This window comes from Mus caroli, unplaced genomic scaffold (genome assembly GCF_978045245.1).
Source record: "Mus caroli unplaced genomic scaffold, Mus_caroli_1 scaffold_10, whole genome shotgun sequence".
NCBI lineage: Eukaryota > Metazoa > Chordata > Mammalia > Rodentia > Muridae > Mus > Mus caroli.
Window position 1 is genome coordinate 97,464,385 of NW_028227265.1, and position 144,179 is coordinate 97,608,563.

At 38.1% G+C, this 144,179-nt stretch overlaps 1 long non-coding RNA gene across 2 annotated transcripts; it reads left to right on the forward strand.

Annotated features, from left to right (window-relative positions):
• Positions 1 to 5,267: 5,267 nt before the first annotated feature.
• Positions 5,268 to 95,357, forward strand: LOC115031749 (uncharacterized). 2 transcript variants are annotated; one of them, XR_003837410.2, is made up of 6 exons: positions 5,268 to 5,400; positions 7,968 to 8,404; positions 88,172 to 88,321; positions 90,533 to 90,901; positions 93,851 to 93,993; positions 94,985 to 95,357. It is a non-coding gene; the product is annotated as an uncharacterized LOC115031749 (long non-coding RNA). The 2 variants fall into 2 exon arrangements; XR_003837411.2 differs by lacking the exon at positions 90,533 to 90,901.
• The last annotated feature ends 48,822 nt before the right edge of the window (positions 95,358 to 144,179 follow it).

The following is a 144,179-nucleotide window of genomic DNA, read 5'->3' on the forward strand; positions in this document are numbered from 1 at the left end:
TTTCTAGTCTGATACAACATACCAAAGTTAAATTAAGAGCAAGTAAACTGTGAAAATAGTCCCATATCCCCTAAAGAAGTAGAAGCAAGCATTACACACACCCCCAATCAAAAAAAAAAAAAACAAAAACAAAAAAAAACCACAGGGCCAGATGTTTTAGTGCCGAATTCTACCAGGCTTTCAAAGAAGAGCTAACACCAATACTCCTCAAACTATTCCACAAAATAGAAACAGAAGCAACACTAAATGTATTCTAAGTCTTAAATTCAAGGGTACTCTGGCACCTAAACCACACAAACACCCAACAAAGAAAGAGAACTTCAAACCAATTTCACTTATAAATATTGATGCAAAAGTACTCAATAAAATTCTCATAAACTGATTCCAAGTCACCTCAAAACCATCATTCATCACAATCAAGTAGGCTTCATTCCAGGGATGCAGGAATGGTTCAATATATGAAATCCATCAACGTAATCCACTATATAAACAAACTCAAAGAAAAAAATGATCATCTCATTAGATACCGAGAAAGCCGTTGACAAAATATAACAACCCTTCATGTTAAAAGTCTTAGATCAAGAATTCAAGGCCCACACCTAAACACAATAAAAGCAATATACATCAAACCAACAGCCAATATCAAATTAAATGGAGAGAAACTTGAAGCAATCCCACTAGGTTGCCCACTCTCTTGCTATCTGTTCAATACAGTACTTGAAGTTCTAGCTAGAGAAATAAGACAGCAAAAGGAGATCAAGGGGATACAAGTTGGAAAGGAAGAAGTCAAGATATCACCATTTGTGGATGACATGATAATATGCATAAATGACCCAAAAAATCTACTAGAGATCTTCTACATCTGACAAACAATTTCATCAAAGTGGCTGGATAAAAAATTAACTCAAACATATCAGTAGCCTTGGGAAATAACACCCTTCACAATAGTCACATCTTGATGTAACTCTAACCAAACAAGTGAAAGATCTGTATGACAAAAACTTCAAGTCCCTGAATAAAAAAGTCAAAGAAGACTTTAGAAGATAGGAACATCTCCAATGCTTGTGGATTAGTAGTATTAATAGGAAAATATGGCTATCCTACCAAAAGCAATATACAGACTCGATGCAATCCCCATCAAAACTCCAACACAATTCTTCACAGACATGAGAAGAGTAACTCTCAACTTCATATGAAAAAACTAACAAACAAACAAAAAAAACAAGATAGCAGAAATACTTCTAATCAATAACAGAAATTCTGGCCGAATCACCATCTCTGACCTCAAGCTGTACTACAGAGCAATAATGATAACAACTGCATGATATTGGTATAGAGATAGACAGGACAATCAGTGGCATAAAACCAAAGACCCAGTAATAAACCCATCTACCTATGGACACTTGATCTTTGACAAAGAAGCCAAAGCCATACAATGAAAAAAAAAAAAAAAGAAAGCATCTTCATTCAACAAATGGTGCTGGTCTACCTGGTTGTCTGCATGTAGAAGTATGTGTATTGATCTGTATTTATCTCCTTGTACAAAGCTCAAGTCCAAGTGGACAAAGGACCTCCACATAAAACCAGATACACTCAATCTAAGAGAAGAGAAAGTAAGAAAAAGCCTCAAACACATTGGCACAGGAGGAAATTTCCTGAACAGAACACCAATGGGTCAGGCTGTAAGATCAATAATTGACAAATGGGACCTCATGAAACTGAAAAGCTTCTGTAAGGTAAAGGACACTGACAATAGGATAAAAATAACATTTTTCAGATTGGGAAAAGATCTTTACTAACCCTACATCAAGTAGAGGTCTCATATCCAAATTGTTATAAACAATCGATAAATTAGACTCCAAAAAACAAATAACCTAATTAAAAAAATGGGTACAGAGCTAAACGGAGAATTCTCCACAGAGGAATTTTGAATGACTGAGAAGTACTTAAAGAAATGTTCAACAACCTGAATCATCAGAAAAATGCAAATCAAAATGACCCTGAAATTCAACCTTACACCAGTCAGAATGGCTAAGATGTGAAATTTTAATTCAGATCAGTAGGGAATTTAGAGATTGGGGAATTAGTAGATGGCTTCTACATATACATGCCTTTTATTATTAATAAAATAAATATGTCACTAAAGATACATCATAAAAGAATTTAATCAATTACATGAGACCAATACTGCTTTTGAACTTTCTAAATATCCTTTGTTGGGGTAAAAATTAGTTTTCTACTTTGGTCTTCTTTGCAAGAAATGATTGGTCCACATTCAAGTTCTCCCTTGCATATATCTTCCAGAGATCATTTATGGTCTATGTTAACTTTGAACTTAATTTAGTATCTAGAAGATATATAGTGCAATCACTTATGATACTCCCCAAATTTAAGCATTTATCTAAGAGCTAAAGCATTCTGTAAACCATGGGATTATTAAATTGTTAAAGAATGGTGTCTAATCCTATCAGGGCAGTGACAAAATCTAAGTATCTTTCCGAATTCCTGGACATGGATTCATTGTACCTAATAAAACCTGTAAAGCAAAGTCATTGTTTGAATAGCTTCTGTAAGCCATAATACAAACCACAAAAATAAGAAGAGAGCTTTAATAAGAAAGAAAGTTGGCACGATAATTTAGAATTCTATGAATCTCTTGCCCGGAGTTGAGAAGAAGAGAAGTTTCAGATTTTTCTACAATATTTTAGGAAAAGGCATGGGATTAGGTTATAGTCATTTCTTTCCCTTGGTTTCAGTGGTGGGGGAATATCTTGAAGAACGAACATAATTAGACTTTGTAGAGGTAAGATTATGAGGATTCAGGGCCAAGAATTTAGTCAGATGGTAAACGGGGTCCAATTACACTCAAGCACAGGTTAGAGTAATCAGAAGGGAAGGAGCCCAATTACGGAGTGAGCACGATATCATAGATGGCTCAATAAAGGCCAGAAATAGGCAGATAAAAATAGAAGGCTTCATATAAATTTCAGAGCAGTTTAGAATGAGTATTTCAGATAAATCTGAGATGGAAATGGATAAAAGTGAAGTTAAAGAGGTAGATTGGTTTCAAATAAAAGTGATCGACACATTTTGTATAATGGGGTGGAGACACACCAGCCTCTTTCCTTCAGATTCTCCACCACTTTGTAAGTGCTTCTGAGTAATAGTATAAGAATTATTGAGGGAGAAGTTGGTCAAAATGAAGCCAAAATAAAATCAATCACTTCATTGGTCAAGTCATCCCTTAAAGGGTGTTTTTATTCAGAATCGTTTGAAGGTAAAGTTTAAGAGTTGGATAACTTAGCAGTGATGGTTGGGATCGAGTGGTGAACTCATCACCATCCCAGTGGTGGTGGCTTATGAGTCTTAGTTCCACCAAGCCTTACAGCTGTGCATGCAGAAGCTCTCAGACCTATTGCTGCAGAATTAATTACACTGGCCTCACTGACTGCTCCTGTGAATCCCACCTGATACAGTGGTGGTAGGAATCCTGAAAATAAGACAGCTGTTCTCTCTGGTTGAGAATTTAAAGGTAACTTCCAAAAAGGACTCACTGAAGATTGTTCCAACTTCTACCTGTGTTCCCAACTCTAAACTCTTGTTTTTCTTCCACAAAGAATGGTAGCATATGCATGTTTATGAGGCTGAAGGGACAGGAGAGAGTTGGTCTTAACCCCAAGTTGTGTCTGATTTATCCCAAAGACCAGTGTCCTGCCACTCTCCAAATGAAACGTCTCTGTCTAGCAGAGCCTGTGACTATGTCTTTATTCAGGGCTTCCCAACTTCAAGATTCTCATCACCTGAGAGGATGTCTGTCACTCCAGCATGTGGCATCTTCCCCAGAGGACAAGAAGGGTATCCAGAATCTACCTTAGAGTCACAGCATATCCTATTCCATCTGATTTTAAAAATTTTATCCCACGTGTGGCTCGTATTTAGGAATAAAACAAAGAAATAACCAGTAACTTACCCCTAAAAAAAGAAAAAAAATCTACATACATTTTCTCCTTTTGAAAAATCAAAAATGATGAACTCAGCGTTTATTAACTAATAAATATTGTGATTTGCATAATTTCACATGAAAAATGAATTGGCACTCATTGTGGACAATTTGACAAAAAGTCTTTAGAAAGAAAGAGCGACAAATTTACGACAGTGTTGCTCTGTTACCATGGCCCTGTGTGGTATAGTAGTATCCTGGGCAGCATTGCCCAGTCAATGTTAATCACTGGCTAGGAGATCATTAAGATGTGTGGATATTGAGCAAATGCAGCTGTAATTCATGTCACGATTGAAACATCTCTGATGTCCATCTGCTGTGGCATAGTAATCACCTCTGTAGGTGCTCATTCAGTAGCTCTGAGCACTTCCATGTTGGGAAGTTCTTGGCTTCAGTGGAGATGGGGGAAAAGAAGCTGTTAATTGCATTTGCATTGTTTTCCATCAGCAGGAACTAGATGAATGAGAAATTCATTCATAAGCTTCGTAATGCACTTCTCTGTGTAAAAAGGCCTGTTTCCCACAACCCTTGTACTTCAATCTTACACCATTTTCTCGTGAGGGAGGAAATACCTTTTTATTTCAGCTACATCAGACACATTCATGAAACCTCAGCCCTGGGGAAGTCTAGCCATTACCTCCATATACCAGCCCTGTTTCAAAACTAGGTTTAGAATAACTAAGAGTCTTTTGTCATGGTTTAGACATTTTCCTGGTGACAGCTGTATGTTTTTAGAATTGTTTGGAGGAAATATAAGAAATCAAACTGTTTCCTCTTCTTCTATTTGGTGACACGTAATAGAAAGGCCCAGGAGTGTTCTCTAGAATCTATGTTTTATCTGCACTTGAAAGCTCAGTCACTAAGATAAGGATGAAGATAGAGCAGAATCAGAAAAGATTTCTCATTTCTGATCAGGCTTTTGGGATAATACAAGGCTGGAATATTAAAACAAGACGTCAGTATTAGTTTTGGTGGGAATTAATTAATATCAGGGCACTTTGAAAACAGTCCTGTGAACCTTAGGGGCTGATAGCAAAGGAAAGTTCGCTTTCTTCATGGTTTCACATTAATAAGTAGTCAGCAACCCCAAAGCTCTCCCTCTAAATATTCTAACAATGCCATTCACTATATTGTAGCCATAATTGGTCTTTGAGATATTTTTTGTCTTTAGGGAAAGACATTTGGTTTTATGTTTTATGCATAATGATCAAAAGTTGATCCAGTAATAATAGAGTTTAAAACTATAATTATTTTAATATTTAGAACAAGAAACATACGTTTCAGAAGCATCTTATACTGTGTTAAAGCATAGGACAAGGAGCAGCTGTGGTTCACCATGATCGATCGCACACTGCAAATATTTAGACAGCCAAGAAGAAAGAAGCTATGTGCGAACTCAGGTAAGTCCTGAAGTAATGCTGGGTTCCTGAAGGGTGGCTATTGAGGTGGGACTCACAGTTCTGCACTCGTGGAGACAGAAATAAGACTGGAACTGAAAATCAATAGGGAGGTTTTATGATGGCACATGACTGTAATGTTCGCTAGCTGGAAGGCTGAGGTGGGATTGCAAAGTCAAGGTCTGCATGCGGGCCATAGTGATTTCTCTCAAAATTAAAAACCAAACAGAACCCCAAAGTACCAGGTTTGCGTGAAGATCAGTGACAGAGTACTTTCTCAACATGAGTGAGCCCCTAAGTCTAATCTCCAGCACCATGAAAAAAAAAAAAAAAAGAAAGAGAGAGAGAGAGCCAACGATGACCTTCATTGCTCAGTTTCCTTTTGTGAAATGGTTCTGCACACCCACAGGAGATAGGCAAGAATGCCCTCACACATCCTGTCGCTCCTGGGAGCAGAGCAGAGAATCCAGACAACAGCCTAATGTTGCTGAAGTTGTCACAGGGAGTTAGTTGCTACAAGGAGGGGTGGTTTTGTTTTTCAATACATCTGAAGTGACAGACTATGGTGGATTTGACAAGGATAGTGTGGTCTGTGTTTGTGAAATGATTACTTCCATTTGAACTTCCATACTTGCAATATATCTCCTTTAAAGACACATCCTTTTCCTGTCTCTTTGTTTGGTTCCATGCTCCTTGATCCATCAATTAATGTGTGATTTCCTACTGGAGTCCTTGATCAATATGCATGGCTATTTTCATTACATGGGGAAGATGAAAGTGCCCTTGACTGGTCATCCAGTTTAATTGAATCATGCCTGTGATTTTGGCACAATTTTCACTTTATGAATGAAAGGCAAAATTTCCCATGATGCTTTGCATTTCTACCAATGCAGGTGAGCAAATATGTCCTTTGGGTGTGGTCCAGGGACTCTTAGTTATTGATTTTAAATGTATAATATATGTTTATATATAATATGTTTATATGTATAATATATGTATAATACCCACACAGCTATAGATAATAGAGCTAGATTACTGGCATCATCATAACTGCATATAGTAGACATAATAGTAGAGAGTCTATGCTTAGAATTATCGACACTACTACTATGAATATTGTATTTGTACCTAATATATTAGGCTTGCTGGAAAATTTTCTGGTTATCTGTCAACTCCAGAAACTTTCATTTGTACATTGTTTTGTATGCATTTTCATATATTTTATGTTATGCTATAAATGCTATCAGTTGGAGCCATGGTTCCCAATGAGGACAGTGCTCCATTTGAGGTGCTTTAACATATGGGTAGGACTTTTATTACCACAGTGATTGATAAAGGAAGCTATGCCAGATGCCCTGTCAATGTATTTGAAAATCTTGCTCAGAAGGAAATTACCCTGCTTCTCATAAAATGCTTGAGTGACTCTGTGGATTTGCATGTAAGTGAACAACCTGTTCATAACTGCCTGAGCTAAGATTTAATTTCTCCTTAGTTATAAACACAAAGTGCTATTTCCACCTTTTTAGCATGCTCTGAGCTTTCCAGAAAGATACTCATATAAGTTGATCATATTTCACTTTTGTTGGTTCTGAAGTTATCAGAAATGCTCTGTCTTTCATGGTGGATGACATATCCAAAGGCCACTCTGTCTGTGGTCCTTCAGTTACAAATACCAAGTCACTCATCAGTTTTGCAGCTTCTGTTGTCATATTACTGACAATCATCATGGATACAGGCATCATGTACTTTATTAAATTTTCCAGTTTTTGTCCAGTTTTTTATTATAATGCTTGTCCTTTACTCTAAATGAACATCCTTTTATGTCTCTTTCATATTACATTTAGGGAATTACTAATTGATATTTAAATCACGTATATAGGTAGATTATATCTCTAAATTTTAGCATATTTTTAAAATTAATTTAACTAAAATTTATAGATGATATAACCTAGTATAGCTTGTGATGATGATAGAAAATTAAAACATATTCACAGGTAAGGTTGAGAAGTCTTAGAATAGATTGAGAAGGCAGGCCACCGTAGAAAATCACCACACCTGGTAGCACAGTTAGAACTTTGGGATGATGCAATGCATGACCTTTGATTTATGGAAGGATATAGCATACATAGCTGTGAATGTAAACCTGTAATAAAGGCCTTAATGTAGCTCCTTGGGAACTGTTCTGCTAAGGATTTTCATTTGATGTTATCTAATATCAAGGCCACTACTTCATTATAAGTAGACCCCTCCTGTGGCCACTTCCTTTTTCACTGCCAGTCTGTAAAGGAGGTAGGCACTGTGAAATTATGTAATATAATTATTAATTTGACAGCCAGCCATCTTTACTGTATTCTCCTAGTAATGACAAGTTACAGATTCCATTTTAATATGATAAGAGGATTGTTAAACAAAGTATGGTGGCTAGCATGCAAAGATAACAGGGGGCCATCAGTCTAGCCCAACCAGTTTCAGAGACGGGTTAGATGGAGAGACTGAACTCTTGTGTTCTAGGTGGTAGCTAAGAGTGTTTCAATAGTTGCTTAACAGTTACTTTATCCCTTATTTTGAAGGCCAGTGAGCTGAGAGAGGAAGGAGAACTAGAGGAATAACAAAGAAGTCTTTTTGGAGTGTGAATTGCTTGGTCCTTTCATGTGTATTTCTGCAGCACTGGGTGTAGTGATGCGGTTGTGGGTCATCTTCATTTCAAGTAACTCAGCCGCTTTCTATCAGATGACCCAGGTTATTTAAAATTAGAACCAAGGGAAGAAGAAGTGGCAGAGATCAACAATACAGCAGCCTAAACCAAACCTGAAGAACTACAACATCAACCAATAGACCAACAGACTTACTAACATGGAAAAAAGAAGTCTCACAGAGCCCTACCCATATATAAAGAACTGAAGGCCCATAAGGAACGCTGAGAACAGGAGACATGGTCTTTCCCGGGAATGAGTTCCTTAATTGGTTATCCAGTATGAAGCAGGCAACAGTAAGCAGACTAAGCAGGGTGAGTGTGTGTGTGTGTGTGTGTGTGTGTGTGTGTGTGTGTGTGAGAGAGAGAGAGAGAGAGAGAGAGAGAGAGAGAGGATGTAAGAGATTATGATTTCAAAATTGAGCAAGGAGGGGGTAGACATGAGGGATGCAAGGAGAAAAGAGAATGGAGACAGTGACATAATTATATTTCAATCTAAAAAAATAAAAAGAGAAAAAACATTTTAAGACTTAAATGTTATATTTATACTGCGTTTATTGAACACCGATTATGTGTTAAGGATTATTTAATGTATTAATTAATTTGTGGATATGTGCATGCATGCATATATGACTGTCAGTGTGAATGCAGGTGTATATGTACTACAATTTGCATATGGAAGTCAGAGGACCACTTGTCAGGAACATCTCTCTCTCTCTCTCTCATTGTTTTTGAGGCAGGAGCTCTCTTTTGCTTGCCCATTGTACTAGCCCTAAGTTTTTAGCAATTTTCCTTTTTTATTGGTTACTTTATTTATTTATGTATATTTCAAAAGTTATCCCCATTCCCAGTTTCCCCTCCACAAGGTTCCTATCCCCTCCTCCTTCCCCCTGCCTCTATGAGGGTGCTCTCCTACCTGCCCACCCACTCTTGCTTCAGGGGCTTAGTGTTCCCCTGTTCTGGGTCATCAAGCCCCCATGGGACCAAGGGGCTCCTCCTCCAGTGATGTCAGATAAGGCAATCCTGCTAATACAGCTGGAACCATGGGTACCCGCTGCGTACTCTTTGTTTGGTGGTTTAGTCCCTGGGAGCTTTTGGGGGAGGGTCTGGTTAGTTGATATTGTTGTTCTTCCTATGAGGTTGCAAACTCCTTCAACTCCTACAGTTCTTGCCCTAATTTCCCCATAGGTGCTCAGTCCAATGTTTGGGTGTGTACATCTGCATCTTTATTGGTTTGATTCTGGCAGAGTCTATCAAGGGACAGCTATACTGGACTCCTGTCATCTTCCTAGGAATACAGATGTGTACCACAGCATCCACATTTTCAAATAAACTTTTGGGGATCAAATACACATCATCCACCTTTCTGGCTGTCAACTATTTAGCTGTTGTGCCATCTTGTAGGCCCTTTGTAATTGTTTGAAACCGAAGAAGAACGATTCTACCCTTGTGAAGCCTATAGTTGACATCAGGCACAATTGCATCCCCTAGATCTTCTAGAATAATGGATAGTACAAACAAGGTGTGACAAGCACGAGATTGGAATAACAGTTGTTGACCGTGTATCTCTATCATGAGATCTTAGCTTACAGTTGTTACACTCTTGGATTCTTTATTTCTCCAAGTGAAGAACTGTAGAAAGTGATTATCCTCATAGAGTTTCTCTGATGATATTAAAAAGCATCCACTGCATATGAGTGATCAATGTTAAATGTCTTGCTCTCTTATCAGACAGTTATAAATGAGCTACCAAGGGAGACTTTAATATTTAACCTGAGCCGCAAAGTTATGCAAAAGTTATAAATACCAAATATTTAACTAATCGCTTGGGACAAACATCTCTTTGGTTATGTGCAGTGCTTTTTTACCATTGTCACTATAAGTTCTCTCAAACACCCTCAGAGCGTCCTGTTTATTAATTTTACTATGGTAAACACATCCTTAATTGCCCAATTACACAAAAGACTTAAGCAATTCAAAAAAGAGTTTTTGCTTGACAGCATAAAAAATCTTCTCTTTGAAAATATGTGGATGGAAATATAAGCCAATTGACTGGAACATACATACTTATCTATTTTGAACTTATCTAGTGTATCCAGTCACATAATTCATGCCAATGGAATGATGGTGAATGAGGAGAAGAGGCTCTCAACCATAGAGCAATTTAGAAACTTAATTACTTCATCCATTCATGTAATGAAGAAATGTTTTAAAGTTTCTATTTCAGGCTCCAAGAATTGAAAAATATCAATTGATGATCATGCATGTAATGTTTGACAAATCTAGAAAATAGGTTTATCTGGGGGAAGTTTTTCTGCAGAGCAAGGAGAATAGCCCAGCTTTTATTAGGATCTCACATATCCACTTTTTCATGAAATAGGAAGTAGGGGAGAGGGTTATGGCACAGTGCAACATCCTTACATCCTAATGTTCAGTTGGTTGTAAGGAATTAAGACAGTTGCCATTTAGTGTACCGATTGCATTGCATTCCTGTCAATTCTGTGGTCTATATGAATCCCAGTCTTCACAATAAAAGGCTGTTAATTAATTCAGATGCTTGCAGTCTTTGGCTATGTAAAATTAATAGAATTGTGGAGTTTCTTGAATCTGTAATTATTTAGCACTATTGTTTGGCACTCAGAATAAATATGCAGGTGCATTTAATTTGCCTGCACCCTCCCTTCTTAGCTTATCACTTCTCTTTTTAAATTCATTATTTTATTTATTTATATCCCAAATGTTGCCCCCTCCAAGTCTCCCTTCCAGAGTTCTTCACCCCCTTCCCTTTGCCTCTGAGAGTGTACCCCTCTCCCGCCTCCCCTGATGAATCCCTCTTCTCTAGGCATCAAATCTCTACAGGATTAGGTGTGTCCTCTCCCACTGGGGTCAGACAAGGTAGTCAGTCCTTTGCTTCATATGTGCCTGGGGCCTCGGACCAACCAGTGTATGCCCTTCCATTGGTGGCTTAGTCTCCTGGAACTTAATGGGTGTGTTTGGCAGTCTCTGTATGTAACAATCAATCACTAAAAGTTTGGTGGCTCTTACAGACTTTTCTTGTCCTTTCATGATGTTGTTCCCTGAGCTAAGGTTGTAGGAGCTAGGCTTCAGATAGATCCACTGTGACCTTATCTTTCCTTAGTGTCCAGGTGTGTGTGTGTGTGTTTTTTTTTTTTGAGAGGGGGGGCAGAGAGAGGACAGAGAGAGGACAGAGAGATAGACAGACAGAGAAACAGAGAGATAGACAGACAGAGACAGACAGAGAGATGGAGAGAGGAGACAGATAGAGATAGACATAGACATAGAGATAGAGAGGGGGAGGAAAGTTGATGACTTGATTATTGCTACACTTAACTGAGAGTATAAGGATGGTATTTAGAATGTAGTTAAGAAACTCTGCCAGTGTGCAAAGTAGTCGTAGTAGATTCTCTTCAAATATCCATGATCTTACTAGCCCTGTGCTGTTGACTGAGTTTCTATTACCAGATATGATTCCCTCCAGTCTGCTACCAGACTTCCTTTCTTACATAAGGCTGCATAAATAGGACCTAAACAATGACAGTGGCAATAGGCATGCTAACACCGAAATGGGGCAATCTCCTGGGGTCATATTCCCAAAGTATGACAGGGTACTAATGTCTGTTGGAGAGGAAGAATTAGTTGTTCCTAAGGATTAATCCTCTGATTTCTTTTCTAATACAAAGAGAGAAGCCTTAAAACTAATATATATATAATGAAATTTGACTCCAATGAAAATTGGACTCAGTAGATTGTATTTATATATTTGCATGTATATATATATATATGACTATATATATATGTATATATATCAATAATACAATAAAAGAGGCTATTAATTTGACAGTAAGGGAAGAGAGGAGGTCTTGGAGTGGGGACATGCTGGGAGCAGGAAAAAGAAAAGAAAAATGGGAAAGTGATATAATTATATTTTATTTAAAATGCATTTAAAATTGAACAGCTCCCTATCCATTTTGCCTTAATATCAGATAAATTTGACAGAGTAATAATATAGGTCTTCTTGGTTTCTCTTTCTTCTTAAGACCTTTTGAAAACTATTTTACTTACATGTACATGTGTAGATCTTTGTATGGACATGTACAGGTTTGTGGGGTGCCCATGGAAGTCAGAGACATCGTCCTGAGACCGGAGTCTTCGACTGTGAGCTGCCTGATGGCTGCTGGGAATGGAACTCTGTAAGAACAGCACTCACTCTAACCTGTTGTCTCTGTAGTCCCAGTTTCTGATCCTTTGAGACATTGGGAATGCATTCTTGCAAGTTTTAAGGCCATTGTGTTTGACACTGGTGAATAATATTTTGAAATCTTATGTAAAACAAACTCCAGTGCTTTAATATTCTTTGGACCCTGGAGGGAATAATATATAATGAAAACTCTAACTCAAAGAAACCACAAAAGGTCTTTTGAGGGGAAAGTGTGGTCGGCATAGCTCTTCAATTGCTCTAACAGAGAGTCTGCGACTAGTTCATCGCTGCTAAGCAAAGTGCTGCAGAAGGAAGGTGCCCATGGCCAGGCAGCTGACCACAGAGAGGGCTCCTTCCTGCTGGATTATCTTCAGTTATGGACCTCACAAGGTACCTTGGTGCATTTGTCTTTTCCCATCTCCACATATTGTGACCATTCCCTGACTCCATCTTCACTTTCTGCCCAAATGGTATTTGAGCTGTTATGCATGAAACATAAGTGCACGTGTATGAGTATGAAGAACATATCTCTGAGCTCATCTGACAGCCAGAGCCTACAAAGCCACATATTGACTTTACCACTCTGTGCTTGTTGACCTAACACTTATTTCATTTTAATTGTTTATAGACTACATAGATTAATATATTCAATATATATCATGTGCCTTTGGGAATGGCACTTTACGTATTTTTCTTACTTCTTCTGGGATAGTCAGTGATCTCACTGACAAGAATAGGGTTTAAAATATAGTGTGAACAAGTAAATAGGATATAGTATGGGCTAATGTAGGAGAGGGAAGAGAACTTCAGGAAGGCAAGAAGCTTTGTGACTTCGTTTCAAAATAACTGAGACCTTGCAAAGTTGCCTCTCAATTTAACATTCTGGTGATTGGGGATATAGAGTTTTTCAGTGATCTAATACGAGTTAAATAACGAACAAGTCAAAATAGTCCTGTGACGTTTTCTAAAATGTTTTGTCAGCTATTGGATTTAATTCTACCAGCGGGTGTGCGGTTACATAACACACTGTGACCTTGATAAGGTCCAAGTAAGTGTCAAATTGGAAATGAATATTTCATGCTCTGAAATTATTGTTTCTAAACAAATGACTTTTAGGTAATTAGTTTTTATTTTTCTTCCTGATATCTCATAAGGAGTAGTTGTGGAAATAACAGTGGAGTATATTAATAGTTAAAGAACATAATAAAACATCTGACGTGTAGAGTGGTCAGATCCTGTTTGTGATATATATTTAGATACAGAGGATGTTGTGGTAAGGAAAGCAGAGCCACAAGAGAATGATCACCGCCTACGTTTAGCTTCTGTGTGGATTGCTTTTGTATTGACACATTTGGCTAATAGACTCCTGCCTAGAATTCTATTTGTCTATCTAAATCAGATGTCCACAATTCACTATAAGTGAGTAGATGACATGTATATGTTCTGCCCCTGAAGTCACAATAGTAGTTTTTAACCAGGTCAGTGTGCATGTAGGTACAAGATGCAGAAGACATACTGTAGCAGCAGCATCCACATTTGTCTCAAGCAGCAGAGAAACTAGGAAAATAAAAGCCCTGGAAAATGAAGTATTATGCACTTGTTTTGAAATTTAAATATGTTAGAGTAAAGACATGAATCATATTTTCTTTTCCTTTCCTTTTTCTTTTCTCTCTGACCCTCTGCTCCCTCCCTATTTGCTTCCACTCTCCCTCATTTCTTAGGTTTCTTTGGCTGGCTTTAAAATTCTAGGATCAAGCAGTGTTCTTACCTCATCCCTTTAAGTGGCTAGAATTAGGAGGGTGCACCTTATGGCACCCACATTGCATTAAAAAAATATTTTCACTATGCCTCTCTGCTACTTAATTCACTAATTTGCTTAGATTAATACATAATAAAATTGGGTTATTTATTGATATTAAGGTGGAAAAGGATATGTTGTGCAAATAGTATAGCTCAGTGCAAATTATTCATAAAAGCCAGGAAATATAGTCAGTTAATTGGAGGTAAGAAACTATATGCATAAAGTTGTCCTGTTAATAATTTCTTTTCCTTGCAGAAAGACTAAAAACTAGAACGGGACTGGGTAGATGACAAAGTGGGTATAATATTATATTATATCCTTCAGTAAAGAACATACAAACTTATTTCTCTATCTGTTTTCCACATCTGTAGTTAATGAAACAGCTTTTTCATGCTTAATTTCTAATTACTTTGTGGCTACAAAAGTAATAGTGTGGAAGATTATGTTTTTTTTTCCTCAAAGGAAACACATATTTTCCTTATTAAAATATGGACAATATAGACAATTTAATGAAAGCAAGTGACCACTTCTAGCCCATTTTCTAGGGACAATTGGTATTAATGTTTTAGCATAGCTAACTTTTGACTTCATTGTTTTGGTAATTTTACATAGCCTTTTTAAATATATGAAAATGTTTAATTCTTGGTGTGATTACAAAGTCAATTCAAGACCAATGTTGGAGAAAAGTAAACAAATTGTCAAAAAGATATAAAGAAGATTACTTTAGGTTTTTAGAAAACAGTAACAATAATTTTCAGCTACTGTTGATGACAAGGTAGATGATCAAACATGGTAAAAAGGAGAAGAAAATCCAGTCTCAACCATAAATTCATTGGCTTTCTTTGAATATATTTTGTATATTCATGCCTAACACTGAAGTCTAAGGCTTTTCGAAAGCAAAGCCTCGGGTGTGTTCTGTGGGAGCGCTGCTGATGGGGCACCAACATCCAACGGAAGCAGGCAACCTCAGCATCAATTTGTATTTAGATCCATGCCTTTTGACCACAGATCTGAGATCTGAAGCGGCCTCACCTCAGGCTTTGACTCTTACTTCCCGAGGATGCCTAAGAATGATAGAAAGTAATCCCAGCTGCAGGGGATCATCTTTCCCATGTAGATTCCATGCAGAAATGACATGGGTCAAGTGAACTGCATACCCTCTGCTTGGCTTCCTGTCCGCTCAAATGTTCTAGAGACTGGCTTCCTCATTTTCCCATCACAGTAATTGCTCAGGATATTCATGTCACTCTTCTCGGGTTTAGATCAGCAAATGTAATCAATAAATAGTTCCCTTTAGTATTTCCCACTCAGTAATGGGAGTCTTTTTATTACTTTTATTCGGTTTCCTGTTTCAGAAAAGGCTGAAAATAAGCACCCAGAAGAATGTGATAGCAGATGGGTTTCCTGTGATCTAGACTAACAATTCAAGAGATAAGATTAATAATGACAACCTTAAGAGCAGACTTGATGTAAGCTGTTTTAAAGCCTTCTGGTCCTTCTAGAATGAGACAGGAAAGGAGACAATGTGAATATATAAAACATCAATCAATTATCAGTCTAAGCTTGTTTTAATCAATGGGTTATTTTATTTATTTACATTTCAAATGTTGTCCTCCTTCCCTGTCTCCCCTCTGCAACGTCTCCCTTCCCACTTGCCTCTAAGAGGGTGCTCCCCCATCCACCTACTGACTCCCGCCTCACCCCTCTAGCATCCCCCTACACTGGGGCAATGAAGCCTCTACAGGACCAAGGGCCTCCCTTCCCTCTGAAGCTTTTTTTAAAAATATGTAAATGTTTCACCTGCACATGTTTGCACACCACAGGCATTGCCTGGTGGCCAGAAGAGGGTATCAGATCCTATGGTACTGGAGATACAGATGGTTGTGAGCCACCAAGTGGGTGCTGGGACTCAATTCTAGTTTTTCAACAAGAACAGCCAGGCACTTAGCTGCCAAACCTCTCCAGGTTCCATTGAGATCATTTTCATTTTCAGATATCACTATTTGGGCTTTAGGCTTCAACTTTGTGAGACAAATTTAGGGATGCTGTGAAGAAGACCATTCCAGTAGTGATGATGGTTTGCAGCAGAAAGGACATATGAGAGGAAAGACAAGCAGGTACGTAGAGTGTGGAGAAGTCTCGGTGTATTTTTCAAACGATTCGATTCTTAGAAAATATGATCTTGGAGAAATTAGGGACTTGATGTCAACTTGCCTGAGGGAAAATATACATGGTCATCTTTAATGAGAGTCTAGTATGAACACTTGTTGGATGGGAAATATAGACCAGCTGTTCTGAAACTATACTGGGAATGGAAATAGCTTTTATAGCATTTATATTATTAGACAAAGGAGATATGTTCCAGTCATAAGAATTAAATGTTAGAAAGTTTCACAAGCAATACCAAATCATTCTGTTAAAACTAGGTCAGTCATTTGTGTGTAGATAACTGAAGTAAATATGCGTACATACTGTATATGTAAAAATATTTATGTAATATATAGATGTGTATATATAGATTATAAAACATATTACATATATGTATGTATACATGTGTGCATGTTTGTATGTGCATGTGTGTGTATGCAAATATGTGCTCACTGCCAGAGTAGACTATTGAGTATAGAAGCCCTATTAACTCTACAGTTGTATCACCATGGGACTGAGTATGAAGTGTCTTCCAGATACTATTCTAGAAGGGACAGGAGGACTTAGTCACAGTCTCTTACCATACAAGCTGCCATACAAGGTTATGCAGTTTAGCAGAGAAAAGATAACAGTATGAATCTTCTCTGTCTGCATTCTGAACCCAGACAGTTTGGACATTTACAATTTGCATTTTTTCCCTTTGTTGACAGAAAAGAGCATCAAGCAGGCTGCTCATTTCTCTGAGAGCAGTGATGCATTACTCAGAATTTACAACTGTCCAATTGGCTTTTTGAGGCTTCCAGAGTTCTGAGTTGTCTTCTCTTGTTTAGGCCAGGGCAATTTTTCTTTACCTTTTTTTACTTACGCTGCAAAAATACACACCAAAACACACCTACAAATAAACAAAGAAACAAACACCCCAAAATATGAAATGAAATAAAAAAATACCCCAACTACTTTTAAAATAGTTATGGCATCAAATTGATATACCCTGAAGTCTGGTTTTACTCCACAAAAGGAAAAATAATAAGCAGTAATAACCTATAAAAGATGCTTTGGATACTCTGGGACCTCCTTGTGGTAGATTTTATTTGCCTGCATCATTAATAAATTTGTTATAAGCAGGATATCTTCCTTCATCTGCCGATTATTCCTTTCAAGCTTACAAGCCTATACCTGTTTTTTGATGAAAAAAGATTAAGAAGAGGGTATGTAAAGGAATCCTAAAGTTCTATATTTAAAACAAACAAACAAACAAACAAACAAACAAAGACTCAGAAACATGGCCTAATAGAAGTAAAGCATTTGACTGTGTTCTACTCCTATTACCTGAAGCTGTATGCCTCACTCAATACTGTCACTAAATGGCCTGATTAGAAGCTCAATGGCTGAAATAAAAGTCTTTTAAAGAACCAAATTATCATCCAAAGTCATGGGTGTTTTTGTAGCCTTTTCACACCTCCCTGAAATTATCACTTGTCTTTATTCAACTTTCTTTTCCATTGTCCTCTCCCATCAACTTGTCCTTCTTTTGCTGGTTATCCTCCATCACCCAGATGGTCTTCTGCTTTTCTGTCATGTATATTTCATAACTCTGTTTCACCCAGGTCCTCAAGAGTTCTCCCCATTCCACACACACACACACACGTATAATCTATATGATATGTATATATAAGTGTATATACATATATGTTATGTATATATATATATACATAAATATATGCACTCATATATATTACATAACTATAGATTATGCATATGGGATAGTATGTTGACATATTTCTTTTTTTAGTATGTCTTATTTCTCTTATTATAATCTTCTTGAGTCCAACTATTTTCCCCAAAATGTCATCATTTAATTATTCTCTACTCATGCATAGAATTCCTCTGTGTATGAGAAGCACATCTTAGTAGCAAGATATTTTGAAAATGAACAAATGATAGAAGGAAATGGGATAGATTGGTGAAAATGACATAGCAGGTAAGGGTGCGTGTTTCCAAGCCTAAGGACCAGAGTTTGATCCTCAGGACCCCATGATGGAAACAGAGAAACAGCTACCCTTCCCTCAACTTGTGAGTTGCTGTTATACCCCACCCCCCACACTCAACAAAAAGTGTGATAAAATCAAAGGATGTAACTTAATACTTTATCAGAAAAGGATATAGATAGTAAAAAAAAAGTAGCAAACAAACAAACAAAAAACCAAACAACAACAAAAAGTTGATAAAAATGTTGCTCTAAATTATTAGCTTTTAAAGAAATGTAAATTAAAATTATAGTGATATATTATTATAGGCCTATTTAAATGGCTAGAATATAAAAGTTGTTGGCAAAACAAAATCCTGCCCAAATTCTGAGACACTGCATCACTCAGGCATTGTTATGGGAATTGAATGCTATGGCCACTCTGGAAAATAGTTTGGAAGTTTTTATAGAAATGCCAAACTTGCAATTATGTTCACATAAATAGCTCATCAATAGTCTCCCTAGTCAATATCCCAGAGACATAGAAAATGTGTTCACATAAAACTTATTGACCAATGATGAGATGCTTAGAAAGAATATTTGCAGTAGCTAAAAACTGAAAGCAGCCCAGATATTCTCCACTTAAACATGAATGTTTAAATGGATGCTTTGGAACAATATTTAGCAATATAAAGGGACAACATACTGGCATATGACACAGCTAGTATTAATGGATTTCCACAGAGAAAATTGTGCTGAGTGAAGACTTGAAAGCTCAGTCCCCAAAAGTGACTTAATGAATGATTCTATTTATAGAACATTTCTGAAATAGCAAAAGTAGAGAAATTGTCAAACATGGTGGTTGCTAGGTGGGGTAATGAGTGGTGGGGGGAAGGAAGTGGCTGTGACTAAAAATATGACACTGAGAATTTGTGCTGATGGAACTGTCCACATGCGACTAGGTGGATTTCTGTCTCAGGGAGTATTTATTCTTACATCTTTATGTTTCCATTGGAGCTGTTGGTCAAGAGGTACATGAGTTCTGTGTGATTGTTTACAACTGCCTAAATAATTCTATGGTTCCCTCAAATCATAAAGTTTAATTAAAAATTGACATTACATAGTTGCCTACTGAAAACTAATAGTTATGATCTAGCATATAGTAGATAATTCATGTATCTAATATATAACATGCTTCCATACATAAGGAAGTGTTGGAGAAGGGACTGAAGGAGCTGAGGGGGGTTGCAGACCTATTGGGGGAGCAACAGTGTCAACTGGCCAGATCCTCCCCCAAAGCTCCGAGCGACTGGACCACCAACCAAAGAATACACATAAAAGGACCCAGCTGTGTATGTGACAGAGGATGGCCTTGTTGGGCATCAGTGGGAAGAGAGGCCCTTGGTCCTGTGTGGGTTCAATTCTTCAGTGTAGGAGAGTGCCAGGGCAGGAAGGCAGGAGTGGGTAGGTGGGTGGGGGAGCCCCCTCATAGAGTTAGGGAAGGGGGATAGGATAGAGGGTTTCCAGAGGGGAGACCTGGAAAGGGGATAACATTTGAAATGTAAATAAAGAAACTATCCAATAAAAGAAAAAAAAAGAAAGAAAAAATATTCAATACTGAAAGTGTTTACACTTTAGTCCAGTATGAAGCTCCATAGCTTCCCTTTCTAATGACATCTCGGACTGTGTAGAAGTTAACTGAGCTGTGTAAACTTTGCATGATATAGTTCTGTTTGTAAGGATTTTACAATAAAGCTAATAAAAATTTAAAAAATGATAATAAAAAAGAAAAGAAAATATCTCAAGAGAAAGGGCAAACCCATACTTAGACGATTCATGAGTACTTATAGACAAATTTTGAAACAGTGCCCTTTATTTGAAGAACAATTATAGAATAATCTAGATAATAAACATACACAAAACTCCCAATTCTTTGGTGTTTGCTTTTCTCCCTTTCAGTTATTTGGGGTCCTATGACCATGACATAGCTGTAGACTTGCTACCCTACTTTAGAGTAATTCCTAATGGCTGAAGCTCCTTTGCTGTCTTTATATTTGAAATCGGGTGTGAGACCTTTGCAGAAGTGTGTGGTTATGTACAGAGATAGTTAATGTGACATAAATCAGCTTCTCGCTTGAATGACCTACTTAACTTGAATTAAGAATACAATGAAATTAACATAAAACTCTTCACTGTTTTCCTTATTTCCTGCATGACATGTTAGCCATTAATTGGCATTCTGGCAGTAATTTAGATAGAGAAGTTATTAAAAAATAAACTTCTAGTAAATTTTTCAGTTTATCTTAATTTGCCTAGAAAACATAAATATGTGAAATATAGGAGATTCTTTTATTAATGTACATATAGTACATTTCTGAATTTGACCAACCTCATAGAATTTATTTTGCAATTTAAACATATAATTTTCTGAAGCTATTTATGTTTTAGATAATCACACAAAGAATTGAATTGATTATTTGTATTATACATCCTCATTTTGTGGAAGATTAATATTTCTAACATGTAAATACTTTATAAATGAAAAAGAGGTCTTCTTAAAAGAAAAAAGGCAAATCTGTGCCTGTAAATATTATGCACAACACATGAGTATGCAACAAGTTATTAAAAAGGAATTGTAAAAAACAAACAAAACATATTTTTTACTAGAATGAATTCTTCCACTAAAAAACCAAAAAGCCAGCCTAAGACCACAGGTATTATTTAATATATGGTTTATAGAAATATTCAGAACAGCTGGATAACATGTTTAGGATTAATACTTCTTGTTGCTTATGTCATTTATCTTATTTCGAATCAGAACATACATTAATGTCTGAGTGAAAGTTCAGGCCAGTGTTGCCAACGTCTATGCTGCTCTGTGCCTGAGGTTCTCATTCACAATAACATTGTTGTGGAGATATTGGGGTGTAGTACCTTCCAGCCTTCCAAAATACATTTCCAGTAAAAATGGTTACTGTTAAGGCAAGTTTTAAAGGTGGTGTTCACTGAAAGGCCAGCTCTCAGGTCTGGTTTCTATTGCCGTGACACACTTTGAGACCAAAAGTAGCTCCAGAAGGAAAGGATCTTTCATGTTCATCACCCAGGAAGGCAGAACAGGAACTCCTAGAAACCTGGAGGCAGGAGCAGGAGGAGAAGCTATGAGGTGGTATTGCTTACTGACTTGCCTGCCCTATAGCTAGCTCAAGCTGCTTTCCTGTAGCACCCAGGAGCACCTGACCCAGGGTGGCACTGCCTACAGTAAACTGGGCTTTCCAATATCAGCCATCAATCAAAACTGCACTTCGGGCTTGCCCACAGGGCCAATCTAATTGAGGGCATTTTCTCAAGTGAGGTTTCTTGTTCCAAATACCTCTAGCCTGGATCAAGTGAACATAATGCTAGTAAGGGGCTCATATGGATACTATTAATTTTGACAGGGTGACAAAAAAATAACAATTTCAACTTTGTTGAAACAATGTAGAGGAAAGAGCGGCAAGAAATAGAGAAAATGTGAAAGACTTACTTTGTATTTACTGTTTAGAAGATTCATTGTGTATTTGCAACATTGTTAATAGCGGTAAAGAAAAAAGTCCAGCAATAGAGGAATGTTCATATTACATCACCACACAGAGAGTTCCACTCAGCTGTATAATTAAGTCTCTGAGGTTTTACTTTCATAATATGGAAAAATAAGTATAAAGCTAGTTGAAAATCTCAGCTTTGTCTTTTGGGGCAATATTTGTCAACGACTAGATTTAGCATTATTTACCTTCTAGAACTGAAATGATGGTAGGTCATTTATGAGGAGGGAGACACTGCAGATCATGGTTGAATTCCCATTGTAGTGAGGAACCTGTTGGATTCTGGTGTTTTGTGAGACTATCAGCATTTACATTTGCATGAATATTTTCTTTTCTTTTCTTTTCTTTTCTTTTCTTTTCTTTTCTTTTCTTTTCTTTTCTTTTCTTTTCTTTATTCTTTCTTTCCTTTTCTTTTCTGTTCTTTTCCTTTCCTTTCCTTTTTAAAGAGTGTTGCTGCTCAAGCCAGGTTTTGGAAGAAGTCAGGGAGGCTTGTTACCCACAAGGTGGAGGGAGACGGAATGTCTGCAATTACTCTCCCTGCAATTACTCTCCCTGCTTTTAGCTGACTTTGAATCCTTGTCCTTTTGGCCAGCACACCTGGCTCTCTGCCATCAGAAGGCAAACATTCTCTCTGTTGGCTTTCAGATGTCTTTTCCTCTTTGGCTTTGTTGATGGTAAACCATTGCCTTTGCATCTGAAATTGGAAACTTTCTTTGTCATGCTGGAGTCTGGGTCTAATTCACTGGAAGTCCTTCCCTAATCTGTGGGAAGATCAAGATTTCCTGTAGTCTGCTCATTATTTATGAAGTGAAAAACCCTTTAACACTTTTTCCTTTTAATTCAGCACAACCAATTCTGCTCCTAGTTCTGCTAGGCTGTCATTAACTGATAGCCCTTTATTAAATCCTCCCATGACTTTGAACCAGGAGCAGTAGACCTCAGTGTCCTTCTTCCACTGAAGGACCAGTCCTTTTCTTCCTTCTCTGCTATTTTGTTAGTTTCCTTGTTTGAACTCTCAGCCCTACTTAGTCAATAGGTTCTTTGGCATAAAGAAAGAGTAGCTCTGATGTGTTTGTTCTCCAGCACTTAGAATCCCTCTCTCATACATTTACTTGTTCTAACTCCCCTGAAAGATATGAATGTTCTATCACATTAGCAGGGGTATAGTGAAATGTGTACACATCTTAAACTTCCCAGTGATTTTTGTCAATTGCACTTAATTCTTGCACTGTTTGGAACACACTTTTGCCCATTTTCCATAGGGAAAAAACCCCAAACTCTGAAGTTTAGTCATCTCCCAACCCCAGGCTGTCCATTCAAAATACACCTGTCTACAAATACTGCACTTGCTCACTCATGTGTGAACTCTATGTAAGTAGCTGAAGTAGAAAACATTCTTTTGTGAGTGCACTTTTAAACTTGTGTTACCATTTCATCATATATGTGTGCTGCCCACTTGCCTATCCGTGTGAAAGAGAAAGGTGCAGGGTTATCTGTATTCCCCAGGCCATCTTATAAAATTAAATACAAGATTTTTATATATGGGAAATGAATATATTTCAGTTCTGCCTCTGACCCAGCCTTCACTTTTAGGCACTCTTCAAGACCAGCAGGGAATTTCCCTTTGTCCTGCCTAACTTGTACCCGATCCATAGTTCTCACTCTCCTGATGCACACCTGCTCCAAAAAGGTCTCCTATTTGAGGTGCCTAGATTCTCTTGGAGAGTTAATTAAAAGCACAGATCCTTGAGCCCACTTCCACTTGGTCTTCTTGTGGGACTCCTGGTAGTGGGACTCTGTGTGTATATATGCGTTTGTGTGTGTGTGCGTGTGTGTTCGGGGTGGGTGGTTTCTGAGTCTTTTGCCTGCATGTGGGAACTTTTGCCTCGGACTAGGTTACCTTGACCAGCAAGTTACCCTACTCTTAACTATATGCATAAAATCATCAAGATTCCCAAGTTTAGATTTGAGTTGATGGCAAGAATCTAAACAAAGTTTATCATAACTAACCACATTTTTGTTTGTTTGTTTGTTTGGCTGTTGGTTTTACCAAGATGAAATTTTTCTCTGTAGTCCTGATTGTCCTGGAACTCATTCTGTAGACCAGGCTGGCCTCAAACTCAGAAATATGCTTGCTTCTGTCTCTCGAGTGCTGGAATTATAGGGGTGTATCACCATGCCTGGCATAATTAACCAATTTTATACAAGTGCTCAACAGAACTTTACCTAATAATCTGGAAACAAATGCAGTTGCTTTTCAGGTGTTACCAAAGAGCAAGTGATGCAAAGGAAAAGAATATGAAGACAATGAAATGAACTAAAGAGCATACTCTTTTTGCTGACTGGCCTGTGACCCTTTCTAAATCTTGATCCTAACACCTCAGTGAATTTAGGAAAACAAGTTCAGACTAGGTATCCCATGCATGTTATTCCATATGCACATTCTTTATCAGAGCTTGGCTTTTTCAGATGTCTTGAATTTAGAGTAAATTTGAAATACCAAATAGGTGACTTGTAAATCTAAATACAACAAGAAGCCAATGAGAATGTGTGATATCAAAAAGGAATTAAGAAGAATTAGGTTGGAAATAAGGCATATTTCAAAGTCACTACTATTGTCATTTCATCTTGCCATTCATCTAATCAGTCATGGATTCTTGTCCTGACATAATATGGGATGGCTATTCCCCACAAAACAAGGTAAAACAAACATGGAAACAATCACAGATATAATGAATATCACTGTAAGGCCACTGAAGAAAGCTTAAGAAGAATTAAAGGCACTTTACTGTCAAGGAAGGGATTCTCATTCTCACTATTATCCCTTCATATAGCATTCAAGGATAACATTATACTTAAAAATATCAGCTGCACAATAACATATATAAAACACATATTCAAGAATCCACAGAGCTCACATTAAGACTGTCATGAACTCTAAGGCATGGCTTTTTATCAACCAAGATCAAATAAATCGCATGGTTCATATAGCACATTAGAGCATGCTGAAGTTTTTTATTGAAGAGAAACAGATGCCATTGTCTTTTGTGGACCACATCCTGAATATAGCCCATCCTGGCTGCATCATAGCATATTGGTGTTCCCACTCCACCCCTGCTTTCCCCTCACAAGCAAGGTTACCTCCCCAAGCCTTGTATTTCAATCAGAGAAAGTGTCCCAGCCCCTTATCTTCTGATGCTGCTTCTTGCTAAACAGATTGAAGATAACAGCCAGTGGCAGGAAGTGCCCTTCCTGCAAGCAGAGGTCAGAAGCATCAATGTGGAGGCCCTTGGCAGTAGTTTTGGACATTTGGGATCATAATCATATTGAGATTTAAAATGTAACTACCAGTACTTCCACCCCCATTCTTCAAAATTCTAAGGTTTTAGAAAATTTCTTGGTGAGGAAAGGTATTGGCTTTATGTAAAAATCTAACAATTAATGAATAGGGAGTTAAGTCTTTGGCTTTATGTAAAAATCTAACAATTAATGAATAAGGAGTTAAGTCTTATTTTTAACTATTGTTAATGCAAAAAGGCATTTCTAACTGCAAAAGGAGAACCTCTAGACTTCTATAGGTTTTAGTAATATATTTACGCTAGGAATAGAATCAGGTGAAAAGTGATTGTTGGCACAGCAATGTCCACTTGACAGGCCTGTCACACAGGTTCCTGGAATTTCACTGGGAAGTCTGCCTTTATATTACTGACATGAAACATTTTTCTCCTAAGCATTTCTGAGACGTCTGTTTTGTTTGAGGGTCACACCCATCCATGTTGGCTTCTCAGATGAAAGGAAATGAAGAAGCACATGGAGCACAGGACAACATGGCAGAAACCTTTGGTCCCAGTCCCCAAATGTGCAGTGGAAGAAAGGCATCGACTTGTTCGCCACATTCTGCCCTTTATGCAAGCACAGAGAATCGCATCAAAGGCCAAAAAGCCATTTGAACAGGTGCTTTTAAAAAGCATGTTAAATAGTATTTCTGTCTCTTTAGAGTGTGGAGAGCCCGCATAGCTGCATGAGATGGATGACCTAAAACGACAGAACTGGCAGGAAAAAAGCCTGTCTAGTCAGAATTCCGTGATCCCGGGGTAACTGTATCTTTTCAAGAGACTAAGTGAGTTCTCTAAATTAAATGCTGGATATGACTGAATGGAGCTTCATAGAGACACTCCTTTCTTCTTCCCACTACTGATTCCTAGACGTTGTCATAATTCATTTATCAGAAGTTTGTTCCTTCCCAGTCCCAGTCCTAAGCTATTTATGTGTCACCCATAGTGTGTCTCAGAGTCATTATCAATTCTTTTTTCTTGCACACTCCATCAAACAGAATTTCCTTCCAACTACATTCAGGCTTTTTACATGACACAACTATAATTAGGGATGATATGAACAACTATTTATAGATGCTTACATTGTATTCAAATACATATGAGTTAAAAATGTGTTAAAATGAAAGGTATAAGGGACATGTCTATCTACCTCCATTCCCACCAGGCCAAGAATTATCTTAAGGAGTCAAACTAAAGTAACCTCCAGAAATATGTAGGAGATAAATAATACACATGCTGCTGAAATACTCGAGAGGGTGAATAGGAAAGGATAGATATAGTCTTCTCTCTTGCCAGAGATTCCTTCTGAGGAGGTAGGGCTTAAAAGTAAGGAAAATAAACAAATGGAGAATGTTTTCCCAAAGTGAGGGGTTGATAGATTACAGAGTGATCAGTAATGGTTCCTGCATGTGCTGCTACGCAACCACTCAATACGAAAAAAATATTTGGTAAACACTTCACTTGTCTCAATGTTTCAAAAGTTAAATATTTACCAGGGGATCATTGCTGGAGAAAAAAATGCTAAAGATGAAACTTGACCCCAGAAAAGGTAACTATAGTCATTTGACAATACAAAACAAACAAAAAAAAATAGAAAGCAATTAAAATGTATTTCTTCTATAGGTTAGTCTGCAAGCGTTCTGGTTGTTGGGACAGAATCCAGATATACGTTTCTTTGTGTATTTTCATGGAGGTATTTTTATAATATATCTACTTTATGTTGCTGTCGAGTACAGATTACATTTTCTGAAGATGGTCACATCAATACATCCCATCCCATTTGACTTTTTTATAAACTGTGTTGAAACCCATCCTCAGAGAATTGGGATTGTTGTTTGCTTTCACTGCATGTGGGACAAACTTAGAGTCAACTGAGTAGAAATTAGCCTGTAGCCTAGGATATAAAAGACAGCTGAATTTTTAATTGACTGTTTGGTTTTGGCACCTAGCCACGATGGTGTGAAAAGATATAGACCATATTATATAGAAAGTTCACAAGGAGAGTCCCTAAAATATCAATCATAGACCTAGCTGTTACTGCCATTTCTAAATGTATGAGTAAAAGAGGCTTTGTATGCAACCAACATAGTCATGAGCATAGAGCCTTCCTCGTGAGGGTCCAGACATCAGGAAAAGACAGTGCCTACAAGTCTCAATTCTCAACCCACAAGGTCTCCTTGCATTGTAGCACTAAATTATTGAGTAATGTGTTGCATAGCCACTGTACCTAGAAAATGTATTAACAAAGTTGTTATTCCTACATATGTGCTAACTCTTAATATATAAGAATTTATTTGTAATTTATAAATAATCTCACCTTTAAAACAATAAAAAACCCAATTTCAAAATAGCAGACTAGTAATCCTTCCAAATTTTATGATTTTTCTTAAAAAAGAAATTCTACCCGTGTGCCCAACGTATGGAATCATTTTCTTGATTTCTGTAAAGTGTTCAATAAAGTAGACAGCATTAAAGGCCACAGGAATGCCCCTTGTCCCTTGAGCCTTGTCTGTACCTGACCCGGAGGCTGAATAACTGCTCCAGGCATCTGTTCAAGTCTGCCTTGTGCCAGAGTCAGAATTGTCTTCCAAGAGATACAGCAACTAAGAATTAAAGATTGGCCATGACAGAAGAGAGTAAAGTGGTGTAGACTTGGGGATGGTGGCTGGTGTGGGCTTCATGGAGGTGAAAGAGATTTGTATTTAAAAGTAGTATTCAAACAATATAGTCTTAGAGAGTGAGAGTGTCTGGGATCCATGACCCTCACTATTACTCTTGCTTTTAAATTTCTGACATTTTCACTGAATCATTGGATGAAACTTCCTTTTCATCAATTTCTAGTTTCCCTGACTTTTCAGTCTTGAATCTATGAATGACTAGGACTGTCTTGAGAAGAATGTTTATAAAAACCATTGGGATCCTGAAAGCCGTTAGACAACTTGGTCCTTTAGGTCTTATGATCTACCTTCTTTTCCATGGTGTTTAGAGAGTAACCAAGACTGGGTAACAAAATGAGCGGAAATGAATTAATATACATCTTGTATTAAATTATTTTATTTATTTACATTCCAAATGTTGACCTCCTTTCTGGTCTCCTCTCCTAGAGCTCCCTACCTCCTCCTCCCCTGCTCTTTGCTTCTGAAAAGGTGCTCTTCCCCACAACCCCTACTTACCCCACCTACCCCTCACACACCTATCTGCCTCATGTCACCCCCTCCCCAAGTCTCCCCTTTTCTGGGGCATCAAGACTCTGTAGGGTTAAGTATATCCTTTCCCACTGAGGCCAGACACTGCATTCCTTTAATACATATGTGCCTGGGGCCATGCGCCAGCCCGTGTATGCTCTTTGGTTGGTGGCTTAGTCTCAGGAGCTCTGACGGGTCTGAGTTAGTAGATACAGTTATTCTTCCTATGGGGTTGCTACCTCCTTCATCTCCTTCAATCCTTCCTCTAATTTTTCCATAGGGGTTCCTGATCTCAGTTCAGTGGTTGGCTTTAAGTATCTGCATCTGTCTCAGTCAGCTGCTGGTAGAGCCTCTCAGAGGACAATCATGCTATATTCCTGTCTACAAGCACAAAGTGGCATTAGTAATTGTGTCGAGGTTTGGTGCCTATGCATAGGTTGGATCACAAATTGGGCCAATCACAGGATGGCCTTTCCTTTAGTCTCTGCTCCATTTTTATCCCTGTACTTCCTTTAGAAAGGAACAATTCTGGGTCAAAGACTTTGAAGATGGGTGGGTGGCTCCATCTCTCTACTGGGGGCCCTGTCTGTCTACTGGAAGGTCTCTCTAGGTTCCATCTCCCCAGTGTTGAGAATTTGGCTTAGATCATCTCTATTGAATCCCGAGAGCCTCACATCCCATGTCTCTGGGACTCTCACCCATGATACAACTCATTGACAATAAGAGGTTTAACAAGAAGGAAAGCCCAAGTGAAAGTGCTTCAATCCCATTTAGAAAGGGGAATAAGATAATCATGGGGTGGGGCAGAAGAAGGGAGAGACCTGGGAGGGATAGGAGGGAAAGGGGGCAGGATGAGGTATGGGAGGGAGAAGCCCAGATGGCCAGAGAATGAATAAGGATATGCAGCTGCAAGGGGTGGGGATTGGGAGTTGGTTGAGACATCTAATGTTAAAATGATGGATTCTGGTGTAAACCTTTTATTGAGTCATATGGCAGGAGGCATCACCTGGTAGGAAGGCAAGGGGCGCAGGGTGGGGAAGCAGAAAGAGAAATGCAAAATATTCCTAGGAGAGGGCAAACAGCTTTGTAAGATTACAGTACTAGCCTGTGAATGCATAACCATAATAACCTCAATATCTCAAGTCCCACCTTCCATTACCAACATGAGAATGATTAAATTTCATTGTGAACTTGGGCAAGGACAAATATTCAACTAAAATGTCTGTGAAAATATATATATTCATTCATTTCTCTTCTTTCTCAGGGCATACTTGCCTTCTTTAATGTTATCCTCGCTCCTTAAAACAGAGATGCATGTGAAAGAATTCATTAACATTTCTCAGGACTCATCCTTTCTCATCAGAAAAAAAAAAAAACAATAGATTAAAATGAGTTAATAGCAAAACTATCTTGAAATATTTGATTTATTCTAACTTTTATAAACACCCATATTCTGAAAATGTGAAAATTATGGTTCGTTATTATTTGGTTTTTTAAAATATATATGTGATGGGTGTGAAAATCCTATTTCCACAGAAGAAATCCCTGACTAGAGAGAAGAGTGTATCCTTTCTTGTATTATCTGTCATGTACAAAGAGTAGAGAAGCCATGGCTAACTAACAGAGTTCAGAGGTTCACTGCCCTATGCCTCCATGGATACTCTGTCAATCCTCTCAAATGATTTTTGGTCTGCTTCTACATGGAGTGCTCCCACTCTCTAGATAACATATTCATCTTTTATTCATTGTCGACAAATTGGCAGTCTCGGCATGCTCTGCCATGAACTCAGGTGGAGCAAACCAGGTTGATTGTTGAACTAGGACCTCATTTGTCTTATGTAAATGAGTAAGGCCTCTTTTATTCTTTTTATAGGTTATGAACATGCTCTATGTTACATTACTATGTTTGACATTAAAGTATTAACGTTTTGTGCACACTTGAAAAATGTTAGCTACCTAGTAAGTACTCAGGACTTCTTTTCTTTGATCAATCAAGCACATATCTTTGCTCAGCAACAATATACTGCTATTACTTGTATGAACATTTCAAAGTTTGCAAAGAACATAGAATTTGCCTATTGTTCTACATGTTTTTTTTAAAGTCATTTTCTTCATTGAAGAATTTACAAAGGGAATAAGTAACTAAGCAAATTAGTAGGAAAATAATTGTTACAAAGTACATCTGAGAAGGGATTGCTATATGAAATATAATTGAATGCATACATCTTGCTAGTAGTAAGTAAACAAGTGTGGTGGTTTGAATAGGAATGTCCCTGTGGGTTCATACATTTGAATCCTTAGTCATCAGAGAGCACACTAATTGAGATTGATTAGGAGGTGTGGCCCTTTTGGATTAGGTGTGACCATGTTGGAAGAAGTGCATCACTGGGAGTATGCTTTAGTTCTACATGTTTTGAATGGATTACATGAATGGTACCAGAGACAAAGGATTATCACACTCCCCTAAAACATGACCTAGCCATTTCTTCTTTTAAAACTTGACTCTGGAATTGACTTTTTAACAAAGTGGAAAGAATAAGAAGTACCATCACTTTGTTTTTGCACAATAAATCACTGTCATTCTTTCCCTAGTTTGTTTCTAAACTGCTTCATAGACTAAAGTTGCCTAAAGTTTCAGGGTTTCACTTTGAAGCACTCCATGTAGAAGCAGACCAAAAATCATTTGAGGGGATTGACAGAGTATCCATGGAGGCATAGGGCAGTGAACCTCTGAACTCTGTTAGTTAGCCATGGCTCCTCTACTCTTTGTACATGACAGATAATATTGGTATGGAGTTCTCTGTGAAGACATTATCCTATCCAGTCAATGGGCCCAAGTGGGCCTGGGTTCGGTTAAAAGATCCATATCATCAGTCCATCTTTTGAGAAATTCCTCACCTGACTTTGGCTTCCTTATTGTGCTTTACTCTATGGTACCTACTTCTCATGTCTTTATCGGTTGACACCTCGCAGCCAGATATCTATAGCATGTGTATAGGCATGGGTTAGGACTTTTGGTTCAGATAGAAGTGACTTTGAATATCACCTTTACCATTTAATACCTAGTGATGTGACTTAAAACTGCTAATTTATCTGATCCTTACTTTTCCCGTTTTTCTTAAGTCTACATAATTCATTCTTATTATGAGCCAATAAAGTTGATAAGCTTGGCACAAAGCCTCTATGTAGTGAGCAAAAGGATATCTGGTATTGCTTGTAACTATAATTATTTTCATGTTCTTTACTATCACCAGCCAGAATATTTCTGCATCTTACCTACCTCTTAGTCTAAGCCAGTAAAGAATCTGATTAAGATCCCACTCATGCCTCTCCATCTCCTTTTACCCCTTACCTGATAGGCCATTCAGCACCTTGTCACTAAGTACCACAGTACTTGTCATCTTTAAGTAGGAGGCAGTTGTTATCTCTCTGTTTCTATGGCTCAAGCAGTCAAAAACAGTTTCATCGGGGGTCTTTAAGTTTTCTCAAAAGGTTAGAGCCAACCTCGTGGCTAGGGCTATTGTCCTTGAAAACTTGAGATATGACAGTTCATTTCTAAACTCAATTACATGACCACTGACAGGAAATAAAGTGTGTGTGTGTGTGTGTGTGTGTGTGAGAGAGAGAGAGAGAGAGAGAGAGAGAGAGAGAGAGAGAGAGAGAGAGAGAGAGCACCTTCTGACAGTTTAGATCCAACGAAACGTAGGATCTGCCACAGCTTTTCCAGTGACTTCTTAGAGTCTTCATTTAGAAATTCAAATCAAATTTCCTGACATAACACTAATCGCTGAAGCCACAAATCAAGTCTCAGTGGCCACTTCTGTGCTGGGTAGTTTTATGCCAACTTGAGACAAGTTAGAGTCATCTGGAAAAGGAGACTATTAGTTTAAAAAAAAATACCTCTATGTGATTAGCTGGTGGACAAATCAGTAGTGAATGTCTTTAATTAATGATTAACATGGAAGAACCCAACCCTTTGTAGGTGGCGCCACCCCTTGGATGGTGCATCTGGGTGCTATAAGAAAGCAGACTGAGCAATACAGAGCCAGCCAGTCAGCTGTGTTCCTCAATGTCATCTGTATCAGAGCTTGCCTCCAGTCTCATACTGGAAGGTGTGCTATTTTCTTTAGATGCACCTAACCTTCTTGGACCACAGACATAGAATTTTTTATAGAATTCATTTTAGCTGACCCTGAGAAAACATTTCTCTAGACAATTGTATTTGAGCCCAATGTTGAGTTTGGATCATTTTCTCTTAAATAAATTTGAGTCTTCACAGAAGTAGACTCTTTCAGAGTGTCTTTCCTACCCTCTTAGAAGAGTTCAGAAAGTTCCCTTTTAATGATGTTGACCTCTTTAGCAATCATAGCTCCTTCCTCAGCACCAGTTTGAATTCCATCTTACCTTGAAATGACTTCAGCCAACAAAAATTAGCCCATTACCTTTAAATTTGACTTAAATTAAAGGATACAGGTATAATGCAACCAAACTATTGCCCCTCATCCAGTTCCTGATAGAGCTTTTGACATTCACTGAAACCCAATGAGGTGAACTGGCACTCTCTGCCTTTCTTTTACTATTCTTGTTTTTCAAGTACTTACATTAACCTCTTCTTCCAGTATTCCAGGGCTTTTATAGTCAACCCTCTTCTGTATCCTAGTCACAAAAGATTCCAAAGGCCCGGGAACCACATAGGTCTATCATATAGACCCATTCCTGTTACCAATTCCCTGTATTGATTACATTGGAATATCTTTAATAACCTTTGGGCCTTTCCCTAATTTTTATGAGTTTGGATTGAGGGGAATAAACTGGGAAAAATTTGGATTTCTTGTCTTATGAATTTAAAGAATAAAATTCATGCAGTTGGTAACTTTTAGAGAATTTATTATATATTCATAGGCTAGAGAAAAAGATAATTAGAGAGTTAGATGGGGAGGAGGGGAGGGGTAGAATTGGAGCTTCTATACAGCAGGAAATGGGGGACCATTAAGCTGTTAGTTTGAATTTTCAAAAGGACTTATGGAAGAAACTTGGGTGAGGTCTTGGGAGGGGGATGAGTTATAATCCAGCTGTTCCAACTGAACTTTGAGGTGTGCAGGTGCCTCATCTCAGTTTAGTTACATAGCCACATGTAGCACTAGACAGAGATTCAGGGAAACAATAAGAAAGCAAGAACCAGACCACTCTTTAGGAATCCCTGTCCTCCAGGAAGGAGATTCTCAGAGCTGGGGGTTCTTGTCCTACCAGAGCAGTTTCTGTCTCCTGATATCGTAAGTTCTCTGCTGCTGTGATAAAATATAGTGAGAAAAACAACTTAAGGAAGGAAGATTTTATTTTCTCTAACAGTTCAAGGGACAGGTCCTTGTGGTGGAGTAATCAAAACAGCAAGAGATTGAAATCACTCATCAAATTGTATCTCAGTGACATCCAAGGGAGTGATGTATGTCTATGGTTATCTCATCCTATCCTTTTAGTACTATCTTCTGCCCTAATCAAGATAGTTCTGGAAAGGAAATGTCCATAAGTCTATCCCCCAGGAGTCTGTCTAGAGCTCATCAAATTGACAGTTGAAATTTTCCACCCCAGCCACCATCGCTCTGTGCCTACAGCTAGTCTTCCCAGTCCTCTCCTCAGCATCACTTTGCTGTAATAGAACAAAAACTATAATCTATATTTAAAGTGCTCCAGGACTGGAGCTAAGAATAGAACTTCAGGAATAGCATACTTCCTGTATATGTGAGGCCCTGGGTACAATCCCTAGTCCTGAAAAACAAAGTATATTTTCTTCTGACCATAATAAGACCGCTATGATTATGAATCACAGGAGCTGTGGTTGCCTGTACAAGGCCTACACAAGATGAAGCTAGTCAACATGCTGGTGTCTGGGAGAGGCATGGATTCCATGAGTCAACTAACTAAGAAGCTATGGGCAGCCGATGCTTTTAGGCGTAATAGAATGAGGTTTCTTAAAGTTGTGGCTTCTGGTATCTTGACCACACTCCAGTGGATGGGACCAAACTCTGGTATGTATGGAAAAGCCAAGTTGACTCAACAGGTTATTAGGAAAAAGAAAGAGGAGCAACATTCAAGGATGGGTGAATAGGGAGGCCATGAGGGTGTTAGGGAAGCTGAGTGTGGTATGATCAAAACACATGTATTAAATTCTCAAATAATTAGTAAAATATTCATAAAGGCATGCATATGTTTCCAAGTATATTCTTTATCTTATCCGTATACTATCACTTTATAGCTCAATTTTCGTATTAAGAAATACTTTTTGAGAAAAAATTATCTTCTCTTCTTACTTGAAAGAAAACTCCCCAGTGTACAAACACAAAATAACCATTCAGCATCTCTTTCTAGTGTGTGCCATGCAATGGCTTTAACTCCACTGCTCCGTTGAAAGAGTCTATTCTCTGTGGAGGAATTGCTTTCAAAAAGCTACTCTTTTGCTTTTGCCACAAAAATAAAAACCTGTCTCTGTGAAGTTTGTTGGTTCAAATGGACACACACACAAGGCTCAGTGCCAGAAGGGGAAAAATAGAAAGAATGAAAATTACCTACAGTCTTAGTCTGTTAAAAAGTCAAGTTGAAATAAATCTACAGAAAAAAAAATCAGGAAAAATAAGCTGCTTTTTATGGGGGAAATTGGCAGTCACAGGATAAAATTCAGAGCAAAGACTTGATGGCCCCAAGGGTGACACAAAACACGGGTCTCTGTGCGCTTTTGTATAAAATATGTTTGGTGTTTGGGGGCTAACTGCAAGGTAAACCAGGTATAAAGCAAAGCTCTGCCCACCACGGAGAGAGAGTTCCAGCAATGTTTTCTCAGGAGCCTCGTGTGCTGAGACGCTCTCCAGCTCACTGTCCAGGAGAGACTGCCCACACCTGATGGGAGATGCCACAGGAAGAGGAGCCTAACCTTTTCTATCTCCGACATTTCCTCAAGGAAGAAACTGGGAATTGATAACAGTAAACCAAAAAGCCAAAGAAAGCCTTTAGGCAAAGCAGATTGTACTGTCTTTACTACACAAGCAAATGTCAGCTTTCTTCTACCCTAGAAGCATGTGTGTTCATTTGTAGGCTTTTGAAAATCCTAAGTAAAATCATGTGGTTCTTGGGAATTAGAGAAAATCATATTTTGATGCATAGTCCTACTAACTGTAATGTCATAGAAATTTTACTTGATAGCTTAGAACCTTCATTATTTACTGGGTAAAATACAAATAAATATCAATGAATAGTAGGCCCTTTTTTAATTGTAGCTGTATTTACGTTAATCTCTGATGTCCCTGTTTTCTGAAATTCTGGATGTAAGGGGAATAAAAAAATTCTATAGTAAATTGTCTTGTTTAGAAATGAAACAAAACTAATTTAGTAAGATTCCAAGTTTATCATCACCATCACCGTCACCATCACTGTCAGAATCACCACTACTATTATTTTGGAGACACAGTCTTACTCTGAATCTCAGGCTGCCCTTGAACTTGTCTCAACATCCCAGGTACTGTAAGTACAGGTATGTGTCAACATGCTGGCTTGCACTGATTATATCTTGGTTTCACATTAACTTCTTAAATGTGCATACATTTTGATCATGTCATGAGAATTTCAACTGTGAATGGTTTGAAAAATGGGCACTGTAGTTTGTTACTGTATCTGTAATAAATAAATAAAATGAAAATTCTTTTCTTTTCTTTTTCCTTATACAACATTTGAGATATAGGAAATCATCAGTGAATGCCTGTTAATTTAAATTAATGAACATGGAGGGAATGATTAGAATCTAATTCTAGAATGCACAGGTTTTCCTTCCTAATGGCCTAACTGTACATCAGTGTTGTCCTATACATGCTTATTGGGAGTCTGGAAATTTGTAAAAAGCTTCAATGACCTAATTAAGCCATCAATGGATTTCAATGTTTTATCTCTAAGCTTTGAGATCCCAATAGAGGAGTTAGAGGAAGGACTGAAGGAGCTGAAAGGGTTTGCAACCCCATAGGAAGAACAACAGTATCAACCAACCAGATACCCCTGAGCTCCCAGGGACTAAACCACCAATCAAAGAGTACACATGGAGGCGGCACCCATGTCTCCAGTTGCATATGTAGCAGAGAATGGCATTGTTGGACATCCATGGGAGGGAAGGCCCTTGGTCCAGTGGAGGCTCAATGACCCAGCATAGACGAGGTCACTGAGGCAGGAGGGCTGGGTGGGGAGGCACCCTCATAGAAGCAAGGGGGTAGGGAAGGAGATAAGGGGTTTAATTGGGAAGAGAGATAACCTTTGAAATGTAAAGAAATAAAATAACCAATAAATTATTTTTTAAATGTAACTTGTTGAGTTTCAGTGATCTCTCTTTCCTTTTCTCTCTCTTTCTTTCTCTTTCACTCTCTCCTCTCTCTCTTCAATAGCACACATCCCTGAGTGTAGAGGCAGAAAAATTTTAAATGTAAAATGCAAATCTATGCATTGTTAAATCACACAAATCCCTAAGTTTGGGTGATACACATAAAATAGGATCAAAGGGGATTTTTTTTCTTATCTACATCATATCTGTCTGCACTCATATTTGATTGTCTGGACTTGTTACTAGTCAGCACTCTTTGGAAATGTTCAGCTCTTTCATATATGGCTGGGACACTGGTATTACAGTAGTTACTGGTACAAGGGGCTTTCAGCTGTGTGTGGTATGACCTTGTGAGCTGATAGCAGCAGTGAAGAACTATGTTTGAAGACATAGTTCTGTAACAGAGCACTTCTCGAGTACATGCAAAGTCTCCCTCTTCCTGACTACTATAAAAAAAAAAGTTTAGCAAACAAGACAAAACAGGTGTATCACTAGCTTGGAGCTCAAATGATTTGAGCTGATGGCTCCCCATCTCTGAAATTTCAAGTGTATCCCACTGCACTCAGCTACTTTCAGGTAGGTTCTGGGACTTGAACTCAAGTCCTCATGCAGAAAAGACAAAGTCAACTTTTTAAATCCCTGTGGGTTTTGTTTGGCTGCAGACAAGTTTGTTCCTCATTCCAGAGAAAACTGCTCAGCCCAGTAGATATAATAAACCAATGGTTGGGTTGTGACCCAAACTTCTGCTATAACCTGAAATAATGTTTGGCTCTTGGCTTTGTTGAGTGAAAGCTTTGCTTTTTAGCCTTTATGTGTGGCATACATAATAATGACTTATTTTAAATTGGAATGTTATTATGTTTTTGAATGACAATTATCAAAACATTTTTTTAAAAAATGTACCTCTGCATTTGCTTAATCATAAAAATATGTTCTGCTTTCTAAGGTGAGTTCTTGAGAGAAACAAAGCTATAATATTGCCTTACCCATGAAGGACACTTGATAGTTCTCAAGGGTGTTCAACTTATACTGTTACAGCTTAAATCTGAAAGACTCTGCGAATGTCTCACATGTTGGCGGTTTGGTCTGCAGATAGTGGTACTGTTTGGAGGGGGTGGTGTATAGAACTTGGGTAGGTAAGAGACAGCTGAATTAAGTAGAGAATGTCCTTGAGACCTGCTTCTTGTCCCCTGGCTCTTGTCCCTAGAGAAAATAGATTTTATGTGCCTCTATGTTCCACCACCATGTCCCAGAATGAGAAGGACTAAGAATTATTGACAGAAATATCTGAAACTATGATATAAAATGAGTCCTTCTCCTCTTGATCTGTTTATGACAGGTAACTTGTCACATTAGTGACAGATGTGCTCTTTGTGTGAACTTTAGAGCATCCTTAGAACATAGCAAGTGAGGACACTTTAGAACTGAATAGATTGAATCTGAGGAATGTTCAGTGACTGCCAGTTGGCATGTAGTACAGGCTTTGTCCAAACCATTGGGTTGACCTTCTAAGTCCTTCTTCAATAATGCATTAGAATTGCCAGGACACCATTTAAAGATTAAATATTCTTGAAAATAAATTTATCCCACACTCTTGCTTGTTTGGTTAGCACTTAGGTAGGTAAGTACTTCGAAGTTGTTTCCTTTGTTCAGTGTTATGCCTCTGAGTCAGAGTTGGTTCTGTTTGGGTAAAATCCTTGCTCAAATATTCAAATGGTGTATTATTTCCTCCTGGTATAGATCTAAAGGCAGGGAAAGTGGCAGAGGGTAAATTTCTGTAAACACTGGAAACAGACCTATGGATCAGACAAATGAATGGGAGTAGCCATGGCTGTGCAAATTCACGTTGAGGTTTTCACGAGAATGTCTCTGCTCAGCACTGCATTCCACATGTGCTAGAGATTCCCCATCATCCCCATCAAGATGCTCTTTTGGAATGCCCTTAGCACTTGTTCTCAGCAACACTTTTTGGTGCTTCTCTTGCTCATCACTTCAAGTTAATCTTCTGCAGTCACTGTTCTCTGTGCTGTGATTAGATAGCCATGGTGGCATCTGTGGGATTTCAGAAAAAAATGTGCTATTCAAATGCAACCCAAAAATCAATTACCTAATTAATCACAGAATGTGATAGTTTCAAGAAGCAGATCATGATTAAATGAAGGAGACTGGCTTATTTCAGTACTATGTCTTAAAAAAGAATTATCTGAAAGAGTGCTTAAATTAAGACCAAAAGGATAGAAGGATACAGATTAAAAGTATCTACACTGCAAAGCAACTAGGGTCAAAACTATGGGCAGAAAAAGGCTCTTTATCTAATTCCTTGTAGTCAGTAGAGTTAGGAGACATCAGTGAAAGGGGTAGAAAGGCAAACTCTATGGAAACAGTTGGGGCCCAGATTGCACCTTGAACTGCTTTATTGTGTCTGGCTTCAAGAGCTTTGAGGGCAAGAAGAGAAAGCAACAGCAACGTGGGAACATCTCAGAAAGAAAAGAAACAATCACATCTGTAAAGAGACAGGCAAGGCAAAGTTGGGGGTTATTGGGATAGTTCAAAGATAGTTGAAGGAGTGTCAAACGTTATGTAGCTCAATGGTTGCGTGCTTGCCTAAGAAACATGAGATGAGGCTCTGGTCTCAATCTCAGCAGCACACATACAGAGAGAGAGAGATAAAGACACACACACACACACACAAACGGTTTTCAGATTTTCCTTTTATGTTCTTGAAGCATGTTGGTGAAAATTTTACTTATATGATGAGTCCTTATAAATGTGTACATATCAGAAGGGATGTATGGAGATAGATATCTGGAATTTTGAACTAGTGTGATTTTGTCTCTGAAGACCTAGGCCAATAGACTATGTCAAACCTTGAGGAGCTCTACTTTAAAGATAAGACACAGAACAAGGAGACTGGTATAATGAAGAGGTGAAGGCAAGCTAGTGATGCATGAGGTGAGGCAGAGAGGGATGCCCAGTGGTAGAAGAGGATACTAGGAAGCAGTTTCATTGGCAGGATTCATCTCATGATTGTGGCTCTGTCCCAAGAACACAAATGCTTTCTTCCTTGACTGCTATGGTCCTCTTCACACCCTCCTCCACTCTACAGGCAGCCATCTAGAGAATCAGTCAGATTATCATCTCCGGATACAAATGCACAGGTCTCCCTTCATCTGGCTTTTGCCCATAGCTGAGTGGAGAAAAATGGTCAAGATGTTTTATTGTGTGCCTATGATAATGAGACAGAAAGGTGTATGAAGAGTTCCAGAGGTGGGCTCAGATTTAGGTCTGGGATGAGAAATTAAGTTAAACCATAATCTGCACCATCTCTTGACTTGGAAAAATGTATGAGAGTTTAGTAGTTGATGTCCCACACTGTTTATTGCTCCTTCTAAATTAATGCTCTAGTTATCATCTAAACTGACAGGCTTCACTGTAATATCTTGGTACATATATATCCTTATACTTAGCTCTCCGTAATCCAATTTTTTAAAATTAGGGACAAAGAACTTAGGACTAAGCAGCTGAAACTTGGGTTGTAGTCACACCTCCCCCAGTTTGATATTGCTCAAATGTGAGTACATCATTCCATTCCTATGGATCCTAATTTTTCCATGAGAAAAGCATCCTTATGTGATAGTCAACCCTTGCCATGGTCCCATGACTTAAAATGCAGAAGAGGCAAGTGATAACAGACATTCCATTTTTGCTAGCAGTAGTCTTTTTGGAGGAAACATAGGTGTGGTAGTTTGGAGAGGAATGGCCCCATATACACATGTGTTTGAATGCTTGTACCGTTGGGAGTGGCCCTATTAGGAGGTGTGGCCTTGCTGGAGGAAGAGTGTCACTCTGGAGGTGGACTTTGAGATATCCTATGCTCAAGCTATGCCATTGTGGCACACAGTCTCCTTCTGCTGCCTTCAGATCAAGATGTAGATGTGTCAGCTCCTTCTCCTTCCCCATGCCTGCCTGCATGCTGCCATGCTTTCTGCCATGAGGTTTCCATCCTTATTGAATTATTCTTTTCTAATAAATAGGCATGAAAGAAAAGGCATTGATTGATCATACCATGTGCTAACTATATTTCTGTTTTAAATCATTTTATTTATTTACATTCCAAATGTTGGCCCCACTTCCTGGTTGCCCCTCCAACACCAAACCCTGATGCTATTACTAAATATATGTATATTTTACAAATCATCCACACCCCTTCTATACCCACCCAACTTTATGTTTTTCCTGTTTGACTTGATATTATCAAGTCTACTTTGTACTGCCCATATATTCTTGTTCGTGTAACTGCAAATGGGGTGTGCCAAACCTACTAGAGTTTATACTCTTACAGGAAACTAACTCCAACTGGATGCTTTTTCTACCTGAAGCAGGTGCTTGTTTCAAAGGGACCTGTTCCCTAGGGAGTTCACTCATGCACTGATTCATTTCTATAGAGAACTTGTGACTGGTCCTTTTGGCTATAAGTAATGTACCCATAACATATAAAGATCATCATTTTCTGCACTGGTATGCCATGTACTATCTTTGTTTGCACAAGTTTTATTCTTTAAAATGCTTGGCAGTTTCATGAATTCACACTAAGGATATTTAAACTCCCCAATGAAGAAAACTTCTGGACAATTCTTTGGGGCTGCCTGTTGCTGACTTCAAGGATGAGGACAGCGCAGATGCTGTGTTTTGGAGCTCCTGGGTGTGTCAGCCTACACGAGATATCACAACTCAGCTGTAGTTTGGCTATCAATGCATCCTAGATAAACTAATGGTATAGTATGGGTGGAGTGGTAAGTGTTTTGGGGGGCTTATTTTTGCTCATTGTTTTATTCTGCCTATGATGATTTTTTTTAGAAGTGAAAGCTTTGTTTTTTTAACTTCTGAGATTATGATATACTTATGATATTTCTTTCTTCTTTTTCCTCTCCCCCCAAAACCTACCAGATATCCACACTCTACTTTGAATTCATGTCCTCTTTTTTCACTCACTGTTATTAGATGCATTTATGTATATGAATATATATATATATATATATATTCCCAAATGTAACCTGTTCTGCCTGTATAATGTTACTTAAATGCATGCTATCGGGGATGACTACTTGGCACTGGAAAACCTTGAGAATATGAGATAAAAGGGAGTTTTAAGGTATTTAAAGTCATGGATATATGTTTATAAAAGTAGTAGCAGTAAATACATTGACTTATTCAGAAGCAAAACAGTTTGTGCTATCTAGAGATTTACCCTTTTATCATGTGATGTGATTTTTCAGGTTCATGATGCTTTTATGATTTTTTTTTTATATTATCAAGTGTTGAAATGACTTAATATTGTGTTTTCAGTCGGGGACCAACATCCAAGGGCTTTGCTTCTTTTCTCAGTTTGTTTGCCTAAAACCTGGAAGAATTCCTGTGGTGAGAATGTTAGTGTAATTAAATGTATTAAGTTGCTTGTCTGCTATTTTCTTGTGGGTGTTATTTTGTCCCTTTATAACATCATCACGGGCATTATTAAAATTTACCACAATTCACAGTCATTTTTGTATTAATCATCGATTACTTTAATAGATTTTCAAATTTCAAATCATTAATTTTATGCCAAATGTTCCTGTTATGAAGTATCTTAAACTCACTCAGATATTAGAAGTATGAGATATTTTAAGTCATTGCAATATCTGTCATTCATCTTGAGACCAGTAACTCTGAAACTCTGTTCTTAGTTAATTTTAATTAAAAACATTTCTACTCAAAATACTGCTTAATGCCAGATAATTGCTAACATTGAATATAGTTATTTTTGCTAAGGGCAAAAGAGCTAAAGCCATAAATTATGATGGCAGCCACATGGTTCACTGACAAAATTATGTAAAATATCGTTTCTGTCTTTATGTCAGTTCGGATTCATCCATCTCTACCGTAATTCCCTGGGGAACCTTGTGTAAGTTATAGTGTTTAAAACATCCCTTATCACACGCTGAGCTCTGGCAGCTTACCACTTGCTTATGGACCAGATTACTGCTCTGAAACAAGGAACAGAAAGAAACAGAGTTATGTGTGGGCTGCACTTTGGATAGTCAGTGTCAGTACAGTTTCTGAGAACCTAAATATTTAATAGCCATGGGCCAATCTGGCTTGCATTGGTTAGCTCACAATTTTACAACTGCAATATTGCAGAGTAGGTATAAAAAGCACACAGAACTCGCCTTTATAAATACATGCCCACTTTATATGCTTTTCAACCTTGTAGATTCACGATCTGCAGAGGCTGTTTGTATGAGATGGGATCTATAGAGAGTCTTTTGCTGCTGAGCAGGTTATTAGAGATGACAGTTTTTCCAGTATCCCTGATATATATGACACAGTGTTTCTAAGATTGCAGGCTGTTATCGTGCCTCAGTATCCCTTTCCTTTACAAGATAATGGTTATCTTAGGAACACATTAAATTATAAAGATGTTTTTAAATAAAGATTTTTTTAGATAGATGGATTTCACTACCAAGCCTCTTTTCCACTTAATTCCAGAACATTTCTGTAAGTGACCAAGGAGACAGAATTACATTGACTCTTTATTTTCTTCTATTAGTGTTGTTATCCCTCAAGTAGACAATAGAAAAGGAGATAGAAAATTGTAAAATACATCAGCTATTTTTAATTCAAAGAATGTTTTCATTGAAAATTGCACAAAGGGTCCAGTTGATTTTAGTTGGTTTGGATTTTTTCCCCTCTAAATACTTGTTATGTTGTTTAAGGAACAAAGTACTTTGGTCATGGTTTCTCTATTCCCCTCTCTTGTACTCTTCAAGAAAATAAAATACAGAAAAAAATGTTCATTCAAACCTGTTTTAAATGCATCAAAATATTGGTACAAAAGTCATTATTTTTAGGATAGATTTTTAAGTGTGGTTGACTGTGCACATTAAGATAGTTATAATTTACATATTTATTTATAGGAACTCCTGTTCCAAATAGATTTTAAGGAAGCAGCTTGAAGTTTGATATGTTCCAAATGTATCAAGTTAACAATATCAAAATATTTTAAAGATGCCAAGGATAACTCAGAGCTAACGTGACAGAGCACCTGTTCTCACAATGCTGTGAGCACAACATACAATACAATAGCGAATTTCCCATAGCACAAGCACCCTGCTGCTTAATTTCAGGTTAGGTAAATAAGTAAGAGTGTTCATGCTTTCAAAGAGTATGGTCCATGCAGAAGAAACAAGATAAATAAAGGAATCTGTGAACTACAAGGGATATATGGTGATGCATAGAATAAAGTGGAAATATGGTAATGCAGTTCTTTCAGTGGCACTGCACAAATCATAGAGAAGCAAAAACAAAGAATCAAATTTAATTTGAAACAACTGCTTTGTGGGTCCATCTAAGACCCACACATAAAAGCATATGGTTACAGAGAAATATTTGTTATTATATATTTTTACATAAGTGCAATGTAAAAAGACAAGTACAGAAATGATATACTCTTTATACCACACACCTAGTTAGAATGGGCAAAGCCTTTTTTTTTTGATGCTTACTTATTTTCCATTTGCATTAACTAGATCTTAATGAAAGGTAAAGATATATTTACTCTATCCCACAAAGTATAAAAGAAAGGATCATTATCAACTATTTTGACAAAGACCATGTTATACTTACACCAAAGTTAAATAAAGATAAATCACAAACTGTTTCAGACTAATGTCCATATTAAGCATAGATACAAAAATTCACATAAAATATCTGTAAACTGATTCCAAGAACACACTGAAAAGATCATTTACCATGAACAAATTCATTTCATTGCAGATATGCTGGATTAGCTCAACATGTGCAAATCAATAAATATTATTATGGTCAAAATACATTAATGGGGTCAAAGACAGAAATTGTGTGGTCACTTCAGTAGATGGAGAAAAGATGCCCTTGAAAAATAGAATATCACTTCATAATAAAAATTACAAAGTGACTGGGGATAGAGGAGAAATATTTACACATAATAAATAGTATGCATTACAAATACATATATCCAACATTGCACTAAATGTGGAAAACTAAAAGTATTTCTGCTAAGATCAAGAAGAAGACTAACATGTTCACTCTCTCCGTTCTTAGGCACTTTAATGCTTAAAGTCTTCTGTAGACAGAAAAGAAAATATACGTGATACAATGTGAGAAAAAGCAAAGCCTCCTGGTTTACATCTGATAGGATTCAGGCTGTAAATTACCCTGAAAACTCTACCAGGAAGCTTAGTTCTGATGGATACCTGAAGCAAAGTGGCAGTCTACAATATGAATATAACACTACAAATCAGTAGCCTTTCTATATAAAAGAATAAATATACTGAGGAAGAAAATGGAGAAATAACCCCAGACACAATAGTCTCCAAGACAAACAAATAAATAAAATGATTTGGAATAAACTTCAGCAAGGAAGGAAAAGTTCTCTACTATGAAAATGTTTAATAGTAAACAAACTGTGGAAAGCACTAGGAAATCAGGAGGTTCCCAGTGTTTTTGTTTGGAATAACTAATGTTCCAAAGATGACTATACTACAGACTAAATACAAACAGAACGTTGAACTTTCAAATTCAATGGAATTTTAATTTAATGAAATTAGAAAATCCAAGGATAGACAAAGCAGCCCTAAACAAAGTGAATAATGGTGTACTCCCATAAGTTTGTTATCAAATTATACTACAGAGCCATAATACCAAAACAGCATAGTTGTGGTGTACACTGACCCTGGCTCAATGGAGTATAAGACACAGATATAGTCACGCGAGGTTGCAGTTTCCTGTTTTCTTTACAAAAATGTTAAGAGTACACAACAGAGAAAAGAGAGTATCTTCAACAAATGGAGTCAGACAAACTGGATATCCATATGTAGCAGAAAGAGCTAGATCCTTATCTCTCTTTGTACAAATATGACCTCCAAATGGATCAAGGATCTTAATGTAAGACCTGAAATATTGTCAAAGAAAAGTATAGGGGCGAACGTCAAAATATAGGCACAGGCAAGGACTTTCTGACTAGGACTCTGGTCACTTGGGAAATAATATCAGCAGTCATTAAAAGAGAGTGTGAAACTTCAAAGCCTTCTGTACAACCAAGGAAACAACTGAATGAATTGTCCAGAGGATGGTAGGAAACCTTTTTATCTATATATTATGAAGGATTATTATGTATAATATTCATATAACTCAAAAACTAAACAAACCGATCAACAAATGGGAAAATAAAACTTCAAAAATGATGGCCCATAAACACATAAGATACATTCAGCCTCACTAGCCATCAGAAAAATGCTAATCAAAACTATGCTATGATCTCATCTCATGCCAGCCAGATTGACAGTTGTTAAGAAACAACAGTGAATGCTGGTGAAAGTGTGGAACATATGACTCTCTTACAAATTGCTAAGGGGCTTACAAATAGGTGCAGCCAATATGAAAGTTAATAAGACGATTTCTCAAAAATTAAAGACATACCTATCATATGCCCCAAGTATGCCACTATTAGTTATTTGGGCCAAAATCAAAGACAGTGTATCATGGAGATAATTGCATATAGATGGTTATTGTAGGACCACTCACAATAACAATAGTTATGAACATCAAATTATGTGTCCACCAAGAGAGAAATTAAATAAAGAAAATATGATAAATATGTGATGGATATTTTTAGCTGTAAAAAACATATGTCATTTGCCAGGAATAGATTCACCTGAAATTTCCATATTAAGTAAATTAAGCCAGACTCAGCTATCATATTTATCCTCTCGTTTGTGGGTCTTAGATTTTATATACATAATTAAAATTATGAGGGTGTATATAAGATGAAACTAGAAGTGAAACTGTATCAGGGTCAATAGGAATAATTGAATGGAAGAGTGACAAAGAGACAGAAGGGGACATGGGAGAAGGGAAGGGGACATGGAGGAAGGAAAGGAGACATCAGGGAAGGCAAGGGGACATGGTGGAAGAGGACGTGAGGTTGTGTGGATAATGTAAAATGTACACTTAGAGGAAACCAGAAAATAAATAAGAACCCAGAAAACTGTTTTAAAGAGGGAATTAGAGCATAAGCGAAACATTGAGAAACTGTTAGAATCTTTAACACTGTCTGGCTATGTGAAGGTAATAGCATCTACTAATGTTTTAGACATCAAAAGAACATTTTAACAATCACATGTTTGAGGAGCATTGTGGAGGTGACATTGACTTTCAGCAATGAGAAATGGATCCAACATGATGTACTATTTTAATTTTATTTTTGCTTAGTATGGATTAGATTTTCCTGTTTACAGTCATGATATTTCAAATTATTCTCACTTGATTGCAGTTATATTGTTCTTTTCATTAAACAAATACATGTACATAGTCTAATAAATGATGAAAGTGATTATATTCAAATGTTTTCATTACAGAAGAGTATGATAGATTTTTTTAGAACTATAAATATTCCATCTTAATGCATTACACTATCGTATTCAATGTTGTCCAAATCCCAAACACCTGGAATTATCTGGCATTGTTATACTGTCAGGAATTGAGATGTGGCTTTGATATAACTGTCTTTTTAATTTCTCCTGAGTAACTCTAAATGGTTCTCAAGACATGCCTCCTTGGAAGTTTAGCATTGCCATGAAATGATCCCAGATGCCAGATCCAATAAGAGAGTCCTGGGTTCAAATCCAGGCTCCATTACTCCATGTGTTTGTGATCTCAAGTAGATGCTTTGCTGGTTTCTCCTCTACAGAACAATGGACCTTATATTACATATTTAATTCATGAGGATATGATTAGATAATGCAGATTAAAAAATGAGCTCCAAATCAATAACTGGAAACTTAAAAGTTATCTACCTGGACAAATGTAAAAAAAAATTCTCAAAACTATCTTTCTCATCTTATTTCAAAATCTCCATCAATTTCTCTTAGAAAGTAACAGTCGATGAACAATAGGAAATCCAATGATGTGGATTTTTTCTTGTACAAAATCATCACATGTAGTCCCTCCCCAAGAGGTACGCAATGTTTCCTAACTACCCATTACTAAATAGTGGATTTCTATCACTCATGAAATATATCAGTTGTAAAAATATGGAGATACACCTAATTTAAGTGTGACTCTCATATTTCCTGGAAGTCATTAGAATATATTGGGTAACAAATTAAATCTATCCAGCTTATGATGCCTGTCAACAGGACAACTTGATGAGCAGCTGGGCTCTGCACTCCACTGTCTTAGTGATTGGTGCCAGTTTATTAAAGTATTCCAGCTGACTTAAAGCCAACCTAGAAGACCCTCAGGAATTCTTAGTCATAATAAAACACAGGCAGCATGCTTAAAATGTCAAGAGATAGCAACTGCTTGCATATATTCACTTATAAATGCACACACATACATACACAGATACACACACACACACACACCACAAGTCCTGTTTACTTTTGGCAACAGAAGACAATGCCAGGTAAGACTCTGACATCATATCCAGGCCTTTCTTGTGACCTCTATTGGGTCATCTGACTGATCTCTGCAGAATTTAGAAGTAATTGTACCAACAAAATGAACCTCTCTGAAATTTAAAATATAGCATCGACCATTAGTTCATTTCACGTGCTGTGAAAACTATATTTGGCATCATCAACAGCTGCTCTCATGAAATGTTCGGCACTAAAATATGATTGGTGAACACTCAGAATTTTATTTCATGGTATTACTTGCAATTATGGGGATGTTGACAGATCAGTTTCTAGCCTCTAAGAAATAAACTGGTCTGTAATATTCACATTCCCTCTCTATGAAAATTTGTTAATTTTCTTGATTTTTCAATTGTTTTATTGTATCATGGAACATAATTTCCTCTTTTAGTGGGTTTTGCCCGGAATGCAAATTGGTATCATTTGCCAATTCCTAAGTTACTCAAATAGTGATCATGTTTTAGGATATTTCTACTGAATTGCTGTCCACAGAAGTTCTTTTTTTTTAATTGGATATTTTATGTATTTACATTTCAAGTGCTTTCCCCTTTCCTGGTTTCCTCTCCAGAACCCCTCTTTTCAATCCTCCTCCCCCTGTTTCTATGAGGATGCTCCCCCTCCCATATACCCACTCCTACCTCACTTCCCTGGCATTCCCCTACACTGAGGAAATGAGCCTTCACAGGACCAAGGGCTTCTCTTCCTACTGATGCCAGACAATGCCATCCTCAGCTACATATGCAGCTGGAGCCATTGGTTGCTCCACATATACTGTTTGGTTTGTGGTTTAGTCCCTGGGAGTTCTGGGGATGGGGGTCCTAGTTGGTTGATATTCTTGTTCTTCCTATGGGGTTGTAAACCCCTTCAGCTCCTTCAGCCTTCTCTAACTCCTCTATTGGGAACCTGTGCTAAGTGCAATGGTTGGCTGCAAACATTCACCTCTATTTGTCAGGCTCTGGCTGAGCCTCTCAGGAGACAGCTATAACAGGCTCCTGTCAGCAAGCACTTCTTGGCATCTACAATAGTGTTTGGGTTTGGTGTTTGTATATGGGAGGGATCCCCAGGTGGGGCAGTCTCTGGATGGCCTTTCCTTCAGTCTCTGCTCCACACTTTTTCCCAGTATTTCCTTTAGACAGGAACAATTCTGGGTTAAGAGATTGGAGATGAGTGGATGGCCTTGCCTAACATTTGGATATGGTCTCTTCAGGTTCTCCCTCCCCTTTGTTGGGTATTTGAGTTAATCTCATCCCTGTTGGGTCCTGTGAGTCTCTTGTTTTTCTAGGACTTGCTGGAACCTCTAGTTCCCCATCTCCCTCCCCACATTGCTACACACCTCTTTTCAAATTCCTGGCCCTCTGTATATCATCCCTGTCTCTTCTCATACCTGATCCTGCCCACTTCCCCTCCTCCTGTCTTCCTCCCAAATCCCTTCCACCCTCTGCCTCCTGTGAGTATTCTGTTCCCCCTTCTAAGAAGGACTGCAGCATCCACATTTTGGTGTTTCTTCTTCTTGAGCTTCATATGGTCTGTGAATGGTATCTTGGGTATTCCAAGCTTTGGGGCTAATCTTGATGTTTTGAGAAAATGTAATAGTTTCTTGACTGGCAAAATAAGGATAGGAGTTTGTTGCCTTGTAATTGTGGTGGCTATGGTTGTCAGTGAGCAGAAGCAATAGGAATGGCTGTGATGGCCGCAGGAAGCATAAATAACTCTGTTAATACATGAGTAGAGTAATATAGGTAGGGTAAGACATGAGTAGGGTAGCAGCAAATTATGTTACTAAAGTATGAAAGAATGGAAAGAAAAGAAGAGAACACACAACCCTGTTCCTCAGACTCAGGGACTATTGCAGAAGAGAGGCATAGGTATTTAAAGAGCTAGAGGATCAGAGGTTTTGCTGTGAGATTCTCTCATCAATGTCAGAAGCTACGCCCATTTATTCTTGCCAACATGCCTTCTGGAACATGCTATTTTTAAAAATGTGTATACATACTTAAATAAGTGTTGTGTATAAGTTTTTAGACTACATTGATGAGAAAGACTGCTCTCTGATTCTTCATAATGTTGGGGTATAAAGTTTATTATATGTACATAAGGTTCAGTACTAATTCTTTTTTCTTTCATTCTTCTTTTTTCTTAAAAGAGCTTGATTACTGTAACTTCTACCTTAAACATTTTTTAAAAAAATTACAGAGAATTTATCTTTGCCCGAATTTCCGTTCTGCAAGTAGCTTTACTTCCTGGTCTTGATCGTGGAAAGATTTAGAATTCTTCAGATTTTACACCCAACTTCTGCGTGTTTTTAAGTGGTAGTCTTTTGAGAAATGGCTTGGCTATTACTCCAAGTTTATTTATTTAGAACTCTATTTCCTGTCTCCTTGATATGTTCAGAACATCCGCTAATGCTGCTTTTCTGTTCCCACCTGATAGTCAGAATGTGAGTTATAATATCTTTTTTATAATCTGACTTGGGTATTATACCAGTGTTGGAAACTATGTGAACACTGGACAGTGGATGTTTTACTTCGTAGCATAAGATGTCCTGTTGGGACATTGTTTTCCCCATTGTATGGTGACATGGTTTAAATCACTCTCATATCTGCACATAATAGTACATTTCCATATGGCTTGTCAAAAGGCCATTAGTGTTGATAGCCCCTCCCCTTCTTCCTTCTTTTACCCTGCTTTCTGACCCTTCTCATCTTGGTTTCCCCTTTATTTCCTTAAAATATAATACTATACTTCTTGTATAGAAGATCCCCTTTTCCTCCTGGTGCCCAAATAACCTCTGGTTATTTGGATCGAGGAGGACAGATGTAAAAGGAAATGTCCATAAATCGCCATTTCAGTTATATTCTATAATATTTAAGCCAGACGCTTAGGTCATTGATATTTTTTTCAGCTTTTTGTTTTTCAAACACATATATTTAAGGTGATAAGTATTTCTACATGTTTTTATATAGTTAACTTTCATTTTCATTTTTCTTTTATTCATAAATTATTTTAACCCACATTGCTTATTATATCACATTTAATGACTATCAAGTATCTAGTTACATTTCTGTTTTTGAGTTCTATCTTAGTTCCACAATAATCAGAGCACATATACTGTAGGATTATAGTGATTTAAGAATGAGAATTGTTTTACTAGTTATTATATGGTATAATTTTGATAAACATTTAATAAACATTTCAGATAGTCTATATTTCACATATTTTAAATCTAGTACCTTATGAATGCTAACTAAGCAAGCTTATCAAATAGGCTAAATAAAAATTTTACATCCTTACTGATTTTATTTGTCCTTAATATGTTGGCAGTTGGGAAAGTGACATTAAAATTACTTTCACTAATTATGAACTTGTCTTCTTTTTTTAAAAAAAAGCTGATATGTTGAAGATATATAAACATTGAACTCATGTCTTTCTGATGGCATAGCCCTCCCTCTTGTCATTATTAACTTTAACTGCCCTTGTTTCTCTTGACTAATGTGTTACAGTCCAGCTTATTACTTCCACAGCAATAACTGACTTTTAAAACAATATTAGTTACTCCATTCTAAATCTGATTTACAACTAGTATGCAAGGTACTTATTTTAATAGCTTTCAGTAGAGTTTCTTAATTTTATAGTATTTGGGTTTTTTTTTTTTTTTTTTTGTCTGACATGAAGATACATTGTCTGTATCATGGATGTAAACATGCCTTATATCTCAATATTAGTCTCCTCTCTTGCTCTCTCTCTTCCTCTGTGGGTCTCTCCTCTCTCTCCTCTGTCACTGTCTCTGTCTCTGTCTCCCCTTTTCTCTCTCTCTCTCCCTTTGGGAAATCTAATCATATGAGTATCTTTATCTTTGTATTCTTTTCTTTTTCTTTTTCTTTTTTCCAAGCATATCTATCTATGTCTTTTCGTGTTACTTTTGTATTCACTGACTTGATTTTCTGTTGGTTTTGCTGATACTCTATGCTAAATTTTAAGTTTGATTGTCCTACTTTTTTTTAATTTTTAATATTTTTATTACATATTTTCCTCAATTACATTTCCAATGTTATCCCAAAAGTCCCCCATAGCGCCCCCCACTTCCCTACCCACCCATTCCCATTCTTTTGGCCCTGGCATTCCCCTATATTGGGGCATATAAAGTTTGCAAGTCCAATGGGCCTCTCTTTCCATTGATGGCCGACTAGACCATCTTTTGATACATATGCAGCTAGAGACAAGAGCTCCGGGGTTCTGGTTAGTACATCATGTTGTTCCAACAATAGGGTTGCAGATCCCTTTAGCTCCTTGGGTACTTTCTCTAGCTTCTCCATTGGGAGCCATGTGATACATCCAATAGCTGACTGTGAACATCCACTCCTGTGTTTGCTAGCCCCGGCATCGTCTCACAAGAGACAGCTATATTTGGGTCCTTTCAGCAAAATCTTGCTAGTGTATGCAATGGTGTCAGCGTTTAGAAGCTGCTTATGGGATGGATCCCTGGATACGGCAGTCTCTAAATGGTCCATCCTTTCATCACAGCTACGAACTTTGTCTCTGTAACTCCTTCCCTGGGTGTTTTGTTCCCAATTCTAAGAAGGGGCACAGTGTCCACACTTTGGTCTTCATTCTTCTTGAGTTTCATGCGTTTAGCAAATTGTATCTCATATCTTGGGTATCCTAAGTTTTGGGCTAATATCCACTTATCAGTGAATACATATTGTGTGAGTTCTTTTGTGATTGTGTTACTTCACTCAAGATGATGCCCTCCAGGTCCATCCATTTGGCTAGGAATTTCATAAATTCATTCTTTTTAATAGCTGAGTAGTACTCCATTGTGTAAATGTACCATAATTTCTGTATCCATTCCTCTGTTGAGGGACATCTGGGTTCTTTCCAGCTTCTGGCTATTATAAATAGGGCTGCTATGAACATAGTGGAGCATGTGTCCTTTTTACCGGTTGGGACATCTTCTGGATATATGCCCAGGAGAGGTATTGCTGGATCCTCCGGTAGTACTATGTCCAATTTTCTGAGGAACCGCCAAACTGATTTCTAGAGTGGTTGTACAAGCTTGCAATCCCACCAACAATGGAGGAGTGTTCCTCTTTCTCCACATCCTCGCCAGCATCTGCTGTCACCTGAATTTTTGATCTTAGCCATTCTGACTGGTGTGAGGTGGAATCTCAGGGTTGTTTTGATTTGCATTTCCCTGATGATTAAGGATGTTGAACATTTTTTCAGGTGCTTCTCTGCCATTCAGTATTCCTCAGGTGAGAATTCTTTGTTCAGTTCTGAGCCCCATTTTTTAATGGGGTTATTTGACTTTCTGGAGTCCACCTTCTTGAGTTCTTTATATATATTGGATATTAGTCCCTTATCTGATTTAGGATAGGTGAAGATCCTTTCCCAATCTGTTGGTGGTTTTTTTGTCTTATTGATGGTGTCTTTAGCCTTGCAGAAGCTTTGCAGTTTCATGAGGTCCCACTTGTCAATTCTCGATCTTACAGCACAAGCCATTACTGTTCTATTCAGGAATTTTTCCCCTGTGCCCATATCTTCAAGGCTTTTCCCCACTTTCTCCTCTATAAGTTTCAGTGTCTCTGGTTTTATGTGAAGTTCCTTGATCCACTTAGACTTGACCTTAGTACAATGAGATAGGAATGGATCGATTCGCATTCTTCTACATGTTAACAACCAGTTGTGCCAGCACCATTTGTTGAAAATGCTGTCTTTCTTCCACTGGATGTTTTTAGCTCCCTTGTCGAAGATCAAGTGACCGTAGGTGTGTGGGTTCATTTCTGGGTCTTCAATTCTATTCCATTGGTCTATTTGTCTGTCACTATACCAGTACCATGCAGTTTTTATCACAATTGCTCTGTAGTAAAGCTTTAGGTCCGGCATGGTGATTCCACCAGAGGTTCTTTTATCCTTGAGAAGAGTTTTTGCTATCCTAGGTTTTTTGTTATTCCAGATGAATTTGCAGATTGCACTTTCTAATTCGTTGAAGAATTGAGTTGGAATTTTGATGGGGATTGCATTGAATCTGTAGATTGCTTTTGGCAAGATAGCCATTTTTACAATGTTGATCCTGCCAATCCATGAGCATGGGAGATCTTTCCATCTTCTGAGATCTTCTATAATTTCTTTCTTCAGAGACTTGAAGTTTTTATTATACAGATCTTTCACTTCCTTAGTTAGAGTCACGCCAAGATACTTTATATTATTTGTGACTATTGAGAAGGGTGTTGTTTCCCTAATTTCTTTCTCAGCCTGTTTATTCTTTGTGTAGAGAAAGGCCATTGATTTGTTTGAGTTAATTTTATATCCAGCTACTTCACCGAAGCTGTTTATCAGGTTTAGGAGTTCTCTAGTGGAATTTTTAGGGTCACTTATATATACTATCATATCATCTGCAAAAAGTGATATTTTGACTTCAATCTTTTCCAATTTGTATCCCTTTGATCTCCTTTTGTTGTCGAATTGCTCTGGCTAGGACTTCAAGTACAATGTTGAATAGGTATGGAGAAAGTGGACAGCCTTGTCTAGTCCCTGATTTTAGAGGAACTGCTTCAAGCTTCTCACCATTTACTTTGATGTTGGCTACTGGTTTGCTGTAGTTTGCTTTTATCATGTTTGGGTATGGGCCTTGAATTCCTGATCTTTCCAAGACTTTTATCATGAATGGGTGTTGGATCTTGTCAAATGCTTTTTCCGAATCTAACGAGATGACCATGTGGTTTTTGTCTTTGAGTTTCTTTATATACTGGATTACGTTGATGGATTTCCGTATATTGAACCATCCCTGCATCCCTGGGATGAAAGCTACTTGGTCAGGATGGATGATTGTTTTGATGTGTTCTTGGATTCCGTTAGCAAGAACTTTATTGAGGATTTTTGCATCAATATTCATAAGGGATATTGGTCTGAAGTTTTCTATCTTTGTTGGGTCTTTTTGTGGTTTAGGTATCAGAGTAATTGTGGCTTCATAGAATGAGTTGGGTAGAGTACCTTCTGTTTCTATTTTGTGGAATAGTTTGTGAAGAACTGGGATTAGATCTTCTTTGAAGGTCTGATAGAACTCTGCACTAAACCCATCTGGTCCTGGGCTTTTTTTAGTTGGGAGACTATTAATGACTGCTTCTATTTCTTTGGGGGGATATAGGGCTGTTTAGATCATTAACCTGATCTTGATTCAACTTTGGTACCTGGTATCTGTCTAGGAACTTCTCCATTTCATCCAGGTTCTCCAGTTTTGTTGAGTATAGCCTTTGGTAGAGGGATCTGATGGTGTTTTGGATGTCTTCAGGATCTGTTGTTATGTCTCCTTTTTCATTTCTGATTTTGTTAATTAGGATGCTTTCCCTGTGCCCTCTAGTGAGTCTGGCTAAGGGTTTATCTATCTTGTTGATTTTCTCAAAGAACCAGCTCCTTGATTGGTTGATTCTTTGAATAGTTCTTCTTGTTTCCACTTGGTTGATTTCGGCCCTGAGTTTGATTATTTCCTGCCGTCTACTCCTCTTGGGTGAATTTGCTTCCTTTTGTTCTAGTGCTTTTAGGTATGTTGTCAAGCTACTAATGTGTGCTCTCTCTAGTTTCCTTTTGGAGGCACTCAGAGCTATGAGTTTTCCTCTTAGAAATGCTTTCATTGCGTCCCATAAATTTGGGTATGTTGTGGCTTCATTTTCATTGAACTCTAAAAAGTCCTTAATTTCTTTCTTTATTCCTTCCTTGACCAAGGTATCATTGAGAAGAGTGTTGTTCAGTTTCCACGTGAAGGTTGGCTTTCTATTATTTATTTTGTTATTGAAGATCAGCCTTAGTCCATGGTGATCTGATAGGATGCATGGGACAATTTCAATATTTTTGTATCTGTTGAGGCCTGTTTTGTGACCAATTATGTGGTCAATTTTGGAGAAAGTACCATGAGGTGCTGAGAAGAAGGTATATCCTTTTGTTTTAGGATAGAATGTTCTGTAGATATCTGCCAGATCCATTTGATTCATAACTTCTGTTAGTTTCACTGTGTCCCTGTTTAGTTTCTGTTTCCATGATCTGTCCATTGGTGAAAGTGGTGTGTTGAAGTCTCCCACTATTATTGTATGAGGTGCAATGTGTGCTTTGAGATTTACTAAAGTTTCTTTAATGAATGTGGCTGCCTTTGTATTTGGAGCATAGATATTCAGGATTGATAGTTCCTCTTGGAGGATTTTACCTTTGATGAGTATGAAGTGTCCCTCCCTGTCTTTTTTAATGACTTTGGGTTGGAAGTCAATCTTATCAGATATTAGAATGGCTACTCCAGCTTGTTTCTTCATACCATTTGCTTGGAAAATTGTTTTCCAGCCTTTCATTCTGAGGTAGTGTCTACCTTTTTCTCTGAGATGAATTTCCTGTAAGCAGCAAAATGTTGGGTCTTGTTTGTGTAGCCAGTTTGTTAGTCTATGTCTTTTTATCAGGGAGTTGAGTCCATTGATATTAAGAGATATTAAGGAAAAGTAATTGTTGTTTCCTGTTATTTTTGATGTTAAAGTTGGCATTCTGTTCTTGTGGCTGTCTTCTTTTAGGTTTGTTGAGGGATTACCTTCTTGTAGTTTCTAGGGCGTGGTTCCTGTCCTTGTATTGGTTTTTTTGTGTTATTATCCTTTGAAGGGCTGGATTTGTGGAGAGATAATGTGTGAATTTGGTTTTGTCGTGGAATACTTTGGTTTCTCCATCTATGTTAATTGAGAGTTTGGCTGGGTATAGTAGCCTGGGCTGGAATTTGTGTTCTTTTAGTGTCTGTATAACATCCGTCCAGGATCTTCTGGCTTTCATAGTCTCTGGTGAAAAATCTGGTGTAATTCTGATAGGCTTGCCTTTATATGTTACTTGGCCTTTTTCTCTTACTGCTTTTAGTATTCTATCTTTATTTAGAGCATTTGTTGTTCTGATTATTATGTGTCGGGAGGTATTTCTTTTCTGGTCCAGTCTATTTGGAGTTCTGTAGGCTTCTTGTATGTTCATGGGCATCTCTTTCTTTAGATTTGGGAAGTTTTCTTCTATAATTTTGTTGAAGATGTTTGCTGGTCCTTTGAGTTGAAAATCTTCATTCTCATCCACTCCTATTATCCGTAGGTTTGTTCTTCTCATTGTGTCCTGTATTTCTTGGATGTTTTGAGTTAGGATCTTTTTGCATTGTACATTTTCCTTGATTGTTGTGCCGATGTTCTCTATGGAATCTTCTGCACCTGAGATTCTCTCTTCCATCTCTTGTATTCTGTTGCTGATGCTGGTATCTATGGTTCCAGATTTCTTTCCTAGGGTTTCTATCTCCAGTGTTGCCTCATTTTGGGTTTTCTTTATTGTGTCTACTTCCCTTTTTAGGTCTAGTATGGTTTTGTTCATTTCCATCATCTGTTTGGTGTGTTTTCCTGTTTTTCATTAAGGACTTCTACCTGTTTGATTAGGTTATCCTGTTTTTCTTTAAGGATTTGTAACTCTTTAGCAGTGTTCTCCTGCAATTCTTTAAGAGATTTTTGTGCTTCCTCTTTATTGTCTTCTACGTGTTTACCAGTGTTTCTTTGTATTTCTTTAAGTGTGTTATTAAAGTCCTTCTTGAAGTCCTCTACCATCATCAGGAGATATGCCTTTAGATCCGTGTCTAGCTTTTCCGGTGTGTTGGGGTGCCCTGGACTGGGCGAAGTGGGAGTGCTGGGTTCTGATGATGGTGAGTGGTCTTGGTTTCTGTTAGTAAGATTATTAAGTTTACCTTTCGCCATCTGGTAATCTCTGGGGTTAGTTGTTGTCATTGTCACTGTTTAAAGATTGGAGCAGAAGCTGTGTTCCACTCACCAGCAGTCTCAAAATCCTGTGGCGGAGGTCGTGGGTAGCTGGCGGGTGTCAGCTGACCCTGCGCTCTAGCTACACCGGTGCTGTTCCGGCCAGATGAGGCCTGTGGCCCTACTCAGGCCGGTTTCTGCTTCCCTAACTAATGCAGTCTCAGGTCCCGCATGCAATTGGATTGGAGCAGAAGCTGTGTTCCACTCACCAGAAGTCTTAAGATCCTGTGGCAGGTGTTGTGGGTAGCTGGCGAGTGTCAGCCGACCCTGCGCCCTAGCTACCCTGGTGCTTTTCTGACCGGAAGAGGCTTGTGGCCCTACGTAGGCCGAATTTCTGCCTCCCCAACCAGAGCAGTCTCAGGTCCCGCGTGATTGGACTGGAGCAGAAGCTGTGTTCCACTCACCAGCAGTCTCAAAATCCTGTGTTGATGCTGGGATATTTTCAAGCCTTTAGACCTTGGCACTGTAAATCTGCCTGGATGTCAGCCAAGAAAAGTATTGAGATGTGAGCTAGCCTTATGTCCTCAAAGACCATTCATTACTCCTGGAACAATGAAGTAGTGTTCTCACTGAAGCTCACTCCTGGAAGTTCCTCCATCATACTCATGGCCATCTGAATCCTGCTCATGGCTTCTGTCTACCCTCATGGGTTGGTGGCCAAAGACCATGCAGGATACCGTCCTCTTCCTTTTTCTGTGGAGCCCCACTCGATTGTCCTACTTTTAATAACAAAATACTCATTTTCTTAATCATCTGGTGAAAATCTCATTGTCTCCTTTATTACACAAATTAATGACATCTATTTTTAAAATCTATATCAGTTGCTATGTTTCATCTACCCATCAAGTCCACGTCTACCATTTTATCTGCTGGTTTTTGATCACTTGATTGCCTGTGCTTCTGTATGCCTGAAAAATTTGAATTTTGCAACAGACATTGTATATGAAAACTTGACAGGATCATGTCCGGATGTCCTACCTGAGAGAGGATTGCCTTTTCTCTTGGAGAAAAATAAAGTAAGGATAGATCAACTTGGTCCAACAAGATACTTGGGTAGTCTACTTATATGTCCTACTTACATGTCATTTTTCATGAGAGGTTTCTGTTTGCATTTTTCCCTAGATATTCAGGTTTCAGCTTACAAGTCTCAGGTGAAGTAATGGTCCCTTTCTCTTTATGGATACCTTTGGTGGTTTAAACGAGAAATGTCTCCCATATGTTCTGATATTTGAACGCTTGGTCCACAGTTGGTGACCCTTGCTGAAGAGGTTTAGGATGTGGGGACTTATTGGAGCAAACATGTCCAGTTTGTTCTTTCTGCTTCATGCATGAGGAAAATGCTGTGAGCTCTCAGAATCCTGACTTCCCTGCAGAGCTTGCTGTGTCCTCTCTTGCTCTCATACTCCCTTCCTGTGGTAGACTCTCAGCCCTTCTTAACCAAGGAGCACAAGTAAACCCTTCACTGTATGAGTTGCCTTGGTCTAAGTGTCTTATCACAGCAACAGAAAAGTAACTATAAAGTACCCAGACTCTATTTTTTCCTCTCAGCTTCACAGCATGGATGGCAGCTCTGAGCCACCATTTCCTTTTCAAGCTCTCTGCCATGAACTGCTTATGGAGGGGTAACAGCCTCCAGTGAAATGTGCTTTCTCTCTGAATCTTGGTGTGCTCTGTCAAATTGCTGCTGCCTAAATCATTCTCCAATGCATTTAGACAACAGTTCCTTTTTGCATTTAGAGTTGTTTTTCTTGTATTCATATACTATAAGCTACTTTGTGATAGCTGGAGGCAGAAATCCTGCCACTAAAGGATATTAAACATAGTAATGATATGATCTGATTTGCATTTTAGAAAGATTTCCCTGAACATCAATATCCTCATGTGCGCAATGAAAGATTGAGGTAGAAACCGTTCTCTAAGGCCCATTCATCTCCAATATTCTGAAGCTCACGGGAGCATTAACAGTGTGTCACTCTACCATTTCAAGCTGTAAAAACCCATCAGCTTCTGAGGCTTCTGAGTATTAATCACTTAAAGCTCCAAAACACTAGAACTAGGGAAAAATGGCCAAGGATACTATTCTTGTCCCTGGTGTCTTCTTTATGTTAATTATGGAGTTCTAAGAGCATTATTTCTTCCCCAAGCCTGGTATTCAGGAAAGAGGCTTATATTGCCCATATTCCAAACACTCTCTCCTTATGGGGCTGTATTCCACTTCATTCCTTTGTCTATAATAATATTATAGAATTAGATTCCACCCTCTAGCCTACTTTTTACTGTCCTACGTTTCAAAATTCTAAGTTACCATATGTTATTACTTTATTAAGCAAGTTATCTCTAAGTGATAAAATTCCTACTTAAAGGTGTGTGTGTGTGTGTGTGTGTGTGTGTGTGTGTGTGTGTGTGTGTGTAATGATAATAATTAAAGAAGAGGTCATGAATTTGGAACAGGGAAAAGAAGACACAGAGGAGTTAAAGTCAGGAAGGGGTTAAGAGTGATAGAGACGCAGGGCTTGTGAATGATGAGCTAAACAATTAAAAACTAAACTATGTAAGTCAGATGTTCACTTCTAGAGTTAATGGAATTTGGATGTATATAAAGAAAAATGCACTTAGGGTTTAATAAAGAGAGATATCTGTATAGGAAGCCATTTGTGTAAATTGTTAAATAATTGATGACTAATGTAAATACTTAGGTTTCGTCTGAGCTTGAGATTAGCAGAGGTAGATTGTAGGCAACTGGGGTCCTTTGGAGATGAAGAAAAGAACAAGTCACACACCAGAAGTCTATTGTATTCTGTAAACTGTTAAGACAGAACTAAGGTTTATCTTAATTTCCATTGAGAAGTTTTTATTTATTCTACTATGATAGCATTTATTATACAGCATACATCTAATAGAAAACCAAGAAAATGATTCATGGTTTCATCTGTAAGTAACTGTCTAAGAAAATTTTAAATTCATTTTGTCTTTCATGTGTTTTCTATAATGGCTAGATCTTATCCACAGATCTTTGAAAGATACTCTTTAAAATGTTTATGTAAAGTACATTCGTTTTGTCCTATTGCTATCAGAGTAAGCATCATTTTTATAGTGTGTATGTAATTCACGTGAATTATACCACTATATAAATTATATTTATATATTCCACTTTCAATGGTACTTGTTCTTTGAAGTATTTATTTAACTGTTGCCTTATTGTTAGATTTATTTTGAATTATAAAAAATATTCTGAGCAGAAACTATTTTCAATGAAAATTGCTATAAATTGCTGAAAAAAAAGAAGACATTTAACTTCCTGTTACCTCATCCTGTTGCCTTTGATAACACACTTAATTTTTTTCTTTGATACATTTCATCCTTTTTTTTTCTTATTTCTAAAGTCTAGTAGACATGAATCCTTTTAAACATTCATCATCCCTTCAACTTTCGCCCTTGTTGATCTTAGTATTTATTGGCTTGACAAGTCTTGTAAAATAGTCGTCTCCTAAGATGCACAACTCTTTTGACCGGACTATAAATAACCATTGTTTACATCATCCCTGTAAAGCATCCCTCCAGGATCACCTCTTCTCATGTTCTGGAGTCAAGATAGGTTCAATGTTCTGTAGTGAATGGACGAATTGCTCTCTCGGTCACTAAGATAGATGTGTAGACTCAGAAATTGATTAGTGAGTTCAAATGGAGGTTTCTAGCCAGTAGATGCCTGTGAATCAAGACTCTCTTTGAATAAGACTAGTGATGTGAAGTTTCTCACTAATGTCACAATAAAAGAGCATCATTATCACACAAAAAGTGGCTACAGTTGTGTTGTGAATAGATGGGAAGCAAAGAGTAGAACCTTTTCATTTGTTGAGTGAAAGTTTAAATGCTCATTTAAGATGGCATTAGAAAAACCCGTCTGAAGTTAATACCTACGTACCACAAAGGGACCTGGCAAGTGACAGAAGTGTTGCCTTTCCAGAAGCTAGGAGATAATTTGACATTAACTAGAATTCCAGGTGCAATATGTTCATTTGGCAGAACATCCCCATGCTTCTAAATGTCTGTGCCTTTTTTTTTCTTTTTCCACCTCGATTAACTACCTTTGGTAATTGCACTGCTGTTTCTTCCTAAATACAGCTTTACCATCAAGTTGCAAACAGCCTTAGCATCTGGACTTAGTGGATATTAGTTAGGCAGTTAATATCATTTTGACATTTGAAAGCAGAACAAGTTAGAAATTGGTAATATGTTTTGGAGCCAAATTTCTTTGTGAACACTAACAGTGACTTCAACTTTTCTGAAATGTGTGTTTTCTTAAGAGAAAAGTAAGGATACTGTGCTTTTTTTTTTTTCCCCTGGGATGTCCTTTTGACCAGTTTTATAGAATTTCAACATGAAGGAAGAGTCATTTGTGGCAATTGTGCTCTTCCAAATGCTCTTCTGTTTGGATGCCCTATCTAAATATTAGATTGCTTCTCCAGATGTTACAGGCTCATGTTTCCTTCTGGTGAATTTGATTGTTGATCCCTCCCTATGTTCCTCGGGGTTTCTATGATCTCTCTGACTTAGGTAAAGCTTTTTATAAATGTTCAATGTTTTAGAGTTTGGATTCAGTTCAGATAGATGATATTTCCAAAGGACTTTTGCTCATTCTGTTCTTACCCTTGAGAATGTTGGAAACAGTTATCTCTCCCTCCTGCTTTTGTAGGGTGAAGATGCCGTTGTTTTTTCTCTCCCTTAATGTATTGGGGATATTGACCTCTTCCCTAAACCGTAGGTCAAAGGAGGAGTGGTGGTTGTTTTTGATTGGATGATTGCTTCCATATGCTTTGCTTCTGGAGGGATCTTGTTAAAGGAAAAGTGATGCTACCCCACTACTCCTAAGGTCATTTTGGAAAACGGCCTATAAAACATGTTATGGATATATAGGCTTTGATGGCAGATGGATCATGATTTGAGCTTTAGTTCAACACTTACTCTCTATGTGACCTCAGGCAAACCCTTTTAACGTACTCGGGTATCAGCATTCTAACTTATGAAAGTATTCTGATCAGTGCTATCAGCATAGCAGAGAAAGGACTTGCTACATGTAAAGGTCATGTAACTAATAAGTTCCCCAAGGTGTTTATCCTGGTATCTGAGACATATATATTTAATAAATATTATCTGAAAAAGTAATGACTTAAAAAAAAACAGAATGTAATACAGTGACTTCCTTCAGAAGATATAAGCTCTTGTCTGTTCAAGGTTTGTTGCTGCTTTATTTAAAACATTTTTATATTTTGAAATTAAATTATAAATATACCATTAGCCCCTTCCCTTTCCTCTCTTCAGTATCTCCCAGCACAATCCTTTGTTCCCTTGCAAATTTACACATACATAGGCACACATACACAAATACATATATTCCTAAATATATAAATATAGCTTGCTCCTTCTGTGTAATGTTACTTGTATATATATATATATATATATATATATATTAGTATGTAATAGACATATTTGACATATTTGAGTGGTAACTAATTAGCTGTCTAACTGGATGTAAGGCTGACTCTACACTAGAGTTAGATATTGTGGTTAGCACTGCAAATGTAGCCAACTACCTGTGGCTTGTGAGGCTATGGATCTTGGAGGAGAAGCTACAACCGCCACCTTATTAAACCAGCACAGTTCCTAACTGCATTTTAACTTTTCAGCATTTTAAAGGATTTAGTATAGAAAGTCACAGTTGGAGGTGAGGTGGGTTCTGCCCTCTCTCTTAGATCCCAGGGGCTGCTCTAACAGTTGAATGTGAAGATGGCCTCTTGCTACCATTTGCTGAGTTGATCTTGTAGATATTTTGTTTATAACTTTGATTTTCATTTCTTTTGGTTTTTTATTGGTGAGGGAGGAGAGTATGAAGTGGGCTGGGTCTGCAGGTGGGAGCAATGTGGAAGGTATTTGGGGAAGGGGAAAATAGATAAAATACATTGCAGACATTTTGTAGCAAAAAGAAAAATCTTAGGGTCTCACCATAATTAATCAATCACATGCCATGAGTCTGTACATTAATTGTTCCATTTAACACAGCACCACCAATAAGAAGGTCCAGAAATTCAGGAAGCATTCACCAGAACTACCATTTCTGTTATCACTAGAAGAGCATTAGCAGTCAGCTCATTAAAATAGTCAGTCCCAGCACATACATCTGCTGCATAGTGTGCTGTGACCTGAGCAGAAGCTTGGCACTGAAAGCCTGTGCTTCTACTTTCCCCACTGTTCTTGCATACCTTAGGGGAATATTTGGGGCATCCATTTTGTGTTCATTGAAGTTTACTTTTACAATGTTTGCAGCCAATGAGGTTCCTAGGCTTCAGGTCAATTATAACTTGTGACTAGCTGGGCGTGGTGGCCCACGCCTTTAATCCCAGCAATTAGGAGGCAGAGGCAGGCGTATTTCTGAGTTCGAGGCCAGCCTGGTCTACAAAGTGAGTTCAGGACAGCCAGGGCTATACAGAGAAACCCTGTCTCGAAAAACCAAAAAAAAAAAAAAAAAAAAAAAAAAAAAAGAAAAGAAAAGAAAAAAACAAAACAAAACAAACAAACAAACAAAAAAAAAAAACCAAAAAACAAAAACTTGTGACTAGAACTGGATTTTTTGGATGGGATATTTACATTTCAAATGTTATCCTCTTTCCTGGTTTCCCCTCTGCATACCCTCTATTTCATCTTCCCTCCCCCCCATTTCTATGAGGATGCTCTCCCACCCACCTACCCACTCCTGCCTCACCTCACTAGCATTCCTCTACACTGGGGCATTGAGCCTCCACAGGACCAAGGGCCTCCCCTCCCATTGATGCCAGATAAGGCCATCCTCTGCTGCATATGCAGCTGGAGCCATGGTGCTGGATTATTTTTATCACGAATAGTTTTGACTTTAGAACTTCTTAGTATTCCCCATATTGCATATATTACATGAAAACACACAGACACAGACAGACACACACACACCACACACACACACACACACACACACACAGAGAGAGAGAGAGAGAGAGAGAGAGAGAGAGAGAGAGACTGAAGTATTCTATGTATTTATAGAATTAGTTACCTGAAAATGCTGTCAAAAGAAAAAGCAAGACTTTTGAGTGATAAAAATTGTCAAACGAAGTAGTTGGTTGAATTGCTCTGTTTTCCTTTGAGATCATCTTGCCTAGGAGGCCTGAAACATTCCTGTTTTGATGTATTTCTCTGAAAAGATGCCTTAAGAAAATATTTTGGAATGACATTTATTAGTTTTGCACTCTTTCTGATCCTAACTTGAAAAGGCATTTTCTATGGAAATGTTGTATTTTACTCCCTTAAAAGTTCCTTTTTTTTTTCACATTAAAGTGCATGTTCAGATAAAACAAACTCTGTTGATTTACATGGGTAAGATCATACTCAACTACTCACCTCTCATTGCAGATCCTCTGCATTTATCTGAAAATGGGAATGCTGAATTCTCTTTGCTTTGAAGTAGCTTGGGTTAGTGTCTGTTTGCGTAGGTCTGAAGCATTTGTTTAAGTGTGCTGTGACATTCTGAGACTGTAGAGTACAAGAAATGACTGCTTTAGTGCAAAATAGAGCCTCACATGTAAATTTGCTGTTTGAATTTTGCATCTCTTTTTAATTCACAGGAATCATTATGTGTTTTGAAAACTTTATATTTCGCATCTAATGTTATGCCATTTAAAAAATCCCATTAGCTACCAAGCCTGAGATGAACAGAGGAGGGAGGTTCATTTTCTAAGACTACTCAAGTAATAGTTAATATTTACAAAGATCCTTTGGTAATTTTCTATATTAATTCATAAATTACAACAGTAGCCCATTGGTAGCTTACAAACAAACAAACAAAAAACCCCATATTCTCTTAGAAATAGTAATTACTTAGCAAAGACTAGAGAGAGTAGAAGGAAGGGGAAACTGAGGAAAGATTAATTGGTGGATAAAATTAGATAGGAAGAATACATTTTATATGTCCTCTTTTATACAGTATAGTGATGAGGTTTTAGCTCCTTTTAAATGATAATGGGATTTCAAAAGGTCCCCTCCTAAAGCTGCTGTATGCATGCCTGAGGTGATGGGTATCCTGACTCCCGGGGCATAATCATCGCATGATATATTCATGTGGCAAGGTCGCAGACCTCATAAATGCAGTTATGTGCCAATTTCAATAACAATCCCCACAAAGATAATGGAACATGTACAGATAGAGATGGTGTCAACTGTCTAAGATCACTTAGCCAGAAATTGTAATAACTGTGATTCAATACAAAGCCATGTCATTCCGGTATTTTAAAAAGTATTTTAGTAATACTTCTTGTTCCTTGAAACAACACGTCTTGATTATAACCACTCTCTCCTCCCCAGTCAAACTCCTTCTGGTACTCTCATAATCACCTACCACTCCAACTTCATATCCTTTATTACAATTCTAAGCTAATGTGTCTAGTTAGTGCTACCTCGTGTGCATATGATTAGGGTCAACTACTGGGGATTGGACAGCTTGTCAATTGTTACCCTTCAAGAATAAAAGACTCTATCTCCTTTCTTCACTCCCTAGCATCAATTACCACAGATTTCTTAACTCATGGTAGGGCCTCTGTAGTCCCTCCCTCATCCATGTTGGATTGTTTAACCGGTTGGTTCCTGTGAAGGGCTTGTGTGACTAACCACAGGTGCTGTTGTCATGTGTGCTAAGTCGTGTCATTTCCAGAAGACAGAACTTTACAGCAATTCTCCCCAACTTGAGCTCTTACGTTCTTTCTATCTCTTTTTTTTTTAATACAGACACTCTTTCACAGATAAGAATTCACAGTTGCTTATTCTCAGCACTTGGAGTACTTATGAGTCTTTGCACTAGACACTGTCTACTGATTAAGGTTGAGAGCAGCTCACGTCTATGAATATAAATGTATACATATTTTCAAGGAAGCTTAACACCATAACCGTTTAGAAAAACATTATATTCACCTCAGAATCTATGAGCTCCTTAGACCTGGGCTTTGACTGTATTCTACTAGGCAAGAATCTTCTTCTATTGAGCAGACATCAACTACAATTAAAAGAGTAGTTGGTTATCTCCATAAGTATTCTTTTGCCTCTATTTCATCGTGTTTGCCTGTTAGGTTAGTATTGTGGCATGTAAGACTCAGCAGTAGGTAAGAGCTTTGGTCATTTTCCTTCTCCAGGAACCTGCACTGTACCTCCAAGCAACAATATGTGACTCAGATATACTATCTCTGTCCATGTAAATAAGGGATTTTCATTTTTTGAAATTATAATATAATTATATCATTTTCCCATTTCTTACTCCCTCGAAACTTTCCCATGTATCTACAACTTTCTTTTTCAAATTCATAGCTTCTTCATCTTTAACTATTGATGTATGTATGTATGTGTGAATATATATGCATATATATATTCATTATATTCTTAAATACATAAGTACAACCTGCACAGTCTGTATAATGATAGTCATATCTATGTTTTTATTATTGACAAATTAGTATTAGATAATTAAATGCTGTTATCTACCCTGTAATAAAATCTTGAACTGATTGGGAACCACCCTGCTGGCCAGTTACAATTTCTTTGTTCTCAAATGCTACACTAGGATAAGTATTTTTTTTTTAATTGGTAAAGATGATAACTCATAAACATGAATAAATTTGATTTTATATCACATATACACAGAGATCTATCTTATATAATTTATCAATATATGCCAAGATCAAAAATATCCTTGTTTATGTCTAGATATAATCTAATGACAATATCACAGTGTGCTTGTGACAGGAAGCATGTATACAAGTTTGAGTGTGTGTTTAGTCTGCTCACAGCTAGAGTACATCTCATGTATATTTTATAAAATACCATAGGTTTGAGAACTACACAGTGTTATTCTGGTTGCAACCTATTCACATATGTGTGCTGTTCTAAGTGTATGTATGTGTGTATCATATCCAAGAAGCTGAGAATTAATAAGAGCCTTTAGAACTGTAGCAAACCTTTCAAAATATATTGAGTAGGTTGCAAAGTTGAGATGTTTCACTATTCTTCCTGTGTCTTATATAACTTTTCTATGAGAAAAGAATTTTACTACAAATACTCAGATTTTTTCTATGTGTTTATACAGTGTATTTGTAGAGACACCACCTCACCATGTATAATTAAACTTGCATATCAATGGGTTCTGCAACCTGTGGATTCAATCAACTCTAAGAGAAATCTATAAGGAAAAGCTGTGTCAGACCTCAACATGTACAGGCATCTTTTGGTTATTATTTCATGAATAATATAGAACAGCAATGATAATTTACAGTTTACTAAATTTTGTAAGTAAACTAGGCATAATTTAAGTTATACAAGAGTATGAGGACAGATTATATGTAAATACTACACAGCATTTCAAACAGAAGACTTGAACATCTGTGGATTTTATTACGTAAACAAAGTCTGAGGGATGTCTCTTTAGGTACCAGTTTCCTCCATCCATCCTTTTGCCCTTACATATGCACATACACACACACACAAACACACACACACACAGGGAGAGAGAGAGACAGAGAGAGACAGAGATAGACAGAGAGAAACACAGACACAGATGCACATACAGAGACATACACATACAGTGAAATACACACACACACACGGAGACATGCACACACATATACACACAGATGTACACACAAATATACACACATAGACACATACACAGAGATGTATACCGAAAGACACACACACACACATGCACTCACACATACACTTTTGCTTGTAGGTATTTGATCATGGTAAACAGCTTTTCTACTTGGAAAAATAATTAAGGAAGAGTAATCACATTTACTTATATGTATGGACATGGATTGGCTAGTAGCTACTATTTACTGAACCTTTTCTAACTTACAATCCAAACTTACTCCATCTGTCTGTCTATTTATCAATCTATCCATCCATATGGTCCTTACTATTTTATCCCAAGAAGTTAAACTTCATGGTAGATAGCAGAGACCTTTGTTAATGGTATTCACTGATATTGCAAATTCTTCAAGTTGCCCCTGGCTTATGTAAGCACCCAGAACATGCTAGAAGAATCAAATAAGGTATTTTCATCAGTTATGTTGTATTATTTCTACCTTGATGAATAGAAAACTGGGACACAGAAGGGGTGGATTGTTAGTCTCATTCCACAAGAGGGCAAATGGCAAGAGGAAGAAGAGAATAGTTAGCTCCATGGTTACTTTGACTCCAAGTCTCTGAAAACACTCTTGTGAATGAGAGAGCATCATTTGGGGCCCACCAGGCCACAAAGATCCCTGGTCTTTTTCTGATACCGAAAATTATACAGAGCTCTGGCAAAATTCAAGAATTCAAAGTGTTAATTTTCTTGTGTTAGAATGTCATGAAAGGCTCCATGGCAACCCTGGGAATATTGTTCTGTGGTTTTCTTTCAAACACATTTTGCTGAGCTATATAAGGGCTTTTGTTTGTTCCATAATTTGGAGGGAGAATGTGGCCTATCTGAAGTGCTGGCCAATGGGATCACTGAGCTGAGGAAAATGATACATGGTAAAAATACAAAAATGAGAAATAAAAGATGGGGATCTACATACTGGGCTCAGCAAAGAGAAGTGGATAAAGAAATGTTTTCAAATTATCACTAAGTTTAGAAAGAATTAAGGTAAAATATTTTTATCTGTAGGCAAAAGTAATGGCTAGAATTTTTGTAAAATGTATTGTCAATTTATATTTAAGGATGAGTTTACGTGGTTGTGTACACATTTATATTAAAGTCGATGTTCTAAAAATATAGTTCAGTACAGAAATCTCTTTAGTGGGTAAAACCTAAAAGATAACCACACATATTTCACAAGATTTTTACTTTGAGTTTTTTTTTAATTTTTATTATTTTTATTTATTTATTTTTCAAGGTTGAGAGACTTCTCAGAAGTTGGTATGCAGCCAGTATATGCTTTTCTCTAGTAAACTAGAAGATGACTTATGACTTTTTCATGTGTCAGTGTATGAGCTTGCTCTACCCATCAGTCTATCTATCTATCTATCTATCATCTATTCATCCATATGTTTGGTTTTTTTTGCCTATTCAAAATGTTCAACAATAATGAAAAGGCTGGTTAGGTAGAAAAACTTAATGAGATATATACACTTTGTACTTCCCTTTGTAAACATCACAATTTCTGCTAATGTGATTGTACCTCTATAGTTTGGTTCAATTAACTTCGAAGATTTGGGTTTAAATCTTCATTGTCTTAGTTCAGGAAGGCTTTAATGTGAAGACATCTGTAGGGCATGTACCAGGGTTTCATGGTGCCTGCTACAGCAAATTCAGACTTCATGCACACTATCCTGTCCTCAGTTCCCCAAGAGAGGCTTCATTGTATGGTCTACATCTCCTTGTTGGATGTTTTTAAAAAATGTACCCATTCTTCAGTTATAGCTTGACCAGCTTTCTCCATTTATTGTTTGCATTTTTTTTTTTTTTAATATTTTTATTACATAATTTCCTCAATTACATTTCCAATACTATCCCAAAAGTCCCCCATAGCGCCCCCCACTTCCCTACCCACCCATTCCCATTCTTTTGGCCCTGGCATTCCCCTATATTGGGGCATATAAAGTTTGCAAGTCCAATGGGCCTCTCTTTCCATTGATGGCCGACTAGGCCATCTTTCGATACATATGCAGCTAGAGACAAGAGCTCCAGGGTTCCGGTTAGTACATCATGTTGTTCCAACAATAGGGTTGCAGATCCCTTTAGCTCCTTGGGTACTTTCTCTAGCTTCTCCATTGGGAGCCCTGTGATACATCCAATAGCTGACTGTGAACATCCACTCCTGTGTTTGCTAGGCCCCGGCATCGTCTCACAAGAGACAGCTATATTAGGGTCCTTTCAGCAAGATCTTGCTAGTGTATGCAATGGTGTCAGCGTTTAGAAGCTGATTATGGGACGGATCCCTGGATACAGCAGTCTCTAAATGGTCCATCCTTTCATCACAGCTACGAACTTTGTCTCTGTAGCTCCTTCCCTGGGTGTTTTGTTCCCAATTCTAAGAAGGTGCACAGTGTCCACACTTTGGTCTTCATTCTTCTTGAGTTTCATGCGTTTATCAAATTGTATCTTATATCTTGGGTATCCTAAGTTTTGGGCTAATATCCACTTATCAATGAATACATATTGTGTGAGTTCTTTTGTGATTGTGTTACTTCACTCAAGATGATGCCCTCCAGGTCCATCCATTTGGCTAGGAATTTCATAAATTCATTCTTTTTAATAGCTGAGTAGTACTCCATTGTGTAAATGTACCACATTTTCTGTATCCATTCCTCTGTTGAGGGACATCTGGGTTCTTTCCAGCTTCTGGCTATTATAAATAGGGCTGCTATGAACATAGTGGAGCATGTGTCCTTTTTACCGGTTGGGACATCTTCTGGATATATGCCCAGGAGAGGTATTGCTGGATCCTCCGGTAGTACTATGTCCAATTTTCTGAGGAACCGCCAGACTGATTTCCAGAGTGGTTGTACAAGCTTGCAATCCCACCAACAATGGAGGAGTGTTCCTCTTTCTCCACATCCTCGCCAGCATCTGCTGTCACCTGAATTTTTGATCTTAGCCATTCTGACTGGTGTGAGGTGGAATCTCAGGGTTGTTTTGATTTGCATTTCCCTGATGATTAAGGATGTTGAACATTTTTTCAGGTGCTTCTCTGCCATTCGGTATTCCTCAGGTGAGAATTCTTTGTTCAGTTCTGAGCCCCATTTTTTAATGGGGTTATTTGACTTTCTGGAGTCCACCTTCTTGAGTTCTTTATATATATTGGATATTAGTCCCTTATCTGATTTAGGATAGGTGAAGATCCTTTCCCAATCTGTTGGTGGTTTTTTTGTCTTATTGATGGTGTCTTTAGCCTTGCAGAAGCTTTGTAGTTTCATGAGGTCCCACTTGTCAATTCTCGATCTTACAGCACAAGCCATTACTGTTCTATTCAGGAATTTTTCCCCTGTGCCCATATCTTCAAGGCTTTTCCCCACTTTCTCCTCTATAAGTTTCAGTGTCTCTGGTTTTATGTGAAGTTCCTTGATCCACTTAGACTTGACCTTAGTACAAGGAGATAGGAATGGATCGATTCGCATTCTTCTACATGTTAACAACCAGTTGTGCCAGCACCATTTGTTGAAAATGCTGTCTTTCTTCCACTGGATGTTTTTAGCTCCCTTGTCGAAGATCAAGTGACCATAGGTGTGTGGGTTCATTTCTGGGTCTTCAATTCTATTCCATTGGTCTATTTGTCTGTCACTATACCAGTACCATGCAGTTTTTATCACAATTGCTCTGTAGTAGAGCTTTAGGTCCGGCATGGTGATTCCACCAGAGGTTCTTTTATCCTTGAGAAGAGTTTTTGCTATCCTAGGTTTTTTGTTATTCCAGATGAATTTGCAGATTGCACTTTCTAATTCGTTGAAGAATTGATTTGGAATTTTGATGGGGATTGCATTGAATCTGTAGATTGCTTTTGGCAAGATAGCCATTTTTACAATGTTGATCCTGCCAATCCATGAGCATGGGAGATCTTTCCATCTTCTGAGATCTTCTATAATTTCTTTCTTCAGAGACTTGAAGTTTTTATTATACAGATCTTTCACTTCCTTAGTTAGAGTCACGCCAAGATATTTTATATTATTTGTGACTATTGAGAAGGGTGTTGTTTCCCTAATTTCTTTCTCAGCCTGTTTATTCTTTGTGTAGAGAAAGGCCATTGATTTGTTTGAGTTAATTTTATATCCAGCTACTTCACCGAAGCTGTTTATCAGGCTTAGGAGTTCTCTGGTGGAATTTTTAGGGTCACTTATATATACTATCATATCATCTGCAAACAGTGATATTTTGACTTCCTCTTTTCCAATTTGTATCCCTTTGATCTCCTTTTGTTGTCGAATTGCTCTGGCTAGGACTTCAAGTACAATGTTGAATAGGTATGGAGAAAGTGGACAGCCTTGTCTAGTCCCTGATTTTAGAGGGATTGCTTCAAGCTTCTCACCATTTACTTTGATGTTGGCTACTGGTTTGCTGTAGATTGCTTTTATCATGTTTAGGTATGGGCCTTGAATTCCTGATCTTTCCAAGACTTTTATCATGAATGGGTGTTGGATCTTGTCAAGTGCTTTTTCCGCATCTAAGGAGATGACCATGTGGTTTTTATCTTTGAGTTTGTTTATATACTGGATTACGTTGATGGATTTCCGTATATTGAACCATCCCTGCATCCCTGGGATGAAACCTACTTGGTCAGGATGGATGATTGTTTTGATGTGTTCTTGGATTCGGTTAGCAAGAACTTTATTGAGGATTTTTGCATCAATATTCATAAGGGATATTGGTCTGAAGTTTTCTATCTTTGTTGGGTCTTTTTGTGGTTTAGGTATCAGAGTAATTGTGGCTTCATAGAATGAGTTGGGTAGAGTACCTTCTGTTTCTATTTTGTGGAATAGTTTGTGAAGAACTGGGATTAGATCTTCTTTGAAGGTCTGATAGAACTCTGCACTAAACCCATCTGGTCCTGGGCTTTTTTTAGTTGGGAGACTATTAATGACTGCTTCTATTTCTTTGGGGGATATAGGGCTGTTTAGATCATTAACCTGATCTTGATTCAACTTTGGTACCTGGTATCTGTCTAGGAACTTGTCCATTTCATCCAGGTTCTCCAGTTTTGTTGAGTATAGCCTTTGGTAGAAGGATCTGATGGTGTTTTGGATGTCTTCAGGATCTGTTGTTATGTCTCCTTTTTCATTTCTGATTTTGTTAATTAGGATGCTTTCCCTGTGCCCTCTAGTGAGTCTGGCTAAGGGTTTATCTATCTTGTTGATTTTCTCAAAGAACCAGCTCCTTGATTGGTTGATTCTTTGAATAGTTTTTCTTGTTTCCACTTGGTTGATTTCACCCCTGAGTTTGATTATTTCCTGCCGTCTACTCCTCTTGGGTGAATTTGCTTCCTTTTGTTCTAGTGCTTTTAGGTGTGTTGTCAAGCTGCTAATGTGTGCTCTCTCTAGTTTCCTTTTGGAGGCACTCAGAGCTATGAGTTTTCCTCTTAAAAATGCTTTCATTGCGTCCCATAAGTTTGGGTATGTTGTGGCTTCATTTTCATTGAACTCTAAAAAGTCCTTAATTTCTTTCTTTATTCCTTCCTTGACCAAGGTATCATTGAGAAGAGTGTTGTTCAGTTTCCACGTGAAGGTTGGCTTTCTATTATTTATTTTGTTATTGAAGATCAGCCTTAGTCCATGGTGATCTGATAGGATGCATGGGACAATTTCAATATTTTTATATCTGTTGAGGCCTGTTTTGTGACCAATTATGTGGTCAATTTTGGAGAAGGTACCATGAGGTGCTGAGAAGAAGGTATATCCTTTTGTTTTAGGATAGAATGTTCTGTAGATATCTGCCAGATCCATTTGATTCATAATTTCTCTTAGTTTCACTGTGTCCCTGTTTAGTTTCTGTTTCCATGATCTGTCCATTGGTGAAAGTGGTGTGTTGAAGTCTCCCACTATTATTGTATGAGGTGCAATGTGTGCTTTGAGATTTACTAAAGTTTCTTTAATGAATGTGGCTGCCTTTGTATTTGGAGCATAGATATTCAGGATTGATAGTTCCTCTTGGAGGATTTTACCTTTGATGAGTATGAAGTGTCCCTCCCTGTCTTTTTTAATGACTTTGGGTTGGAAGTCAATCTTATCAGATATTAGAATGGCTACTCCAGCTTGTTTCTTCATGCCATTTGCTTGGAGAATTGTTTTCCAGCCTTTCATTCTGAGGTAGTGTCTATCCTTTTCTCTGAGATGAGTTTCCTGTAAGCAGCAAAATGTTGGGTCTTGTTTGTGTAGCCAGTTTGTTAGTCTATGTCTTTTTATCGGGGAGTTGAGTCCATTGATATTAAGAGATATTAAGGAAAAGAAATTGGTGTTTCCTGTTATTTTTGATGTTAAAGTTGGCATTTTGTTCTTGTGGCTGTCTTCTTTTAGGTTTGTTGAGGGATTACCTTCTTGTTGTTTCTAGGGCGTGGTTCCTGTCCTTGTATTGGTTTTTTTCTGTTATTATCCTTTGAAGGGCTGGATTCGTGGAGAGATAATGTGTGAATTTGGTTTTGTCGTGGAATACTTTGGTTTCTCCATCTATGTTAATTGAGAGTTTGGCTGGGTATAGTAGCCTGGGCTGGAATTTGTGTTCTTTTAGTGTCTGTATAACATCTGTCCAGGATCTTCTGGCTTTCATAGTCTCTGGTGAAAAATCTGGTGTAATTCTGATAGGCTTGCCTTTATATGTTACTTGGCCTTTTTCTCTTACTGCTTTTAGTATTCTATCTTTATTTAGAGCATTTGTTGCTCTGATTATTATGTGTCGGGAGGTATTTCTTTTCTGATCCAGTCTATTTGGAGTTCTGTAGGCTTCTTGTATGTTCATGGGCATCTCTTTCTTTAGATTTGGGAAGTTTTCTTCTATAATTTTGTTGAAGATGTTTGCTGGTCCTTTGAGTTGAAAATCTTCATTCTCATCCACTCCTATTATCCGTAGGTTTGGTCTTCTCATTATGTCCTGTATTTCTTGGATGTTTTGAGTTAGGATCTTTTTGCATTTTCCATTTTCCTTGATTGTTGTGCCGATGTTCTCTATGGAATCTTCTGCACCTGAGATTCTCTCTTCCATCTCTTGTATTCTGTTGCTGATGCTTGCATCTATGGTTCCAGATTTCTTTCCTAGGGTTTCTATCTCCAGTGTTGCCTCATTTTGGGTTTTCTTTATTGTGTCTACTTCCCTTTTTAGGTCTAGTATGGTTTTGTTCATTTCCATCATCTGTTTGGATGTGTTTTCCTGTTTTTCTGTAAGGACTTCTACCTGTTTGATTATGTTATCATGTTTTTCTTTAAGGATTTGTAACTCTTTAGCAGTGTTCTCCTGCAATTCTTTAAGGGATTTTTGTGCTTCCTCTTTATTGTCTTCTTCCTTTTTAGCAGTGTTCTCCTGCATTTCTTTAAGTGTGTTATTAACGTCCTTCTTGAAGTCCTCTATCATCATCAGGAGATATGCTTTTAAATCCGTGTCTAGCTTTTCCGGTGTGTTGGGGTGCCCTGGACTGGGTGAAGTGGGGGTGCTGGGTTCTGATGATGGTGAGTGGTCTTGGTTTCTGTTAGTAAGATTATTACGTTTACCTTTCGCCATCTGGTAATCTCTGGGGTTAGTTGTTATCATTGTCACTATTTAAAGATTGGAGCAGAAGCTGTGTTCCACTCACCAGCAGTCCCAAAATCCTGCGGTGGGGGTCGTGGGTAGCTGGCGGGTGTCAGGCAACCCTGCGCTCCCGCTACCCTGGCGCTGATCCGGCCGGGTGAGGCCTGTGGCCCTACTCAGGCCGGTTTCTGCTTCCCTAACTAATGCAGTCTCAGGTCCCGCGCGATTGGATTGGAGCAGAAGCTGTGCTCCCCTCACCAGAAGTCTTAAGATCCTGTGGCGGGTGTTGTGGGCAGTTGGCGAGTGTCAGCAGACCCTGCGCCCCAGCTGCTCAGGTGCTTTTCTGACCGGAAGAGGGTTGTGGCCCTGTGTGGGCCGGATTTCTCTCTCCCCAACCAGAGCAGTCTCAGGTCCCGCGTGATTGGACTGGAGCAGAAGCTGTGTTCCACTCACCAGCAGTCCCAAAATCCTGCGGCGGGGGTCGTGGGTAGCTGGCGGGTGTCAGGCAACCCTGCGCTCCCACTACCCTGGCGCTGATCCGGCCGGGTGAGGCCTGTGGCCCTACTCAGGCTGGTTTCTGCTTCCCTACCTAATGCAGTCTCAGGTCCCGCGCAATTGGATTGGAGCAGAAGCTGTGCTCCCCTCACCAGAAGTCTTAAGATCCTGTGGTGGGTGTTGTGGGCAGTTGGCGAGTGTCAGCAGACCCTGCGCCCCAGCTGCTCAGGTGCTTTTCTGACCGGAAGAGGCTTGTATTGTTTGCATTTTTAAAAACATCTGGAATCTGCATTTTAACATTACATATAGTGACATTTATTCATTTTTTTTATCTCATTTATAATTTCGTTTTTCTAGACCAGTGGACCTCTGCCTAGGAGTTGTGACTCCTATGGGGGTTGAGGGTGGGGCCAATCAAATGACCCTTTCACAGGAGTCACCTAAGACCATCAGGAAACACAGATATTTACATTATGATTCATAACAGTAGCAAAATTATAGTTACAAAGTAATAACAAAAATAATTTTGTGTTTGGGAGTCACCACAACATGAGGAGCTGTGTGAAATGGTCACAGTATTAAGAAGGTTGGGACCACAGCCCTAGACTAATGAGAGATTCTCAGTACAAGAATAGTTCTGAACACACAGGCAAAGGCTTATATAGATCCCATCCAACACTTCGGTTCACAAATATGGAAACTTTGTGATCTGAAAATTACTGTGGTATTATGATACATTCTATGTTAGGCAGTTTGACAAATGTATTTTGCATTGCTCACTTAATTATCCCCAAAATCATAGGTAATATAGAATAGAATATTGTCTTTGGTTTACAGGTTGAAGTATTAATGTACAGAGAAGTTGGTTTGCTGGGGAGGCAGAGCTGATAAGATACAATGTCAGCATCAATGCTAGAACCAGATCTTAATTCCTAACATCTAAGTTAGTGACAGAGGTGAAACAAAGTCTTTCTCACATGCCCCTACTCCGTTTCAGTGTTTGTGTTGTCCTAACACTGTCCCATTGTACTTCTTCTATCAGTAAGAAGAAAGAGTAAATAAATGCAAGTGCTCACAGACAGTTTCCACGAAACCACTCATGTGACCACATCTGTGTACCACATCGGTATCCCTGCTCTGTATAGGCAAATGGTGATGTTCTACTGAGAGATTAATGTACTGATGTAAGGGCTCAATCATTTACACACAAAGTAATGAACCAACCAAGCGGTTCATATAGCAGCTGTGTTATATTAAGATCTTCTATTCTTTCTCTCATAGTTACCTGCTATTTGGAGTACTTAACTGAGGGGTTTCAGATCAACATTTAGTCATAGCCAAATCATGAATTAGTTTTTTATATGCTTCAGCACAAAGGTAACTTATCAAAACCCCTGCAGTAAAATACCTAGTCCTTTTCCAGCATGGTTCTTGTCTTGAATTCTTTGGAACTAGCATGCCCAGACATGATTTAGATGTATTCTCTAGCGGAGAGAGCAAGAGATGGATTAAGCAACATCCCCTGAGGTCCTCTTTGCTTAGAGCAAATATTCTCTATCATTCTAAGCTTCTGACTCTAAGTAATATTTGAACTCCATCCTCTGGCTTCCCCGGAACAATTCATGACACTGCCTCCTTGGTTGAAGTACTTGGATTTATTCCCTAGTATCCAGGCTACATTCTACTTTTAACTTAATGTGTTCTTTTTCATTCTGATGGCTCAACTTCGGCGTCCATGGCTTCCTTTCTTTATTTCCAGAGTTTATAGACTGTCGCTGGGATTTCCTCTGGGTCTTTTAGCCAAGTGAGCTCTGCTTTGCTTCTCTAATCTTCTGTTATAACAAGTTCTCTGTTACTCATCTCTCTGCTCTTTTCCTCTCAATTTGTTCCAGGTTTTCTGGTGGAGATTCCCTTGTACCAAAAGCAATATTCCAGGTGCAACCACTTGAGAATTAAGAGCTGTATTTACACTTTTATTTTTACTCTTATGTCTTTTCCCTCTGTGGTTCAAAATAATATGCCACTAGGGTTGTCCTTTTGAAGGACAAACTCTCATGAATGGGGCAGAATCTAGGCCCTGTTCTCTTTCAACCAGTCTCTCTTAAGTGGCTGCTCTATGTTTTACCCCCTTCTTGCTTAGATCTGTGTTTTCATTATTTTTTTCTCTTGGTGTGGGAAGCTGGCCTCTTCCCAATCTTACTTGCATTTTGCTATTTGATCCCAAGATCTGTAACTCCTCTCCGACCATCTGTATTATTTCTGCGTCTCCACTGATGTTTTGCAACATACCCTAGCACACTGTCATCTGCTGATTTCATTAGCACACTGTTTACTGTGTTCTCCAGATCATTAATGAGGATGAATAAACAGAAATGCATGACTTAAACAGACGTCTGTGTAAGTTCTCTTAAGCCCCCCAACAAATTGGTACCATTTCCTTCTATCTGTCTGTGTTCTTTGCCCCATGTCTCTCGTCCAGTGTGTTCCATGCACACGGTGTCCTCATCTCCAAATGACTGCATTCATGATGTGTTGTTCTTCTCCAGCGCTTTATAATCATCCAGACAATTCATCAGGTTTGTCTGGCACCATTTCCTCCTTATTAAATCCAGTTTTATTGGCTGTTTCTATCGTTCCCTAGATTATAACAGCTCTTTGCATCAGTGCATATGCCCAGCCTGATTTCCTCCCATTTATTATTATTGTATTAACCTAGACTGTAGGTGAGAAAAGAATACAAAGAGAAGAAAGAGACTAAGTCTATATGACTGTGAGACATCAACATACACAATGTATTATGGTGATTTAGTGTGTGTGTGTGTGTGGTATGTGTGTGGGGTGTGTGTGTGTGTTTACATGTGTGTTTACAGAGAGTAATAGTTGGGAAATGAGAACCCATGCAGAATATGGGCAGCACTATCCAGTGAGCTAGAGTCAAAGGCTGAGTAAAAAGGAGAACCAGCTGAATAGCACTGTTCCCTTCTCTACCCTGGCTCTCTGAGATGTAAGCGAGCAGCCTTAGGCTCCACATATCCAGCTGCCAGGCTTCCCTTGTCACAGTAGCCTGCACTCCCAAATCATTCTTCCTCCAAGTGGCTCCATGGCAAGTACTTGATCACCGCCACAGAGAAAAGTAATGGAGGCATATGTACAGAGGTTCCTGCTTGTTGATCTTCGTCCTAGGATTTAACAGAGATTTCTGTACAAAAATATCTACAAAAAAACTGTAGAAGTCAGTCATGTGAATTTTTACAAAGGTGATTCTCATGTCTAACTTGTATTGAAAAATCAAATGGCTGGGTTTTGAAATCTGGCAGGAGCCACAGCTGGGTTTAGGGAATATCTGTGATGTACTTGGCCCTGTGCAAACACAGTTATCTTTGGTTCATGATGAAATCAACTCCAAAAGTCAGGCGTTCGGGGTGACACCACTACTCTCCAAGGTGTCATCATGAAGATTAGAAAAATTTGCCCCCTCTTGAGGATGTAGCCCCTGTATAAGAGCAGAAACAAGCACAGTTTAGGACTTATTGACCTTTCAACACAGATGTATGTGCTTATAGCATGCCCCATCCAAATGTACACAGAATTTTTTCCTCCCACTTAAATGAAGAGGAGGATAAGACATAATTGTTCAATTTGGGGTAGAAACATAACCAGTTTCCTCTGTGCCATATAGCTCCTCTGCAGTTAGAATAGTGATCAAACACAGATTACTTTAATTGTGCACGAACTTTGTACAATGGTTTGAACTTTTTTCCCCTAAAATAGAGGTTCTCAACCTGTAGGTCGTGACACCTTTGGGGATCAAATAACCTTTCACAGGGGCTGCCTAAGACCATCAGAAAACATAGATATCTACATTACAATTCACAACAGTAGCAAAATTACAGTCACACACTAGCATCAAGAACAACAATGGTTGGACGTCAGCACAATGTGAAGAGCTGTAGTAAAGGTAGCATCATTTGGGAGCTGGGGAACCGCTGCACTAAGAGAATATGAATACGTTAGAGCAGAGCCTTGACTATAACTTTACACTTAACTGTACTATTCATTTTCTTTCTGTTAGTTAGCTGTTCTCTACTACACAGGCCAGCAATGATTGGAGAATGGAAGATGTAGTCCTAGAGCTAGAAGATACCTTTGATAGTCTTGGTTTTTTTGTCTTTTTTTTTTTTTTGTCTGTTTGTTTGGTTTTTTTTTTTCTTTTTCTTTTCTCTTTTTTTTTTTTTTTTTTTTTTTTTTTTGAGACAGGGTTTCTCTGTATAGCCTTGGCTGTCCTGGAACTCATTTTGTAGACCAGGCTGGCCTTGAACTCAAATATCTGCATCCCTCTGCCTCCCAAGTGCTGGGATTAAAGGCATGCACCCACCACCACACCCAGCTACCTTTCATAGTCTTTAAAGTCCAATTGAACTCTGCCCTCCTAACACCAGTGTGTCTATGTCCGTTCAACATTTCACAAGCTACATAACAAAGACATTAATATTGATTAATTCAGTGAGATGACTTGGAAACTCTGAACTCCTTTAAAGACATATTTCATGTCCTTTGATTGACATATAGTATTATATACTGAATGTTTATAAGAAATTGTATGGGCAACTGAAATGTATATGCATTCATATGTACACACATGTATTCTGCATAACATATTCTTTCTATCAAGGAACTATAGACTCGTTTGACTAAGCAGCCCATCCTTTACTTCCTTTACTTCTTTTTGTATTTTTTTTTTTACTTTCCTTAAATGCTGATTTTATTGAGTGTACCTTGCACTTTAATTTAGAGATTTTTCTTATTGAACAATGTAGTTTTCTTGCTCAACAAGTCTGACATTTGAGTAAATGGAAGGAAAATGGATGTGGGAGCTGTGTGCTCATAATGCCACATTGCCACCCTGAAATCTATGCAGATAATCTACTTGGAAGGCTTTAAGTCCCACTGGAAAAGGGAAACAGAACTATCCCGCATTGATTTATAGCACCTGCTCCAGCTGTTTGGCTTGTGGCAGGCATTTTATCTGCAGCCAAATGCCACTGCTGTTGCTAGGCAAGCCTAGATGGAGGTCATATTTACTGGGCATGTTTATAATCTGTAGAATGATCTAAGCCATGGAGGGCTAATTTCCCAAAGATCAATCATGAAGGGAGGATTTCAGAGGTTATGTTCTTTATCCAATTTCCTGTGTACTAATGAGATGGCTGGAACCTGTTTGGAATCTTTCTGATTAGAACTCTTCTGAGACTCAATAAAGAATATGACATTCATAAATCTAAATAAGAGGTGACTTGGCCGCCCGAATGGTGAATCATGCCACGATGAGATGTTTCCCTGCCCTAGCAGGGTATGGTATCAATGACCAACCTGAGGCAAGGTCAAAACTGAGTTGAAATTCTTTTTTTTTTTTCTTTTTTTTTTTGAAAACAATGTTTATTTTTAATAAATTTATTTTTATTTATATATATCAATGCATGTGCCCATGCCCCCTTGTGGGCATGTATTTGAACCCCCATGGAGACCAGAAGATACATGTCAGCCTTGGCTACCTAGAAAGTTCTAGTCAGCCTATACTATGTGTGACTTTCTCTCAAAAAGCCAACAGGATCTGGTGCAATGACTCAGCCCTGGGCTTTTGACTTTTAAAAAAGGGTCAGATATCTGAATTTATATCCTTATTCTTATGCAGCAAAGACTTTACCCACTGAGTCATTGCACCAGATCCTGTTGGCTTTTTGAGAGAAGGGATCCATCCCATAATCAGCTTCTAAACGCTGACACCATTGCATACACTAGCAAGATTTTGCTGAAAGGACCCAAATATAGCTGTCTCTTGTGAGATGATGCCGGGGCCTAGCAAACACAGGAGTGGATGTTCACAGTCAGCTATTGGATGTATCACAGGGCTCCCAATGGAGAAGCTAGAGAAAGTAACCAAGGAGCTAAAGGGATCTGCAACCCTATGTTGGAACAACATGATGTACTAACCAGAACCCCAGAGCTCTTGTCTCTAGCGGCATATGTATGGAAAGATGGCCTAGTCGGCCATCAATGGAAAGAGAGGCCCATTGGACTTGCAAACTTTATATGCCCCAATATAGGGGAATGCCAGGGCCAAAAGAATGGGAATGGGTGGGTAGGGAAGTGGGGGGCGCTATGGGGGACTTTTGGGATAGCATTGGAAATGTAATTGAGGAAAATATGTAATAAAAATATTAAAAATTAAAAAAAAAAAGTCAAAAGCCCCATTCCTGAGCAGTAACATGAAATGGGGAGATATCAAGTCTGAGTTGAAATTCTTGACAGCACTTGGCCTTTCTGCTAAATTCAAAGGACTCCTTCTAGTGTTAAAATTCATATTTAGGGTTTTTCAGTGCAAGTTTAAGCAACAGGTATTTGCTTAATTATTACGTATTGCAGATTAAGAAAGAAGACATGTAAAAATTGTTACAGTAGAGTGTTATAAGGATTATAACTCAGATCTGACAATGACGGTGCAATGTGGTAGTGTAAATATTCATAGATAATGCTTAAAATGTTTCTCATATGTCAAAAGTGAATTAAGCATCTCACATATATAAGTTTTTTCAGTGCCAACAACAAATTCATGAGTTAAGTCCCATGATCAACACTTGTTTTATAGATGAAGAAACTGAGATACGGATTGTTGATAATTCCTCTCTAAATACATATCCCATTCTAGATGTCACCATGATTATTTTGCCCTCTTAAGCTAAACATTTTCAAAATACCTTTCTACATTATTGGATCATCGCAGCCTCTCCTCTTTTAAGACAGTTAGTATGGTGTGCTCCATTGCTGGCTAAGTGCAATCATTGATCGGCAAGACCCTTTCCATAGTTCCAAAGCCAGCATTTCCAATTTGCTGGGCTCTTCTTTATTGAGAAGAATTTATTTAGAGAATCAACCCTTCGTTGAGTCTCTAAAACACACTGCTCTGTGTTTCTCCTGAAACCTTTCCATTTATCGGCACCTCTTCCTTTGAGTAATTTCTAATACTTAGAACATTTTAGTTTGACTTTAGTCTTGTGTCTGGACCATGTGGCATATACTTTTCTAGCAGTCTGATAAAGTCTATGGACTGTAGTTATCTCTATCCATACTATCTCCCAAATTATGTGATTGTTTTCCCATGTCTTTTAACATCAATCTGTTTGCTCAAAAAGGCTGGAAGTCTCCTGTTACTCTTCATTTACCTTAACCACAAGCCATACTCTGCTTCCCAACTTTTTGGGTTTTTCAAGGCAGGTTTTCTTTATGTGGCCCTGGTTATTGTGGAACTCACTTTGTAGACTCTGGTAGTATCATATTCATAAATCTGCCTGTCTATGCCTCCCAAGTACTGGGGTTATAGGTGTGTACCCACAAGCCCAGCTATTACACTATTCTTTAACAACAATGTTCCTTATCTAATATCCCATATCTTTACATCTAGCCCTGCCTTCACTACCACCCTGTCGCTGATTTCTGGACAGTGTATACCAGTGATCCTTGAGTGGATATGAGCTTAGAATGGAAAACAGACAGTATAGCCCATTCCACATCACTGTGGAAAACTCAGGACAGAAACATAGCATGATCTTGCAGCACCATCATAGAAAATGTAGAGTAAGAATTAAGAGCCACAGAAACCTGCTGGTGAGGGATCCTTTCCATCATCTTTGAAAAAAAAAAAATTCCCCTGTCTCTTAATAGTTTAACCTTTAGACTTCCTGTTCTCAAAGCAAACCATACCACTGGGGGAATTTAACATCGCGAAAAAAAGTACAAAACTGAAGTGAGAACTCTTTCCTAGACTTATTAACTAGCAAGGAGACAGCTTTCCACAGCCATTTCTCCCTGGGGACTAGGTCAAGAAATCAGTAATTTGGCCAAGTGACAGTGCAATAATAAAAGAGCTCCTCACACTCCACCTGGCACCTGCCTTCCTTTTAAATGAACAAAGCCAGGACACTCATCAACATCTCTAATATTCAGGATTAAGCCTTTTTTTTTCTTTCCTTCGTTTTCTCCATCATTTCCTCCTCTCACCCACCTCCCTTCTCTTCCTCTCCCTCCTCCCTCTGCCTACTCCTTCTGACTAACTAGGGTTAATCCCTTTCCATCCTGTGTAAGCTAAACCCTAAATTACACAGTATGTTTTTCTTACTTGCAGCATATGGCTTCCACATCACGGGAGAAGAGAGAGAGAGAGAGAGAGAGAGAGAGAGAGAGAGAGAGAGAGAGAGAGAGAGAGAGAGAGAGAGAGAGAGAGAGAGAGAGAAAGCAGGCTGTGTGTTTTGCCTGCCTTGTAAATTTGAGTTCACCTTATCAGCCTTGGGTATTTATTCTTGTGGAGGGTCAGTCAAGTGTTTGAATGACTGTGAGTAACCAAAACAAATGTGAAGAAAAGATATTGTGGGAACTCAAACTAACTTGTGTTGAACCGCCACCTCTCCTCTGAGTCATAGAGAATGATTGTGTTAAGGATGACGGGATGAGTTGCGGGGAGTGACAGTTCCTCTCCTTATTAGCTTTACGGTAATATTCTTCTCCTTTGTTAGGTTAGAGAGATTCAGTATTTTCGCTCTTCTTCTGCTCATTGAGAAAGTTGAAGCCATCCCTATTAAAAACCAGAGATCTAAAGCCTGGAGTGCATTTGGGCTGGCTTTTCCTGCCGGAGGTGTATGTTTTCCTTGTACACTTCATTCTCACTCTGAGGCCTCTTCATCTTCCCTCAGAGGGCCCTCTTCACCTGAGTGAGCCTCCATCAGGGAATCTCTGAGCAGTGATTCAGCAGTGTGCTGCACAGCATTGTCAAACGGAGTCAGTGCCACTCTGGCTCCATGAGCTGAGGCAGCCTCCAAAGTGGTTCTGGCAGAGAGCCCGAGGTCCATTCCTGTTCTTGAAAAAAAAAAAAAAAAAAAAAAAAAAAAAAAACCACAAAGACAGAGAGATCGCAGCACCCCATCCCGGCTGATTCACATAGCGGCATTGACATTGAGCCTCCAGAGAGATGTTCTCTTCCCAGTCTGGCTAAAAATATCCAAATTCAGATTTATAATGACAGGAGCTGATAAATTTGCTGGGGAAATGCAAGCAGTGTCACTGTCGTGCTAGGAAACCTGTTCTGATAAATTGATGTGGGGAAAGAGATTGCCAAACACGGCCGAGACCCGCAGTGCTACTTCCCCTGGGATGAGGAACAAAATGAGCATGTTTTCCTTGCCATCAAAGTCTCCTTTTTTATCCAGAGTAGGCAGGAGAGTACAGCAGATTACAAAGGAATATAGGGAGCATGTTGATCAAAAGGATAGTATGACATAAAACCAAACCTTATCTTCTGTCTAGCAGACAGAACAGGGTGGATCTCTGTCTCTCACTCTCTCTCTCTCTCTCTCTCTCTCTCTCTCTCTCTCTCTCTCTCTGTCTCTCTCTCTCTCTCTCACTCACACACACACACACACACACACAAAGTACCAGAGTTAGGGACTGAAGATGGTTATTTAAAAGGTATAATTTTTTTGATACCCACTGCCTCTCCCTCCATCCCCTGACTCTGTCAAACAATTTGCCAACAATTGCTACATTTACTCCAACCATTTTAGGTCATTAACTTTAGAAATTAAGGTTCGCATCATTTTCCAGCTTGGCCTTTGGCCAACGTCGAGCTGGTGCCCAGTGTGTAGGTGGATGATACAGGCTTGGAGGGTTTCCCTCTCACACATTTGCTAAGACCACAAAATGTCATGGTTGAATTCAATGCACAAATGTTACCAACTCAAGCCTCAGCTACAGGGCCCAGTGATGATTTTCGATGGCATTGTTTACCAGCAGTAACGTCATTCAACAGCAATCCCAGCACATCATTTCTGTCCATCTACAATTAAAAGAAAGGCTGGAGACCCAAAGGGGATCAGAACTCCACAGGAAGACCAACAGAGTAAACTAACCTTGACCACTGGGGGCTCCCAGACACTATACCACCAACCACAGGGTGAGCATGGGCTGGACCTAGGTCCCCATACATATATAGCAGATGTGCAGTTTGCTCTTCATGCAGGTCCCCAAACCAGTGGAGTTGGATCTGTCCCTGACTCTGTTGCCTCCCTGTGGATCCGATTTCCCTAACAAGGCTGTCTTGTCTGGCCTCAGTGGGAGAGGATGTGCCTAATCCTGCAGTGACTGTTGTGTCAGGGTGGGGTGATACCCAAGGGAGGCTCCTCCTCCTCAGAGGAGAGGAGATGATAATGGGAGGATGGAATGAATAGCTGTGTGAGGGGAGGACTGGGAGGAAAGCAGGGTTGCAATAGGGATGTAACATGAATAAATACATTCATGAAAAAAAAGGAGAGAGAAAGTCTGGGACTTACATTCATGCAGCATTTATGTAATGCAACCTCAGAATTAGAATCTACTTAGGACTTCTGTTTCTATAGCCCTTCCTTTTCATCTTCCTTTTCTGTGATCAAGCAACCATTGTTATGTTTGAGCCCTGCTTAAATTAATAGTAGGTAACCAAAAACATCCACGGTCAGAGAAAAATTTCTATAGTCTTAGGATTCAGTAGAAAATGTATGATACAAGGAAAAAAATAGCATAGATGAATTGAGGTGTAGATGATGGGCCAGAGGCAAGCTTTGATCCATTTCAAAGCTTACATTAAAAATGGTAATTCTTAATTGTGATATCTAGGTATTACAACATGAGTAATGATTCTGAAATTACTTAAATTAGGAAATGTTTGTGAGTTAATTATGTTATTAATTTTGGGATGGGGAGATAAGTTACTATATACCAAAGATAAGATAGAGATGTATGGACAAGAATTACAGCATACCAAAATATTTCTCTGACTTGTTGAAGTGTAAACAGAAATAAAGAAGCAGCTGGAACAGACTGGCATGCAGTCTCCCCTCTCCTCTGGCTTCCGTCTCTCTCAAGTGAATCTGTTTTCATTCAAAGAATAAGAGTAGATTTCTTCCACCATCAATATACACATATTTTTTTGAGCATTTTTCCTGTATATTTTCATCAAATAGAACAGTTTCTGCCTTCAGAGCAATTATTACACACAGTGAACACGTTATTCAAACATGGCACTGAAGGGTGGGGCTTTGGCAAGAATGAACGTCAGAAAGTTTAGCATTAATAAGTGAAAAGGATATTAGTTAGGTAATGTAATAAAATCCCAAAAGGCTGGAACCCTTGCCTCTGGGGTTATGAAGACATAGTTACTGGGTGCTGTGATTATGATAAGTTACTTTCCTTCCTTTGGCTCTGACAATTTTCCTCTGGTACAGCTGAGCAACAATACCCTACTATCTGGCAAATAGCATACATTACTGTATTGGTTCCTATGTTTTTAATGTACATAAGGAAATGAAATCATATAAAATACTATATGATGTTTCTTGACTTATTTCTACTCTTGCTGCCCAAATACAGTTTTAATCATTGCAGTGGAGAAGATCCCTAACTCTGGATTTGGACCAATACTCCATTAAACTCTACGTTTCATATGAGCACAGTGAAGTGACTTGGGGAGAAGAAACTGTCTCACATGGTGCATCGATTTTATGGCAAAGTGAGCAACAGGTAGACTAATAAAGTTTTACTACACAGTGAGGGTACAGGAAGGTTATATCCCTTTGTAATGTAGATTTTATGATTTCTTAGGGTAAAATAGACACGCTGAAAATGTTTCACGTTGTTAGAAAGCGTGCATAATTCTCATTCAAGGAAAAGAAGTAGCTTCACTCAAACAGCAATATATACATATACATAGATTTCTCCAGTCTATGTTTCATAAAATAGAGCAGTTTCTGCCTTCATAGTGATGACAAGTATAATAAAGAGTTCCCAGGAAATCTTTAGTGAGGTTGAATACATTAAATTCTTCCTGTTTGACCTATTCTGTGGGGTGGTTATCCCTTGTTATGTGTGTCACTGACCACTGCATAGTTTTAATTCTTTTCATTACATCTTAATATCTATATTCTATAGTGTTTTCTGCCTCCTAACTGTGCACCGGGATTGCAAAGATTCCTACCTTCTTTGTAAAAATGGACAACTGTCCCAATAACTTGTTTGTGCTTCATCAGACATGTGCAACATTTCCTCAATAAGATGGATGCCAATATACAACCAGGAACAAAAGAGTCGAACGTGGTCTGAGACCAGGAGCTCATGGTCTACACTGACTTTGAATCAGTCCTTTGGCTGGACAGCTCCCATCAAAGCAAAACTGGAAATTCCTTATGTTAAGGCATTGCTTTGCCTGTCAGAGAAGGGTTATAAAAGAAATAGGGAGTGAAAGGGGCTAGGGAGAGGGATAGAAAGGCTGAGAGGTAGGTTGTAAGTGGGATTTTTGCTGGAGAAAATGTTAAATTAATGGTTTATAGATGATATTATAATCTAAAGATAAATGTCACAAAATAAGAGATTCAACAAATTCTAACCAAATAGATCAGCTTAAAAATTAGTAGAAGAAATACATTCATACTTAGGCCATGCAGAGAGTTAAAATACACTGAGTGCTGTGTCTAATATGTGGATTGGATCTTCATAAGCCTCTGATGAGCAGCTGCTATAAGCAGGAGAGTGAATTCAAAATCCCAAAATCATAGACAAGAAAAAAATTCCACAGGACAGTTTGTGATAGAGAAGAAAGGGAGAGAAAAAGTCAGAACTGTGTTGTAGGTCGGAATGTATTGAATTCTGCTCTCTCAAGCTGAGTGTAGAAAAAATATTGATTAACAGGTTAGGTCTTGTGAGAGGAGGGACTGGAGGCACCATGCTTGAGTAATTCAGGCTGCCCCTGCTTTGTTTGTTGGCACCCCTGCTAGCTCCAGGGAGCAAGGGATTCTCTCCTTCCTTGCTGTTCCTTCTCAGCCTCAGCAAGTCAGGATGCTGGCAGCTCTTGGTGAAGATTAGCAAATGTAAAACTCAACCTTGGAAAGTGCTGTAATTTGATTCTATGCAAGATCCATCATTTGTCTGAGTGTGAAGATTAAGTAATTTCATACAACCTGAAGAATAGCTGTTGTGAGCTGTGCCTAGCAGTTTTCTAATCACAGCCTTCTAAGAAGAGAATAGGCATATGGATTGGGGATGACATTCTGTGTTAGAGCATATGCTTAGCATGTGCAAGACCCTGCTTCCATCCATTGTTCCATTGTTATTGGTAAAGATTTTTGGGGTAATGGGGTAATGTGACTGTGTAGGCATTGGATTACACAGTGGATTGAACCAGGGAGGAGGAAGAAGGAGGAGCTAACTTCCAGTAAGAACCTTTTATTGGCCAGGACCTGCATTCTGTATGTGCTAACCTTCATAATCAATCCATGCAATGTGCTGATAAGATGGTGGCTCCTGGACTAGAAAGATGAATCAGCACCTAAGAACTTGTACTGTTCTTACAATCATATCAGAGTGCCTTTTCTATCCTCCTTGGACAGGTGTACTTATATAGACATACTCATACCCATGTGCTCACATATCTGTGTGCACATACACACTCATGCATGCACATGCACACACACACACACGTACATGCACACACATATCCCCACATGGATACAGATATACATATACTCATAAGAAAATACCCCTGTGCATGCACACAGACACACACACAGACACACACAGATACACACACACAGATACACACACACACACCCCACATATACACCATAATTAAACATAAACATTCACCAAAGATAATGTCATTCTTGAAATCAGGAGAACTGAGAAATTGAACTTTGCCCCATATGACTGAGTTTGAGTGATTTTTTTTTTCTGTTCTAGAGCCGTGTACCATCTGGTCTATGACTTAGCAACCATAAGGTGAATACAAGATGGAAAATAACCTGAAATCCAAAATAGTTTGCTTCTTCCTGTATTAGCTGTGCTGACTGAAACTATTGACTAAATGAGATTTTTGAGAATAGCCATGAATTTTGATTATCCAACACCCTGCTAAGAATTTAAAGAGTCATATTAGTTCTTCTGTGGGCGGGAAGAGGAGTGAGAGATCTGAAATAGCACCTGTGGAGTATAAAAAGACAAATTTGGATACTGAAAGCAATAGTTGTCAAAGCTGTCAAACACCACAATTCTCTTTTACATAAAAAAGAAGAAGAAAATGAAGAAGGTTGGGGATGGATCGTGAGGAAGGTATAGATATTTTGTATTCTCCAATTCATTTAGATATTTGGTTCTATCTTAGTTTTTGATGGGGTTTGCAAGGGAATTGTTTCTGGAGGTGCTGCACATTCTGGAAGCATTTTAAGTGTAACACATGTGTGTCAAACCATACCTCCACAGTCATAGAATGACCCGCATGCATTCAGATCTGTGAATAACAGACAGGGCACAAAATACGTCTATTATGTCCCACTTTTCTGTTTCCCCTCTTTATCAGCTACCTTCCATTTTTGCTCCAGGAGGCAGATGAGTGTGTTAAGAGCAGTAGAAAGAGCCCTATGTATAAGTATCAATTTGTAGTAGATAGATTTCTAAAATGCAATTTTATCCAAAATTTATACCTTAAGACATGATTAATATAGAACATTATATAGAACATATAATATAGAGCATCTACAGTTTTTCTTAGCAAGCATTTAAAATGCATTATGGATTTTGTATTCATAATATATCCAAACTCACCCAAGTACATTTCAAGGGCATAATTGCCACATGTAGCTATAGACTTCTATCTTTTTTTTTAATTAGGTAATTTCCTCAATTACATTTCCAATGCTATCCAAAAAGTCCCCAATACACTCCCCCCCAGCCCCCCATCCACCCACCCCCACCCCTTGACCCTGGCATTCCCCTGTACTGGGGCATATAAAGTTGGCAAGTCCAATGGGCCTCTCTTTCCAGTGATGGCTGACTAGGCCATCTTTTGATACAAATGCAGCTAGAGACAAGAGCTCCAGGGTACTGGTTAGTTCATAATAATGATCCACCTATGGGGTTGCAGTTCCCTTTAGCTCCTTGGGTACTTTCTCTAGCTCCTCCATTGGGGGCCCTCTGATCCATCCAATAGCTGTGAGCATCCAGCTAGGCCCCGGCATTGTCTCACAAGAGACAGCTATATCTGGGTCCTTTCAGCAGAATCTTGCTAGTGTATGCAATGGTGTCAGCTTTTGGAAGCTGATTATGGGATGGATCCCTGGATATGGCAGTCTTTAGATGGTCCATCCTTTCTTCACAGCTCCAAACTTTATCTCTGTAACTCTTTCCATGGGTGTTTTGTTCCCAATTCCAAGAAGGGGCACAGTGTCCACACTTTGGTCTTCATTCTTCTTGAGTTTCATGCGTTTAACAAATTGTATCTTATATCTTGGGTATCCTAAGTTTTTGGGCTAATATCCACTTCTCAGTGAGTACATATTGTGTGAGTTCCTTTGTGAATATGATACCTCACTCAGAATGATGCCCTCCAGATCCATCCATTTGCCTAGGAATTTCATAATTTCATTCCTTTTAATAGCTGAGTAGTACTCCATTGTGTAAATGTACCACATTTTCTGTATCCATTCCTCTGTTGAGGGGCATCTGGGTTCTTTCCAGCTTCTGGCTATTATAAATAAGGCTGCTATGAACATAGTGGAGCATGTGTCGTTTTTACCGGTTGGAACATCTTCTTGATATATGCCCAGGAGAGGTATTGCTGGATCCTCTGGTAGTATTATATCCAATTTTCTGAGGAACCGCCAAACTGATTTCCAGAGTGGTTGTACCAGTTTGCAATCCCACCAACAATGAAGGAGTGTTCCTCTTTCTCCACGTCCTCGACAGCATCTGCTGTCACCTGAATTTTTGATCTTAGCCATTCTGACTGGTGTGAGGTGGAATCTCAGGGTTGTTTTGATTTGCATTTCCCTGATGATTAAGGATGTTGAACATTTTTTCAGGTGCTTCTCTGCCATTCGGTATTCCTCAGGTGAGAATTCTTTGTTCAGTTCTGAGCCCCATTTTTTAACGGGGTTATTTGATTTTCTGGAGTCCACCTTCTTGAGTTCTTTATATATATTGGATATTAGTCCCCTATCTGATTTAGGATAGTTAAAGATCCTTTCCCAATCTGTTGGTGGTCTTTTTGTCTTATTGACGGTGTTAGACTTTCTCTTGATCTAGAGAAGAAATATAGTTGTTCAGAGTATTTGGGTGATGTGCTCTCCATCCTCCATTGTCATATGTATGTATGTATGTATGTATGTATGTATGTATGTATGTATGTTTATATGTATGTATGTGGAAATCACATTGTCACTCCTACCCCATCAGAGACGAGCATGAGTGAGGATCATTGCATACCATTTAGTTAACAGAGGTTATCTTCCCTTCACTCAGAAGGATTAATTATCATCTCTATCCTCTACTTTAATGCCAACATACAGGACAATATAGTAGTCTCTCTTTCCATCCCTTCTCCCTTAGGAAGCACACTGACACACACACACACACACACACACACACACACACACACACAGAGAGAGAGAGAGAGAGAGAGAGACAGAGAGAGAGAGAGACAGAGAGACAGAGAGACAGAGAGACAGAGAGACAGAGAGACAGAGACAGAAACAGAGAGAGATAGAGAGACAGACACACACACAGAGAGACAGAGAGAAACAGACACACATACACAGAGAGAGAGAGAGGGAGAGGGAGAGGGAGAGGGAGAGGGAGAGGGAGAGGGAGAGGGAGAGGGAGAGGGAGAGGGAGAGGGAGGGAGAGGGAGAGGGAGAGGGAGAGGGAGAGGGAGAGGGAGAGGGAGAGGGAGAGGGAGAGGGAGAGAGAGAGAGATTGGTATATACCCAAAACACAATATGCTAACACTTCTAATTAAAGTTAATTAAAGGTATCAGATAGATGCAATGAACATCTAATGAAAACCTGCTTGTACATTTAACTAGATTTAAAAACCAAAGGGGAAAAAAAGAATTAGAAAAACTCTTATAGATGATAACCAATTCAGGAAATATTTTGCTACTTCCTAACCTTGTATAACTGTAACTTACCAGGAAGAAAGTAGCATGACTCATGCGTTACCACACTGGGGCTCCGTCCTTCTTGTATAACTCTATTGCATTTTAAAATCGGTACTTATTCCAGATTGCAGAGACTTATAATGGACTTGGAACAGTCAAGAACAGGTTCTGTACAGAGGACTGAGTGAGTCTCCTCAAAATGTAGACAAAACCACACCCAGCTAAAGGAGATCTAGGTCTTCAGCCAAGCCATGAATCAGGGACTAAGTAAGTGAAGAAGATCTGAGTTTTGAGATGAGTGCTTTTCCTGTTATCTAACATCTGAAATATTCTAATATAAGATTCAGAGTCAGACAATAGCAACACCAGCATTTTTGTTTTATCCAAGAAAACAGTTGCGTTATTAATTATTTAACTCCTACATCCATTCATCAAGATTCTTAGGAAGCTAAGGAGATTTTGAGCTAGCTGGAATGGCCCTGTCACTTGAATTTTTCATGCTGTGGGTGATTAGTTCTCACAACAAAACCTACATCAATGAAACAGGAGGTACTTGAGTCAGGAAGACATGACTGGAGAGCTGCCTTTGCTGTCCTTCTTCAACCCTGGAAATCATTTATTTTCTCTGGGTTTAATTTTTCATACATTTGATGAATGTAAACCCCTCCCCTGTAGCCTTGCAGTGAAGAATAAATGAAGACCATTTATCCAATGTCTGATTCAGGCTCTCACACATATTGATTGCACAATAAGTTATCTTTATTCCTCTGTGAAATTAAGTTTTTGCTCCTTGACCTTTGTGTCTTGAAATGATCTTTCAGCATCCAGATTAGGCTTTATAATGTTAGCATTTTAGATCTTCTTTATTTTTTTATTGTCTGAGAGAAATAATCGGATTAGGAGTGTACAACTCTTAGGTTTTAAAAACTCACTAAAGCAAATACTTATGGAGGCCAAATTCCAGTGGAAAGTCTTGACAAAATGGCATTGAATCACTTAACTATTGTCCTAAAGGAGCTTTCTTTACCTTTGTCTCATTGTTTTTTTCTTTTGTGTAAAATCACCAGACAAAATCAGTTTAGAGGTTCAGAATCTCAAAAGGATATCTGACTAGTTCTTAGACTGAACTTAATGGGTCACGGAAATAGTAGAAAACATGCTGATGTAAAATAATTTCAACATAACTAATGAATGCAAGCCTTTTAAAATGTTGAGACTATCCTGCTGGCCCCACTTGACACTTTTTTTTTATTTTAAGAAAAACTAGGTTCTAGATGGGCAGCTGTCATTAAGGGATGTAAGCACTGAATTTTATGAGAGCCAACTGTGAGTGTGATGAAAGGATGACATGATTTTCTTTGCTTTGGGAAGATATGGGAACACATCTGCAACAGAAGGGCTGTAAACTCTCCAACTAAAACTATCCAATGGGAGATGAAATGTAAGTAATATTGGAAATGACAATGGTGTTCCAGATTCTGGGGGATTATAATGCACAGTGTATTCATTAGCTTATGTGTTGCTGTGACAAAGTACCTGGAAGAAAGGACAGTGAATGAGGAAGGATTTATTTTTAGTTTATGGGTACAGCAGATTTCAGAGGCGTGGCATCGTGAGCAATTCACTTCGTGGAAGCAGGATCTCTTCATAGCACAGTGAACCCGAGAGCCAGGTAAGAATGAGGCATCAACTATAAACCCCAGAGGTCTGATGACCTAGTTGCATTTGTTTGATCCTATCTTTCAAGGATCCCAGAACATCACAAAACCTTGCGAAGACAACTGGTACCCAAATATAGGCTGGAGAGACTCTTCAGATAGAAACCATCACAGGGTGGAGGGAAGATCTATCTCACTGTCGACTTTTAACACATATGTGATGGTGGTTTAATCTCAGGTTATCCTCTGTGAGGTCAGGCTCCTTCCTGATTCTCATAGAAGCCTCAGTATGCATGATTTCTCTGATACATGAAGAAAAGTATGTAACTAGGAGAGGCTATACTACAAGCACATTTGCAAAGGAGGACCCTTTTCTTCTAAGCCATTTCTACAGGAGTCTGGATTTTAGCCAACGTTGGCTCTTCCCATCAAGCCTGAGAGCTTATTTCTTTCTATAATTCTGAGTCATGTTAGAGTACAAATTAATTAAGTTTATTTTCCCAAATCTTGCTTCTCTTGAGGACATTCCTTTGATTTTGATTTCCAGTAGGGAGCTTATTTTAGAAGTTCATTGTCAAAGAAGTGTCAAACACCCAGAGCTCAGGGTACTAATTTCAAACTCAGTTGATGATATTAGCCTTTCAAAGTAAAGAACTCATCCCTCAATATCAAGGACTCTCTCTTTCCTTCCTATCTCCAGACAAGGAACATGACTCAAACCCTACTGTCCCATGTCCATAACATTCTTATTACGAATATACAGTAGCTACAAGATTGAGTAAACATCAGAGAGGGGTTGCAAGTTCACCAGGCAGTTAAATGTAATATTTTTTTATTCTTCATTTATCTTTTTTTTTTAACCAGGCCTATTTTGGTTTAGTAAATACCTAGTGATGTGCATTTAAGTAAAATTTTAAGAAGTAAGAAGACCGTATTTGTGTACTTCTGTGTGTGTGTGTGTGTGTGTGTGTGTGTGTGTGTGTAAAACAACAAAGAGAAAGTTCATGGATTGGAAAAAAAGGTCAAAGAGATCAAAGTGGGGTACATGGAATGTATTGTTCCACAAGACCAATTGTTGTTATGGACTCTGTTACAGTTCTAATAAAAAAGCAAGACTTAAGATGATTTGTGTTAAGTTTATTTGTGATAAGTGCAGGTTTATATTAAAAGTAACTTATTTTAATTACAAAAGGAGTCTAGTGTACATAAATTGGTTGAGGCATGCAGAATTCCCAGAGGAAACCTCTGTAAATCAATGCCTATAAGACAGACACTACTGTCTTATTATTCCTTTTTTGAGGGGTTCAGAAATTTGGAACAGAATCAGACTTCATAAAGAAGGAATGAACTACTGAATTCTCACATATAATCTTGAAATCATGCATCTTTTACATGATTCTAATGATTTAAGTCACTTTTCATAACCAGGAAGCTTTCCCTTTTTAAAAAAAAATTATTAGGTATTTTCCTCAATTACGTTTCCAATACTATCCCAAAAGTCCCCCATATCCTCCCCCAACTCCCCTAACCACCCACTCCCACTTCTTGGCCCTGGCTTTCTCCTGTACTGAGGCATATAAAGTTTGCACGACCAATGGGCCTCTCTTTCCACTAGGCCGACTAGGAAGATATAAGATACAATTTGCGAAACACATGAAACTCAAGAAGAACGAAGACCAAACTGTGGACACTTTGCCCCTTCTTAGAATTGGGAACAAAACACCCATGGAAGGAGTTACAGAGACAAAGTTTGGAGCTGAGACAAAAGGATAGACTATCTAGAGACTGCCATATCCAGGGATCCATCCCATAATCAGCCTCCAAACACTGACACCATTGCATACACTAGCAAGATTTTGCTGAAAGGACCCAGATATAGCTGTCTCTTGTGAGACTATGCCGGGGCCTAGCAAACACAGAAGTGGATGCTCACAGTCAGCTATTGGATGGATCACAGGGCCCCCAATGGAGGAGCTAGAGAAAGTACCCAAGGAGCTAAAGGGATCTTCAACCCTATAGGGGGAACAACAATATGAACTAACCAGTACCCCCCACAGGGTTTCTCTGTGTAGCCCTGGCTGTCCTGAAACTCACTCTGTAGACCAGGCTGGCCTCAAACTCAGAAATCTGCCTGCTTCCAAGTGCTGGGATAAAAGGCATATGCCACCACTGCCCAGCACTCTCCATGTAATTCTAACATCTTGGACTCTGCAGTATTAGGGAGGGGCAGATTTACTTAAACCCATAAATGGATTTAGTCATTACCCTCACTCCAGTTAAAATGTATTAGAAGTGATTTTTAGCAAAGGTTATTTAAGTCTAACTTTCCAGTGGTTTGTATAGATTGTCAGTAGGTAAACAAAAAGCATAGGGTTTTACCATGTGTTCACTGAGATATCAGGCTCCCATGTCCTGTTAATTCTAGTTGTAAATAAAATGATGGAGTAATAATAGGTGTAAACCTCAGATGCTTCTCCCTCCCCCTTGAAATTAGATATTTTTTCCTAAACCCCCCCCCTAAAAGGATGAAATAATCAAGGGGAAGTTCTCTGTTTTATAGAACCACTCATCAAAAGTAGGTATGCAATCATCTACCAAAGTGAAAAGTAGGTAAAGACTTTTCTAGAACAACATCTACCATTTTTTGTTCTTCTAGGTTAATGATTCTGCCACACTTATGTTTTATATGCATTAACTTTAAATGTTTTCCTAGTAACAGTCTTTTTTTTTTTATTTCAACAGTTAGATACTCTATTCCCATTTATAGATGGGAGCATGGCACTCATAAACAAAAAGGTGTCTGGTTTTCTGTTTTAGAAAATGGCCTGCTGTAGTAATTGCTTAGTTGTTGAGAATCTGCTCATTCAGTTCACAACAATAGAAAAAAAAATTGACCTCCCAAATTGAGATGGTAGAACTGGAATTAGAGTCTAGAAGCAGTTTATTTTTGAAGTTTGAGTTATGTTTTCCCCGTACAACGCTTTTGGGGATATAGATAACATTAGCATCACATACTCTACTAATTATAGAACTGGAAGAATGGAATGTAACTGTGAGGGACTTGGGAGTTAGGGGTGAATAAAAGTTGCGGAAACATTTTGGAATTCTATAGCAATATATTTATGGACCCAATGGTTAGAAGTATGAACTTAGGACTTTAGTCCTCACGTTATGAACCATATAAAACTTGACCAAGTCATCTAACCTCTTTAAGATTCCGTTTCTTCCTTAGAACAGTGGAAATAACAGTGGGATTTGTCTTTCACAAATGAGAGAGTAGAAAAATGATATAATGCACAAGAAAGCATCAGAAGAGTGAAAAATGTGTTGACTTCACAAATCTTGTTTCTCACTCAGAATAAAGAGAGATGCTTTTCTTCACAGTCACAGAAATCTTTGCTTTGTCAGAGCAGATTTGAATATTGTACAGGAAAGGAGTTATATAGAAAAAGCTAGTTGTTGTGAAATTTATACGATACAATGTTTGTTGATGTTTGGTTGTAAGAGTGACTAAATCTTTCTTTGAAGATTAACCGACCAGACACACTTGGAAGGATTTCTTAGTTTGAGAAGCCTTGCTAAATTTGCCAAGAACACTATAAACTCTCATTAATATGTTGCATTTGTGTCTTAATGTGTTTTTCCATGTCGGTTTCCTTTCAGTGAGAATTCTTAGAGACTTGGTTCAGAGATGAGAACTTGTGTGTGCTTTTGTCTTCTCAGAATAACTGAAAGAAAAAACTCCTAACTAATTAAGGAAAATTTTTAAGTGTCATATTCCTTTGTATACCACTTGGAGATAGATAACAGAAAGAAAAAAATGAATTATAATTTTCTAATAACAGGATTTATGGGATTATGAGAGTTCATCATCATAATTTTTCAGTCTTGCAAATTATTCCCATTTGATAATAAATAATTAATGACCTATATCAAGAAGTATTTCACAATAAACTGAGAAACCACTAGAAGAGATATGGGTGTGGGGGGGATTGAATTTAAAATAAATGACCTATAAGGGACCTACAAATCCAGAGAGAGAGAGAAAGAGTGTGTGTGTGTGTGTGTTTTCAAGAATTATATTGGCTGTCATTCCATGTCCAGGTTTAATCTCTTCCTTTGAGAACCAGGTCAGATTAAAAGAAATTTCGAAAATACCCAAGCAATCAATATCTAATTCATTTACACCCTGCTTCTTCCTGGGCCTGCTGGGTATAAGCCTGTAGTCACTGCAGTCGCTCTTAAATTCAGGCACTTTGGGAAGGGAGCCATCTTTTTAGATCTATTTTCTCCCTGGAGCTGGGAAGCTGTATCTATATAAAAAGAAGTGACATATTAGGCTGGGCGTATTAAAACCTTTTCTGAGAAAATCAATATAAGTTTGGGAAGGCTCATTTATTGTCAAAGGAGAAGAAAGGACAAAAGATAATAGAAAAGTAGACACAGGATATCATGTATACAGTGGGGAATGGAAGATACCATTTAAAGTGACTGTTGGTGCTTGCATAGCAATTGCCTGTTTATTATCCTTGGAAGTATTCTAGATCCATGATTGTGATCTATCTTGTCACATATAAAGGAATTCTGAGACCCCTTTGTCTGATTGAGATCTTAATCGCCTGTCAGGACCCTGAGAATTTGTTGTAGTGATCAATGTTGACACAGATTGAACCCAATGCAGGTTGTATCACTGAGACATAATTTGGGATAATTAGCAGGTCTGAAATATTCTTTGTAGTGCATCATTCTTCTAGTTTATTCAGCAGAATATCAGCTACATCACTACATCCCCCTTTTCAATGGATTGAATTGTGTTTTCATTATTTTAAATGAATTTGTATGAAAGTATGAATTGTTTTATATCTTGGGTTGAATACATCATTTTCTCTGGGTGCCAGTACTGCATTTGTAGTTTGTAAGCAAATAGAACCCAAAATGACTTCATGGTGCAAACTAAGTTCTGGTGTATAAAAGTGTCATACATTTCCACCTATATGGTATCCTTCAAAATCAAAGGAAGGCAAGCTAAGTTTTATTCATGAGAATGTTCTGTCACCTCTTTTCTCCTAGCTAAAGCATTCTTGCCTTTGATCCTCAAAGATGTTACACTCAGCTCCTTGCAGCGTGGTAAAGCAATCACACAGTATGTGATTTCACTCTCTGAACATCACACATGATGAAATGAAAGTTTGTGATTTTATTGTACTTTCCACTATGTTAAGTTTCTGGTTTGTTGCTCATACTGTGACCAAAGTCAAGGAAAGTTATCAAGAGATTGTAGAAGTAAGATTTACCTCCATAACTCCAAACAAGTTATGCCATCATACTTGGTGAGATATTAGGATCAGAGTGTTGTCTGTGGGCAAGATTGACCTTATGAGTAATTGGTATAAAGGGTACTAGATAAACTAAGGTATTTTAAAACTTACATGTTCTCTTTCCAAAACATGAAATTGGCTAACTGTGACATTACATGTGGTAAATGATACCAGTCTCAAATCCTAGATGTCTACAATGGATATGATAAGTCAAACTAGAATTATTTCCTGTTCAAAACCAATGAAATTGAACATGGTCATAGAGAAACAGAGAAGCAGCCACTGGGAAGACAAGGGGTCTAATTAACTGGGTAGACTATGATACTATCATGGCAGCAGACAGCATGTAGTAGGAAAATGCTAAGTCGTATAAGTCTAGGAAGGCATGTGAAAATAGCATGATAAACAGATGAAGAGCAATATTTATAGATGAAGACAGACATGTATTATTAGAGCAGTTTGTTATAAATCAAAGGATTCTAGGATAGGACCAAGATTCAGTACCTTGATTTGAGTCTTAGGTAAATGCTTATCAAGAACAATATTGGACCTAGTCCTAACACTAGAAACAATACTAAGAATTTTACAGAGATTATACTATGCTTCTGGAGCTAGTGCTTTTACTAGTCTCATTTAATGGTCAAAGAAACTAAGTCACATGGAAGTTGATTACTTGTCTACACCAACACCTACACACAGTTGATAACTAAGTACATAAATGTACCATACTAGGCAGTAATTTTAAAATATATTTTTGTTAAAAATCAATATTTTGTGCTATATTCTGATTATGTTTTTCTCTCCTCCCACTCCTGCCAGATCTTCCCCACCTCCCAACCCACATAAATCCACATTCTTTGTGTGTTCTCTCTTTAGAAAACAAACAAGCAAGCAAACAAAAACAAATCAAAATTTAAAAAAAAAGATAAAATAAAAGCACAAGAAACACACAGGCAAAATTGGAAACCATAACATCCAACCCCCCCCTCCAAAGCCCAAACAAAGCCATATGAAACATAATACTTACAAAAATACCATTGGGCTCCTTTCAAATTGGTCATCTGCTTATGGATATAGGTTAAGTGTGAATATGTCAGTCAATTCTGTCTTACCACAAAGCTCAGGATAATAAACATGATACCACAATGGGCAGATTATAAAACCTCTGACTATGATATATCTTATTAAAGCAGAGCTTTGCCTGGTATAAAAGAGTATACAAGAAAAAGAGCTCCATCACTAAGGTCAAAGCATAGGATCACAGGAGTGGAAATGATGGAGTGACATGAATTGTTCTCAGCTAAAGCTTGTTAACATATATCTTGTCAAAGGCAAGAGTACTGCTAATAAAAAGGTGGCAGTTGATGCCCAGGGAAGCAACACACACATATTAGTTGGTGATGGAATGAAAAAAAAAAGGAAAGAAAAGAATTAAAAGGGAGGATTCTAGTGCATAGTAGCCACCTTAATATCTGTGAATAAATTAGCAAAATAGTATCCCACATTTCAATTGACTCATTCTCAGACTTTTGAAGAAATGATAATATTTGTAAGAAAGAGCATCATCTTCATCTTTCCAACAGAGACATTATTGTTCATATTTTCCCACTCAGATATGGAAGGGGAAATTTCCTTCCATGATCTGCTCTCTTATGTTGTTGAATTTTTTAAAAAGTAATTTTCTCATGTCATCTTCACAAAAAAGGTCACTAAGAGGTAGAAAAATGTATAACTTAGCCTGAATTCCATGTTTCTGTAAGCTCTTGTATCATACATAAAATTATTTATATTTAAACCACAAAGATTCAGGGAAACAAATTATTTTCCCTACATCTACTTTCAATCCCTTCAAGAGAAATTGAAGACAGTATCAGAAGATGGAAAGATCTCCCATGCTCATGGATCGGAAGGATTAACATAGTAAAAATGATGATCTTACCAAAAGCAATCTACAGAATCAGTGCAATTCCCATCAAAATTCTAACACAATTCTTTATATATCTTCAAATAACAATACTCAACTTCATATGGAAAAACAAAAAACTCAAGATAGCTAAAGCAAAACTATACAATGAAAGGATTTCTGGAGGTATCACATCCCTGATTTCTAGCTGTATTGTAGAGTAATAGTAATAAAAACTGCATAGTATTGGCATAAAAACAGACAGGTTGATCAATGGAATTGAATCAAAGATCCAGAAGTAAACCCACAGAACTATGGACATTTGTTTGGTTGTTTTTTTGTTTTGTTTTGTTTTGTTTTGTTTTGTTTTGTTTTGTTTTGTATTGTATTGTATTGTATTGTATTTTTCAAAGTAGTCAAAACTAAACAGCAAGGAAATAAATATTTTCAACAAATGGTGCTGGTCTAACTGGATGTCTGCATGTAAAAGAATGCAAACAGATTCATATTTATCACCCTGTATAAAACTCAAGTTCAAACATATCAAAGATCTCAACATAAAACCAGATATACCAAATCTGATAGAAGAGAAAGTGGGAAATAGTCTTGATTGCATAAATACGGAGACAAGTTCCTGAATAGAACACCAATGGCTCAGGGACGATTGATTTATCAACGATTGATAAATGGGACCACAAGAAACTGAAAGGTTCTGTAAGGCAAAGAATACTGTCAATAGGAAACAAGGGTAACATAGAATGAGAAAAGATCTTCATCAACCCTATATCCAACAGAGGGCTTGAATCCAAATATATAAAGTACTCCAAAAATTAACACCAACAGTCTAATAACCCAGTTAAAAATAAGGTTCAGAGATGAACAAAGAATTCTCAACAGATGAATCACTAATGTCCAATAAACATGTAAAGAAATGTTTGATTCCCCCTCTTCTTTGGTCATCAGGGAAATTCAAATTGACAACCCTGAGATTCCATCTTACACCTATGAGAATGGCTTAGATAAAAAACTCAAGTGATAGCTCATGCTGTTGAGGATGTGGCCCTCCAATGCTGGTGGGAGTGTAAACTTGTACAACCACTTTAGAAATCAACTTGGTCATTTTTCAGAAAATTGGGAATTACTCTACCTCAAGATCCAGCTATACCACTCCTGGGCATATACCCAAAAGATGTTCAACCATCCCACAAGGACAATTACTCACCTATGTTCATAGAAGCCTTTTCAGTAATAGCCAGAAACTGGAAACATCTAAATGTCCCTCAACTGAAGAATGGATAAAGAAACTGCGGCACACATTGGAGTATTTCTCAGCCATTAAAAACAATGACACCATAAAATTCACAAGCAAATGGTTGGAACTAGAAAAAAATTCTGAGTGAGGTAATCCAGACCCAGAAAGTCATACATGATATGTACTTTCTTTTTAGTGGATATTAGCCATAAAGTAGAGGATAATCATGATAAAAGCTATAGACTCAAGATAAATACCAAGGTGCACCCAAGGGAGGATGTTTGAAGCTCACTAAACAAGAAATAAAATATACATCAGAAGTAGATGGAGGGTAAGACTTAGGCAAGAGAGGAGATGGGGAGGGGAACAAGAGGAATCAAGTGTGGGGAGGACTGAGGGAGAGAGAACTGGGATTGGTGGGGGTGAACATTTCTGGGACAATCTAGAAACCTAGAACAAGTAAAACTCACAGGATTCTATGAGGTGACCATAGCTAAGACTCTTAGCATTGGGGTATATGGAACCTGAAACATCCATCTCCTGTAAGATTTCTAATGGTGGAATGGGGATGTCAATCCCCACAAAACCTTCAACCTACAATTTGTCCTGTCTACAAGATGTTCAGGGTTAAACATGGAACTGAAATCGAGATAATGGCCAACCAGTGAATTGACCACCTCAAGACCCATGCCCCTTATACTATTAATAATATTCTCCTATACTTGAAGGCAGGAACCTAGTATAACTGTCCTCTGAGAGGCCTTACCCAGAAGCTGATGGAAACAGATATAGAGTCCCACAGCCAAACTTTATGTAGAGCTTATGGGATCTTATGTAGAAGACAGCGGGGAAGGAGTGAAGGAGCCAGAGAGGTCAAGGACACCACAAGAAAACCTACAGAGCCATCTAACCATAGGAGCTCACAGAGACTGAACCACCAACCAAAGAACATGCATGGGACATATCGGACTCCCTACAAATTTGTAACAGATTTGCAGCTTGGTCTTCATGTGGAACCCCTAACAGCAGGAGCAGAGAATGTGTCTGACTCTGTTGCCTGAGTTTGGACCCCCTTTCCCTAACTGAGCTCCCTTCTGTAGCTTCACTAGGAGATGTGCCTAGTTCTAGTGCAACGAGATATGCCAAGAAAGGTTGTTAGCCATGGGAAGCCTCCTCTTTTCTGAGATAAAGGATAAAGTACCAGAGATGGACTAGTGCAGAAGAAAGGAGTTAAATAAATATTGTTATTGAAGACAATTTGTAAAACATTTGGACAAAAATTACAGTCTATACCAAATTCTCCATGGTTGTTTTTATAGACCATGAAATCATAGCTACAGTCAACTTTTGTTTTGCCCTAGTGGAGAGGAACAACAGCTGAAATAACCCTAATAGCATAGATAATTCAAGTGCATTTAAACTTGGCTTTTGAGCACTTTTCATGATAATTTTCATCGGCCATTGATCTTCTGATTATGTTTTGTTTGGGGGTAATTCTGAAATGAATTTGCATTTAGTGATGTGATGGGTTAGAAAGGAGCCCCAGGATTGAATGGAAAAAAAACAGGATGTGCAAGGTATAGGACACTTCCAGGATCCCCGATGCCTGATATGTATGTATTACTCCATCCATCCCCTCTTCCCCTCTATCTTCTCCTTTCTCGCCCTCCTTCTTCTTAAGCCTTTTCTTGTTCATATTATGCTCCCCACCCATTGCAATCCTGAAAAACAACCAAAAATCAGGGAAAACAACAACATCATCGTTAGCCATTGGGGGTGAGGAATACTGTGTCCTAGGTGCCCTCAATGGTATAGAAGCAACATGAGTTGTCAGGAGTTACATTAACAAGAGCAAGAAATGAAAGGAAGTGGGTTAGCTCAGCAGTAATGCCCACCAGTGAATTGCCCACCTTACACCCAAGCCATGTCGTTTGTTAAACCCTTAACATGTAATCCAGTATCCTTGATTTCATGGAAAGGGTACTGGGATGTAGAAGGTACAGGAGCCAGGCAGGTATTCTGGAGGCTAACACACAGTAGTGATTATACGGTTACCAGTGCCAGACTTTAACCAGCGAAGAAGACAATTGTCCATAGGGCAGCAAATCAGCACCATTAGCAATCCCATGCAGAGGTAAAGGAGAGACACATGAGTGCAGCTCTTTCTATGGTTGAAGACATATCACATATTGCCTTCCAGTGCTGGTCATGGCTATTCTAGTAAGGCTTTTAAACCTCCCATAGAGCACCACTAGGATGAAAACTTTGGGGAAGAAAGATGTTTTCATGGCAGGCTCAAGCCCCCCACCCTCTTGGACAGTCATCTTTTAAGATAAAGTCTTCTTACTGAGACAAGACTACCCTCTGGTTCTTCAGGCTACCTTTCAAAACATTGCTAAAAGCAGGACATCCCTTATTTTTAAGAGTTTCCTTTAAAATAATAATAAGAAGGACATTCAGATTTTTCCATAAATACCAAAGAAGGGACAAAATAAAATAAAATAGGAAATGCAAGAAGTAAACAACATGATAAAATTAGATGTGCATGCCAGATACCAGATAACTCTGGGTTTCAGACACCACAGGGTGACACCGAGGGTGTATCATCCAGCTGCCTGCAGAAGGCCACAGCAACTCAGAATGACATGGTTGACCCTGCAAATGTGCACTAGAGTGAGGGAAAGGAGGAGCTGGCAAGGGGCCCTCTATTTGCCACCCTTGGAGAGTAGATGCTCACTTACCTGAAAGAGCCAGTGTGAATTATTACCTCCTTTGCATTTATCAAATAATAATTATTAGGATAATTAATATAATTATTTATGGAAGCCTTAAAGGGGTTGAGAGATACTGACTGATTCATTCCATAGGGTATATTCATGTAACATGTGTTCTGACTCCCTGCCTTTGATGGCTTTGGTCTCTGAAGTTATAAGTGCCATTAAATACAACCAGCAAAATTCTCTCTCTCTCTCTCTCTCTCTCTCTCTCTCTCTCTCTCTCTCTCTCTCTCTCTCTCTCTCTCTCTCTCTCTCTCCTCCTTCTCTGTACAAGAAGGGCTGGAATAAGGAAGACCCTTTATGTATCGCTCACCAGGATGCTGTCAAATTTGGCTTTTGAAACAATCACTCAGTGGTCTAGATCCTACCTACTATGCTAGGCCATCTGGGTATCAATGCCTAGGACTCTTCATCTTGCTCTACTACCTTGCTGCTGTGTTAACAAGCACACACCCCTATGCCCAGCCTTTTAAACATGTATTCTGGAAATGAAAATTTGAGCTTCTTGCTTGCAAGGAAACCACCTTATTGACTGAATTATCTCCTCAGCTCTTCCTACATTTTCTAAACCCAAGAATCAATTTTCTATTATAGTCTTAGTTGGATCTAGATTTTATTAACTTTACTAACACACAGTTGACCAACTGTTAAAAATGTAGCTGTTAGCACAGAAAAGTTAGCCTGTTTCCTGGGTAGGGGTAAGAACATAGCACCGATAACATGCCCATAGTAGGACTACCTCTTCATATCACATATTTATCATGCACACTGTCACATTAGTGCATATGGTACCTGCTCACAGTACCCATACCTGCCCTGCATATCAGCTCTTCATGCTCACTCTTCCTCTTCAACCATGTTAGACTCTTCATTGGAGCATCATCATGAAGTTGAAAAGAAAGAGCAGACTGTGTTTCCCAGAGTTCTGTTTGCCTGACAAGGCCCCTCTTCCATCTGTTTACCATCAAATAATTTTTTCCTGTAATTTAACTTTTTATAACAGAAGAAAGTACTACCAAGTTTCTTTCAACCCACAATATTCTTTACTTACTGTATTGTATGATAAACTCAGGAAACATTAAATTCTAAGACTCTAGTACCAGTATCACTTTGGGGTCATTTGCTTGAGCAGCAGAAGTCTTTTTTTCTTTTTGTTCCACATTTCCGAGGAATTTGGAGCTTTTTATTGAAGTTAGGAATTTCATAGCCCTGTCAAGGTGCATTGAGGGAGAAGTTAACTGATTGAATATCAGCATGTCTTGGAATGTTTGATGTTAATGATCCCAAAAGGGACCCTCTCTGATGTACACTGGTCCCAAGTACATCTTGCTGTGTGTCTCTGTTGTCTCTCCTCTGTGATAGACTCTCAACATAAAGTATGGAAGCCTATTTTACAGGACACATTGGATAAGTAACTGATATATGTGCTTAGCCTCACAGATCCTTGAGTACCTTCTCATTTTCTTTCCTCTGTACTGTTCCATCCCCTTACAGAGAGAAAAGCCCAATTTCCATTTCAGGGAAAAACCAATAAGGAAGTAAAATTTTATATCTTTTAAGAATCGGGCAGGGCGATGGTGGCACACACCTTTAATCCCAGCACTTGGGAGGCAGAGGCAGGCGGATTTCTGATTTTGAGGCCAGCCTGGTCTACAAAGTGAGTTCTAGGACAGCCAGAACTACACAGAGAAACCCTGTCTCGAAAAAAACAAGCAAGCAAACAAACAAACAAACAAAAGAGAATTGGGGCATCGTAAATTTCTGCTTTTCTTTTTCTTTTACTTTTTAAAGTTTTAAATTTAATTAGTTTTTAACTTATTAACTCCCACAATCCTTCCTCCATCCCCTTCTCCCTTCCTCCTCTGAGCAGGTGGGGGCCCACCTAGGTACTCCCCCCACTTTGACACTTCAAGTCTTTGCAAAGTATCTCTGTTCAGTTCTGACCACCCATCTGACCTTTGGCTCCATTCCTTCTTAGGGTGTACATCTTCTGTACTCTCTCATTTTGACAGGGGTATATAAACTAAGTTGTCCTTTGTCCAAGTTGTCCACTCAGTTGTCCTTTGAATGTGAACAACATAGCTTAGGGATGACCCAGGTACAGCATCTCATGTATCTTGATCTAATTAGCATCTGGACAACCAGGAAGCCAGGTAAGGAATACTTCAGGAGCTCATTTCTGTTTACTTTCCATTCCCATCCCGTTTGGCACAATGGAAGGTGGATCCTCTCTAGTAATCCGTACCTTACATTTTCTCTAAACCTGTTGCTTCTGTCTGATCATCAACCACTGAGCCTAAGACTAGATGGCTTTCCCACCTAGAACTGTGAGTGAGCCTTTTTTCTGCCTTCTCTCTGTTTCCCTATTGCTTTCTGAACTTTTTCTGATTCTTTTATGGCACTGGTTCCCTGAAGGCAAACTGTATCCTCCAACCCTCAAGTAGTTGGAGAACAGAATGGCTAGGATGACAGTTCCTTTTGCCACTAACAGTTTTAGATATGTTACATACTTCACCCAAGCTAGAAATTAAATCCTTTTGAATACTTTGGGTTGGGATGCACGTGACTTACATCTTTCTTTCTAATTTATGTCTACAATCATGGAGATATTCTCCACTGATAACCATGAGTGGAATAGGTAATAAAGTCAGGGCTGCCCTTGAATCTCTACCACAGTGGTATGGAATATATCATTTGCTTGGAGGGACCTCTTGAGCAAACAGGCTGATGATGCCTTGACCTTAGTTCTTCCAGTGACCCTTGTCTCCACAAGTCCATAGTAATTTACTTCCTTTGCCTCTTATTGTATTCTTTCCCATCAAGAACCTCAGGAATCCTCAGCATTGCTTTAAGGTCCACTTAATCTTTGACCTCTTCTGGTCTCTCATCTGAGCTTTTCATTCCCTTCAGCTTTTCAACTTCTGTAGGTATTACTTTTAAGACCCCAGTGCAAATCATTTGAAATTTCTCCTTCAGTCCTCTGACTCCCTCCCATTTAAACTCATTCTCTTTATAATCCTTAAATCCTGAAAATGTCTTCCTACTAAACACAGTTTATTCAAAACTACACAGTGAATTTGTGCTGCCTCAAAATCAGAACCAAGCCTAGTGCCCTTTCTATCATCACCCACTTAATTTCATAAATTGTGATGGAAGGCTAAGAAATTTCTTAAAATCTACACTGAAAACAAGCTGCAGCAGAAGATAAAGTTCCAGGCGTGAATAAAGGAGGAGCTAGAAAGGAGTAATGTTGAGAAAGTTACTAATTTTGATGTGTTCACCATGTAGATGAACTAAATTGTCTTTATTAAACCAAATTTATCAACCAGTGGAGACTCAGTAAGTAAATCTTTAGCATTTAAAGGGGCATCAATAAAGGAACTTTGTATTGAACCACAGTGTGAAAGATTCTGTGGATCAAATCCATTGCCCACTGGGACAGAGGACTTTTAACAGAGCGTGTGGATGGCTTGTAACTGAGGATGATGCCCGGAAGAGAGGTGCTTTCACACTATAGCTGAGTCCTCAAAATGGGAAGCCTTTGTACTGAGTGGTGGAGATCAGTTTTGTAAAAATACTAAAACTTGTGGCAGAATGTGAACCTTCCTGTTCACAGAAACAGCAAAAAAGTCCATCTATCATTTTTATTTATGGTGCTGCTACAGGCCTATTTGTCAAGAGGAGATCTAACAGATTTTTGTGTATATCCTGTCTTCCTTTCGTGTCCACTTTGCCCTAAAACACAAGTCTATTTATTTAGTCATCACATAATTGGGAGACATTCATTCCATGCCAGGCACTATGGTCAGGATGGGATCTAAGAAAAACATAGCTACAGGGCTCCAAATCACTGGCAAGGAATTTACTACCAAGTCTCCTGCATGTTTGTCTCCCTAGATAATTCGCTGTGGCCTCAATGACCTTCACTGACAAAATAGCAGGGAATGAACAATTTTCCTTCAAGCCAGCTAATTCCTTGGTTATTATGAAGCTGATTGGATCTTTTGTATGCATTCCAAAGTCTGAAGAGAGTCCTTGAAGGTGTCACTCCACTAGAAGAGTGTCCTGAGACTCACTACAGAGGACAAATGTCAGCCCAATCAGTTTGTGATGAGGTGTCATATCCACCTGACAGTTGGATCTTACTGTTGGATTAAAAATTGCTTTCATCCAGGGATGATGTTTTTGTGGCAATTTAGAAATATCACTAGGTTTGGTGTCTGTATTCTGTATATCATCTCCTTTTAGGCTAGTCCTCTGAATTTCTGTTTAGACAATCAGGAAAGCTTGGATTCACCTGGCACCTACCAGATGTTAAATTCTATTCGTGGTGTGTCAGGGATATTCTTTCTTCATCCAACAACCTTCTGAGTCGCATAGCACTGTGCCCTTTTCACAAAGGGAAAATTGATGGCAATTGTACAGTGCCACGGTTGGAAGAGGGAGGCCAGGGATGAAGTCTATACCCTGCTACAAGCACACAGCTCTAAAGCAGAATAAAAGTAGTTAAGGAGCAGAGGCAAGGGTTCTTTCCTAATGAGTCATTTCATAAAGCAGAATCCCCAACATCTGTAGGATTTGAATGCTATTAGTGCTCACATATTTCCAAGAATGGGATTTCTACTCAAAGCCAACCCACACAAGGGCTGTGAGCTGCAGTGGGCAGAGAGAGCAAACTGGTTTGCGATGTGACAGGTTCAAAACCAAAACAAGAAAGAACAGAATACTATATAGTTCTTAGTGCTTGCAGGTAAATGTGGCTGATCACATGTTCTTTCTCTGTGCTTTCAGTAAGGTTGAATTTCTTCATGTGCTGTTTGAAAATGTCTCTGTGACACTTTAGTTAATAGCTTGTAATGCTATCATACAAAGTAACTGGTCTCACTAGGCTAATTTCGCATATACACATGACTATATTTTTATTCACCCTCCACTGGCCCACCAGCTTCCACAGTCCATCTTCTGTTCGTTCCTTCCTGCCCTACAAATGGTTCTTAGTTCTGCTTTCAGAGTGCATATTTCCCATTACATTCTTCTTCCTCTCCTCTAATTCTTCTTTCAGGCTTCCTCCTCCGCCTCTCTCTCTTTATACTCTTTCTATTTTCATATCTGTCTGTTTATCTGATTTGTCGATATATGTGCATATAAATATATACATAAATTTAAATCTAGATCCTGTGCTGAAAGAATTGTGGGATTCTCTGAGTCTAGATTATTTCTATAACCACTCTGATTTCCATTTATCTCAGTTTTCCTGCAAATGGTTATGGCTTTGTTCTTTAGAGCTGAAGATAGTTCCATTGTGTACATGTTCCATGTGTCTTTTAGTCATTTTTCTATTGATATTGGCTAGTTGTAACTTTGCCATAATGAATCTCCAATAAACACGGGTGAGTCGCCTTTATGGTATATCGTTTATAGTGTATACTATATAATGTATCATGTATAGTGTATAGCATACTGTGTATAGTGTATCATGTACTATGTTTAGTGTATTGTGTATAGTGTATAGTGTATAGTGTAATGTGTATTGTATATACCATAGAGTATGGTGGCTTAGATTCTTTGAGCCCTCCTGAAGTAATACAGCTCCATTATATGTTAGTTCAGATTTTGAAGTGTTTCCTTACTTATTTGCACAGTGACTATACTAGTTTACAACTCTAAAAGTTAACTCCCCACATCATCATCATCATTTGTTGCTACTTTGTTTGTTTTATTGTTGTTGTCATCATTATTGTTGTTGTTTTAATGTTTTTGGCATATAGTAATTATATGTGACACTGGATTTTACTGTATCTTTATCCATTTACATAGCGTGTGATTCAGCTATAAGCAGAACATCCCAGTTATTGATTTGTCCTTCCCCTACACATACTTCTCTTTTCCTCCTAGCTGGAAGCACTTTATATGTGGAGTATGTATGTGCAGGCGGGACAGAGACAAAGAGACAGAAAGAAACAGAAACAGAGAGACACGGGGGGCGGGGGGGGGGGATGGAAGGAGAAAGAGAGGGAAAGAGAGAAGGAAGAGGACTCTTAGATTTAATGAATTCCATTAGGGTTGTGTTACAGGAATATGGCACTATACCAGCACACCACCGAAGACAGTCTCTTCCTTAATGATAAACCATTAACTACATAAATCCTCAGCTAGGACTGGGGCCTTATAAGTCCACCTCACCTCTGCCTTCCCTGACTGAGTGTTGACAGGCCTGATATTTTATAGATTTTTGTGTAGGTAATCACAGTATCCACAACTTGTGAGTTAAAGTGTAAATAGTCATGTCATGGCAAAGGTATCATCTTACACCACTTCTCCCGTCCCTTCCTCCAACTCTTACATTCTCCTGCTCCTTCTGGATCAGGAGTATTAGAGTGGCTGACACAGGTGTGACATAAGTGACAGGGCCTTTGCCAATCACTTACTCTCAGTTATGAATGTGTGCAGCCACCACCTACCTTGCCAAAAGAAACTTCTCTGACAAGAGCTAGAGAATAGCACCAATGTGTGGACATAAGCAGAATCAGATGACCATTTGGTGGATACATCATATCATCCAACTACAGCAGTGGTTCCAACCTTCCTAATGCTGCATTCCTTTAACACATTTCCTCACATTGGGGTAACCTCCATATCATAAATTTATTTTTGTGGCTATTTCATAACTGTAATTTTGCTACTGTTATGAATCATAATGTAAATATTTTTGGAGAATTGCCAAAGGGAACTGGCCATAAACCACAGGTTGAGAACCACTGACCCAGAGTAGTTTGCCTACAGGGTCTGTGACTTCCCTAGACAGGAGTTCTTGGTTAAGTTCCCAGTAGAAATTCTGTAGTGTCTCTTGCAGAGCTAGACTCAAACACTCAGGAACTTGCCATGATTTCACCAATGGGTCCTTGCTGCCTAGCCTGTCAGTATTGTTGCAGACAGGGTCTCCATCTGAGTAAAACAATGGTTAATACCTCTCTCTCTCCCAGCAGACTACATATAACCTTCTGGAGTGATGGCTATCAGACTACAAGGATGAAGCTGCTAGCCCATTCTAACTTAATTTCTGTGTATCCTGCAACCAAACATCATGACATTTATAACCAAAATACCTTGCCAGTTTCATCTGGTAGGCAATCAAAAGCAATTGCATTGCTTATATTATGGTGATGGCTTTGGGGACCTTCTAGATCAATCACTGTATGGAAGTAGTCCACTCCTATTAGTCAGACTTTTCAGTGGCTTCTGGGACTAGCTTTATCTACCCACGTAGACTATTCCCATTCAATTTGTAGTAATTTTGGTTTTTATTAGCTTTTAACAGATATCACTGTGTTTTCATACATTAATAAGTTGACCAGAACTTGTAAACCCTCTCACCACCATTATCCCCTTCCACTTCCATATCATACACATTCTACTATCCTGCCCCACTTTAATAATCTTTTGCTGATTCCTAGGTATCCACATAAATGCACAAATACTAAAGTTAGAAGATAAAGCTTTTATTATAGAAAGAGAATACATTATTTATTTTTCCGAATCTATGGTACCACATTCATTATATTTTCTAAAAATGTGAGAATTTCATCTCTGTTTGAGGTAGAATAAAATCCCACTGTGTGTATATGCTACATATTCATTATCTATCCATCTGTTGATAGACATCTGTGCAAAACCATTTCCTTTCTATTATAAATAGAGCAGGAATAAGCATGAAAAACAAGTAATTCTGATAAAAGAGAGTATCTATGAGTTATATAGTTATATATATATGTGTGTGTATATATATATGTGTGTGTGTGTGTGTGTGTGTGTGTGTGTGTGTGTATGAATTATATATCTGCATAATACAATGGTTCTAGTTTTGGGATTTTGAGAACCTAATAACAATAGTTGCTCTATAAGATTATACTATGATCAGCGATCAGCAGTTCTCCTGTCTCCACACCCTCATCTGCATTTGTTACCTTTAGTTTCCTTGATGATGGTCACTATGACTGGAGTGAGATAGAATATCAAAGTAGTTTTAATTTGCATCTTCCTGACAGTTAAAGATGCTGAGTGCTTTCTAAAGTGTTTACTGGCTGTTTATATTTCTTCTTGGAGGACACTCTGTTCATTTCCTGTACTAGTCAGAGTTCTCTAGAGGAACTGAATGGCTAGAGTGAATATACATTACAAAGGGGACTGAGTGGATTGACTTACACAACTCCAGCTAAGTAGTTTGACAATAGACATCTGGATGGGGGAGAAACTGGAACCCAGTAGTTGCTCAGTCTATGGACATGGTGTTGGAACTACACTGTACCTATCTGATGATGAAGGCCTAGAAGATTCCTCAAGATCAACAGGTCTTCAGTTCAATTTAGAATACTGAGGAGTCTGGATTCTGATATTAGCAAAGAATGACACAATCGTGGCTTAATGCTTTGCTTTGGAGGCTTTATTTTCATTTTATGTATATGAGTGCATTGCCTGCCTGTATCTGAGTACACTGTGGGTGTGCTACCTTTAGAAGCCAGAAGGGGGTGGAAACCCCTTGCATCCGGAGTTAAAGAAGGTTGTATGATGACATTCAGGTCCCAGGAACCAAACATGGGTCTTCTGCAGGAGCAGCAACTGGTCTTGATGACTGAACCATGTTTCCAAAAGTATTTTATGAGAACCTTTGATTCTATGTTAATTAATGAGATATGCATTTAATTTGTTGTTCCTTTAACTGGTTTTGGTATCAGTATAATATAGGCTTTGTAGAGTGTGTTCAGAAATAGTCTTTCCTTTTCTATGAAATAATTTGAATAGCATTTTTAAGGTCTGATGCATTCTATCTACAATGTGTTAAACAAGGTCTGATCATTTTTTGTTGTTGATGTTGCGGTTTGGTAAGGATTTGAATTGATGTTTCAATAGCAATGATTGTTATAGATCTGTTTGAATTTTTTATATTGGTTTTGTTTAAATTTGGTATTCACATAATCCCAGGAATCTGATCATTTCTTTTAGATTTTCCTCGTAAGTGAAATGTGATTTTAAGAAGTGGTCTGGCACTAGAGGGATTGTTCAGAAGTTAAGAGTACTTGCTGTTCTTCCAGAGGACAAGAGTTCATTTTCCAGCACCCCAGATTCTGTAACTGCAGTTCCCAACCTGTAATTTCAGGGATCCAGTACCCTCTTCTGGTCTCCAAGGAGCACACATGGTATATGTGCATCCACTTAGGCATACACACATACACATAAAATACTTTTCAAGGAAATGTATTTATTATTTCACTTCTGAATTGTATTTTATCAGTTGTAATATTTCCTTGTCTTCTTTATATTGTGTCTTTTTACTTCCTTCTCAATACTTTGGCTTAAAGGTTTATTTTGTTTTTGTTTATATCCCCCAATGAACTAAGTCTTGGTGTCTCTGGTGATTTGAATTGGTTTTAGTTTCCATTTTCCTAGTCTTTGCTGTGATATTAATTTCATCTTCTGCCTATTTCTCTATGGTTGGACCTGTTTTTCCAGCACCCTATGTGCAACATCAAGGTATCTGAGATCTCTCTGGTTTTTAAAAATTAATTAATTAATTAATTGGTTAGTTAATTAGTTAATTAATTTTACACTCTATATTTTATTCTCACCAACCCCTATCCACCCTCCTACTGCCCCACATCCTATTTCTCCTCCCTATCCCCCTGTCTCAATGTGGATGTCCCCACCTCCCACACTTCCTTACCTCTAAGGTCTGGAGCCTTCAGTCTCTTGAGGGTTTGGTGCATCATCTCTGAATGAACACAGACCCAACAGTCCTCTACTGTATGTGTGTTGGGAGCCTCATATCAGCTGGTGTATGTTGCCTGTTTGGTGGTCCAGTGTTTGAGAGATCTCAGAGGTCTAGATTAATTGAGACTGATGGTCCTACAGGATCATTCTCCTCTCTGGTTTTAAAATGGATATCTTTATTTCTAAACTTCCCTCTTGGCACTGCTTCTATTGTACCTCTTAACTTTGTGACATCATCTCTGTTAAAAGAGGAATTTTTCCATTTTCTTCTTGATTCCATGAGCGAACTATCATTCATTATTCAGCAATATGTTTATCAGTCTTTGTGAGTCTGTAAGGTTTTCTGTGGTTTCTCTTGCTGTTGATTTTATTTTATTCTATTTTATTTTATTTTATTCTATTCTATTTTATTCTATTCTATTCTATTTCAAAACAGTATGATTATCTTAAGAACTTTCTTCAGCTTTCCTGTATTCATTGAGAATTGTTTGTACCCTTGATCTGAACAGTCAGCATCCCAGGTTTCTGAGAAGAATGTATATTCTGTAGGTGTTCAGACAGAATGTTTGTTGAGTGTCTGCTAAGTCTATTTGATCCCAATATTTCTTTATTTTTAACAAGGTGATCCGTATATTGGTCAAACTGTGGTATTGGAATCACCTGCTATTACTGTATTGATTATTCTGTGACTTTACAACTAGTAGCATTTTTTCTGTCATAGTGGCTGTTCCGGCTTTCAGTGACTATGTTTAAAATTATAATTTATAATTGCTTATTCTCTGATCAGTGATAAATTGGTCTTCTTTTTCTAATAAAATTAGTTTGGGTTTGAGCTCTACTTTGGACTTGCTTATCCTCTGATTGGTGATAAATTTACCTTCTTTATCTAATAGGATTGGTTTGGGTTTGAACTCTACCTTGGCAGATGTTTGAACAGCCATGCTCTCTTATGTACCTAATTCTATCTTCTTACAGTATTTACTACTTCCCCTTTTCCTTGAAATAGTATCTCACTTTGAAAATGAGGTGTAATTCTTATGAGAACAGTAGGTAAATGTATCAAAGAATATTTACTGTATTATTTAGATCTTGAAGGAGATGCATCACATCGATATTTCATGTTATTTGTAGTTTTGGGTTCAGAATTGTATATTTAGAGTTAAATCATGGATTGGATTTTTTGTTTAAGCACCCTTCCCCTTCTACTTTCAGAGCAAGGATTTTTAATGTTTATGAGGGAATGAATTCTAGTTGGCTTGCAGCGTGATTTTCCTCTGTTAGACTTGTAGCCAAGGCAGGCATCTCTGTCCATACTCCTCGCTTTGAGTAGAATAATGTCTACAATAGCAGACCTTATCTAAGGGTAGACCCACTAAGTGGAATAAATGTAAACTATAAAACAATTAGTCTCTATGACCTGATTATGTTAGGGAGAAAAAAAGAAAATTAACAATACTTTGTAAAGTAATATGTTAGTTATTTTGCATATTTATTTAAAAGAAACAAAGAATAAAATATATGAATACTAAATTTAGATTAGTATTTAGATGATAGAAGGAAAGAAAGTTGAACATAAATGGACGGAGAAATGGTAGGGACAAAAATATTGGGGGCATGAGGAATCTAGGCTAAGGTATACTGAGGAGAGAGGTTAGTATATATACTATCATATATATAGACCAGACCTGTCCCACTGGAGACACTGAGAAAGAGATTTAAGAAGACACTATATGATGGAGAGGCCTTCCATGCTCATGAATTGATAGATTTAATATTGTGAAAGTAGCTATAGTACCAAAAGTGATCTGTAGATTTGATTACAATTGTCATTAAAAAAATCCCAAACCATTCTTTGTATAATCAGAAGAAAAAAAAATAATCAATCCTGAGTTTTATATGGAAACTCAAAAACCAAAGAGCCCAAATAGTCAGGGTTTTTCTCCAAAGAGAGATAATGCTGGGGGTGTTGGAAACATTATTTCAAGTCACAGTGTATAGTCACAGTAACAGAACAGGATGATATTGGTGCAAAGAGATGCATAGATCAAATGAATTGAAGATCTAGAGCTAAAATTAGAGAAAAGACATTTGAACAAGGTATTAAAAAATGTGTATTGGAGGAAATAAGGCAGCTTTGGGAAAGAGGATGCTAATAGCCATATAAATCACAGTAACCACTATAGAAATCAGTACTGGGAGTTCCTTAAAAAATTAAAGCCAGAACTACCATATGACCTTTGAGCATATACCCAAATTATGCTATATAGTACCCCAGCAATCTTTGACAGTCTATGTTAATTATTCATTATTTACTGTAACTAGAAGACAGAACCAACCTAGATAGTCATCAACTATTGGTTGAAGAAAATGCATATGTAAAAATGTATATATAAATAATGAAATGTACCAAGCTTTTAAGAAAAACTTACAAAGTTTGTGGGGGAAATGAATAGAACTAGAAAGTATTAAGTCAACTGAGGTAATTTCCTCTCTGAAAGAACATGCTCTTTCACACCTTCTATACATTTCACTTCTATATGTGGTATTTTTATTTTTACTCACTTTACATCCTCATCTTAGCTCCCTGCCCCCTCTCCTCCTAGTCTCACCCTTACAAATCTGTCCACCTATTACCCCCTCCTCTTCACCTCAGAGAAGGGGAACCTCCCTTGGGTACCACCCCACTCTGAGGCATCTAGTCCCATCAGGACTAGGCACATACCCTTCCTCGTAGGCCCAACCTAGCAGTCCCGGTATAGGGAAGAGGATCCAATGGCAGGGAACAAAGAGCAAACAGATCCATCTCCCATTGTTACAGGACCCACATGAAGACCAAGATGCACATCTGCTTCAATTATGTAGTGGGTCTAGGTCCAGCTCCTCCATGCTCCCTGGTTGGTAGCTCAGGCTCTGTGAGACCCCAAGGTCCCAGGTTAAATGTCTCTCTGTTCTCCTAGTGGTGTCCTTAATCCTTCCAACTTGCTTTCTTCTATCCCCGAGTCTTTCACAAGACTCCCTGGACTCTGCCTGATGTTTGGCTGTGGGTCTCTGAATCGGCCTCTATCAGATTCGGGATGAAGTCTCTTAGGAGACAGTTTTTGCTAGGTTCCTATCTGCAGGAATAGCAGAGTAACATTAATCGTGTCAGATGTTGTCTCTCTCACAGGGGTCGGGTCTCAAGTTGGGGCTCTCTTTGGTTGGCTGTTCCCTCAGTCTTTGCGCCATCTTTATTCCTACACATCTTGTAGATAAGACAAATATTGGGTTGAAGGTTTTGATGACTCCCTCTCTCTTCTGGAAGTCCTGCCTGGCTATAGGGAGTGGCCATTTCAGTCTAGATATTCCCTTCTGGTAGGAATCTCATCTAGGGTCACACCATAGACTCCCAGTATCCTCTCCCGTCTTGGGGCTTCAGCTAGTCACCAGAAATGCCTGCCATAGATTCCATTCTCCCTCCCTGCCCTCTCCTGCCCCACCTCTCCCAACACCTTATTACCATCCCAGTTCTCTTCTACTCCTCCTTTCCTATACAGTTTCATTATTCCATCCACTTCCAATGACTAATTTCCCCTTCTGAGTGAGATTTGTGACTCCTCCTTTGGGACATCCTTATTATCCTGTTTCTTTGAGTCTGTGGATTGTAGTATTTTATGACTTTGCTTATAAGTGGATACATACCATACACACTTTCTGGCTCTGGTTTACCTTGCTCAGGATGATATTCTCAAGTTCCATCCATTTGCCTGCAAAATTTATGATGTCTTTTTAAAAATAGCTGAATAGTATTCTATTGTGTAGATAAACAACATATTCTCTATCCATTCTTCAGCTGAGGGACATCTAGGCTGTTTCCAGTTTCTGCCTATTACGAATAAAGCTGCTATGAACATAGTGGAGTATGTGCTCTTGTGATATAGTGGAGCACCTTTTGGATATAAACCCAGGAATGGTAAAGCTGGATCTTGAGGTAGAACTATTCCTACTTTCTAAGAAAATGCCAAATTGGTTTCCAAAGTGGTTGTACAAGTTTGCACTCCCACCAGAAATGGAGGAGTGTCCCCCTTGTTCTATATCCTCACCAGCATGTTCAGTCACTTGAGTTTTTAATCTTAGCCATTGTAAAGGGTGTAAGATGGAAGCACAGGGTCATTTTGATTTGTATTTCCCTGTTAACTAAGAATGTTGAACATTTCTTTGAGTGTTTCTCAGCCATTTGAGATTCTACTGTCTAGAATTGTCTATTTAGCTCTCTACCCCAATTTTTAAGTGGGTTTTTTCAATTGTTGGTGACTAATTTCTTGAGTTATTTAAAAATGTTGTTTATTTGTCCTTCAAATGTAGGGTTGGTGTTGATATGTATATAAATAGAAAGTTGTGAGGGTGAGTGTTAGAGAGTGAAACTATGGGAGGTCATACAGGAAGAATGAGAAGTGTTGATAAGTAGAGGAAGTAGAAGCATTGGGAGAAAGGGAGAGAGAAAGAGAAAGAACAAAAGACAACTGTTATTTAGAAAATGCCATAGTGAAACTGCACTCTTTGCAAACTAATACAAAAAAATAAATACATGTTAAAAATGGTATGTCTATTTTATATATCAGAAGATGGACTAGTTGGCCATCAGTGGAAAGAGAGGCCCATTGGTCGTGCACACTTTATATGCCTCAGTACAGGGGAATGCCAGGGCCAAGAAGTGGGAGTGGGTGGGTAGGGGAGTGGGAGGGGAGTTTATGGGGGACTTTTGGGATAGCACTGGAAATGTAAATGAAGAAAATACCTAATTAAAAAAAAGAGAGAGAGAAAAGAAAAAGAAGCCTACATATTACCAGATGTTGATTCCATATTTGATGTTTATATGTAGAAGAAAGAAATCAGATTCATATCTTTTACCCTATACAAAAAAAATAAATTTAAAGTAGATCAAATAGCAAGAGCTCTAACTCCCTAAAATTGCACAAGGAAAAATAAGCAGAATGCCTCAAAATTCTGACGCATCCTTATCAAACAACTCGTAGGGAGTTATGTCAGCCCTGGGACTGGAATTGTCATTAACAAAATTCATCGCTTCTAGGGATAGCATAATATGCACATGCAGAATGCTTGCTTTAAAACTGTTTAAAATGACATTTATTTAGTTAGCTTATTAAGTAGTAGGTTTTTACATGGCTTTTCAGACAACTCTGAGTTTTTTGTTAACCCTCTCCCCATCCATAACTTTTGTTTGAAGCCTTTCACTATGTCCTTTAACCATTCCAATGCCTACCATTCTGTCCTACTATTCACATTGCATAAGATGTTTCTGTGGCTCACTCCTTGCTTCCTTGTGTCTTCAGACACACATTTAAATTCAAATACAGAAATCTAAATATTCAAAATTGAAATTAACATCTAAGTGATAGGAAGAAGAAATAGCATTTGACTGTATGTACTTGGGTTACCTTGGTTAGTATATCGCTTTCCAATTCCATCCACTGACCTGCAAATTTCAGAAATTCATTTTTTATTTAGTAACAAAAGAAAATTTATCGTGTGTGTGTGTGTGTGTGTGTGTGTGTGTGTGTGAGAGAGAGAGAGAGAGAGAGAGAGAGAGAGAGAGAGAGAGAGAGAGCATACCATATTTTCATTATCTACCTATCTACCTGATTCTATTGGCTAGTTATTTTGCATAGAGAAATAGTGAATGTACACTCTATGGCAGGTATGTCTACCCCCTTTCCAGTATCATCAACAACGTGAATAAGTGTACTTGTTCTGCAAGTCCCTCACCAGCCCATGTTTGCTTGATCATAGCCATCCTTACCATGGTGACAAGAAATGCCAATGCAATCTCAGTTTACATTTCCCTCACATTAGACTATTATGTTTGTTTTGAAAAATCTGTAGTTCAGTTCCATAACTAATTTTTAATTCAGGTATTTGACTAATCCTCTGTCAGATGTAAAGTTGGCAAAGATTTTTAATAATGTTTTTATTTGTGAGATTATAATTACATCATTGTCAGCTACCTACCTATCCTCCCTCCAAATGCTCCCAGGTACCTTACACTCTTTCAACTTTATAACCTCTTTTTTTTTTCTGACAAAAATCACATTCCTTATGGAAAAACATTCCAATTGGTTATCCAATCCCAAATGGTCAATTCTGAAAACATACACATACAAGAAACATAAAGACTGAGCAGATTATATTTATGTATCTAGAAATAAACACACACACATAATAGATAATAGATAATAGATAGATAGATGAGAGAGAGAGAGAGAGAGAGAGAGAGAAAGAGAGAGAGAGAGAGAGTGAGTATCAGCTACAGAAATAAATGTCTTAGTAGTTAGGAGCTTGGATCTTCTTGTTGAAGATCTAGATTAGTTCCCAGCAACCACATGAAGTGGCTCACACTATCTGTAAATCCAGTTTCAGGGCCTTCAAAGCCCTTTGGCCTGTGTAGGCATGTGTATATACACTGTTCATATAAAATCACACACACAAATATAGATGCACATGTATATATATATATATATATATATATATATATATATATGTATATATATAATTTTTAATGAATAATTATATGCTTCTTAAGTAAAATACTATTGAAAATATTTTATTATGTTTGTTTAAGTTCTTCATTGTCTTATTGGAATGAGATGTATTTAAAATTGCTTAATTAATAATTGGTAAATTGGTATTCTTTAGGTGTTATACTCATCTATGTATTGTAAAAATATGTTATTTAACATTTCAGACAACTTTCTGAAGTAGGAATTATAATTATATTCATTGTATGCATCAGAAAACTGATACACAAAGATAATACAGTCAAACTTGTAGAGCTGGTTGTGATTTGAATCTACATGTTTGCCAGTATGCTCTGGGATGTTAGGTGTCAGCACCCTCTACATAGGTGATAAGATGAGATGCTCGCTTGTTTGTCATTGTGATGTCACTGGACATGGTTGTTTAGCCACTGGGAGATAAATAGCCATCTGCATCTCAGTGAAAAGTCCACGTTCAGTCAACATTGCATAAGGACTATGTTCATAAAAGGTATTCAAAACTGAAGAAATGGTCTCAACTGACTCTTCCTTCCAATGATGGTTTTATCATTGTTTGTATCCTATTGACAGTTCTCAATAAAGCATAAAATCTCTTGAAAATCTCTGCCTAAAGCAGGGTAGATATTACAGGCTCATCAGTAGCTTCCCAGACTAGTGCTGCAGAGGTGCCTGCCATATTCCCAGGAGCAGGTCTTCCCTTTAGACACATTCTTAATTGTTGCTCTCCTCTTTGTGCATAAACTGGACATAAATAGAAACCTTTCCTTGAATAATTAATGATGTGGTTCTGGCTTTACTAATTAGCACTGGTTGTTATTTACATATTCTCTTGGCTCAGTCACCCCCTATCCTCAGTCCAGTCTGTTTAGGCCTTCCTTTTAGCCTTTGGTGCAAGATTCACCCTACCTCATCATCTCTGTGGTTCTGACTGCCAATCACAAGGCCTCACATTCTACTGTCAATTTTGTCTCTATAGTATACTCATCCTTTAAGAAATGTCACTGTCTCTATGACTGAGACTTTTATTTCTGGGGATTTCTAATACCTACAGGAAACTTACAATTTGATTTAGAAATAATTTTATCTCAATTCATTGGCTTGTTTTTGATAACAAAGCAAAATATAGAATTAAGTATAATTTTCATTACAAATGTAGTATAAAATTTAGAGGAACAAAATTTCATTAATAAAAATATGTCGTAGTTTCAAAATGATCATAAATGTCTCATTCTAGCTTAGGTAGTTATGTCAAAGCATTCTTTACAAATTGTAAATAAATGAAGCTTTGTGTTTCTCCATGATGTTAGGCATTGTTTCACAGTTTTTGGCATAGCAACAATATTATTGCTAGTAGTATGCTGGTATTTTAATGTGTGCTAGAATATCCATTTTAATAGTTGTAAATACAGCAAAGAACTGATGGAGCGTCATTTCTAGGACTCAATATGTGACATTCTCTTGTAATGGAAACCATGTGTTAATGGGTGTGATGATGCACTTTGTAAATGGTAGAGGAGGAATGATTAAAAGGAAGTTATTAAATTCTTATACATATGAGATCTTTCTTCTACCCATGTAGTTCCGAAAGGATAACCAAGAACAAGACAAAACAGGTTTTGTTTGTAATTAAACAGTAACCAAGAAGGAATGCACGTCTTTGTCTAGAAACTTGTGCACGATTATTTTGTACATAGTTATCTGGAAGAATAACCATTACCATGCTGATGCAATGGTTTAGCATCATAGAGATTTGAAAATTTGGTCATCTACTTTTTAAATGTTGTCTTCCTCTTTTACAATCCTTAATGCAAATCCATTCTGGGTCTCCAACCATCAGATCAATGTTCTTCCCCCTGCTTTCATGGGGGTTGTGATACTGTGACAGTTTGCTCAATAATAATTAGTCTTCAAGTTAAATGCCAATAAAATAAGAGCCCACAACCAAGTGATATGTTGGATTTGAACATAGATAAGTAGTCCTACTCAATTATCAGGATGCATATGCAAGGCAAAGGAGATGGTATTTAAATAACAGATTGGATTTATCAAATTAAATCAATTGTAGAATGTAAGAGATATATAAATATATTCCATGATGTTTGGAAGATAGAAACTTTGAGGATAGAAGTCACAGCTGTAAGAAAAAGGAATCCATTGATCTGGTGATCTCATACTGTCAGGATCACGAGATGCCTCATAGCTCTGACTAGGATTCTGACTAGATAGGGACCTAGAAACTTGCTAGGGTCTTAACAGATTAGTGAAACTATCCGTTTTAAAATAGCATTCTAAGTACAACACAAGGAAGAGATTAGAAAAAGATATACTTTGAGAAGATCACTCAAGAGCTATTTCAGCCAAGATAAACTCTCACAGTTCTTAACAAGGCAATGGAGAAAAACTGAAAAAGAAAAGAAACCACACATATACTAGGGTTTTAGCAAAGGAGATAGGAGGGAGATAACTTATAACTCTAAAACATGAACTGCCAGAAAAGCATGCTTCTGTGCGTTAGAAGAATACAGAGTTGGAATAGTGTTAGCTGCATTCATCTGTTTTGAATGGTGACACTGGAGAGGCAGGTTGGGACCACTTACGAAGATCCTTTTATGTGAGACTGACAATGAATGGATATCTCTGAAGGAATGTGAGGATGATAAAATCAGATGTAGAGTTCAGAGAGGTCTCCCTGGAGGTATGATGGACATCATTTATAAACTGAAGCATAAGACAACAAGGAAATAAAGGGGAACCAAAGTTAAGATCCTGAGCATAGGGTGGAGGACCTATGGGTAGATCCAGCAGGTTTGAATAAGGTAAAATCCTCAGTACTCATTCACTGATTGTAGGGAATGAAAGCCAGGATTAGGCCCTTGTTTTGACTGCACTATGGCAAAAGAAAGAAGCCTTAGGAAGGAGCTACTGGGTTTAAACTTGCTCTGAAACAATTTTCTCAAAATCTATTCCTCTGCATGTACTTTTCTGTTTTGCTCTACAAACATCCGTGGTCTGTTTGTTTTTGATAGCTGCTTTGTTGCCTTAATTATAATTGGGAGAATCTACCTGTCCAACTCTTGTTCCATACTTCACAAAGTGGAATTTTTTTAATCTAAGACTTTTCATGAATTTCTATTAAGTTCCTGAAGGCTATTGGACTAGACACTCAGTAAGTAATTGTTAATAATCAGCATGTATCTGGAGCATGGTGATGTGGAACTGTATTTATGCCAAATTGCCAATGCCAATTTCAACCTGGCAGTAAAGAATGAATAATGGGGACAGGAGTTTTAGTTCCACTGGGAGAGAGCTATGACTTTCTCTTTCTCATATAATTACTCATTGTGTTGGCACACAATACTTCCAATCAATTAATGTGTGATTTAAGCTTATAAGAAACATTAGAAGGTATTAGTCTCCTGAGTAAGGGATAAACAATACTTCTTCCTCTCATATACACGAATATTAATCATGTATATATGAATAAATAGTGCAACTACCACTATACATTTACAGTTCACATTTATATGAACTTTATATGCTAATCTTTTTCCAGTCATCTTTGGAATATCTTTGAAAATGCTTCAACTCTATACTGTTGCTATAGGTTATACTTAAGTGGTAGCATGGCAGGAGGATTGTCCCTGGTTTAAGATTTCTGATTTGAGCTCCATATGTATTAACTTCTCAGAATTTTAGCATAGATTCTTCATTCATTTTTAACCACATTGAATCTTAATTTTGTCATCTGTAGTTGAAGTTGTATTGATGTTTAACTAAAAAGTCATGGTAGTTATACCATTCTATTTTAGTACAATAATATATTATTCCTGAACATAAGTTTCTTAATTGCAAGAAATGGAATAAAATATAGGATAGGATTTTCTAAGATTTACAGGCTCTTTTTGAACCATACATAAGTATAAAAGTAATAAAATTATCCCCAAGCCGGGCAGTGGTGGAGCAAGCCTTTAATCCCAGCACTTGTGAGGCAGAGGCAGGTGGATTTCTGAGTTTGAGGCCAGCCTGGTCTACAGAGTGAGTTCCAGGACAGCCAGGGCTATACAGAGAAACCCTGTCTCGAAAAGCCAAATAAATAAATAAAATAAAATAAATAGTCCCATGGTAAGGAATAAAGAAAAACAAAAAAGAAAAGTGAACATCATGACTTTGGTGCCCCAACAAAGAAAATAGTTTAAATCATACTGGATTTTCTTTCTAAATGGTTGTGGAATCCATCCCTGTGATGAAATTCTGAAATGATGAAGACCCTTTAAAATAGACAGATGGTGACCTTAGAAATTTGGAACTTATCCTGAAAATCGAAACATAATAGCAAAGGGTATTGAATCATATATTAATATGTATATTCAGAAAATGAGGAAGGGAGAAGTTAAAAGACCCATTACCTGGGTCTCAACAGACAAAGGTGCTCTGGTTTGATCATCTAGACATTGTGCACCTCCTGCTCTATGGTGTCTGTGCTCTGCAATGCCAACAGTTGCTGGACCTTTGCTTGACCTTTTTTTTTTTTCCTACATCTCTTTCAGTCAAAAATATAAGAGAAAGAGAGGCAAATCATGATTGATATGTTTGTCCCAGCAGCTCTGTTCACTGGTCTTTGGCACTGGGTACATTAGCTCCGTATACCTTTATCACAATGCATGAAATTGCTTGCTGATATCTTGCACTGTGAGCACATAATATATTTACTTAAAGACTTCCAAATTTTTATATCTTTTATTTACTATTCAATATTGAAATTAGATTTATTACTTTCTCTAAGAAAATACATGCTTTGGGGGGGCGGGGGGAGTTATCCATTCTAGAAACTGCTTTTAAGATCAAAAAGGTCACTGACTTTTAAGATCAAAAAGGCCAAACTCATAAATGAAGTAATTCAACCAGAACATTATAATCTATTTTTATGTTTTAATTATAATAAACTTTGAAGTAAACCTAGCCACTCAAATCTGCTAGCATACAACTATAATGTCACTTTCCTATAAACTGGTATTCGATTATCTCAACATCTGCATTTTAAATACTAACTCCTGTTCTTTATCCTATTTTGAGAAATGTTTGTCATTCTCCAAACGTTTAGAAGAGTAGAGGATGGACTCACATTTTCTCAGCTTTGGTTTAAGAATAAGAGAGGCCCATTGGACTTGCAAACTTTATATGCCCCAGTACAGGGGAATGCCAGGGCCAAAAAGTGGGAGTGGGTGGGTACGGGAGTAGGGCGGGGAGTGTATTGGGGACTTTTTGTATAGCATTGGAAATGTAAATGAGGGAAATACCTAATAAAAAATTAATTCTAAAAAAAAAGAATAAGAATATGAGGCATTAAAAAATGAAGTAATTATGTCATAGCTACTCTGGAGTTTATACCAGATGAGCAAGCAAAACAAACAAACAAACAAACAAACAAAAGCCTATAAAACTTACCAATCTGATTTGATCCTAAGGTCCATATCAAGCTTAGTGTTAGTGTTTTGAATAAATGTTTCCAAAATATCAATTAGGCAAATTGCACCTTATAATTGGTTGCTCCTACTGGCCCAAAACTGACCACAACTAAGCAACATTGATTTTTCTCTGAGGAGATATCTTCCATTTCTACAGCCTTCTACTGGAAAGTGTTTAGTTTGAAATGTTTCTGAGCATTTTACTCATGTGGCCCCATGCTCTCTCAAAGTATAGGCCAATTGCAGCTACAGTGTAAATTGGTCAAATTTCTAATAAGAGTTTGCTAAAAGAAACATTTATTGAAAACAATAGAAAAAATGATGATTAATAGTTATCTGGGCCAATTAAATTCTCTCTTGTATTGATGCCATAAAGATGAAGACAGACCAAAAGAAACCTAAGATCACAATGAGAAATGGCAAGAGCCATGAGAAATCATGCACAATATGGAATGCTGAGAGAGCAGAAGATAGGCAGAGGGAAAAGAATGCAAACAGAATATAGGAATTATTATGTACAGGTTATGTACACTAGCTTTAGGAAGCCTATGACACTACAGCTACACGCTGCACGCATGGAAACAATGCACATGGTTCTTAGAAGATGCTGAGCCCGTAAGCTTCGGATACCTCTGGCCCTAGGTTTCTCTAGTTCTAGTTCATAAATACCATTGCCCATTATATTTGATTTCTAGATTTTTAAATTATTATTAACATTCTATTTGTACTATAACCTATCTTTTATAATAACATTTTGTTGCTTACCTAGATACTAACATTGAATACATAGAATTAAAGTATAGTTAAAATAACATTTTTAGTTTTGAAATTAAAATATACTTATATCATTTCCCATTTTCTGTTCTTCCCTCTAGTTTCTCCCATGTATCTGCCTGATTATTATCTCTCTTCCTCTCCCTCTCCATCTCCCTCTCTCTCTCTCTCTCCCTCTCTCTGTGTCTCTGTCTGTCTCTCTCTCTCTCTGCCTCTCCTCTCTTGCTTTTAACATATATATGTTCCTGAATATGTAAATACAACTTGATCAGTCCATATAATGTTACTTGTATGTATGTATGTTTTCATTAGGTATTGTATAACTAATTGGTGTGCTCTTTTCTGGGGAAGACTATTTCTTGGGCTCCCAGCATTTCTTATTTGCCTGTAGTTGCCTTTGTCTTTTAAACAGGGATATCACCTTCCCAGTGCTTGTTCTTTTCTGAGCATCAGTCAGACTCTTTATTTTGGCCCTATCCAATTTGCATCATTTTTCATACAGCATAAGGCAACAATACAGTCTCTAGAGTAATTTACAAGTACCTTTCCAAAGCACTCTGCCTCAAGCACTTCCTTTAACCTTTATACATCTGCCTTGAGTGGTCCTCTTGGGCTACTCTTGGCAAAATATTTGGGAGAAAATCCGAAATTTGATTACTTTTAAACGAGAGAAGGATTTTTACTATAAAATACAGTAATCTAAGTGTGCCATTGAAATATCTTTGCCCTGCTGTTCCACCCAGGCCTCAAGTGACCCCCTTTCTCTCTGATATATTATCTTTGGCATCCTGAAGTTCCAGAACATGCCAGTGAAGTTGGTTTAGTCTGATTTGTTTGGGAAGAATGGATTGTGATTGTAAAACCTCTTGCCTGCTGATATATGCATTGGCCCTTCTTGACTCTGCTGAATAGAATTCCCCATTTCTCCAAGGAATCATATGAAGTAAGCAATGTTTCATGACTCGTATCTGCATAATTATTCTATAAATGCATTACAAACTTAGTCAGTTCACTATTCTAGGCTCTGATTTCTTAACCAAATTGGTGTTTTCTAATAACAAACAAATGTTCTGATTTGTGTAGCAATGTGCCTCAAGGTGTTTATGGTACCAAAAACACATTCAATTTAGTTTCAGTTTGCCCTTTGTGGTTTTGTGAAGTCAGACTTTTTAAACATTGTTTTATATATGAGAAATTGAGTGGAGAAATGGGTAGGTTGGCTTTACTAACAATATGAGCAATTACTGATGAAATTACTAAAGGTTTTATCTCCAGATTCATAATATAGGTCATGATGTTTCAACAACTCTTTTGCATTAGAATTATAGGCAAGATGCCTATCTCAGATTTCATTTCCCAAGCACTTATAACATATATGATTTTTAAAAAATATGAACATGGAAAAGACTTCCACAGTTATGCCATAAAATGCTCACATAAGACAAGCTAGCACAGAATTTGCTGAAGGGAACATGACACTGGCTTTCCCCATATTCTTATAGAGCCTGGGAGGCAGAGAAGAAACAAAGGACCAAAGTTTACAGTGTATGGAGTCCAGTCAGAGGATGTTGCATGTTCTAAGAGGTATAGGATAAATTATTTGCTTGGAAAAGAAAGTTGGAGGAATTCATAATTTGCTGAGATTGAATTGAACACCTGAAGGGAAAGAAGGTACCATAAAATAGGAGGTAGGATTGTGATGATCATGAACCAAGCTGCACTAGCTAAGTGGCATATAAAGAGTTTCCAATGTCTGATTTAAAGATGCCAGCCATACTGTAGCGTGACCCTGACTTGTGAGATACTGAAATCCTAACGCATCATGCCTTAGGATGAAGAGGGAGAAGAGGTCATAAGTGGGAGTAGCTGCTGATGTAAAAATGAGGAGTGAGAACAGGGAAGGACTACTGTGGGGAATGATGAGCTTGAGTTGAGAGCATGGAATTTTCCATAAGAAATGCAAAACTGACTCCTACTTAATTAGGCTAAAATGGCTTATATCTTCAGAAAGATGAGCCAATCCTGTATTACTCACTCTTGCTCCACATTTGAGAGTACTGTTGTCACAAATTCTTTTATTTTACCAATATTAGCAATGAACAAAATAAATTGAGAAAGATAAGACATTTATCTTCAATTTTTAGCAACTAGAAGTATCAGTTTCATTATAAACTAGGGTCAAAACAAATGTACAGTGTTGTCCAAGGTTGAACTTTTCCCCCAAATAAACGAGTACCAAGCATTTAATTTAAATCTGAATACAGAGGTATCTAATTGGTATTTCATTCAAACAATGGTAGTAATAATGATTATATTACTGTGAAATAGACTCAGTGATCCAAACAAATGGGCAGATAGCTAATATTTACTGAAGCTTACTCTCCTAACAGATGTGGGATATGGAATTATTATATTTAGTATCTCCTCTAAATGGAATTCTTATTATATCATGAGGGATAAGAACATTGTATAATGTCTTAGGTTGAATGAGTTATGATATACAAAGGCCAATTACTTAGTGAAGGTTTTATAAAATAAAGGTGGGCAAGGTTATCTAAGTAGACACTGGCTATGGAAGGAGTGAGATTCTCTTCATTGAAGTCCAGAATGGTCAATTCACATATCAACATTCTCTCTTTAGAACGGGTAAACAGAGTCTGGCAGGAGGTATTGCAGGCAGCCAATTAAGGAACATTTTGATCAGGATGGGCTCCAGGGAACAGCTCTTGTCATCCCTGGTTTTGGTTGATTTCCTTTTTGGAGTCTACACTGGACCTTTGGACTAAAGACTCTGCCTCTAGGTACCTACCCTTTAGCTTCTATTACATGGTGTAAGTGCAATTCACTCACCCATACAATTGCATTTCTGTAGAGCTCCATAGCCCACAGTCTGCTCTACTAACTGCGTTCAAAAGTAAAAGCAAGAGGTAGCCATGGGATAATAATAACTGTGGGTATAACTATGGCTTTCTCCTATGTAGAGGCAATAGGTATACAGACAGAGTTCAGTTGTGTAACATTCAAGTAGGAATATAGTAGTTCATATTTTGCAGAAGCCATTACCTCTTTAAAGGAATTATCAGTGGGTATTATGCCTTAATGTAGAGAGGCCAGAGGAAATTCTAATATCCATTTAATAAAATAGTTAACACAATGAGGTTATCATATGTGAGCCTACAATATGAAGTTATTCTTTAGGTTTGTTTCAGCATCTGTTAGAAGAGTCACCTCTTTGGATTAGATCCACTGAAAGGATGAAGGGCCATAAATATCAAGGGTGTGGTTATAGCTAGTAGGCATGACTTGGAATGACATCACACTGATTCCTCCATAAGCAGGATGACTAGTGACATTATACTCTGCTCTTCTCTTCCTTTCACACGTCACTTTAACTTTCTAATTTAGGATATGAGCAGCCTCACAAGCATTCTTGGTTAAAACAAAACAAAACAAAACAAAACAAAACAGAATCAGTTCTGACTCTCTTGAGAAAGTCTCTGGGACTATAAAGATACTTAGCTTCAAATAAAAATACTCAATTAACACTGGTTTTAATTCTTTGAAATAATCTAGGATCTTTGTTTTGCTAACAGAATAGGAAGCCAGTGACTCAAGTGCTGTATCTGTTTATCTGAACAATTTATAGGCATCTAAGTGACAGGTCATCTAATAACACTGTTTTTCTGTTTACTTCTGCGTTGTTACATTGCCAGAAAACAATAGGCTGGATAGTTTCTCTTTAAATCCCCATAGAATTCCCTTTCCAGTGTTATAATTTAATGTCTTATCCTTGGATATTTTGTTTTGCTTTGTTTTTACTGAGGTTAATGTAAGAAATACACAGTGGCCTGGAGAGATGGCTCAATAGTTAAAAGTACTACCTGGTTTTCCTGAAGACCCACATAGATCCACATAGAATCTGACAACCTTTCATAACTCCAGTTCTGGGAGATTCGCTTTTCTACAAAAATTAGTTTTTGTGCCCTCCTTGCCTATAAAATTATCCTTCTTCTATTTCCATGAGCCTCTTTTAAGGAAAATGTAATTGTGGAATATAGTTCCTCCTCCCAGCAAATGTGTGTATGCTTCCTTCATTGATGGTTATGCATCTACTTCCTTGGGCTTTTACTCCCATTGCTTATCTTTATCAATCTCCCCATTTAATAAACTTAGTCTCTCTTCTTCTGCATCACGTGGAAAGGTCCTTTCATTGCTATAAAGTATCTACAGAAACATACTAACACCTTGGGGTAGACATGCCATGCACAATTCTTTCTTTCTTTCTTTCTTCCTTCCTTCCTTTCTTTCTTTCTTCCTTCCTTCCTTCCTTCCTTTCTCTCTCTCTCTCTCTCTCTCTCTCTCTCTCTCTCTCTCTCTCTCTCTCTCTCTCTCTCCCCATTTCTTTCTTCTTTCATTATTTTTTTTTCTAGTGTCACTTCTAGTTAAATAAAGACCGTGACTCAGAGACAGTAAGAGGCCTGGGAGGCACCTTACAGTGACAGCCACAGCAGAAAGAATGACCAGGAGTAAATTTTGTTATCAGTGAAAGAGGCATTGGAGAGCAAAACGATGCTTAAAAGGGAAGCAAATGATTTCTGGCCCACTTGAAAACACATATACTTAGCTAATTGACTAAAAATCGAAAGGAACAACATCAATCTTTCAACTTAAAGGGTTGGATTGAGTTTTTGAGTTAGGTGTCATTTGTCCATGTTTTACTACGTAAATGATCTCTTAAAAGGCCCGCAGAAGCCATCCTTTAGTTAAGGCAAACTCCCAAACCAACACTCCATGTCTACAAAGAGAGGTTTAAGTAGCAAAAGAATCCCTAATTTTCAGAATTGGTAATTTAGACCCAATAGTTATTTCAAATTCTAATTGAAATGATACATTTATTGAGACAATCTGTTATTTCTCACAGTTTCATTAGTAAAATAATTAAAACTTTATAGACTTTTTCTTTGTTCACAAAAATGTATTCCACTATTTTAAAAGAGTTTGAAAATGGGGAGGGAGTGGCAGGACCCATGGCCCAGTGGTTAAGAGCACTTGCTGCTCTTGCTGAGTACCCAGATTCCAGTTCCCACAAAGCAACCCACAGCCCTCTGCAATTTCAGTTCCAGGGGATCTGATTCCCTATTTTATTCTCCATAGGAAAAGGCATAGTAGTGGTACATAGACATGCATGCTAAGAAAAATGCCCATAGACATAAAACAAGATAAATGTAATTCAATTTTTAAAAGAATGGAGTGTATCCATTAAGAAGTGCACAGGCTGGTGGGGGAGGTGCTACCACACTCCCATGGATTGTAGAAGCCTATCCTTGGCTCACCCTACTCTTTCTATCTTGACACAAATTAGGATTTTTAAATGGTCTTTTGTGTCTGAAAAGTCCTTTCTCCTAGTCATTTGCATTTTCTTTTAGTAGGCACACAGTATTCATTTTGATACTACCAAATCAATATACACCCTAATCCAGTATTTCTGACTTTGACTTTACTTACTGAATTAGAAGGTCAAGGCCAATACAGATAAAAATGTCAGGTCATTTCTGCAAGAGAATTTGTGGTCAGTGACTTCTTTAGGTACCACACTGGTTCAGTATTTCTTGCTTTTGGTAACTGTGGGACGCCTGACTCGCCAGCAAGAAAGACACCACAATAGGATCCTTCTGCACACATTTATTGGGCTGCGCATTGACTGTGTAGGCGAAAGACTCCGAGCCCTGGGCCTCTCATTCTTATATACTATCAGTTCCCATCCACTCACAGCAGGCCACATCGCCTCACCAGCTACGTAGCTTCAGCTAATCAGGGCAGCAGGGGCATATCTCCACCAAAATGGCTTCGCCAGTAACCTGGTACACCTGTGCAGCTCTCACGATGTTTTTGGCTAGATGTATGAGGAAGTCAGGTGCAAGTCATACGACTTAGCTGCAGTCCCTGGCGCCTTCTTGGAACTGCCGCCACACCCGCTCCCCACATCTCCCCCTTTTTTCTTTTTTGGCAGAGAGAATGTCTGTCTTAGATTGGCCCCTGCAGCAATGTCCCTTACCCGTCCTTGGGAGACAAACAGCATTGGTTTGATCCCTGTCTTAGGTTGGTGACATGCCCAGGGAGTCTTATCCGTCACTGACTACTTCTCTGTCATGCCAAGCCACACTTGGGGAGATTGTGTTTTGCTTGCTGCAGGTGCATCAAAAGGCCAGGATGTTGATTAATCTATGGCCAGATCTTAATTGCTGCAAGCAAGCCTCATGGGTGAAGGTAGAGGTCTGATCCCCAGTGTGCAAGCATAGGGGCCTTACACAAAACCATCCCTTGGGCTCATTACCCAGAGAGGTCTTGGTCAGCTCCCGTGTCGTTTTTCCTGGGGGAAGGGAACTAGGACACTGAACATTCATGCAATCAGACATGCCTTCCACAGGATGCCAACAGCAAGTTATCCTCTGTGCAGTGCTTAGCCTCGCAACCCATGGCATAATGCAGCATAATTTCTTTTAGAGTGGCAAACCGAATCTGAGGAGATTGTCCCACCTCCACTGCAGCAAAAGCCTACTCTACCATGGCGAAAGTGCGGGCCTGCACACACTGCACCCGACACATGTGCCAAACACACAACACACACACTATTACAAGCATACATCCCAGGGCTCCCATCCCTGCTCATCAGCCCTGAAGCAAGGGATAGACAGTTTGTAAACAAAGTAACTTGAAAAGGCAAAGGTACAAAGCAAGGCATCCTAGTCACAACAGCCAAATGATATAACGAATATCACTACTACAATTAACATTATTCTTCTAAACAATAAACACAAAAGGAGATCACATACAAACAGGCATAGCCAGAAAAGAAACATTCCTTCCTTCAGCAAATTGAAATACAGAAGTTTCAAACACATTAGAACCATTCCAATAAAATTTGCATTACCCCAGGCCCCTCCCGCCACCATGCTTAGGGGGGAAAGATCAGTGCAACTACAATTCACCCCACATAACAACCATACATATAAGGGGCACTGCCCAAGGTGGAAGGGAATCAGGAACACTCCTACAAAAAGGAAGGGGGGCCCATCTAGGTTGGGACGGTATAGTGCCAATGCCCTTGGATATACTGGCAAGCCACACCCCTCGAATCCAGGTAACATTAACTTTAGTAGATACAGATGAACACAATCACTCATCTGTGAAATATTTTGAATCATCTGAAAATACAACAATCCCTTTAGCTGAAGCAGCATAGAAAAAAGGCAATTGTAGCGAAGCATTAGATGTAAAGAATTGAGCAAACACTTGAATGCGTCAATGACATGGGTTTCAGGAACACAGTCCCAATGTAGCTCTTCAGTTCTCACTAGCCAGAGCACCTCCAGCCACAGGAACAACCATATCCTCACAGCTCCACCTGCCCTGAATTGCTCTGGTCAGCCACTCCGGGACCTGCAGCTGTTGTCGATGATCCTGAGGAAACACAAACAGACCCTTTCTCATAAACCAATTGAGAGCGCTCCTCTCTCACCTGATTCAGCACCTCATTACCTCTCTGGAGTTCTGTGCCACATCTTTATCTTCTATGCAATTTCTCACGAACTTCCAGACTAGCAAAACCCCTTTTGGTAAAACCCTCTGTTCCTCTGCAAACCTCAATTCCCCATGGTGCTTGGTGCAACTTGTCCCAAAACCGTGAACCTTAACTTGTTCCAAAACTGTGAACCTTAACTTGTTCCAAAACCATGAATCTTAACTTGTCCCAAAATCAGGAACCTTATCATTACTTTGTGCCTGCTTCCTGACAACTTTATATTTGCCTCTAAAACAACAAAAACAAACACGAATTGACAGACATATGGACAATTTGGTGCACCAAAAACAGATAATAGACAGGCAGGGAATAGAACTTGGTGTCTCAAAGGGACCCAGGTATCCTAACCAGAGCTAAGAATATCTCCATAGGAGCCAGAGAGGAAACAGGACATCTCCCGTTTTCCTTCTGTCCCTAGGAGAGCTCTGAAATAGCTTATTTTCATTTTTCTCTTCTTATATTTCTTATTTTACTTATATTTCTGCGCATGCCTTCTTTTTCATTTCTCTCTGTTTCTGATATGCTTCCCTGGTGCTCCTGCAAAAGTTGCTACCCTTATCAAGGCAAGCGACAATTACCGGACCTACTGCATAAGAAAGCATACCTCTCAGAGACTCACATTAATTCCTTTTTACTTACCGGTACCACTGTTCCCCAGCTGAAGAGTTCTGAATCCATGCAGTTGAATCCTTCTCAACAGTCTGTGTTGCAGGAACACTTCATTAACCGCTCCTTCCCCGTGATGCAGTTCTGAATCCTCCCTGTAACAGGGGGTCTTCGTTCATGCCTGAAGATGTTACTTCCCGGGTTTCAGCACCATTTGTGGGACGCCTGACTCGCCAGCAAGAAAGACACCACAATAGGATCCTTCTGCACACATTTATTGGGCTGCGCATTGACTGTGTAGGTGAAAGACTCCGAGCCCTGGGCCTCTCATTCTTATATACTATCAGTTCCCATCCACTCACAGCAAGCCACATCACCTCACCAGGTACATAGCTTCAGCTAATCAGGGCAGCAGGGGCATATCTCCACCAAAATGGCTCCGCCAGTAACCTGGTACACCTGTGTAGCTCTCACGATGTTTGTGGCTAGATGTATGAGGAAGTCAGGCGCAAGTCATACGACTTAGCTGCAGTCCCTGGCACCTTCTTGGAACTGCCACCACACCCACTCCCCACAGGTAACCACATGAGTGAAGTTTTCTTTTAATCTTTGATTAAGTACACTATCATTAAAAAGAAAACAACACTGAAAGTATTTTCTGGTGGCCACTGACAAAGAACTTGAGGATAAGGGACTATGGTTAGATGATCAAAAAACTCATGGCAACACTATTAAGGTCAATATTCAGTAGTTAAAATTATGGCTGCTCTTCCCTCTCATAAGTGTCCTGGCTTTCCAGTAACTCAACAATTCCTTCTTCTACCCCTTGAGCAGTACAAGTCAGTGTGTCATTGCAACAGGCCTAAGTATTTCTTCTCTATGTGTTTTATATGGGAAGAATAGAGCAACCCAGTAGGGTTTATTTAGCATTTAGTAGTTTTATTGGTTCTGGCAATGCCAAGGATGAAATGTAGCTCAGAGCACAAAGCATACACTCACTGAAAAGGTCACTTTCTGTGATATGTCTGGTACTGAGCCTCATAGAAAATAGGAGGATGATTATGGTCTATATGTCTGACTCCGCAAATTTATCTTAGTAAAGTTCCAATCAAGGTCCATCGGTAATTTATTCAATAGAATCAACTTCAATTGTTGTAAGCAGTGTTTTATATTAAGCACTGAGCCAAAAATGGGAGGTAAGGAAACTCAGATGAATGAGATGGGTTCTTCCCACAAGAAGCACACAATCATATGGCCAAGCAGGTATGTGCATACTGTGATAAAAATGTGTACATGGCTTATAACATAGAACAATTATAATACCATAAATTCCTTTTTATAAAGAAAGGGCTCTTAGCACACATAAAAATGTGTTTGTCAAAACTCCATATGCGGCTTATATTTTATCTGAGTTGAGAACCAAAAGTTAAATAGAATTTTAAAAGTTGGCAAATTGGAGGAAACATTAGCATCAAAGATAAATGTATGAACAAGGGAAGAGAAATTTAGATAAGCAGATGGAAGCCAGACTGGCTGGGATACAGACATTTTACATGGATGAGGAAGGGATGAAAGGTTTCTGTAGGCCTCCTAAGTTTGTAGGATTTATTGTACAATAAACCATTTAGAATAAGTATTGTCAGGCTGGTGGAATGGCTCAGTAAAGTACTTGCTGCCAAGTTCGATGACCTAAATTCAATCCAGGACAATATAGGGCATGCAGGTTGTCATATAACCTACACACACACACACACACACACACACACATATATATGTATATGTATATATATATACACATATGCACATATACATCATGGAGAAAAAGTATTGGAAAATGTGTACTGTAAATTATAGTAGTTATGAGTCACTGTTGGTGTTTTCCCGCATTTCTCTGACTTTGTTAAGCATTCCCTAGCTGTCTCTGGTGTCACTTTCTGAAGTATCAGATACTCATTGTCAAAGGTAGCCAAAATATGCTAACTAGGAAATTAAATAAGTAAACAATTCTTGGTTTTCCAATTGTGTCTCATTCTCAGCAGTGCAATGAAATCTTTAACTTCCTTCAGTGCTTCTCATATGTGAAATGTCTCTTTTTTTTTAAATTTCATTTACATTTCCAATGCTATCCCAAAAGTCCCCCACCTGCTCCCCCACCCACTCACCCACCCACCCACTCCCACTTCTTGGCCCTGGCATTCCCCTGTACTGAGGCAGATAAAGTTTGCATGACCAATGGGCCTCTCTTTCCACTGATGGCTGACTAGGCCGTCTTCTGATACATATGCAGCTAGAGTCAAGAGCTTCGGGGTACTGGTTAGTTTATAATGTTGTTCCACCTATAGGATTGCAGTTCCCTTTAGCTCCTTGGGTACTTTCTCTAACTCCTCCATTGGGGGCCCTGTGATCTATCCAATAGCTGACTGTGGGCATCTACTTCTGTGTTTGCTAGGCCCCGGCATAGTCTCACAAGAGACAGCTATATCAGGGTCCTTTCAGCAAAATCTTGCTAGTGTATGAAATGGTGTCATCGTTTAGAGGCTAATTATGGGATGGATCCCTGGATATGGCAGTCTCTAGATGGTCCATCCTTTTGTCTCAGCTCCACACTTTCTCTCTGTAACTCCTTCCATGGGTGTTTTGTTCCCAATTCTAAGAAGGGGCAAAGTGTCCACACTCTGGTCTTCGTTCTTCTTGAGTTTCATGTGTTTAGCAAATTGTATCTTATATCTTGGGTATTCTAAGATGTTTCTTTGCAGTGTGCAGATAACTGCATTAAGAGATCAACTGTTGCACGACTTCAGTGCTTGAGTTCAAGTGCCCTTTATTTTACTAATTGGTGAACCCAGTTATAAAAGGGGTGACCCTGTGATTAGCCTATGCCAAAGAGATGCTCTCATGTGTTCTTGCTATAGTAGAAGATGGGGAGGCTTGGCTTAATATATAGGAAAGTATCACTTACTGAGGTCCTAAACATCTATGTAAGAACAACTACTCTCTCCATGTAGTTGTATAGAATCAAAAGAAATTTGTAGCCATTTTGCTCTACAGCCAACTGTGAATTTACTAACACAGTTCATAGAAAGTGTTCAAGTCAGGTGTTGAAGGCAAATGATCACAGGGCTTCGGACGGTCTGCTTCTAGACATCTATTGGGAGTCTTGGAACATATTCCCCAATGTATATTGTTGGAATGTCATAAAGATCCTTTGCACGTAAAATAGATCCTTATGTCCTCAATTTCTTATGTATTTTTATACAATAATTATTTTCAACAAGTTCATACAGATGTGATTAATACGTGAAATGGTGCAAAAAGATTTACATTGCGAAACAAATTTCCCTTTACTTTTCTTACTTTGGCTCCACCACAGAGGAATCTATGTTTAATCATTAAACTGACAAAACATTTACATGGATCTTAAAAATAATAAATATAAAACTGATTTTAAAGTTACTTTCTTTAATTTACAAACTACTTCTTTGGCCCTTGGAGTGGCTTTCAACTCTTCACTATTGCACGTACCACTAAAATGAACTGATTCACATTGGGATATTCATAATAATCATGTTTTAAAATGGCCATTGTTTACTTATTTTTCATTGTTGGCAGTTTTATACATATATAAAATGCATCTTGGTAGCTTTTTCCCTTTATGTTTCTCCTTGCCCTTCCTCTCTCACAGAATTCCTTTTCTTCCCTGCCCCCTACCCCAACTTTCAGGTATTGTTTATGTGTATGACCTACTGAGTTTAATTAGAGTTGAATAAGCAAGTTTTTCAAAACAAATTAGCTGTAAAGAACAGTTCTGAGAATAGTGCAGAAACTCACATGCCCAGGAATCATCTCGATTATCAGTGTGACATTCTTATTATAATTAACAAGTAAATACCTATGTTTTTTTAAGGAAGGTCAATATTTTATTTGGATTTCTTACTTTTTCTAACGTGTCTTTTCTCTTGCAAGGTTTTACCCAGTATTCACATTACATTTAGTTCTTGTCATCTTCAGCTTCCTGGGAGAGGGACATTTTCACAGATTATCCTTGATGACTTTGCCACTTCATTTTCTTTCATTTTTTATTATTTTACATATGTATCAATGTTATGCCTGCATATATGTCTGCATACCACCTGTGTGCCTGGTACTCATGAAGGTCAGAAGAGGGCATGAGATCCCCTGGAACTGAGCTACAACCAGAGTGATCTGCCCTGTGGGTACTAAAATGCCAAATCCCCCAAAAGAGCATCCACTGTTCTTTAGTGCTGAGCCATTTTTCTAACCCCTGACATTATCAGCTTTGAGAAACACTGCTCAGGTAATAACTCTGTTGATATTTAGGTAGAAGTAGTGTTCTCAGATGTCTCCACTGCAAAGTCACATTTGCTCTCCTTCTTTAGTATTCTTTTCAGAAAAAAAGTCATTGATCCCTAAACATTTGGTAGTTATTAATTATTTGGCTAATTTTTTGGTACCTATTCCTTGAGGATATATGTAATAGCTACATAAATTCTTCAGAACTATTAGTCATGGGTAAGTATTCTCTTCTAAACAATACATTTGTTTATTTAATCATTCATTTATATTCTTGTAAATTCTCAGATGTTCATTTTATAATTTGGTCACTAATTAGTTTTACTTTGTTATTGAAATCATTCCAACTTTAGCCTTTGGCTTCTATATCTTATTGATTGTATTGACATTCTCTCTGTCTCTCTGTCTCTGTCTGTCTCTCTCTGTCTCTCTCTCTGTCTCTCTCTGTCTCTCTCTCTCCCTCTCTCTCCCTGTCTATTTCTTTCCTCCTCTATCTCCCTCCCTCCTTTTCTCCCTCCCTCTAAGTACTACAATATATTCTGGAACTATAAATTTCTGCTGCTCCATCTTGTCTATTTCCTGCCCTAATCTTTAGGGTGGCTAGTTTTTCTAGGAGTTCTGATTCCTTTAATACGAGAATGTTATTAAAAGAGAAGATCTGAATATTATGTATGCTGGTCATTACTGGACATTGTTGTATTTAAGCATCTTCTACTGACAAAGCAAAACCAGAAAAGGGGTGGGATTTGGAATGGGAAGAATCAAAACAAAACAACATAAAACCCTAAAATTTAACCCAGATGAGTGTAGGGGAAAACCACTTTCTCAACTTGAACATGGCACTTCTTTGAAGCTTATTTTAATTTTAGTTTTATAGATGCTATTACTTTTCAAAATTACTTAGTAACTTTGACCCCAATGTCTCTAGAAATTTTATATCTGACTATTGTTATGTAATGAGGCTCTTTTGACATAGTCCATCTCAGGATAAAGTTATAAATATTAAAGTGATCACTTTAAAATTAAAAGGAAAGTAAAGATATGTTGGCTCAAGATATTGGTAAGTTGGCAAGTATCTTCTTCAACTGTTTATGTTAATTGAGACCCTCCACCAGAAAACGTTTTTCTTATGTTCATATTGAACATTCAGCAATAACAGCAAACCTGGCCCAATGAATATCTTCACAAATCCATAAGAGTAAAAATTACTTTGAGGAACTCTTGCAGAGAAAATGAAAGTTAAATAAGCGATATAAATAATTGAAGTGAAAAATAAAATAATGGGGAGATTTACAAAATGTTAACGTTCCAAATAAATTTTTTTCAATAAAAATTTTAAAGAATTTAAATAAAATTCGAATAGAAGTATTTCAAAAACAAAACAGGAAAATGAGCCTTACCTAGACAATTATTTTGTAGTGTACAACCTCAAAGAAAAAAGCATGGGAACAGAACAAGAATGGAATTGCTACCATAATTATTAGCAGTTGATTGGAATGAAAAAGCCAATATATTATTAAAGCAAAAGTACTTAAAACATGTAGTTTTATACTTTGCTAAAATAAGATATAAAGGCTAGACCAATTTCTTCTTACTTAAGGTTCAAATTTTATTTACAAAATATTAGTAAAGGTGAGCTGTATTCAATGAAAAGGTAATCTGTAATAAATAGAAATGATCTAGCAAGTCAAGAATAATAAAGAACTTCAGGCATATAATGCTGAGTGAAAGAAGCTGGACTAAGAAAGCAACCCAGTCTGATTATAACTGAGCTTTTCAGCAAAGGGCAAAAGCAAAGAGATGTTAAGAAAATAAAACTAATAAGCAAGCAAACAAACAATCAAACAGTGGTTGCCAGGGGTTTGGGTACAGGAAGGAGAACACTGAAAGAGCAAAAGAAGTATTTTAAGGCATTGGACTTAGTGTGTATTCTACTGGAACAGTGAAAACATGATATTATGAACTTGTTGAAATTTGTGTACTGTTAGGAGTATGATCCACTGTTCATTTCCCTATCTCAGTGATAAGAACTTGTGTGACTTGAAACATCAAATATGTTGGATGCAAACATTGTTTTTCAATTAAAAAAAATCAATGAACTGTTTAACATTAACAAAAGAACAAACTGTCTAAAATAGGGACTATATCATAATGATCAATTTGGCTCATTGATTGCAGCAAAAAATCACATTAATGCAAGACACCAATAATAGGTAAGCCTGTGAATATGTGTTTAAGTGGAAAGTCAATATTTATGTAAAAGTAAGACTTTTTAAAACATTTTTTCACTTTCAAAAACAGTAATACTCTAGGGAAAATTAAACCCAGAAAAAAATTCTGATAAATCTAGATGATAAACTACCGATATGTTTATTATTTATTGATACATAAGATTTACCAAAGAGAGAACAGAGTCACAAACATCTAAGCTGGAAATTAACAAAGATAAACACAGTGGAGGAGTACCGTGGTATAGCTTGGTACAGACCAT